This window comes from Urocitellus parryii, chromosome 2, assembly GCF_045843805.1.
Source record: "Urocitellus parryii isolate mUroPar1 chromosome 2, mUroPar1.hap1, whole genome shotgun sequence".
Classification (NCBI taxonomy): Eukaryota; Metazoa; Chordata; class Mammalia; order Rodentia; family Sciuridae; genus Urocitellus; species Urocitellus parryii.
The window spans coordinates 98,426,980-98,571,158 of NC_135532.1; the positions used below are offsets into that span (position 1 = coordinate 98,426,980).

The 144,179-nt window shown below is 45.6% G+C and overlaps 1 protein-coding gene across 1 annotated transcript; it reads right to left on the reverse strand.

Annotated features, from left to right (window-relative positions):
• Nucleotides 1–19,880: 19,880 nt before the first annotated feature.
• Slco2a1 (solute carrier organic anion transporter family member 2A1) lies at nucleotides 19,881–105,071 on the reverse strand. Its single transcript, XM_026383897.2, has 14 exons — nucleotides 104,557–105,071; nucleotides 64,678–64,815; nucleotides 61,096–61,258; nucleotides 38,105–38,332; nucleotides 37,339–37,437; nucleotides 35,243–35,379; nucleotides 33,592–33,670; nucleotides 33,049–33,213; nucleotides 32,264–32,453; nucleotides 30,469–30,634; nucleotides 28,313–28,476; nucleotides 24,869–24,933; nucleotides 22,276–22,399; nucleotides 19,881–21,883 (listed from the first exon to the last, which is right to left on the reverse strand). The coding sequence occupies exons 1-14, from the start codon at nucleotides 104,650–104,652 to the stop codon at nucleotides 21,763–21,765; spliced, it is 1,935 nt and encodes a 644-aa protein (XP_026239682.2). The 5' UTR covers nucleotides 104,653–105,071; the 3' UTR covers nucleotides 19,881–21,762.
• Between the last annotated feature and the right edge of the window lie 39,108 nt (nucleotides 105,072–144,179).

Consider the following 144,179-nt stretch of genomic DNA (forward strand, 5'->3'; position numbering starts at 1 on the left):
AAAAAAATGTAAATATGTGAATCTAACCTTTTGTTTATAAATTTTGTGAAAATACAGCATCCACATTGTAATGTCCTATAAATGCAAATTACATGCTGGATTTCCAAGACTTAATATGAAAAAAAAATGTAGAGTATCTTCTTATTAATTTTTTATGCACAATCATGAACAGCTTAACGATGGGGCTATGTTCTGAGAAATGTATTGTTAGGCAATTTCATCACTGTGCAAACATCTCAGAGTGTACTGACATAAGCTAAGACAGAAGAAGTCACTAGATGATATAATCTTAATGGATCACTGTCATACATGTGGTCCATTGTGACTGAAAGGTCATCACTCAGTGAATGACCGTATTTACTATGTTTTGAAATCACAATATTATGGATATATTGGGTTAAGTAAAGTGTATTATTAAAACTAATTTCAAGTTTCCTTTTAATCTTTTTAATGTGGCTACGAGAAATTGCAAACTGGCACACTTGGCACAGATCACGTCTTTCTTAGACAATGCTGTTCTATAGAGTCAATATTCATTTAGGTTGACTTGTACATTCATTGGTTCATCGTTCTGTGCTTCTGCCTCCATCTCCAGCTTCCCTCTGGGATCATTTTCTTTTTGTCTGAGAAGTTCTTAAGTATTACTATGGAGCTACCAGTGATGAATTTCCTCAAGTTTTAAAAAAGTATCTTTATTTTGCCTTTATGTTTGTAAGAGTTTTTTTGCTGTCCAAAAAAAAAAAAAAAAATTCTAGGCAGTTATTTGTGTTCATTATTCTGTAAATATTCCTTGGTTTTCTGACTCCCGTAGTTTCTATTGAGAAGTTAGCATGAACTCTGCTGTTTCTCTAAGGGGAAATCTGCTCTGACTACTCTAGTATTTTCTTTTTAGTTTGGTTTCAGGAATTTGGCGTGTTTGGGTGTGCTTTTCTCTCTATTCCCCAGGATAAAATTCTTTCAACTGTTTGAATCTGTGACTTGATGTTTTTCATCAGTTTGGGGAAATTCTCAGCCATTAAAATATTTCTTTCACTCTTCTCTCTTTCTGGAACTACTAGTATTGATGATTAGGACTTACTGTGTCTTATATATCTCTTATTTTTTATTCTTCTGCCATTTCATGCTCCATTGTAAGTATTTTAGTCTGCTTATCCTTCCAATTTATTTATTTTCTTTTCAGCTCTTTTATCTTTCAAAATTCATCCAATGAGTTCCTAATTTTTATTGATATACTTTAGTGTCTAGATTTATATTTTTAAAATTTTCTGTATTCTTTTAAACATATATCCCTTTTATGATTTTTCTCTTCCCTCCTAAAATTTCAAATGTATTTTTTAAAGATATCTTTGGATTGAGCAAGTATTAATTTAAACTCTATCTCTAATATCTTCATTATCTAGATTTTTTGTATTTTTGTGTGTGTTTATGAGGTGTATGTTTGTGTGTTTGTGTGTGTGTGTGTGTGTGTGTGTGAGAGAGAGAGAGAGAGAGAGATTTTTTTTGGTTGTTCTCTAATTCATGTTATCATGTGTCCTCAAGTGTCTAGTTATTTTTTATTATGTGACAGACATTGCATTTGAAAATCTGCTTCTGTAAAAATGACCTGGCCTAGGATGATGTAGTCTTTCTCTAGGGAAGATTTACATTTGTTTATTCTAGGCACCAGGGAATTCTAGTAAACACAGGGAATCTTAGTCCAGTTACAGAGATTGAACTGATTTGAAGCTGGCCTGATGTCTCTGTGAGACCCAGTCTACCTGTGATCCAATCTTCTGACTATGCTGCCGTTCTTTGGGTTCTTGTCCCAACACTGATTGTGCCCTTGGTGAATGCTGGACCCTGACATTTTAATCACATTCCTTTGAGGCTGTTTAAAACATTGCTAAAGCTCTCAACCATCAGTAAATGGTCCCCAAGTAGAAGTCCAGATGTTGACCTCAGTCTGGATTCCAATTTTCCCTCCAAGATCTAGACCTCCTATGTCATTGCTACCTTACTATCACATTATTATCTTCAAGAATGTATATACATTAAAAACAAAACAAAACAAAACAAAATGGTGGCTAGTTTGTTTTGATGTTCTGAATGAATTGCCTGTTCTGTCAAAAGAAGAGAGATTTCTTTTGTGTGGATTCTTGTTCTTTCTTCATTTTACTAATATATTCTCTCATATTATGACTATATTGATAATGTTTATTATAATTATTTTTCCACTGTCGATTTTCCTGTGGCACATATTATGTTCAATCTGTGAAGACTTGTTACTGTAAGATTAGAAGATGCGATTATTGGGGAGATTGATGATAGAAGGCTCAGTGTTAAATAGGATGCCATGAGACCCACACTCTTTCTTGCAAGAATGTTTGAGTGAGAGACAATTGGCATATGAGTTCACAGACCTCCTTATCAAGCTCATAAAATGATCTTCTCTTGAATGAAAACAGAAGAGTCATAGAAGGACACCATTCCCTCTTCTGAAGAATGAAGATCTGGGTTTCAGGATTATCGGATAAACTGATGAACTTGTTGGATGAGTAGATGAATTAACAGGATAAATTAGGAATGAGAGATGAATTTAGTAATTGTGAATGAGGGACTTGGTGGATAGGTGGATGGACAGATCAGAGTCTGGATGAGTAGGTGTATCTAGTACACATGTTCGAATGGATGGATGGATGTTGGAGTAAGTGGATGTGAATAAATGGAAAGATAGGTAAACAGAAAAATGATGGGTGGATTGGTACATGGAATAGATGAAGTATCTGGATAGATGAAATGGCTACATATCTATATGTGTCTGTAAGTTTAAATTTATTTATGTGTAAATGGAGTAAAGAGGACGTAGGTAGGTGGATATTTGATGGAAGGATGGATATGAAATGTGAATAGATGCAGAACTAGCTAGGTAGGCATTATGAATAATGAGCAAATGTCTAAATGAATGTTGGTATGAATAATGGATAGATGGTAACAGAATAAGTTCTGAAATTAGACCTGCATTTGTAAGGATACAATCTGTATGACATTGAATAAAATCTTCTAATTTCTCTAAGTCTTGAGAAAAATTTAAATATCTGAAGAAAGGTCACAATTTGCAATGAAAACAAAAATATCCTTTTTTGTTGAAAATAAGTATTTTGAGAATTAAAAAAACATCAAAAAAATGAATATCACTAGCTGAGAGTAGTAAAGGTCTTATTTGAAATTAAATTTATGTAAATCAAAATAAAGGTTTCAGGAATGAATAGCCCTGGGGAAATATCTAGTGTTAATTCTTAAAAAAATTTAACTATGATGGGGCTGGGATTGTGGCTCTGTGGTAGAGCGCTTGCCTAGCATGCTAGAGGCACTGGGTTCGATCCTCAGCACCATATAAATGTAAAATAAAGATATTGTGTCCACCTAAAACTTAGGAATAAATATTTAAAAAAAACATTTAACTATGAAATAATGTTAACAAAATCATTTGTAAATCATAGCTATGAAATAAAATATAAATTAATATTATACTATGTAAAGATAAGGGGGAGAGGAAAAAAAAGAATGGCTTTGAATCTAATGTCTTCATCTTTCTCAGCAGGGAATCAAATGATAAATTGAAATATGGAACAATAATGATATAAAATATGGAATTTCATACAATTAGTCACCTTTCTATTACTGTAACAAAATATCTGAGTTGATCATTTTATAAAGAGAAAAGGAATATTTTGTCTGACAGTTACCGTGATCATTTGGTCCTGATGCATTGAGCTTGTGGCATAGCAAAATCACTGACATCATAAGCTCAGGAGCAGAGAGAGGGAAAGAAGTTAGGGTCCCATAATTTCCTTCAGGGGTACCTCCCCGTAAAATGACCTAAAGAACTTCCATAAGGCTCTACCTATCAGCTTCTAGGAGTACCACCCTGGAGACCAAGTCTAACCCACAGGCCTTTGGAGGGTGTTAAAGATCCAAACTACAGTGGAATATAAACATCATTAATATCTCTCTCTCTCTCTCTCTCTCTCTCTCTCTCTCTCTCTCCAAAACTTCTTTTGTAATTATGAAAAGGTTTTTGAGAACAAACCTCTCAAGGTGAATAAACAATTTATTTGAAATTTTATAATTCTTTCAGACTCCCTCTGGTTTCTTTTTAAAGTTTTAAATATAAATTAAATTAAATGCAATAACAATAAATAGCATATATAAAATGATGACATTTGTAAACACATTTCAATCTATCTCTTTAGACCATATGCACAAAAATATGTCTAGAATGATATGCCACTAATGTAAACGCTGATTACTCGTGAGTGATGACATTTGAATTATTTTAACCTCTATGCTGGGCTTGAATAATTTATAATAAGCATGCATTCTTTTTACAAAACCCACACTGATTTTTCTTTACATAAAAGAGGAAGCTGAAAAAATTAATTTTCTGCTTATTCTAATCTTGTCGTAACCTTGAGTAATTTATTTGCAGAAATGTTCTCTTAACCTTCTCCGTTTTAACCCTAGGCTTTGTTGTTAATTCTCCAAGGTACGTACCCCTCATCTCAAGGCCATGAAAGTGGTAGTGCTTGTTTTATTTTGTGTGTTTCTTAGAGAAAAGTGCAGCTATTAAGATGTTTGTTATAAAAATTGTGACTGTTCACCTAGAGTTACAAAATATATTTGTAGGTAAGAAATTGATTTCACTCCCCAACCACTTGACAAGCAATCCCTGGCTATGTCCCCTCAGGTATTGTTATGATTAATCTGAGAATTTATAAACTAAGTCGTGTCTTTGGTGAATGAAAAAAAATGTAATGGGGCTGGGCATGTAGCTCAGTGGTACAGTGCTTGTGCCTAGCATATTCCAGGCTCTGGATTTGATCCTCAACACCTAAGAAAGAGAGAAAGAAAGAAAGAGAGAGAGAGAGAGAGAGAGAGAGAGAGAGAGAGAGAGAGAGAGAGAGAGAAAGAGAAAGGTAAACTTTTCTCCTTAAAAATATTTTTGTAAAAATTTTTAGCAGATCCATTAAAACTCTCTCTCTCTCTCTCTCTCTCTCTCTCTCTCTCAACAGTAAGGAGGAGTGGTGATTCAGATCCAGTTGGGCAGGGACTCTATGGGATGGCATGCTGGGAGCATAACAAGCCCAGGCCACCTCAAAGCTAATAAGGAGCTGATTTCACTTTGCAATCACTAAGCCAAGTATGGAGAGGAAATGCCCACTCACAGTAGGTAGAGACCTAAGATTCTAGAAACCTGTCAGCCATGATCTATTAGTTTCCTATGGCTATTGCCACAAACATGGCGGCTAAAACAATAGACTTCTATTCTCTCTCATTCCTGGAAGTCTGAAATTAGTATAACTGGACTATGATTAAGGTGTTAGCAGGGCCTTGCTCCCTGGGAGACACTAAGGGTGAGTCTACTGGGGGCCTCTTGCAGATTCTGATGGCTGTAGGTATCCCTTGCCTGTGCTTTGTCATGCTGGTCTCTCTGTCTGTTGTCACTTCTCCTTCTTGTGGTATGCATGTCTTATCTCCCTTTGCCTCCCTCCTACAAGGACACCTGTGAATTGCATGTAGGGTCTACCCACGTAATCAGGATAATCTCCTCACTAAAGATCGTAAATTGAATTACGCCTATAAGGTAACATTCACAGGTTCCAGGGATTAGGATGCAAGCGTATCTTTGGAGACTATGATTTAGCCTAACCCCATCGGTAGTAGTAAGATGGTAAGATTAAGAAAGAGATAGAAACACTTCTGTGTCCTCAAGTGGGGGCTATTTCACACCATATAAATTGAGGTTTCAATCTGAATGATGGGAATGAGCATTAGGGTTTGGATCTGGAATGGCTTGTAAAAGCTCATGTATTGCAAACATGGTACCCAATGCAGCAAGGTTCCGAGATGAGGCTCTTAGACAATGATCAGATCACAAAGGCTTTGATCTCATCAATGTATGAATACATCGATGGCTAAATGAACCACTGGAGGTGGGACCTCCGTGGAGGAAGGAGACCCTCCTCTGAGTTGTTCTTGTAAGATATTTTGGTCACAGCAACAAAAAGCTGACAAACTCAATGAGTTTACTCTGAGTTGAATTGTGAAGCCCCCACTGAGAGGTTTCCAGACCACAGAGTAGGCTATTGGCTGTCTTCAGAGATACCCAGGTGCACAGGCCTCCGTTCCAGAAGGGGAAAACCTCAGTAAGAGAATACACTCATGCTGGCTGGTTTGAGTGTGTCTTGGACCTGGATAAAAGACAAGAGGGCAGGAGTGTGTGTGTGTTTATCCACAAACAACTGGTCTGGAGCTTTCATGCACCTAGCCCCTATCTGTTTCTGACCTAAGCATCTCTTTTTCTTTTCCTAAGGGCTCAGGGGCATTCACATGGAATACCATTTGTACTTAAATAGGGTCCACAATTTATGAGCCAGAAGAAAAATGGGTGCTTGCTGTACATGGGTCAAGAAGGAGTAGACTCCCTCAGGATGCTCTACCTTCTGCTTTCCAACCCAGAAAATCCCCTTCCTTGATTCACTAAGACCATGTATTACATGAGCACTATAGAAGTGAGCCACCTGGAGTAGCTCCTCCAGGATTGAGACCCTCTTCTCACTGCATCAGTGTGAAATGATGCTCCCCAAGGACACACCCACACCAGTCAGTTGGGAGCTGAGAGGAGGGCCCATCTCTTGGGATTCCTTCCTGCTCACTACTATGAATCATGGCCCTATGAGGTTATTGATTCAAAGTTGCAGAGTAATATTCGTGGATTCAGATGAACACTAAGGTGATTTTTAGAGTCATGACTCATTGCCTACACAACTAGAACCAATGAACAGTTTGTTCCTTCCCCTGCCCTCCATGTGTCCCTATACCCTGGGGAAGGGTGTGGGTGAGAAGGTGGGGGTGTGGAGGCTCTCTTTGCAGCCTCAGAACCCTGAGTGAAGGGATATGATTTTTAAACGGAGGTGTGTGCTAGCATATTAAATGAGTTTTTAAAAAATCCATGGGTAGTGTTGGGCACGGTGGCACACATCCAAATCCTGGTGGCTCAGCAGGCTGAGGCAGGATTGTGGGTTCAAAGCCAGCCTCAGCAACTTAGTGAGACTCTAAGCAACTTAGTGAGAACCTGTCTCAAAATAAAAAAATAAAAAGGGCTGGGGATGTGGCTTAGTGGTTGAGTGCCCCTGGGTTCTATCCCTGTTAACTCCCCGCTAAAAAATTCATGGGTAGACAACTGGACTTTATTAAAAAAACGAAAACTTTGTTCTTGGAACAAGTACTTTATCAGTATAAAATTAAACTATGCATTAATAAGTAAGCTTTTATTTATAAAGTAAATATTGTGAGAGATAATAAATAGATGAAGATATTTGGGGGTAAAATCTCTATCAATTACAATATTTTCAGTCTCATGAGTTTCAAACAGTAAAGACTAAAATGTCATGCGAAAACTAATAATCCAATCTCTCCCCACATCATTTATTTTCTATTGGTGCAGACTGAAAAGGAAGGAAGAAAAGTCATCTTACTTTTTTTTTATTAAGTTAACAAATCAGATTTTTGGCTAGATGCCATGCTAGATAAAATAAGTTGCAGGGCAGGTGGCACCTATCAGCTTTCATTCCAAACAATTTCACATGGATAAAATCACACAGGTCAATCAATGTTCTGCAATTGAAAATGCTTTTCATGGGAGGATATTTTAAGACAAAACCATTTAATTAAAAAGGTGGTCTTGTATAATAAAACCATGACTGGTTGATTTTGACCTAAAATTTATCCGAAACCTGTAATTAAATAAACCTGTAAAAAATATTAGGTCTGATTTTCACTTTAAAAATGATTCTCTGTTTTATCCTTAGGATGATGGTGCAATTATAATAGTGCCCAACTGAGGTACGCACATGGAAGTGTATCATTTTATACTGTGAAGTATATTACACAGAAGTACCTAAAGCATAAATGTACAACTCAGTAAGTTATGGCAAAATAATGTGCCCACCAACAGTTCAAGAAATAAGACATTTCCACAATCACAGAACCCTCTCTCCCAGTTACTAAGTCTCCCCTCCTTCCAGAATTTAACATCTTTTTTGACTTATCACATGGCAGTTGCTTGTTTTTGAAATCACTGGATATCTGTGTGGTAGTTGTTCACTCAATGAAATATTTGTAAGATTTATCCATGATGTTGTGGTTAGTACAGCTCATTTATATTTCATTGATGTGTGTGTGTGTGTGTGTGTGTGCAATACATTTCTGAGATTGTGTCTAGGAGTGGACTTTCTGGGTCAGATGACATATAATTTGTTCAACTTTATTAGAAGATGCCAAAATGATTTCAAACGAATTACACCAATTTACATTCCCCAAAGCACCATATGAGCATTCCCATTGCTCTTTGTTCTTGCCAGCACTTAGTATCATCAGTCTTTTTAACTTAGCCATTCAGGTGGGGGTAATCTACACAAATGCTGCAACGACTTTTAATTTTCATTTCCTTGATGACCAAGATTAAGTACATCTAAATGCATTGGATGGCTGTTTGGATATTCTCTTCTATGAAGTATCTGTTCAAGTCTCTTGCCTATTTCTCTATTAAGTCTATCTTTCTTATTTACATGTAGGGGGTTTATGAACAGATTTGGAATACAAATTTTTTTGTCTGATATATAAATTGAAAATCTCCTTTTCATCTCCAGAGAGCTGTTTCACTCTTTTAATGATGCTTGTTCTGAAAATGTTTAATTTTAATATCATTCAATTTATCTATCTTTTTATGGATAGTTTTAATTGTACTCTAAGATACCATTTCTGAGGTCTTCTGTTTCTACCCAAGAGAAAGAAAGTTACAAGCGAAATTTCTTCCATTCTTAAAACAACAGTAACGAGTTCAGATAGGCTACAAAGGCATAACTTTTCATGAACCCATCAGACAGTCCTCTCAAGCAAGGACTCATGAGATACACAAGCTATTCCACTCTTGGTGGGACATTGAGGAAGGAGTGACCACCATGCAACTGGGTAAAAAGAATTCAGCTAATATTCTAATGAATTCCTGAGAGCTAAATTTGGTCCAGCATATCACTCTAAAATAACTATGAGTCCCAGACACAAGTAGAGCTTGTGCACACTCATGAGATATTCTTTACGACTCTTCTCTGGGTTCTCTTGAGAAAAATGAGGCCAGAGCAAAAGGCCAGAAAAAGCTGTCTTAGGTGGTGTGGATATGCAGGAGGTGATTGGGGTGGCTGACACACCACCTGTTTCTCTTATGCCTTTTCTTATACAACCCAAAGCCTTAAGGTGTTGGGGTGGAAGAGCAAACCTTATAGCTCAGTGCTATTGGAGGAGGGATAGGAACACATCCTAGAACCAGGCCTACTATAAACCTGCATTAAAAAGGGCCCCAAATCAAGACTCAATGGGTTGTGTAGTTGAAACAACTTGGAGATCCAATTCTACTAAGTTAGAGGGGCTTGCCAACTGTCTTGATGTGTTTTTAAATGATCTTGGGTCTTTACAGATTTGTCTTGACAAAGTATATAACACAAAACTTATACAAAGTAATCAGCTAATAGGTGAACTTCCTACTATAACAAGTAATCAACACTCTTTAGAAGGCAATAGCAGAATTTGGAATCTCCACAACATGTCATTCACAATGTCTAGTATATACTAAAAAATAGAAAAAGGGAAAGGTGACCCAAAATTCAGAAATAAAAGCAACCCAGAGAAATGGATCATTAGATGGCCCACATGTTGGATTTAGCAGATGGAAAATTCTAAGTTGCTATTATAAATAAATTCAAAGAGTTAAAGGAAAATAAAGGTAGGCTATAGCTCAATGGTAAGCCAGGCATGGTGGCGCACATGTATAATCCCAGCTAATAAAGAGGCTGAGGCAGGAGGATGGAAAGTTTAAGTCCAACCTGGGCAATTTAGTGAGACCCTGTCTAAAAATAAAATAACAAAAAAGGGATGGGGTGTATCTCAGTAGTGGAGCACCTGCCCAGCATGTGTGGGGCCCTGGATTGAATCCCCAATTCCACACACACACATACACACAAAGAGAGGAAAAGAAAAAAGTTTCCTAAAGTTGCTGCAAGAAAATAATGGTCAATCTGGATTTTAATATACAGTGAAAAAAAATTCATGAAAAATGAAAGACAAATAAAGCCAATTTTAGCTTAACAAAAGCTGAGGCAGTTTTGAGCCATGAGAATTATAATATAAGAAATACTAAAGAAAGTTCTTTGGGCTAATGTAAAATGATTCCAGATGGAAACCTGAACATATGGGAAGGAAGAAAGAGAGACAAAAATGGTACATTAATAGTGATCTGATTGTAACCTTAATAACTTTGGTAAACAGTGTGACATTTCTTATACACATTCATTTGCAGATGGTCTAGCAGAAATGAGAACTTACATCTCTGATACAAATATTCATTGTAGCTTTGTTCCAAAGGCCCCAATGTAGAGTCAACCCAAATGTCCATCAACAAATCAGTGGACAAAATGTTGAGATATATTCATATAGTGGAAAACTGCTGAGAAATAAAAAAGAATAAATTTTGACACTAAAAGCATAATCCATAAAAGGAAAAATTAGTAAGTTGGACTTCATCAAAACTAAAACCTTTTGCTTCATGAAAGCCTACATGAAGAGGATGAAAAAATAAACTACCAACTGGAAGGCTCTATCTGGAAATCACATATCTAAGAAAAGTCTAGTACTTATTTAGAATACAAAAAAAAAAAAACCTTTCAAAACTCAACAATTAGAAAACATATAATGAAATGAGGTAAGACAGAAGACATGAACAGACACTTTGCCAAGAAGGATATACAGATGGTGAATAAGCACATGAAAAGATATTCTACATCATTAACCATCAAGGAAATGCAAATTAAAACCACAGATATCTCCGAATACCTAAAACTTAAAAAGAATGACTATACCACATGCTGGCAAGAATGTAGAGAAACTGGAGCAGTCATATATTGTTGGTGATAATGTAATAATGATCCTGCTACTCTGGAAAATGCCTTAGCAGTTTCTTTAAAAATTAAACACACAATTGTTTGACTCAGAAATTACACTCTCCAGGTGTGGTGGAGCACACCTGTAATCCCAATGGCTCGGGAGGTTGAGGCAGGAGGATTGTGAGTTCAAAGCCAGCCTTAGCAATTTAACAAGGTACTTATCAACTCAGCCAGACTCTGTCTGAAAATAAAATATTTTAAAAGGGCTGGGGATGTGGCTCAGTGGTTAATCTCCCCTGGGTTCAATCATCAGTGCCAAAAAACAAACAAACAAACAAACATCAACAACAACAACAAAACCCAGAAATTATACTCTTGGATATTTATCTCTGAAAATGAGAACTTATTCACACAAAAACTTGTACAAGAATATCAATAGTATATTTATTCATGCTAACTCAATTCAGCTCAGTAGGTGAATGATTAAACAAATGGCGGTATGTCCATACCATGGAATACTCACCAGTAGTTTGATACCTGCAAACAACCTGGATGAATCTCCAGTGAATTATGTTGAATAATAAATATTACTTATTGTAGGATTCCATATATGTATCCAACATTGTTAAATGGCAAAATTTTAGAAATGCAAGAGAGATTAATGTAATTGCCAGAGGAAGGGGGTAGGTTGGGAGGAGGCAGGAGGAAGGGAGGTGGATGTGTTTATAAAAGGTTAACAGGAGAGATTCTTCCAGTGATGGGACCATTCAGCCTCTCCACTGTGATAAAATTATATGGAGCTAAATATACATGAACATGTGCACATATATAATTTTATAGTATACATGCAAGAACACAAATGAACACAGATAAGCTGGGGTGATCTGAATAAAATAGACTGTGTCAGTATGGATATTCTGGTTATATTATAACCCAGTTTTTAAAAAGTTACAATCAGTAGAAACTAGACAAAGTATTCAAAGAATTTCTCTGCATTATATGTCACAACTGCCTGTGAATCTATAATGATCTTGATCAAAATTTCCACTAAGATATCCCTTCAAAAATTATCCAAGCATAGGTTGGTTAGGACAGTGCCTTTTTTGAACCATCGTACAAGCATTTCCATGTGAAACTGAAAAGGCAGACTCTAAATTGATGCCTTCATGGAAACCTAGGTGATACAATTGTCATCAGCTTGTTCCACTTGAGAGACCACCTGCAGGTATTGTGGAAATTAGGGATATTCAACAGGAGGTCTTTAAGTGTAAGTCTAGGCAAGGAGCACTCAATAAATATATGACTTTAAGACCTGCATATTTTGTTAAATACTTAAGGAGTAGTAAAAGAGTTCAAGACTGCCCGGAGTGATGGCTCACACCTGTAATCCCAGCAACTCCAGGGGATGAAGCAGATGGATTTCAAGTTCAAGGCCAATCTCAGCAACTTAGTGAGGCCCTACATAAAAAAGGAATGAACTACTCATGAATGCAACAATGTGGATGAATCTCAAAAGTATTATGGGGAGAGGACATACTTAAGATTCTACTTATATCATACTTTAGAACAGGAATAATTAGTCTATAATGATAGACATTAACATCCGTGGTTCTCTGGGGGCCATGGGCATAATAATAAGGAGAGTCTTGACTGCAAAAGGACAGGAGGGAGGTTACTAGGGAGATGAAAGTGTTCTATTTCTCAACTGGGATAACGTAGTCCTATGACTGCATACATTTATCAAAGTGAATTAACCAATTACTGAAAAATGTGTAGATGTCACTGTATGCAAATGAAACTGCAATGCAGTTGATTTTTAAAAAGCTAACAATACCAAATTTTCAAGAGGATTGGTGTATACATTGCCAGTGCGAAATGGTAATTGGCACAACTTTGGATATAAGTGGTTCCTTATAAGGTTAAACATACTTACCCTATGATCTAGCAATTTTTTGCATCTAGATATTTCCCTAAGAGAAATAAAGGTATGGGCTCACAGAAAGACTCATGTATGAATTTTAATAGCAGATTTATTCATAATTGTAAAGAATTATAAAAAAAATTAATTGCCTAGGTGAATAGAGAAACAAATTATGGTGTATTCATTCAATGCAATACTACCTAGCAATAAAAGCAACAAATGACTTATACATACAACCACGCAAATGAATCTCAAAGACATCATGCTAAGCAAAAGGTGACAGATACATAAGAGATGCAAAGTGCCATGCCATTTATATGAAATGTTAGAACAATTTTATTTAATTGATAATGAAATAAAGCATATCAGCAGTTGCTTGTATAAAGTTGGGGAGAGGAAGTAGGTATTAAGTATTGTATGTAAAAGAGTACCAAGACACTTTTGGAGTTATTGAAATGTTCTATACTTCAATTAATAGGGTGACGAGGATGTGGGAGAAAGGAACACCAGCGCATTGTTGCTGAGATTGTAAATTAGTACAATCACTGTGGAGATCAGTATGGAGGCTGCTCAAAAGACAAAGACTGGAACCACCCTATGATCCTGCTATACCACTTAGTATTTATCCAAAAGAACTAGCCAGCATACTACAGTGATGCATGGATACCCATGCTGAAGGCAGCACAATTCACAAGAGCCCAGTTATTGAAACAGACTAGGTTTGTGTCCATCCACAGATAAAGAAAATGTGGTAAAGAGATATGATGGAGTTTTACTCAGCCACAAAGAAGAATGAAATTATATAATTTGCAGGAAAATAGATGGAACCTAAGACCATTGTGCTGAGATAAATCAGACTCAGAAAGTCAAGGGTTATGTTTTTTCTTATATGTGGAAGCTAGAAGAAAGGAAGGAAGGAAGAAAGAAAGAAAAAGAAAGAAAGAAAAGGATCCTAGTGAAAAATAGAAAAGAGATCAGGAGACTAGAGAAAGGGAGCAGGGGAGGTGGGAGGGATGGCAAAGGGGACCCAAATGGAGAAAATTATGCATTGTGCACATATGGGGACATCACAATGAATCCCATTAGTATGTATAATTATAACACACCAATACAAAATGGGAAAAAAAGGTGGTTGCATGGTTGTATACATTTTTCAAACCCCATTGAACAGTAAATAGGCTTAAAATAATTTTCATTGTAAATTGCCAGTATTTTTTTTTTTAATAAGGCTTTTTAAAAGCTTACTTGTCTCCAAGTTTTTGGTCTAATCAACTAAGGCTCAAATACCATTAACTGAGATGAGAGAGCCAGCAAAAAGAGGTTTGGAGAGAAAGAAAGATGGGGAGTTGAGCTTCCCTGCATTTGGATGCAGGGGTCCGCTTGCACTTCTCCTTCACGCACCATTGCATCAGCAATTGATCAGCCAATTGCAACTGCGCAGTTTGTGTGCTTTCCTGGCTAGGTCGGTTTTCCTCCCCAAGGAGGAAGGGGCTTTATTTGTCTCATTCACCCTCCTCTCAGGGCCTGGCGTACAGCATTTGCCCCAGTGCCCTAGTCTCTGACAGGGGCCACTAGGTGCCTTCCCAAGGTGGTCAGAGCCCCGGATACTGACATTGATTTCTTTCTGATGCCCGCTCCTGTCTCAGGCTGGGCGGCAGGAGGTGCTCCGGTAAACAACAATTGGGGGAAGGAAGAGGTGGAAGCTACTTGAACGCCCGCGGGCAGCCGCTGGAGTTCCAGATGGTGACGCTGTGGGGAGGCAGACAGCATCTGGGAGCGGGGACACCACGCTGCAGTGGGGTGACTGCCCTGCCCACAGCTGGTCAGAGAGCCGGGAGAAGCAGTGAGTGCCCGCACCCAGGCTAGAAGCCGGGTGCTGGCACGTTATTCTCGACATCCTTGTTGTTCAACTACATTTTACTGAAGGTGCATTTGCAGGAGAGGGAGACAGGAGCAGGTCATGTCCAGTGAGCAGGCTCTGGTTGGCTCAGATCGCAGGCTCCTCTGGCGTGACCACATTAAGGAGAGTGGGGTGGGCACAGGGAGCCCGCAAGACCTAGGGCACCCTGGCGTGGAGGCCGGGCTGTTCGAGGGGTGCCGGGCGGGAAGCCAGTCCCCAGCCCAGCGAGTGGTCTGGCCTTTTGGTCGGCAGGGCGTGGTGCCTCTGCTGGTCCCAACACCGGCCACCGCGCAGGTGGGCGGCGCCCCCTGGTGGTAGACTGCGACTCCAGGGCGCGGGGAAGGAGCCCTGTCCATCTCGCCCAGCTGCCGGGACCCGCTAGGAGGCGCCGCTTTGCAGAACTCACGCCGCTTTGCAGAACTCCCTACTTGTGCCTTATGGCAGAAGCCAAAGGGAGGGAGCCGTGACCGCAGCCAGCTGTGCCTCAGTTTCCTCGTCCGTGAAATGACAGGATAATTGTGTCTCGGGGGTGTGGTGAAGATTCAAGGAGATGTATGTAAATGATTTGTGTGTTCTGAATTTTTAATGCACTCAGGGCTGCAGCAGCCTTCCTGATTTTCATGGGTCTGGAGAGGCGGTCCAGGTTAAAGAGGAACCATGTGAAAATTGCATCTGTTCTTTCCCAGCATGAACCCAAGGGAAAGCTTCTGCCTCATCTGAACCCTCCTCCCCACCTGCCCAGTTCCTCTTCTGTAAGCTGGTGGTCGGGAAGTGTAAGGAGGATGAAATCTTAAATATTTCTTTCTGTATCTTAAACAAATATTTATTCCTTTCTGAGACCCCTGACATCCTTTTCATGGATTTGGTGATTGGATTTAAATGGGGATGCTTGCACATTGATGGACCCACAAAGCAAAGGGAGGGGGTTGTAAACACATGGAGGTCCTGCATAGAAGCCCTTTTGAGTTAGCTGCCCCTCTCTGCCAGGAGTCTGAGCCATTTTGAATTCCAGTTCCATGCCTGCAGAATCCCAGTTCTCTCAGCTGCAGAGAAGCAGGTGGGAGAGGATGGGGAGGGTGGTGATAGAGCAGCTCAGCCCCTTTCTGGTCAGGTGCTCCAAGTGCCACAAGGTGGGGAATCCTGGGAGTGTGCTGGGGAGGGGTGGGTGTGCTTGAGAAGATGGCTTCTCTGGGTGTAGCATGGCCCACCCAGCACTCTCTCCCATATAGACTCTAGGAGGATCTTCTGAGCTAGCAATACCTTCCTGGAACTGGTCAGCTGGGACTCTAAGGCCATTCTGCAGACATTCATGGGCAGTGCACCAACCCAGAAGCCAGAACAGACTGGTCCCACTTCTCAAAGCCTGGTGTAAGTCAGCCCTAAAGACACTCTAGCGCCTGAACCTGACCCCTCTTCTGGCCTTACTATTGATCTCCTTCATGTGTCCTGGCCAGTGTGTCCTCAGAATGATCCTCCTTACCTCTGTCTGTTTCCTCTACTGGAGTCTTCTCCTGCACCTTTGACCTTCTTAAAATCCAGCCCAAGCCCCTTCTCTTGATGGCTCAGCTGAATAGCTCACAGCACCCTGTGTTTATTTCTTATGAGCCCTGGAAGGGCCGGGAGCATGTATTCATCATGTCCTTTCCTTGCACACATCAGGTACTAAATGAATGCAGGAAAGCATGAGCGACAACTGGAAGGGTCTTTGTTTTCTCCAACTGCAGGTTTGATGGTCACCATGACTTCACAGGGCTGGTGGGAGTGCTGGGTGGGATTCCTCCACTGCAGATCAGGCCTCCTGCTCCTCCTCATGAACTCTGCTCAGCCAGCTGTCCTCCTCTGGGCTCCTCAGACTTCCTATCCTTTATTTCTGTGTCCCAGCAAACCTCGGCCACTGAAGATGTCCTTTTCCTGACCCTGCATCTGTCTCAGCCACCGCCCATCTCTGCCTCCTCAGATCCAATCTTCCCCACTTCCCACCCCCCTGAAGACAGCCATGGCTTTGCCTGGATATTATCTCCTCATTTTGGGGGGCTGATCATTGAGGCTTTCCTGACTATATGCTCTACTCCCTCTTCAACAGCTGGATAAAGCTGGTTTAAGCGTCTCAGTGAGCAGCTGCGTCCACCCAGGTTTGCTCCCCATGGTAGAGGATTCTGGTGCTTATCCACATCTGTTTTTTTTTTTCTCTCTCTGAACACACAGGATTATCATGCTTCCCCACCTCCATGGCAGTGGATACAGCCATGTGACAGACTCTGGCCAATGGACTAGAAGCAGAGTGAAGTGTGTTCCTTCTGGACCAAAGAGCCTGCTTACCCACCCAGGAGACCCTCCTCCCCTGCCTCATCGATCCTGGTAGCATGATGAAATGAGACCTCCAGGGTCCAAGAATTGTGCTTTACTGAGTCACCCTTGGAAACCTTTGTCCTGGAATGTCACCCAGACCTGCCATGGACTTTGTGTGAGCAAGAGATATAAACTTGTGTTGTGTCACGGGACTGAGATTGGTGAAGTCTGTTATAGATGCATAGCCAAACCTCCCCTGGCTGATTCACTGATGAAAAGGGCCTGTTAAAATGAATGGATGGCTTGGCAAACTGTACAGACCCATGCACATTTCTTACCGTGATCCAGATGTAGCATGTGCCTAGGGAGGCAGGGACTTCAGCAAGGTGGTGAACTCTGTCGTGTGGCCACACTGCAGGGCTGGGACTGGGGGCAGGGAGTGGCTGAACGGGCAGGGTGTGTCATGGGAGAAAGGCTTTCTCTCATTTATGATTTGCCAAGGGCTTGCCCAGGGCCTGTTTACATATTTAATCTCTGATGAAAGGTTATAATGAATCTGGAACTATTGGCAAGAGATGGACATTTCTCCTAGGTATTTAGTTCCTGTGGTTGTGAAAGAGGAATTTGTCTCCTGAATTTGCAGGGTGTCTCTCTCTCTCTCTCTCTCTCTCTCTCTCTCTCTCTCTCTCTCTCTCATGCATATACACAAATGCACAGAGCTACTGCCAACCTCTCTGGGAATCTGTAATACAATATTTTAATATCAATCTGATTCTAGCTGGATTCAGGCCCCTGCTTAATTGTCTCTCCATCTTTGAGAGTGGTTGAAGAAAATCACAATATGGCTTTGTTTCGTAAGCAAGAATCTGCTAACCAGTCACCAGATGGGGGTGTTCCCTTGAAGGTCTGCCTGCCTGCAGAGTTCCCAGAGCCTTCTCTTTTCATAACCTTTTCCTCTTTGTCCCCTTTCTCCATGACTCTCCCTTAACTCCTTTTGCAGCAGGCCCGAATGGGCCCTATTTAATGAATAGTCATAATGTTCTTGTGCTGCACGAATAGGAAGTGGGTGGATTCCCCACCTCCGTTTCCTATCGAACAGTGCCCTAGAGATTCCTCCAGCTCCCTCCCATGGGTCGGTGACCTTCAAGGGGAAAAGAGGCACTTATTTAAGTGCACCCCTCAGCTTCAGAAAGACTCAGTAGGGGAGATGAGGTTGCAACAGGCAGAGAGAGCTGGAGAGCTTGGTTCGAGTCCGGCACTGGCAAGCTATTATTTGTGTGAAGTGGGTCACAGTGGTTATGTCCTTGATTATAGATTCCTCCTATTTAAATGGGGCCTTAAGACCAGACAGGCTGGCCTCCATCGTGAATGAGGCTATGGTGAGGATCCTCCAGAGAGGGCTTTGGACCAAAGGATAATTGATGAAGATATGGCATTTGGTTCTCACTGCATTTTTTCCTCTCTTATTCCAGGAAGTGTCAAAGAAGGACAGATAAAGAAGAAGAAGGAGGAGGAGGAGGAGGAGGAGGAGGATGCCCCTGTAGACCCTTCCTTTCATCCCTCTCTTGTTCATCCCACATGGGGCTGGACTATATAGGGAGCAGACAGATGGAGTAGAGCAGGGGAGTGGGCTTCCTAGGACTGGGCAGGGGAGGGAGAAGTGGGGAGAGGGTCTAGCTATGGGTATGCCCAGGGAGTGACCCTAGCCCTGGGTCAGCCTCTGCAGGGTTTCCAGGCTCAGTGGAGAAGCAGGGCCATGAGGAGGCCTCAGACTGGGAAGGGACCAAAGACCTACCGTGGCCTTCTTAAATGCCTAGGACCTTGGGATGGCTCTGGGAGCTAGTCCCAAACAGAGTTGATATTGAACTTCCAGCCAGTCAGCAGGATGGGGGTTGGACATCCGGCTCAACTGATTTAAAGAGATAATTATAACAAGCTTGTGGACAGAGAGTCCCTCTCTCAGGACTGATAGGAGCCTGATCTACATGTGAGCTTGTTTTGGGGCCTGCTTGTTCCTGGTTGCAGCCATTCAGGAGATGGGACTCCCTGGTTTCCCTTCACCTTATAAGGCCTATCCGACTATACGTTTTTCAGTGGACAAGACTCAGATGCACTGATGATCCCAGACACAGGGTTTGAGGACCACCCACATTGGCCTTGTGAGAGAGGCCAGTGAAAGTGCCATTCATGGGTTCCCCAGAGAACCACCTAAATAGTCTCTCAGGCCGTGTGGAGGGTGTTCAGGACCCACATTTTAACAACACCCTCTATAAGCATCTTACACCCAAGGAATTTTTGGTTAAGTTTTGGTCTAGGAGTAAAATGAAAGTGATACCATTATATTTTCTGCTAGCATTTGAGAGGAAAGATTTGCTGGGCAGTAGTAAGTGGTCAATTGTGATTATAATATTAATTCTGTCCTGCATCACAGATATAGCTGTTCATGTTCTACCCCACTTCTAGGTGTAAACTCAAGGGCAGATTAGGCCTCTCCAGGGCCTGGTACCATAGACCTTTAACAGTTTTCTGCAGAACTTCACTGGTACCTGCTCAGGACCAACTGACAGGTTGAGAACAGCAGTACCTTCAATGCCACTGGCCATGGGTTCAGAGGGCCTAGGCACGGATACTTCCTCTGTCTAGAAGGTGCAGGTTCTGTCTCTTCTTGGATAGATGTATGTGAAACAGCACAAATTCATGACCAAGTTACATCACTAGTAAAATCATAATATATTCATAGCAATATAATAGAATAAAGGATTAGGAGGGCAACGGATCTTCTAGAACCTGAAGGTTGACATTCATTGTTCATGAGCTCAGGTGAAGGCAGCACCTTGGGAATTTGGTTAAATTGTAGCGAGAAAGACCAGGGTTAGTCGGAGGAAACCGTTTTCCCAAGCAGAATCATTGCAAATGCTGAAACTGGCCCCTGAGGTGGCCTGGAGCCTCCTTTCCTGAGTGAGATCTGTGGAAATAAGGCTGGTGGCTTTGGAAAGAGGGCTGTCTGTCATAGTGGCTTCCAGAAGACATGAGTCTCACAGCAGTTGGGCCACTGACACAAACTGCTGACTTGAGACCTTTCCAAAGGTGGCTTCCACTATGCTGCTGGAAGGGGGGTCTTCCAAGAGGAGCAGCACCAAAGGTCATGCACGGCAATGACCAATGCCCAGCTGCTCTAGGGGACACAGTGAGCCGGTTCTCCATCACACAAAGGACAAGGTGCAGAGTCAGTCTGGAGGGGCCGTGGATGGCACCAATGGTCATGTCAGTATCCTTCTTACCGATCTTGGGTACTTGCTGTTCTTGACAAGCATGTGTGTCCCCTCCATGCATTGTCCATACTGCCCATGAAGCACACACTCTGGGAGAAGGCCCTGGTGTACATGGAGGGAGGTGAGGTAAGATCTGAGGCAAGCTCCCTGGAGAACCATATACTGGCACTTCCCAGCACAACATCGGTCTCCAATAAATAGAGTAATCCATGAAGGCCTCCTCCGTTGGCCTCTACCTCTGACCTCCATCACGTAGCAGCAGCGTCTCCCAGCCCAGGCCCACCGAGGGTGCTCGCTCCTCTGGAGTGAGCGAGAAGAGGCTGAGAGGATGTGGAGGATTATAAGCAGGTCTGAAACCAGGGAAGTCAACTTTGCCTGCTTCGGTTTTGTGCCTGCAGCTTGCCATTCAGGTGGGGTGACCGTTGACATCCACTCTGCTCTATTACTTGGCCGTGCTGCCATCTCAGAGCCTCTCTCTCCACTCCTCGGCCACGGGCTGAAGTCCAGATGGGGAAGTCCATGTGAAACCCCTTCTTCTCCTCCCAGGCAAGTGTAGGGAGGGCCTTCCTGTTACTCTGAGATGAGGGGAATCTCGTCCCCACTCTGAGATCGAGACTGTGACATTTCAGGCCTTCAGCGTATGTGACTTTCTTTGCTTGAAATGTAACCCCAGGAAGACAGAGATAAACACAATGCAGGTCCAGGGACACAAAGGGTTCAATATGAGCAGCACTGGGAGGACCCATCCTCAAGGCGTCTTCTGCCTGCTCTGGTGCCAGAGTGCGGGCACTGGAGAGGGATGGTGCTTCCCAACATGGCAGCCTCCCAAATGACCTCTGTGGCAGGAAGTGAGGATAAAGGGAGCCAGCCCCTGCTGGTTCTATACTATGCTGAATCCAGATGTGGAGGAGGTTATAGCTTCCCCCTCCCCTAGCCTAACTCGGGTTATGAATAACTCAGCCACTCTCTCCTTCCTTCCATTCTGCTTCTCTGTGGGGGTGTGGGCAGTCAGAGGAGAGTCAGATGGCTTAGGCACACCCCACCCCCCCAGGGCTGGTGAGGGGCAGGGACTGCCTAAGTGGGCATCCTGGTTGGAGGACCCATGGCTAAGGAGAACCTGGGCATGTGGGGGCTCCTTCCAGGGAACCAGGGGGAGAATGGATCCTCCATCTCTGTGCCTACCTGGTGGTCCTACCCAGCCCAGGTGTATATGTCAGCTCTTAGAAGCCATGGGAGAGGCTTTGGGAGGAGGACACAGGGAAGGCAAATAGAGGCTGGTGTTTTCTTTCTTATTTAAAAAAACAAAAAGGCAAAGATCTGTTAACATTAGTAAAGGCAGGCAGGGGTGGAGGAGGAGGCAGGGTCCACTGTGGAAGAGGGCGGTGGTCCGGGGGGAGCCGAAGGTCAGACAAGGCCCGCAGCCTTCTCCTGCACATTGTACTCCCTGTTCTTCTTTACCCTCCAGCTGATGAAGAAGAGCAGCAGCGTGCCCAGTGCCTTGTAGCCCACCTGCAGGCCCAGGTAGCTGTGGGACAGGAGGAGACAGGAGCAGTGAGGTAGCTGGCCACACTGTAGCTGGGCTGAGCTCCTTGGAACCCACCACCCTGGATCTCTGCTAGGAGTTTCTCTCCCTTTCCAAAGCCACAGTCTCTCCCTTTAACCAACTTCTTTCTATGGCTACCTGCCCCTCTCTACCCCTCAAGGGCCTGTGGGGTCAGCATACTCCGGGACTATGGTTTCCACAGCTCCCTACAGGCCCTGAAATGCCTGTCACAGTAACCCTGCTCCCTTCCCATGGCAGGACCTACAGAGTGGCCCCTCGGAGCCCTGACAAGCCCCCACCACAGTCGCCAGACCAATGACCATTCTTTGCTCTTTGCCTAGCCTTCTGGATGCACACGCAGGCAGGGCCCTCACCTGTCCCGGAGAGCATCGTTGTCATAGTAGGCACAGGCCCCTCGCCTCCCTGAGCACTGGTAGTTCCACCGGATGCAGGAGTAGTCAATGGTGAGGCCATAGAGGGCTGGAGACGGCAGCCAGGCTGGCAGCAGCGGGGAAGAAAGTTCAGAGAGCCCAGGTCAGGTGGAGCCACAAGCAGAGGTGCCAGCAGGGTGGGGCGCTACGCTCACTTCAAGGTTCACACAGGTGAACAGCTCTGCCTGCCCCACCCATGGGGACCGCAGTGGCTTTGAAAAGCAGAATAACTATCAGCGAAGCCTGAATTTCTCTTTTCACCAGAAGGCTTAGGAGATAAAAGGAACCCAGGCCATCCTTTCTGGGCAGAATGAATCACAGGGTCACCTTGATGCCAGCTCAGACATACAACATAGTTCTCATGCCCGAGGTTGGCCCTAGGTAAAGACGTGGACTCCCCAGGTCCTCACATAGTCTCATGAAATAAGGGAAGGTAAGCTTGGTCTGTTCACTGTTCCAGGACCAAAGGGGCTCAGGACTGGACTCTTGAATCCCTATTTACCAAGGTTCAAATCCCATGTTCTTTCTCCATGACTTTACATTGTCCTATTGGGTCAGACAGGATCCCTGGAAGACCTGCCACACCATGTCCCCAGAAGCTGCATGGCAGCAACTTGTGCAGCAGACACTGTGTCTTACTGCTGTGCCTTTTCATGTTGAGCATTTTGGATGCCCACCCCCATCCCACCCCCACTCTGTACCATTAGGTCAAATGCAAGCAGCCACTGGCCTGGGAGGGGAAAGAAAGAGGTGCTATGTACTGGTGGCCCCACCCATGAGTGGGAAACTTCCAGAAGTGATCTCTCTAATTAGAACCTGCTCACTACCCAGTCTCCAAGGGAACAGGGAGAGAGAATCTGCCCCAAAAGATTGGCCTCCAGTGATCCTTTCCTATACAGAAATGAAATCCCGAAAAATGTTCAAACAAATCCCAGTGGGTAATTATAAACCTACTGCAGTTTACAAACAGGGAGTCTTTTGGTCTGTCCCAGAGTGGAACTATATTCTCCAGCGATGAATGGAATCTCTCCTGGTCTGGGTTTGCTGACCATGGCTCTGTATCGAGTTTTCTGAGCTCAGATGGAAAAACTAAAGCAGCAAAGGCTTTGAGCAGTGGGAGAGAGTGGCCATTTTTCTTTTCTTGCTTGGTGGTACTGGAGATTGAATCCAGAGCGGCTCAGCCATTGAGCCATGTCCCCAGTCCTTTTTTATTTATTTATTTTTTATATTTTGAGATACCTCACTAAGTTGCCCAGGCTGGCCTCAAGCTTTGCAATCTTCCTGCCTCAGCCTCTGTAATCACTGGGAATATAGGCATGGATCACTGTACCCAGCAAGGGTGGCTATTTTAAAGGTCACTGAAAGAATCAGGGGCAGGGCTTATAGGAGCCTGTCCCAGCAGCTGGTTGGATGGAAGGAATCAAGGTCTCCCTCCCAGCAGAGACGATAGAGCCTTGGCCAGGAGGACAGGGCACCCTGCATCTTGCATATTTATAATACAGGTCACAAGGCCCGGAGGGACTCCACAAGGACAAGAGGAACCAGTGGTATGAGACATGAGGCCACGAAATCCCACTAAAAAAGCTGGTTCATTTCTCATCAGTATCTCCAGCTGGGCTGGATTCCTGCTCAGCCCACCCCAAAAAGGACATGGCCAATACCCAGTGGCAGCCACTGCAGGGTAAGGTCTGGACCTGGCCCCCAGGGCTAACATGCAGAGGGGACTGCACAGTGTTACACCTTGATAGCAATGAAGACCCCCTCTTTGGAATCCCCACGTTCCCCCCTGCAGTTTCCACCCACCGGGTCCTTAATAGATCCATCCTCAGTTGAAGGGACCCTCAGTCCCTTTCCTTCTATTTACCTGTATCTCCAGGGTCCCACTTGTGTGCCTTGTGTTAATCTAGTGCATGGATGTGTCAAAAAGGGGCAGCCCAGTGTGAGCAGTCCAGGAAAGAATCTCACTCGGGGAGCGCTGGGTGCCACTGCTCCCTGTGGGCAGCTTGCCCTCCCCGTAGGGCACTGTTGATCACTTGTACACAGCTGGATTCCTCCAGGGGGCTCTGGGGCTGTTGGACAGGCAGGGTTCACAGGCAAAAGACCCCGCACAGAAGAAACATTGGCTGAATAGAGGTAGGAGGAGGGACTTTTTAAAATGGGAAGAAAGCCAGGGCTGGGTTCAGCTGCTGTTTGATGAAGGGCAGGAATGTAAGGTTTTTGTTCCTACGACAAATTCTTGGAGAAAGGTTTAAAAATACCTGCTGTTAACTCTCCAGGAGGTATTCTCAGCTGTGTCCATTTTTCCTTTTTCTTATATAATTTGGTTTGGAATTCATGTCATGGATGGAATCTTTCCTAACCTCAAGCAATCAGGGGAACGTCCATGTGGGGTTTAGCCATCTGCTGTTAATTATGCACAGTTTCTGTGTGCACTGGAGATGAGATGGGCTACCCCCAATCCTTCCCCACTCCCCATAACCCCTGAAAGCCCACAGCCCAGGTCCACTACTCAGAAAGGGGGCTCTAAGATACTCACCCAGCAAGCGCATCAGCAAGAACTGCACCCCGATGGCAAATGACTTTTCTTCCTGGTTCACCACACTGAAAAGGCAGACAGGAGATTAGTAGTGCAAAGATTCGGGGCTGCACCATGCCCTGGTCAGAGGGGCAATTATCCTTGGAGTGGGACCAAAGCTGCCCTCATGTGGCCCGAGAAGCCATCTGGCCAACTGGATTCACCTGGGCTGAATGTCCTGCTGTTATACTGGTGGTTCTCAGAGCATATTCCTAGATCAGCACTTGTTAGAAATGCAGGTTCTTTGGCTCCAGGGCTAGTGTATGGATGTGCCCAGAAGAGACAGACTTTGGGGAGGGGGAGAGAGATCTGTGCTTTCACAAATCCTCTAAGAGATTCCAATGCAAGCTCACATCTGAGAATCACTGGTCTAGGTGATTTTTCAGGGATGCCCGCTTTAAGAGAATGGGAGCAGGAGAGACTAGGAGGGAAGAATTGGTGGCGGAGGATTTTACGGCAGCAGGTCTGAACAACTCCCAGAGAGTGTCTGATACCAGGAAAAGACAGCCCTGGTATAATTAGGGCCCCTGGGCTGTTGGCTACTGTGCACAACTGAAAGAATTCTTTACCCCAGGCCAGCTTTGTGGGCGTGTGACCTGCAGTGCAGCACAGGAGTGCTCCACCCTCAGAGAGGCCCGTGCTTGTTCTAATGGTCGGCTGTGGCTGTCCTTAAATTACATTTTCACTTGCACTAGGTCCTGCAAATTAGATAGCTAGTCCTGTTCCCACCTGACTCCTTCCAGAGGGGAAGTGCGTTTGGCTGAAGGAGGTTCAGAAAGAGGGTGGGTGGCCCTGCCATCCCAGCAGCGGGGATGGAGCAGAGAGGAGCAGGAACTGGCCTCAGAGGCATCTGTTGACTGCCTGGGTTCTCTGTGCGGTCAGCGCACACTCCTGGAGGGTGCTTGTTGGGAGAAAAGCATGGAGGGCTGAGGATATAGTGAGGAAGGGAATCTGCAAGGAATCCCACTTCCCTCTACAGTTTGTTTTGATCCCACTACCAAAGTTCTCCTAGCAAAGGGAAAGGGACCTCATTCCAGACCCCTGGAGGGATGGCCCAGGGAAGGGATACTTACTGGGGTGTAGGCAGGAGAAAGAGGCACCATCTGGGATCCCCTCAATGGAAAATATCTCAAACCCTGATCTAATTTATGCTCCCTTTAGCCTATAGAGCCCTAAATGGCCCAGTCCATAGGAGAGGCACCCTCTTGATCTTTGTCCCCACCCTGGCCAGACTCTCCCAGATTCTTAACTTACAAGACTTGGGAACCCCAGTTTGACTTTTGATTGAGATCCTAGTGCCCACCTGCCTTACTCCTGCCCCATTTGGCCCTGAATCAGTGCCGGCTTTCTGACCACTCTCTCCTTCCACATTTGCCCCCAAGCCTCTTTTCACATGCCTGGCTGGGGGCTAGGACTAAGAGAAATCATGCTCGGGGCACCTGTGGTCACCTTAAGTCTCACCTTCCTGACAGTAAATAGCATCCATTCTGTCTTCCTTCCCGGGGGTGGGGGGGTGGGGGGTGGGATTTATCTTTAAACCATCATGGGATCCTCAGATCTCCTGTCTAGTTTTACCCTAGACCCTGACCAGGCTTGGAAAGGAGAGATTTTTCTAGAAAAGCCCATCTTGGGGTTGAAATAATGCTCTGTTCTCCATGACTTCCCCATCCCGGAGGTGTGGGGAAGAAGTCCTCAGGGTGATGATTTGACGGGGATTGTCCTCTCTCCCTTGAACTTGTGAGATTTCCTTACCCTGTCTCTCTCCCCCTCATGGCCTCGTCTAGATTTATCCCAGGGTCGGAGGATCTACTAGGGTCCATCTGACCCAGAGTGCTTGAAGGGACTCCTACTGAAGTGCCTTAGTTGAAGGCATCAGTGCTTGGAGCACAGGATGGGGAGCAGTAGAGAAGAGGGTGAGAGTGGCGTTGGTGGAAGCAACATGGGCTCTGAGCATCCCTGTGTGTCCTCCGTGAGTTTTGCTGAGCATGCGTGGTCCTGGCTGCTCTGATGCTGGGCCATTTCTCAGGGCTGTGATTGCAGTGAGCAAACTTGGGGCATGAGTGAGACTCTAGACCAAAAAAGAAGCTGGCTCACTGCTCACAGTGTCAGCGTTGGCTCTCCCAAGCTTCGCATTCCTCAGCTGTGGTAGAAACCCACTGCAGGGAAAGCATCCACCTGAGCCTCTCCACGTTACCCCCGCCCCCTCAGGATGTGGGGGACAAGGATAACTGACAGAACACCAGGGTCATACTGCTTTCTGTATTGTATGGAAGTCCTTTGTCTCTGATCCAGGAGATTCCTATCTTCTGTCAGCATCTTCAAAATAGCAACCGTGCTAGGAGCTTATTGGCTGCAAGCTAACTCAATTGGCTAAGTTGTAAACAGGGTAAAAAATCTCAGATCTTGACAAGTAGCTGCTTTGCTCTGTCCTTATCTCCTAGTCTTCTGGGGGGAAAGAGGTCCTGGGTACCTAGCTGTTCATAGTCATTATTGCAATTTGCTTCATAGTGATAATTGACCAATGTATAGAAAACCCGATGTTTACAAAGCAACTGACCATAGAATTTTGACACTGACACTTTGAGGTCAATGTCATTATCCCCATTTCATAAATGAGGAAGCTGAGATTCAGTGAGATTAGACAATAGCCAAGGGCACTCAGCTGGTATGTGGCAGCATAGGGACTTTGACCCTGGCACTGAGAGAGTCCAAATCCTATGTTCCTTCCTCTTGACCTTGATTCAAGGTGGGTAAGGACAGGAGGGAGGGTACCCTGTGAAGCGGGCAGGGGGTGGGGAACAGGCGTTCACTGTATAAATCTCAGAGGCACCTGAAGGCCGTTTTGATGGACACCCCTTCTCCCCCTCCCACCTTGGCCAGCCTTTCCCTTCTGACCTGAGGTCAAGGTCCTAGCTCCAAGCATGCTGGGATTTTCTCAACAGCCCTCACTCTGTCTCTGGAACTTTCCTTAGTTCCTGCTTCAATTTTGTGCCTCCCAGCTGAATCATTTTCCTTTCTCTCAGTGCTTTTAGGATTTTAAAATAAGTGAACCTACAGTCATTTCCACCACAGGAAGCCAGGCAGCCTGGCTCCCCCTTGGGACTCAACCATTCACCAGCTCTGCCACCCCGGGCCAGTGATTGATGGAGGCACTAAGAGGGCCTGCCTCAGATGGGTGCCATGGGACTGAACCAGGCCATGCAACAGAGAGCCCAGCAGAGAACTTTCCATCACTGCCACAAGAATTATTCCCCCCTGTTACAGGAATACCTTGCACATCATCATTCAAAGGACTCTGTGGGGCATCAAAGGAAGGAGAGATGAGAAGCAGGTGACAGGGTGTAAAGGAAAGGGAGATGAGGGAAGTCAGAAACCTAGCTCTGGGCCCCAGAAAGCACCACTCACCGCAGAACCATCATGTAGAGGGGGTTGTGGGAGATGCAGGCTATCAGGGCCACAAAGGAGATGAGGAAGATGGTCGGGAGCAGGAAGTGGGCGCAGGGGATCGGGCACGACCCCGTCTTTGCTGAAGCAGATCCCCCGGTCACGCAGCTGCAGTTCAAATAGATCTTGAAGGGCAAGGGAGGATACAGGGAGGAGAGTTACCATCACGATCTCACCTCTGCGCACTTCAAACATCCACACCAGCTCTTGCCAGAGAGTCCCTCTGGTTTGAACCCCTCTACCCTCCAGGGAAGAGGCTGAACTGGATTTGGAAGCTGAAGAGGAGACCAAGTAGGTTCCAAGGTGCCCCAGGGAGTTCCACTTCTCTCGATGTCTGGGCCACAGGAACCATCTTCAGCGAAACCAGCAGCCATTGTGGGCTGGCCTCCCACAGTTACGCCCACACTCAGATGCCCAAGATGCACCACCAGGCAAGGCCCATGCAGCTTGGAGCCAGAGGCCTGGGAGGGCTCTCCTCAGGACAGGGTCACCCCAGGCCCAGCTGTGCTGATTGTGCAGCTACTGCTTTTGCTGTTTGTGTGTTTTCTGTGGGGGAAAGTATCAACAGCAGGAAGTGGGAGCACATGGAATTGCCTGAGCTCTGCATCTCTTAGGGCTTTGCAGGAGCTTCCTGCCTGCTAGGAATTCTCTCTGCCTATCAAGGGACTCTAGAAGAGGTCCTCGTCCCAAGTCTGCAAGTCTGTAGGGCTCAGTCGTGTTACACAACTCAACTTTGGTGGCCACTACTTGTCTGATGGTCTTCACCTTCCTTCCTGCAGTGGCTGATGGCCCAACCCCTGACCTTGTGTTACAGCAGTGAAGGGGCCACTATTGGAACGAACGAACTGGTATGCTTTCCCCACTGCACAGTGGAAATGATGTACCCTCTTTACCTTGGGCTCCTAGGAAGCTCAGAAATATGTTATATATCATGTTGTAATATTTTTTAAAACGTATGAACTTTTTCCTTTATACTTCCCAATATTTTCCTTTAGTATATTTTTAAAATATAGGGTTTCCCCCCTTTTAATTTGCTATTTTTCCCCTTGATACTAGGCTAATGGATTTTTTTTTATCTTGATGGTACTTATGCTGTTATTGGAAACTTTTCAAGATTATTTCTGGAAGTAGATGAGTCAGAGGTAAGTAAATAAAGATAAGGAAACCACAAAAGCCACTGCAGACTCCTCCAAGTTGAAGGCAGGTGAGGAAGCATCTTGTCCAAGCCCCTCATCCTCCCTATGTCTAAGAACCATGTTCCTTTGCCTATCGAGACAGCTGGGAAATAGTCTAATTCTGTCCCCCCAGAGGATGGTAAGCGGGGGCCTGCCAGGCCCATGCCCTCCACAGAGGCTAAAGGGAGCTGGCTCACTCCTTTCCTTAGGAATCCTTTTGTAACAGTGGAGACTTCCATTGCTCTTAAGAGAAAGAACATCTAAGTGCTAAGCCTGACCTGTCCAACTCTGGCCCAGGTGGGCATGACACTCCTCCATCGGCACTCCCCTGCCCTTTCTCTGCTCCTACTGCCCAGCCTGTCCAGTGCATTCACACCTGGGGCCATTTTGCATCTGCTGTTCCCCCTACCTGCAATGCTCCCATGATTCCCAGGTTTTCATAGGTTCTCTTTTGCTGCCTGCTCAGTTTTAACCAATGCCACCTTCTCAGGGAATTCCCCAGGCACCCTCTGTCCCACTAAGTCTCTCCTCGACATGAATTACTGTCTAAAACTCTCTTGTGTCTTTATGGAACAGATGAAAAGTCCAGGAGGGCAGGGACCTTGTCTTCAGTACCTGTGGCTGTGCCCAGAGTCCACTATTTGTTGAATAATGACACAAATGACTTAAGTTGGTTTGCTGTTAGCTGATCCTGAAAGGCCCGGAGCTACAGTGCTGAGTGACCTTGTTGGACCTGGGTCCATCTTTAGCTGACTTTGGGCTGTCGGCATCTGGCCATGACCTCTAGGACAGGGGAGGAGGAGAGAGGGCTGACAGGGCCCAGAGGAGGCCAGGAGGCTGACAATGAGTCCCAGAGCCCAGGATGGGTCTGCAAGGGAACACATTGAGCTCCAAGATCCTGTGGGGGTTGTGCCTGTCCCTGGGGACCCCAGCTGTCCTTACCACTTGCTTGGAGCCTATAGAGCTCATGTTGATGCCGCTGCAGCCGGCATGGCAAGGAGAGATGTACTCAATCCCATTGTCTCCGCAGACAGGATGGAAGATGGAATCCGGGCACGAGCAGTCCCTGCGGCAGGCCAGAGGCTGCGGACGTATAGAACTTGATGTGCTGCCAGCAAAACAGGAAACGAGGAATCAAACAAAGAAAGACCAAAGGAAAGAAAAAGAACAACGCTACACTCCAGCCCAATGTGAGTTCCTGGCCTGCTTAGTGTGCCTGTGCGTCTCTGTTTGTCTTGGGTCAGTGCCACCCTGGGATCTAAATTATACCTATGGGAGCCAAAAGTGAATCTGCCACTGTTGGAGGGGTCACGACATCTCCATTTCTTCTGACATTTGGAGCCCAAACCCATAATTACACAGTTGGAGAGGTCTGGTCAGCAAACCCCCTACAGTAGGAGTCAAAATAACCAAGGAAGCTAAGATTCGGAGGAGAGAAACAGCAGCTGTAAGAGGAACATCGCAGGTAGCTTTTGCTCTCCTCCTCTTCCAGCTGTATTAGGGCTGACGGCAGAGACTGGGACCCTTGGAGGCAACTGGGGCTCTTGTCGGCTGCCCGTTCTCTGGGTCAACCTGGGCATTGCTCAGGTCATCGCATCCCCTGAACTCCATTCAGGGGGCTCTCACAGTCTGATCTTACGTTCCCATCCTGACTCGGATCTGATATTCATGATCTTCTTTGGGGAGGGTTGAAAAACCACAGTCCAGAGCTTCACTAAAGTAATAATACTAATGATAGTTACAGTTTATGAGGCATCTCTCAAGTGCCGGGCGCAGTGCCCGGGTGCTTTTCATGTAGTCATGACAGTCAATCTACCATTAACGGCTCACCTTTGATGACGGATGAAGAAACTGAAGCTGAGATAAGTAACTTCCCCCAACTAGGAAAGGGCACCGTAAGTGGCTTTCAGGCCAGTCTGATGGCAAAGCCATGTGCTAACTTCCCAGTGAAAATCCCCAAGGGGCTCAAAGGTTTCTGGGCTTCTCTCCACCCACCGTCAGCCTGCAGAGAAGCAGTGCATTGCCCACCCAGAGCCACCCTCCCATCCCTTACGGGGCTCTCCTTCCCCTACCAAAGACAGGAGGTAATTTCAAACGGAAAAGTGGAAACACCGCAGCTGAAAGGTTTAGCATCTTCAAATCTTGCAAAATCCAAAAGAAAAGGCCAATTGACATAGGACAAAACAGACACTCTCCTTGCCTAGCATCCTGCCTCTCCCAGGGCTCTAAAGCCCCTCCTGAACATAAAGCCAGACTCCAAACTACGACCCATATTGCTTTACAAAAACTGACAGACATGCCTCTCCTGCCCTCCTCCTCACCTGTCCTGATTTTTCAAGTGTGCCATCTCTTTTATCGTTCTTCTCCAGATCTTTTCAAATCTCCTCTTATCTTTCTTCAGCTGTTCAATGAGACTCTGTAATTCTGATGCTAAAGATAGCTTATTTCCTGGTTCCTGGGGCTCAGGTTGGTCCTGAAACCAAACTAATTAGTTTTGGGTGCTTCTTAAAAAGCAGAACCCTAACCCTGACTGCTGGTGGCCCACTAGGACCCTTTGATCATGTCTCATAGTGGAACGTGTATTTAAGGCCTGATTTTCTAAGTTTCCGTGTGAGAGATCAAATCAAAAGTGAACAGGAGAGAGGACAGGAGAGGGGGCAGAAAAGAAGCCCTACGACAGTCGGATTCAGGCCCTGGCTTTAGCAAAAGATCTCTCTGCACACTTTATTCCCCTTACCTAGGGGGGTAGACCTCGGCCACAGTGGGGGTGGAGCATCCCATGAAGAAGAGAGGGGCACAGAGGATCATGGAGATGGTGATGATGGTGGCAGCCACACGGGGGATGGTTTGCAGAGAGAAAACAAAACGCTTCATGAGGATTCCTCCAAACAGCATCCCTAAGGCGGCCGCAGGGAGGTTTACGGCACCTGCAGGGGAGAGACAGAGCTGGTCTGTGTGTTGGGCCTGGGAGCTCTGAGCTGGACCCCCAGGAAGGGAGCATGGCTTCAGGATGAAACACTGGACATGTTAAATTATCATAGTAATTGCTGGCATGAATTAAGCACTTATTGTTTGCCAGGCATATCTAGAGAGTTATCTTCACTAAAGCATAATCCTGCCTGTGCCAAAAATAAAGTGCAACCTTTGCAACCTAAGGGATGTGCATTTATTAAGCACCTTTCACTACCTGAGAAGGAAAAAAAAACAGAGTTGTTGTATCTGCCTCCACTGCCAAGTCCATTTTCTCTCTCTCTCTCTCTCCTGTCCCTGATGATGTCAGCTGGGAGGCTGTCAGACTTCCAGCCCCTGAACAGGGAGGAAGGCAGCCCCCAGCCTCCACCCACTCCTGAATGGAATAATGAGAGCCCCAGAAACCTGCCAAGAACATTCTAGATTGCCAACCAGGAAAAATGTCCTTAAAATGTTTTCTCCTGGGCAAGTCCTTCTGTCTCCTGTCTGTGTCCGGTCTGGTCTCTCCCTCAGCCAGAGTGGCCCCAGGCCCGCAGCCCCCTCTGGACTAACCAATGAGAAAGTTGGCATAGGCCGCGGAGGCGCCATACTGCTTCTCCAGGAACTTGTTGAGGAACGTGGAAAGTCCGGCGATGACGGAGGAGAAGGTGCACTGGGCCAGGACCACGAGCATGAAGAGCGGGTTCATCAGGAGCCTCATGAAGATGCGGGGGAACCCTGCAAGTAGACTGCTGTCAGGGCCCAGGCGACCTCGAGACCAGCCACCATCCCACTCTGAGGAACCAAGAGTGCAGGACCAGACTAGGGCCACACAGCCACGGCGGCTCCTACAGAACATGCTCGAGGGCTAAAACCAGGCTGTGTCTAAAAGAAATCTGGGATTAACACGGAAAACTGTCTCCTCCCAAGACCGCCACCTCCACATGCAGGGAGGAGGGACAGGACGCGGGGGTCAGACTTCACAGTGCAGTACAAACTGCCTCTGCCTACAGACCACCTGCTTTTAATGTCCCTTACAACACACCTGACCACCTCCCCCACAACCACTCAGAGCCAGCCCACCCAGGGCGGGGGGGGGGGGCGGTTGTCAGTTACGTTTAATGAAATCCATGAGGGAGCCTCTAGACTTGGCTTCTTCCAACTTCCTCGCCTCATCGACTATGGCAGGAGACCTCTGGAGGCAGCAAAAGGGGTGAGCATTAATGGCCCTTCACAGAGCCTGTGACTCCTTGGACTCAGTGGCTCAAGGATGGTGTCTGTCTGAGAAAGTATCCAGAGCATGTGCCCTGGAAGCAAACACCACCTGCGCTGCAGAGAGCCTGGTGCCTTGACCGCAATGCCTCTGCGCCAAGGTCTCTCCTGATACCTATGGCCACATTATTTCATGTCTGACTTTCCCCATGACCGATGCCAAAGGTGTCTTCCTGGATCCCAGCTCTTGTCTGTATGTCATGGCTACACTTCTCCCCTATGCTCAGATTTCAGGGGGCTGCCAGCTTCTAGGACACAGGGATCTAGAATGTCCCCTGTTTTCAGATCTCCATTTCAGTCTCCTCTCTGGGGTCCCTGCTTCCTCCTGGGCCCACAGGGCAGTCCTGCTCCAGGCTCTTGCTCTGTCCCTGAACTTTGCCTACACCTTCTGGGAACCCAAGTCCGTGAACTTGCCTCTTCTGAATGCAGCAGCCCCGCCCGAGGCCCCAGTTCCAAACCACTGCACAGATGCCAGGTCCCTGAGTGCTGTCACTCTTAGGGTCCTAAAGGGGATTGCGTCACCGGTGACAGATGCTCCCATCCACTGCAATGTCTGGCTCCTCATCATTTCCTTCCCAGGTAAGTAATCTAATTATCTTGAGTATTTTAACCAAGAGAAAGCTTTGGTACAAAGCAACTTGCCCAAGATAAACTGGCCAGTTTATAAGCAGCAGAGTTGTGCTCAAACCCAGATCTGTCTGACCCCCAATCCACCAGGACATGCTGCCAACCTCAGGAATTCTTCCCCACTCCAAGCCAAGGTCCTCTTCCCCTGCCCCTCTTCCCACAGATGGGCCCAGATGTCACACGCCTCATTGCCAAACATGGAGCTCCATATCTGGCTCAAAATCTGGGCACAAACACAATCTCCTTCCAACCAGATCTCTGCCAAGTCCTTCTCAGTACCCCTCCAGGAACGTCTGGCCTTGCCCTTGTCCCAGCGCTCTGATTGCCACCGCCTGATCCTCAGTGCATTCTCCCTCTCTCACCTGTGCCTCTTCACGTCTCTAGATTTCATTCCATCCTGCCTCCCCAGCCTCAATCTAGCTGCCACATTGCCACTCAAGTGGTCACCCAGTCACTGAAGTGCCCAGACAAGTTCAGAACAAGTTTTGGGCCCTCAGCCTCACGTCCTCCCCCGAATCTTCTCTTCCCTGTCCTCTGTTCTCACTCTCCCTGGATTTCTGTCCCCAACACATATGACCAGCAGATGCATAGATGGTCACCAGTTTATGTGAACTCAGTGTTTTCCAGACCTTGGAACTCTCATGATTTTTGAGATGCCAACATGGTAAAGGAACATGAATGACGAGGCTAGACATCCACCAGTCCCTTCACCTCTCAAAGCTAAGATGCTCTACGTCATTGAACTTGTTCCTGTTTCACCCAGAATTTTCTTAGCCCGCTGCTGCTTCTCATCTCTTTTTTCTCCTTCCACACCTGCATCTCTTTCTTAAACTCCTATTGGGTAGAGCTGTGGCCTCCAACAACTTACCTCTTTTCCTGTGGACATTGTTCGAGGAAAGAAAAAGAAGGGGAAAGAGGTGAGAACCAAGAAGCCTGAAGAAATGAGCAGGCCCAGCCACCAGGCTCCAATCCATCGAGGGTCACCTGGGCTCAAGTTAACTGCAGCTGGAGAGAAACCAAAGAATACAGGTGTTTGTTGAATAAATGCATAAGCTCACCTTACTGGAAAAAGAAACTCTATTCAGGGTTTTTTTTTGTTTTGTTTTTGTTTTTCCTTTTTATTATTTTTAACTTTTTTTCTCACAGGACAAGCCTGGAGACAGAGGTAGAACCTGGGTCTGTAGATTTCTTTTCCAGGTCATTCTGCTCTTGCCAAAGAACTGAGGATACTGTACATGAAGCTGAACAGCAGAAAAGCCCCAGGCTGAAGGGAGCATCCCCTTCCCCTCACTGGATTTTATTCCCAGCTGTTTTATTCCCAGCTGATATGGGGGTGTCTTTCACTGAGCAAGTCTATGAAGTAGGAGTTACATCCATTCACCTCTAACCTATCAGAAAACTGGAGTTTGAGAGGTCAAGTCCCTCGTCCAAGGTTAAAGTCAGTGAGTATCATTTCATGGGTCAATTTCAAACCTAAGAATTCCTGGTGACCAAGGTGTACAAACCTTAACCATGAGCCATCTTAATCTTAAACACTGAACTCTACCACACCCCGGCTTTATTACTCCCTAAATAAAAGAGGCCTCATAATGCTTAGGAGCTAGAGGAAGCAGACATTAACAACGTGGCCTGCCTGGCCCCCAAGGGAGAAGCTCCTCCACATCTAGAAGTCTGCCATTGTGTTTCTGAAGGAGAAGGTGGCAGAATGGCTCACAGTCACACAATGACAGGCATCCCTGGGCACTGATCTGGGTATGCAGGGAGCTCAGTTGCTGGTTTCTTTGGACAGCCAAGTATCAATCAACTCAGGAAAGGCCAGCAAAGGGCACAGATGGCTCCATCCAGTGGCATAAAACTCCCCTTGGTTTGCCACTTCCTCTTAAATGTACAGGCAGATGACACTGTGGTCTGACAGCCCCCAGGGATAGTCATCTAGGCTCTGGCACACGGGTGTGTTTAGCACCTGCCCAGTTCTTTCTGAGATGGACAGGCCTTGCCCTGGGTGAATGGGCACTGATGTTGCGGGGTGTGTTCTTCCTGAGGGTCTGACTCGGTCCTGCCTCCCAGTACCTTTAGCGAGTGGGAACTTCCCATACCACCCCCCACCTTGCACTCTCTACTCTTTCCACCCTCTTGGCTCTGATGGGGGGTTTCATCCACCTGGGTAGGCCTTCCTTCTCATGACTACTGTGCAAATGTCCCACCCACCCGCCATGGCTCCATGCAGACATCATCTCCCTAGAAGGCCCTCCCCAGTTGTCTCATGCAGGAGCTCTCTTGCCTTTGAACTTGGAAAGCACTTTGCCCATCTCTCTTCCACCCTTCTCTGTCTTGCAGAAGGCTCATTGGGGTAGAGCATGTCCACAAAGGCAAGAATCCCTGGCTGGATGCATGCTGAGGCCAGCTTTCTGAGTCCTGGTGTTCATATCTTTGGACTTTACTTTCTCATTTAAGGTATCCGTGACTTAGTCTATACCATTTTTTTTGAAAAATGCAAGCTCACATCTGCTGATCTCTTAATATCTATCAGACTCACTCTAATCTTTAGAAGATCTCTCCTACTATTATTGGCCCAGTTTTACAAATGAATAAACTGAAGCACAGCAAGGTGGAGTTACTTGCCTAAGATCACTCAGCTAGGAACAGGTGGAAACAGGATGAGACACAAAACTAGTGCCCACCGGTAAAACACCACGTCACGTTCTTCTGGATGTGTGTCATTATCATAAGGAATGTCTTGGGCAATGTTTCTTTTTTCCTTCAGCAGAGTTCTTATCAAATATTTTGCTTTTAAGCAATAAAGCAACTTCTGAAAATCAAATAACCACCACCAAGATGGGCAGGTGAGGTGATAACAGGTGGGGTCCTGCCTTGGGGTTCAAGGTTTCCTACTGCAGAAACCTTATGTGAGTGCATGCTCCATGGAACAGGTGATGAGGATGGGTGTCTTCTGCACATGCTCACCTGTGTCAACCCTGCCGTAATCCACAAAGATCTGCAGCATGACCGAGCCCAGCAGGTACCCGAAAGCTGGTCCAAATACAGCGATGGCAAACAAGATGGCTGGAAATGGAAGCAAAGGAAAAGAGTTTGAGGGGGGCTCAGAGGGTTTGGCAGCCCCAGGCTTCCAAGCCCAGGGGGATCCCTGAGATGTCACCATCTGTCCTCTGGACCTAACAAGCCCACACTATCTCCCACTGACGAGGCCAGACCACTCGAGATGCCAAGACACACAGAACCAAATGGGTTTCTCCTCCAGCCAACTACCAGAGACCTGCTGTCCAGGAAGGAAAATGACCTTAGTATTCTAAAATGCCAATCTGGGTGTATTGATGGGGGCACTCCCTGCAGGTGACAGTGCTGGCAGGAGCTTGAGGGGTCTAGGGCCTGTGGGTGTGGTCTGTCTGGTCTGGGTTATGGGTCTCCAGGAGCTCGCTGTGGCTTGCTCCAAGGGAAGGATCTGGGCATGCAGAGGGTCACTTGCTATCTGTTTTCTATGTGCTTGTTTGAGGTCAACCTGCCTCTAAGTGGATAGCTCAGAGGACACATGTTCCTGGACTATGCCTGGAGGACTGGACAGTGATAAAGCTGCTGTTGATTCAGGATCAATAGTCGGCACTCATTTGCTGTGTTCTGGCCAAAGTCAGACCTCATTTCAGTCCCAGGACCTTGGCAAGTGCTCCAGCCAGGCCTGACTCTCCCCACAGCCCTCTTCAAGCCCAGGACTCACAGATATACAGGGGTGAGTTGTTGGGTTCTGCAAAGTCATCCACATAGGAGATCCCAAAAGGCTGAATGGGCACCGTCCCAATGCCGGCCAGCAGCTGGGCCATCACCATCAGGCTCCACATGCTGCTGGTCTCCTTCCGAGTGTCCTGCATGGTGCTTTGGCACTTAGTAGGGGGCAGGTCCTTCCAGTGCTTCTGACAGAGATCATCTTGGAAGCTGCTGCTGTTCCCTGTAAGGAGAAGCTCTGGTCACCACAACTGGATCCACCAGCTGACCTCTAATCCTGGCCTTTCTCCCATGATGTTGGGGAAGAACCAAACCAGGGCCAGAGGCTGTGCTGGCAGAGAGAACATGGCTCCCAAGGATCACTCCTTCTGTTTAGCTGGCAGAAGGGACCCTAGAGACAAAGGTGAGAGAAAGGCAGAATGTGGGTCCCATTCCAGGAGGAAGAGGGAGCTGCTTCTCATGGTGTCATGCTTCCTCCCGGGGTGGTGATGAACAGCTGAGCATGGTCAGTGCCCAAAGGGTCACCCACCTGGAAAAGGGGAACCCAGGATCAAAGCTCTAGCTTGTTGGCCTGCACTACCCCTGGGGCTCTGGGTCCCCAGCATTCTCTTCAGCAGGACAGAGGTCATTCTGTCCCACAGAAGACAGGATCCCCTCCAGCCTTGATTGTGTCCCTCCTGGGTCATGACCTCTAGAACTTTCACTCCTTAATGAGCCCAGCATCAGGTCATACTGGAGGACCTACTGCCAAAGACATTAAGTGACCTTGCCATACCTGGGCAGAATCCAAGAACCACAGGCCTCTGTCCCTCTGAGACCTTCTAATGCAACTTCTTGTATCATAGGTGGGGAAGCTGAGGCTGCATCAAAGGAGCCTCGAGGCTGTACCTCGAGGTCCTTGTGGGAGGGCCTCTGTGTGGCCTGTGGGTACTGCAGTTCCTGTGACTGTGGATCTGGCCAAGTTGAGCAGTGCTTCTATGCCTCTGTTCTTTTTGGGGGGTTGTGGGGGGTACCGGGGATTGAACTCATATGCACTCAACCACTGAGCCACATCTCCAGCCCTATTTTGTATTTTATTTAGAGACAGGGTCTCACTGAGTTGCTTAGCACCTTGCCATTGCTGACGCTGGTTTTGAACTCGCAATTCTCCTGTATCAGCCTCCCGAGCCCCTGGGATTACAGGAGTGTACAATTGAGCCCAGTTTATGCCTCTGTTCTTAATTGGGCCCATACTAAGCAATCAATATTGTATCCCCAAGTCCTTGAGAGTTTTAAGGGCTCCTTTCTACAAGACCCCTTTAATTCCTGCCCTCTTCTGGCCAGGGGAAATCACTGACATCATGGATCTGAATAACACTTGATCTTCATTTGCAGAACTCCCAGAGTGGGTGTGGCCCAGAGCTGGGAGGGCTTCAAAGTCCCATGGAGAAGATAAGTGAGGGCCACAGACTTGATCTGCTTCCATATTGGATTCTCCTCAGCTCAGGGCTATCCCAGATATTGTGACTGGGACTGGGGGGGGTCTTCCCTCCTTCTCCTCTCCCACATATGCCTCATCCAGCGTGGCCCCACCACTGCCTGTCTCTACCCTGGTATATGAGATGAGACTTGCTTGAAAATTGCTGGCCCAGGGGGCTCCCCTAGGGCATCAAGGGCAGTCCCAGGAAAAGCAAAGCTGAGCAGGCCTTCTGTTTTGGTCAAGATCATCTAGACCCTGTACCATCTGTGGGCAGGAAACTGAGCACCCTGGCAAGATGCCAGTCCCCAGACATCGGTTAGTGTTCCTCTGTACCTTCCTCCTCCATTGCATTCACATTATCCCACTTTCCAATGAAGAATTCAAGCAGTGGTCTAACTCCAGGATAAAATAATCGACAGCCTCGTAGACACAGAGATAGGATATAGCTTATTAACTTGGAAAGACACTACAACATCTGGTTAACCCCCAAACTAACTAGTAGTAGCTTGAAGAAGAATATGATCCCTAAGTTATAAAACTTGTGTGCACTACCTGAATATGGAGTCAAAACCTTTGGAAGACTATGAGCTCTCTTCTATGTGATGGGATAAATCCATCTGTTTGGTCTGCCTCAGTTTATTTTCTCATTTTTCTTCAATGAACACATGATGATTTTTAAATCAAGCATGCACACGCATGCACACACACACACACACACACACTTTAAATTTAAAAAGGTTTTCATAAATGAACATGCTCCAAATTTAACAATGGCTCCCTCATTTCTTGGTTCATTTTCATTGCCCTTCTTCCTGATGTTGGCCCTAGGCCTGCACAGGTGTGGGCTGACTTTCTGCACCCATCCTCCCCACTTGTCACCTCCTCTTCCCTGGGGGAGGGTGAGCCTTTCTCCCCTGGCACAGACTTTACTGTAGAGACTCAAGTTCCAGCATCAGGATTTTAAAACCTCCCTGGACAGGCTGAGCCAGACACTGTGCTTAGTCTGTGATATACATTGTCTCCTGCTCACAGATGTTCTTAACCTACCTAAGGTGGCTGGTTTGGGGGGCAGAGCTGGGATTTGACTCTGCAGGTATCTGACTCAAAGTCCACACTGAAACCAAGTCTGAAAGGTAGCTTTGAAGACAGAGCACACATTTTTCAGGGATGGGAGCAAAAGGCTTCATTCCTGATCACATTCAAACATAAGAAATTTTTGACCTCTGAAAGTACCTGGAACCTTATACCTACTTCTTCTCAGGCAGAGGTGTCCTAGAAGGGGGTTGGCTATTGGCAGGAAGAAATTTGGCAATAAGATACAATAAATACACAGCATAGGGAGTTAAGAAATTGATTATACCTATGTAGCTAGGTAATCTTCAGCAAATTTCTAAACCTCTCTGAGCCTTAGTTTCCCTTGGAGTAGAGACCATAAGGTAGCTCTATAAAGGGATTGCATGAGGGACCATTAAGACCTAGAAGGCTATGGTTCCAGAAAGAGGCCTGGGCATATGAAGTTGAAATTGCCAGTCAGTAAGAAGGCCTGGTGTCTGTATCTGCACCCCTGAAGGAAGGCTGGGGTGGCTCAGCAATGCTGAAAGGTTCCCATCCTCAGGACAGTCACTTTAGTCTAGAAGCACATGATTATAAATTGCTTCTGCTGAGACAGAGCTCCAGGGGCTGTCTGATCCACCCCCACCCCACTCAGGGATCCTTCCACCAACACTGACTGGTATCCAACACCCAGATCTGGGAATGGTGCTGGCAGGTCCCCAGGGGGAAGTCCTGGTGATTGTGGGCAAGCAAGGCCAACAGATGTTGGAAGGACTGTACTGGGAGCCTGGGATGTGGGTTCTGGTCTTGAATCTGTGACTTCATAGGCCAGCAATTTTGACTTTGAAAGGCCTTAGAAAGTTCTAGGGAGAGGCCAAGCACAGCAGAAGGTGGGAGGCTGCTGTTGAGCCAGGTGGGCAGAGGAGGTTCACACTCCTGGGCTGTCCTCAGTGCATCAGTCTCACAGGCACCTCTGGGCTGCTGGCCCAAGGTGAGAGGCTATCCCTTACCACAGGCTGCGCTAGTCCTTACAATGAATGGCAAGTACCATGGCTTCTGTGCCCTTTTCAACACCAGATGTGCATATGTAGGACTGAGGACCGAGCAGGCTGCCTGGCCTGGGAAGGGCTCAGATATTTAACACAAACCCACCTGACCCAGCGTAGCCAAATGGCCCAACACAGCTGCATGGTCACTCAAATCAGCTGGCATGAACACTCCTCTGCTCACTTCCCTGCACCAGCTTTGACCAAATCAATGAATTCTAAAGAGCCAGCATATATACTTTGGGTCTATAAATAAATGGGCTGCTGCCAAGTTTTTAAATGAGTATTTCTTTCCAAATATTCAAAAAACTTTTCAGGTATATTTTATAGGAGGAAATGAGCAAAATCAGAGTTCCCTAAAACCTCAGGCTGATGTCAATTGAAAATGTGTTTGGCTGAGCCACCCTTGGTGTGACAATAGCTCTCTGTGGCGTGTTGCCTCAGAGGCTAATGGGGTGTCAGGACCAGATCTAAATGATATTCAAGAATATTTTAAGGTCAAATAATGTTATGGGTTGATATGAGGTATCCCCCAAATCTCCTGTGTTACTGTAGGAGGTGAAGTGGTTAGTTTGTGAGAGCTATAACCTAACCAGTGAATCCTAATTTGAATGGACTGGGTGGTTGATAACTAGTGCAGGTGGAGCATGGCTGGAAGCAGCAAGGCACTGGGGGTGTGCCTTTGGAGATTATATCTAGTTCCTTGGCTCCTCTTTCTCTCTCTGCTTTCCAGCTGACATAAGCTAAGCAGTTTTTTTTCCACCACACCCTTTTGCCATGGTGTCCTGCCTCATCTCAGGCTCACAGCAGTGGAGTCTGCCAATTATGGACTGAACCCCTGGAACCGTGAGCTCAAAATAAACTTTTTCTTCTCTAAGTTCCGTATTTTGGCCAACAGAGATGAAAAGGTGACTAATACGAATGATAATACTGAGAGAGGGGTTCAAAGAATTGGCTCCGAATCCCAGCTCAGCCACTGAAAGACTGTGCCTAGGTTCAAGCACCTTATCCCCTCAGCTGCAATAGGGATGATGCCTGCTTCACAGGCATAAAGGGGGTGTGCTGAGTCCTGAAAAATACCTGGACCAAGATCCATTCATTCTTCAGTCATTCAGTTATTTTTGCCAATAGTGACTGGGTGGACCCTCTGCCTGAGTGGGAGATATCAAGGTGATGGAGAGGCCCAGGTACTTTTCATACAAACTTTTCAGTCTATTATGGTAGGCAGATCTTTAAAAAAAAAATAGGACAAAATTAGAAAAGGAAAAAAAATCAAACTATCACTGTTGGCAGATGATATGATCCTACACTTAGAAGATCCAAAAAACTCCACCAGAACACTGCTAGAGCTAATAAACAAATTCTGCAAAGTAGCAGGTTACAAAATCAACAAACAAAAATCAATAGCTTTCCTATACATCAGTAATGAATCCACTGAGAAAGAAATCAGGAAAACAATCCTATTTACAATATCCTAAAAAAACACCTAACCAAGGAGATGGAGACTTCTATAATGAAGAAAGAAATTGAAAACACAAGAAGATGGAAAGACTTCCCATGTTCATGGATAGGCAGAATTAATATGGTAAAACGGCCATATTACCAAAAGCAATATACAGATTCAATGCAATCCCCATCAAAATACCTATGACATTCTTCACAGAAATAGAAAAAAATAGTTCTAAAATTCATCTGGAAGAATAAAAGACCCAGAAGAGCCAAAGAAACTTTAATCCAAAAAAGCAATGCTGGAGGCATCAAATCTTGACTTCAAATTGTACTGTGGAGCTTTAGTAACAAAAACTGCATGGTACTGGCACAAAAAAACAGATGCATAGATCAAAGGTATAGAAGACAGAGACAAAAGCAAACAGATATAATCATGTGATTTTTGACAAAGCACAAATAACATACATTGGAGAAAAGACAGCCTTTTTAACAACTGGTTATCCATATGTAGAATGAGGCTAGATTCTCAGTCTGCACAAAAATCAACAAAAAATGGACAAGTGACCTCAGAATTAGACCAGAAACAATGCAACTCCTAGAAGAAAACATAGGGTCAACACTCCAGCTTTGGGGCACTGGCAATGACTTTCTCCATAGGACCGCTAAAGTTCAGGAAATAATGCCAAGAGTTAAAAAAATGGATGACATCAAATTAAAGAGCTTCTGCACAGCAAAGGAAACAAGACTGTGAAGAAAGAACCTATAGAATGGGGGGAAAATCTTTGCTAACTACTTTTCTGACAGAGGATTAATATCAGAATCTATAAAGAACTCAAAAAACACCACCAAAAAAAAAAAAAAAGGATCCCAATTACTAAACGGGCAAGTGAATAAATACAAATATACAAATGACCACACACATTAAAAAATGTTCAACATCTTTAGGAATTAGAAAAATGCAAATCAAAACTACACTGAGATTTCATCTCATTCCAGTTAGAATGGCAACAATAAATGCTGGAGAGGATGTGGAGAAAAACACTGATGATGGGATTGGAAATTGATACAATCACCATGGAAATCAGTATGGAGGTTCCTTAAAAGAGTAGGAATGGAACCACTAAATGACCCAGCTATACTACTCCTCAGTATTTATCCTAAAGAATTGGTCAGAATACTATTGCAACATGCACAGATCCATGTTTATAGCAGCACAAATCACAATTATAGGCAAAATATGGAACCAGCCTAGGTGTCCATCAGTGGATGAATGGATAAAGAAAATGTGGTATACATACCCAATGGAGTTTTATCCAGTCATAAAGAAAAATGAAATTATGTCATTTGTAGAAAAATGAATGGATCCAAAGAACATTACGTTAAGTGAAGTAAGCCAAACTCAGAAAGGGTCCTGTTTTCCTTCATATGTGGAAGCTCAAGAGAGAAAAAAGGAAAATAAAGGTGTGTGTGTGTGTGTGTGTGTGTGTGTGTGTGTGTGTGTGTTTGGGGGTAGATCTCATGAAAACAGAAGGCAGATGAGTAAAGTAGAAAGAGACAGGGCTCATGGGGGTGGGGAATGATACTGACCAAATCATATTGTTTTATCAGGTGCATGAACCAGTATCTAACAATGAATCCCACCATTATGTGTAATTATAATGTACCAATAAAAATGTGGGAAACAAAACAATCACAGAATTGCTTGAGCAACCCAAACCACAATGAGATCACTTCGTATCCGACAGGATAACTATTATGAAACAAACAAACAAACAGAAAGCAAGAAATGTGGGCAAGGATGCACAGAAACTTGTGCACCACTGGTGGGAATGTAAAATGGTACAGCCACTGTGGAAAACAGAATGCTAGTTCCTCCAAAAACTAAAAGTAGAATTGCCGTATGATCCAGTAGCTCAACTTCTGGATATACCCAAGATCCCTGAAAGCAGACTTGAAGAGATATTTGTACTCCCATCTTCATAGCACCATTTTTTATGGGAATTAAAATGTAGAGATAACCTAAATTTCCATCGAGGGATGAATGGATAAACAAAATATGGTCTGTACAATGGAATATCATTCAACCTAAAGAGGAAGAGAATTCTGACACACGCTACAGTATGGGTGGGCCACAAGGACACTAGGATAAGTGACATAAGCCACATGCTGAAAGACAACATGGTATGACTACATCAATACGGGGTGTCTAAAGTGGTCAAATTCATAGCAACAGAAAGTGGAATGGTCACCAGGGGTGGGGGGCAAAGGGAACAAAGAGGTAGTGTTTCATGAGCACTGAGGTTTAGACTGGGAAAAACGGTGATAGTTGCTTGACAATGAGAACGTACTTAATGCCACTGAACTCCATGCTTAAAGTGATTAAATTGTCCATTTCATGTCGTGTATATTTCACCACAATTGGAAAAAAAAATATTCCCTGGCATATGCTGAGACAGAGTGCCCGGGGAACAGATGGGAGAGATGTCAAACCCAGGTTTGTGAAAAATTCCTAGAGAGGGGGGGCCTCTGAACTGAGAAAAATGGGGCACCGAGGAGGAAGGGGGAGGCATGCAGAGGGGCTCCAAGGTGGGCGTAGCTTACTCCATGACTCGGAATGAAGTTCATGATGGTTGGTGGGCAAAAACAGCCAGGGTGAGGCGTGGCTGCTCCTGAGAGCTGGTGAATTCTGGGAACGCACAGAATGAAGGGTATCCTAGGGAACACCCCAGAAGGGTGAAGATCCTGAAGGCACAGTGTGGGAAAGACATGGAGAGATTAAGGCCAGTTTTCAAGGTTCCACATGGAAGGAGGGGAGCTCCCCCATGCTGGTGGGAGGTGGGAGGGGTGGGCCGTGCAGGGGCTCCGTAGTTGTGCAGAGGCCACAGCGGGTGTATGTAAGATGCACAAGGTCAGGCTGTTGTAGGGGAATGGGGACATGAGAAACTCCCCTGGGTCAACACGGGGGCCAGAGAATTAAGTGTTCCTTTTAAGAATGCTAGTTTGTGATTTTGCTGACTCTCATTATTTTACTAAATTCACATTTTATTAGCACATTGTTGCTGACTTGGCTGGCGAAAGCATTGCTTGTGGGATGTTTAACGATCATCAAATATCATAAAAATGTTGACCGTCTTATGAAGTCTTCACGTGGCACGTTGTGTGGTACACCGAGGCCACAAAAATCCCCATCGAGTTTAACCTAATGAAGTTGTCCAGGAGGCAAAACACTCTGGGGATCGTTTAACTGTTATTGTTAACTTTAAAAATGTCAGATGACGTGTCAGCCACTGCGTTGGTTAAAAAAAAAAAAAATCTGTGTTTAAAAAAAATTAATCAGTTGGCCCCAGTTACATCCAAGTCTACCGAGTTCCTCTTCACTATTCTGCATTCCATATTGATTCAAGGTCTGCCAGCCCTGAATGAGGCCCAGATCTATCCTAGAGCAAGCTCCAACATTTGTGGAAAGAAACAGAAGTGAAATAAATGTAGCCCCAGAGGGTCGAGCTTCTCTCCCCTGTTTGCCCTCAGGGAAGCAGCAGCCAGCGGTCCCCAGGCTGGGGAGACTTTGCATCCTGGAGCCAGGAGCAGGGTAAGCCAGCCAGTAGGAGCTGTGTTAATAGGACCCACTGATCCCTGTTTTGTGTGGAGACAGGTGCTTATGTCAGAGTTATCCCAAGAATTCAAGCCTGGGACCCTCTGCAGCCAGTGGCCCTAGTAAACTCAGGGTCAGCTAGAACTTCGACCATTAGGTTCTTCCCTTAAAAATAAGAGGACCGGGGTAGGGGAGTGCAGGGACAGGAAGAAATGGGGAGAACAGACAGTGGGACCCTGCCTGAAGTTGGCCTCTCATCTAGGGACACTGACAATAGATGGCCCCTGGCAGACAGAACTGGGTAGGGGCTTGGCTTTCTGCGGTCCATTCCCCACCTTCTCCCTGGAGCAAAGTTCTCATCTTTCTTCGGGAGCTTGTGCCCATGTAAGGGGAACACAACAATCTCACCCCTTTTCACACTCTATACCTGGAGAATCTCCCTGTAACTTACTGAAGAGCAGTAGCCACCCCACCCCATCCCCCCCACCCTGCAGGGGCTGCTCACCCCAGCCTTCCCACCATGTCAAATCCAGTGGTAAGGTCAAAGAAATGCCAGCCACCACAGAGGCCCTCTTCCAGCATCCATCGGCCCACCCAAGGCTGCCCACCTCCATCTTAGAGAGGCCTTCATTAGCTGGATGTCAGTCTGTTTCTCATCTCCCCTGAAGCAATGTTCTGGAAGAATCCAGTTCATCAGAGCACATTCTTTTTTCCTGCAGGATTGCGGAGGCCTGGCCCTGCCAGTTTTCACAGAACTCTGAAATGCTAACTAGAAACAGGCCAGGACCTCTCCCCTCCTCTGGCTCCCCCAGCCCCACCCCAGTGGCACGTGAGTCAACCCTCTGATTCATCCCACAATTTGAATATGCAGAATTTTAGTTCTCATTTCTGGACCTTTCCCCATGGGTTTGGAAATACAAGAGACTGTGTCAGGAAAGGATGCTTCCCCTAGCGGGGGACCCACAGAGATGGGACAGGTTTGGGGCAGAGCAAGGGATGGCCACTTCCTTGTCCCAGGCTCTTTCCTACAACCTAGCTGGCCAGGCTGAGGCTGGCTGGGAGGCTGTTGGGGGCATAATAACAGTGTCTGCACATAGGTCAGGAATGGGGCCTAAAGAGGGTCTCAGGAAGACCAAGCAACCTAAGAAGGTGGTGTCAAGTGGGCTTCCTTTGACTGGTCAATCTGTCATTATGCAGAGCAGAGAGAAAATCCTACCAGGACCCAAAAGGGCATCAGCAAATCCTCCTTCAAGCCATGGTTCTCGTAAGGGTATGGCTATGCCTGGGGAGCCTGTGGGTGAGTAGGGTAAGACGGGGAGGAAGATTAACAAGCCCATACCCAGATGCATAAAGCAACAGAGACAGGCAGGGGTGTCTCTGGAAAGTTCTCAGGAAGCTGTGGCCAAGATGCTGAGCCCTTGGGTTATCGGTGCAACCCCTGGAACCCTCTTTCAGAATGTTCTACTCTGAAGGACCGATTTCCTCATCCTCCTAAATTCAGCGACTCCACAGTTCTTCCTGAAACTGGCAACACCCACCAGTAGGCTTGGAACACACTGTCCGGAACTCTGTCATGATTTGATAGCTCAAAGTCATTTGTAACTTGGATTGTTTGCAAATCCAAAGTGATCAGATTCCCAGGAGAGTCCACAAGTTAATCCAGAATGCCTCCTGGAATAACGTGTTCTATTCCAACTAAACGAAGCCCCCTTTATAAAATAATTTCCATGAGCAAAGACATTCTGAGCCTCATCTTGGGAAACTAGGAGAACATAATCAGTACCAGCATAAAAAAAAAAAAATCGGTCAAGGTTTATAGCCTGGGGGACATTCTGGGGCAATGGAAAAAATTTACCCTTTGAAACCAGATGACTGGGTGCAAATCTTGGATTTACTGCTTATGGGTCAGGGACCTTTCTGAACCTCAGTATTGTTGTCTTCAAAATAGATATAATGATACTTGAAGTATTCTTATGACAATTAAAGATAATGATAAAGTTGGGTAATTATGGCTGACAACAATTAATTAAATATTTCCAAATAGCTAGTAGCTATGATTTTTGAGTATCCCCAACATAGAGAAATAGCAAATATCTGAGAAGATACATATGCCAGTTTTCCTGATCTGATCATTACACATTGTGTATATGTACTGAAATGTCACACTGTACCCTATAAATATGCACAGTCATTGTGTCAATTAAAAATGCAATATATTTTATTTTAAAAAATTCATGTTATAACCTCGAATGTAGTGACCCTACCACAATACCAATTTTCAACCAAAAAAGATGAGTAACATTGAGAAACTCAGATGGATAAGAGAAATGGCAGAAGCCTGGAGATAGGCAGTGTCACCCAGGCTTTTAAGAACTTGGGGACTTGCTGGGTGCAGTGGCACATGCCGATAATCTAGTGGCTCATGACTGAGGCAGGAGGATTGCGAGTTCAAAGCCAGCTTCAGCAAAAGCAAGGCACTAAGCTACTCGGTGAGACCCTGTCTCTAAATAAAATACAAAATAAGGCTGGGGATGTGGCTCGGCGGCCACATACCCTTGAGTTCAATCCCTGGTACTCCTCATCCCTGCAAAAAAAAAAAAAAAAAAAAAAAGGAACTTGGGGGCTGGGTTTAGAAAAGAGACAAGATTAGAGCTGGTGTCCAGCAACAGATGGATTATAATAGAGAAATCACAGATCAAGTGCCGAGAAGAGTTTGCTACTGTGCAGAGAACGAGTGAGCTCAGCGGAGTGGAAGGAGAAGTGTCTCGAGGGTGGATTCTCCTTTCCACACTGCCACCCTGGCCCCAGCGGCAGGGGTGGGGTCCCTGGGAAAATGCCTACTTTTACAGAGGAGGCTGAGTGATGGATGAACCGGGCGTGAGCAGGTGGGCCTGTTGTGTACTGCCCTAAAGGCTGAGTGACATGCTGCTGAGCAGGGGCTCCCCCACCTGCCTCCTCAACCCCCCTTTCCAGTGCACACAAGCCCACCCCCTGGGCAGCACCTGGCTCAGCTCATCATTGAGTTACTTCTTCAGTGGGGAGCAGGGAAGGAAGGCATTATCTAAGTAGGCGGATAGCAACTCAGGGCTATTTAATTTTAATATTCAAAGAAATGTGCACTTAATTAGCACCCGCCTCCATTGAGTATGAGGCAGAACTTGCTGTTCACACATTTATTCAGGAGGCTGATGAGGAGTTCTTTGAAGAAAAAAAACAAAGCTGTTACAGAGCCAATGTGAGTTCATCAAAAGCCATTTGTATACCCCGCCCCTCCCATTTCCTCTGTTCGTGGGGCTCCCAAACCAGCAGGAAGCCATAACATGGTGTTTATTGACAGAAGGAAGCCTGTTGACAAAGCCTGTCATGATATCCCTGCTAGACAAGATGGGGACACGTGGCTGCAGAGTCCTCAGGGGACAACTGCTCACAGTGCACCTAGTATGGAGTGGCCCTGTGAGCCAGCTATCCCACTCCTTGGTATTTACCCCAGAGAACCAAAATCAGCACATTACAGTGATAATAGCAGCACCCATTTTTATAGAGCCAAGCTATGGAACCAGCCTTGGCGCCTGTCAACACATAAAGAAAATGTGGTATATGTATACACAAGAGAGTTTAACTCCACCATTAAGAATGAAATTGTGTCATTTGCAGGTAAGTGGATGGAATCCGAGAACATCATGCTAAGTGAAATAAGCTAGACTCAGAAACTCAATAGTGAAATGTTTTCTCTCTAATGAGGAAGCTAGTGGGTGGGACAAAGAAATTAAAAAAAAAAAAGAACCCAAGAAATATATATATAATAAAAAAGATGGGAAGGGGGCAGATCATACAAACATAAAAGGAAGACCAATAGAGTAGAGGAAGGAGATCATCGGGAGGGAGGGAGGAAGGAGGGGAGGGAAAGGGGAGGTACGGGGCAATGAGATTGAGAAAATTATGTTATCTGCATGTGTGATCAGGCATAATGAATCCCACTATTATGTATAATTATAATGCACCACTAAAAAATAGGGGGGGGGGTCCAAGCAAGGAGTATGACTCTTACAGGGGTAAAATACAAAGCCTTACTTTAACTTCAAAGAAGTCAGCTAGTCAGCAATTGGAAGGGTTTGTGGGGACAAGTCCCTGGTCCTCTTGATCACATGTTCCTAATTTCAGTCTGCATGAGGACTCTGTCTTCTTCCCAGGGAGGCCACCCCGAGGGCACCATTTCCCTGCAGCCTGGTCCCCAAGGGCCTGAAGCCTCATTCCATAAGGATGAGAGAAGGGAGTGAAGCCAAGTCAGCAGCGACTTGCTGGGTGCAGTGGCGCATGCCTGTGATCCTGACGACGGGGGAGGCTGAGGCAAGAGCATCACAGGTTCAGGGCCAGCCTAGGCAACTTGGCAAGACGGGGTCTCAAAAGAAAAAAATCGAAGGGGCTGGGGGATGTAGCTCAGTGGTAGAACACTTGCCAAGCATGCACAGGGCCACAAGGACTGCAAAAAGAAACAGACAAACAAACAAAAAACTCTGGGCCATGTGATGGCTGTTGTAGCTGTGGGCTGCTGGGCTTGTTCTAGATGGTTCTAGGAGGCAGACCCAGCACCCATGGAATATGTTAGGAGAGAAAATTCAGGGAGACCTAAGAAAAGGAGTTCCCACTTGGGGGGAAAAGGGGAACTTGCCTCCATGATCTAGGACTGGGCACAGTAATGCAGGCTGGTGGGTCCTTCACCTTTTGGATCTGGCTCTGGCTGTCCAGCAGCTGCAGCAGACCTGCCTAATCTTGAGAACTGTCTGGCCTAGTGGCTGGCAAACTATGACTATGGGCTAACCTTGGTCCCCAGCCTGTTTTTGTGCCCAAATGTTTTGTGGGAACACATCTAGACCATTTGTTTCACTACGGTCAGGGGCAACTTTCGTGCCACCAAGGCACTGCTGAGGAGTTTCAGAGACCTCGTGGTGGGCAAGCCTGAAATATTTACTACCCAGCATTCCTGGTGGCACTTTACCAGAAATGTCGACTCCTGGGCTGATTCAGTGGTTTTCAAACACATCAGCCAGTAAAATCTTTCTGAAATCAGAGTATTTGGAAACATATCATGCATGAAACAGATCCAAACAGAGGTCTTGTCCAGGCAGGTGCTCCCCTGCTGAGACCTCTTCTCTCCCAGGGCCCCAGGCCAAGAAGAGGGGAAAGGCACCAGAATAGTGAGCTGTCCTCCTTTCCACCCTGGATGCTGGCTCCCAAGGAGACCCTCTCACTACCTTAGCTGGGCCCACGACACAAGACCCACCAGCCTTCCCTGAGAAGCGGCTCTTGCTGGAGGAGAGGGCCGTAGCTTGGCTCCAAGACCCTTGACCTAAAGCAGGCCTGCCTTCCTGCCTCATTCCTGAGCAAGAAAATCAGGTAGACACACCTGGGGGACCAGAAAAAGGAGGGGAGTGAGGCTCAGGGGTCCCCCAGGACTGTGCCTCAGGCCCAGGAGATCAAGCCAGCTGAGAGGGGCCGTGACTTGTCAGAAAAACAGACATTCAAAGACCGTGAAGGAAAGTCAACTAGATCAACTGCCCTGGGCTGTGGAGAGGCTGCTATTTCACTACCATGGAGACGAACGGGGTCTCCATCCAGCCCTTGAGGACTTACTTTTTCGTCTTTGATGTTCAACATAGCTGCCTCCTGTTTTCTATCACTTTTCCACGTTTATTTCTACCCTTTCCTACACCGTGCATTAAAAAAAAAAAAAAAGTTCCATATCAAATCTCATTAGGTTTTGTTCTGCTCATCTGTTCAGGGATATTTTTCTTTCAGCTGAATTAATAACACCCATGTGTCTTGTGATTTTTTTTTTTCCTTCTTGTTTATTTTCTCTTCCATTTCAGGTTAAATAGATCCAACTGGTCGGGTTGGACAACTCCCACGCTGACCACCCACCTGCTCATCCTGCAGTGGACTCGCTTCCCCCTCCCCCTCACATAGGCCTCTCACCTCCACGCACCCCCAGCCATCTGCCCAGCCCATCCTGTGCATGTCCACCCATCCTCGCATCTCACATCCACTACTACCACCACCGCCACCATGCACAGCTTCTTACCTGTAGAAACGCCCCACTCATCACACACCTGTGCACCAGCAAAGCACTCAAGCTGCCCAGCTAAGGGGGTGCCCTTCACTTTTCTCTGGGACTTACTAATATATTCATTTCACCCTGCAGGTGGGTTTCACCCCCTGAAATTTCCCAGAAGCCATGTTCCCTCAGCTCAAGGACCCTGTATGGCTCACAAGGTTTAGGGAATGGATTCTGCTTTGGGGGCTGGGGGCTGTGTGTTGTTCACCAAGGAGGGGACCTAGTCACTCAGGATCCCAAGGCCTTCCCACCAGGCTTCTTCCCAGGGTCAGCCTTGGGATGGGTGACCACAGCATGGGGACTGGCAAAGAACTAGAAAGTGACTCTTCTTTTTCTTTTCTTGGCTGCTCCAAAAATACAATCCCCACTCCCTCTTCCTGCTGCACCTGGGGGGAGGGAGGAGGGAGGAAGCTTCCTGCTCGCAGCATCCATTGTCTGTAGGGGTGGACTTCCCTCTGGACTTGGCCTTGGGATCTTTCACAGGTTACACCTACTCCCGCCAGACGTGGGTTTCCGAAGACCCTTCTCTTATCTCCTGGGAGAACTGGTCTCCGCTGGCCTGTTGCCCGCCTAGGAAAACCTCTCCGTGCCTTCCAGGAGTGGGCTTGGAGGCTTTGGCTGGGTAACCAGTCTCTCTCAGAAAGGCGCCAGGGCACATTTCCGGACCCCACTGACATTTAGAAAATCTAAACATCCATAAATGTCTGCGTGGCCTTTTTAAAATTAGCAATTAGTTGTTAAAGGTCTCCTTGATTCCCGCAATGCTCAGCCCTTCTTTAATTTCTTTTCCTAAAACATGGGAGTTAGACTTCATTTCCCATGTTTCTTTCTGGGGCAGCTTTGTTCTAAGGAGGAAGAAATCAGTGGTAAGCACATATAGTCGGTCTGTGGGCCATTACTTATGCAGAACAGAATTCAAATACCACAAGGGCTGGCACATGGAAACGTGCTGGAGAGCTAATATGAGCCAGGCACTTCACATATGTTACTTGTTTCATATATTTATTTGGTACCAGGGATTGAACCCAGGGGTGCTTAAGCATTGAGCCACATCTTCAGCCCTTATATTTGATTCTGAGACAGGGTCTTGCTAAGTTGCTTAGGGCCTCATTAAGTTGCTGAGGTTGGCTTTGAACTTTCTATCCTTCTGCCTCGGCCTCCCAAGCCACTGGGATGAAGGTGTGTGCCACCACACCCAGCTCATTTTAATTTTACTCTCAGATCATAGTAAAAGTGAAGATATTATTGTTCCCATTCTACAGGCAAGGAAATAGACTGAGAAAGGAGAGTTGGCGAGTGTGGCTGAGCTAAGACTAGAATGTCCTGTTTTTGCTCTACCAACAAACATCACCAGACTGTACCAACCTGAGAATCTGGGCATTGAGCAAAAGAGCACAGAGGAATCCTGTGGCTTCATATATGAGGATGCAGCAGTGACCATGATCAGGGAAGGGCCTTCCTCCAGATAGAGCAGAGGATCAGAGAGAAGCTCCCTTCAGATGCCCCCAATCCCAGGGCTAGGACTATTGTACTCAGCTCTTCCCAGGAAGCAGGGGGCTTTCTCATTTGGGATCCTGAGCAGTTACTAACTTATCCAAATGGCACACATGCATTGTCCCCACCACCAGGAACAAGAGCCACCCATTCATGATTATGCCTGTGCCAGCCACTGGCTAAGCATATGGATGTGCAACTTTGCAGTCCTAAGGGATCTTACAGGGAGGAATTGAGTGAGACTCGGCAAGGAGGAAGCGGGGTAGTGGCCCAAAGCCACACCGTCAGGGAATCTCAAAGCCCAGCTCCAGAAGCCAGTTCAGACTCGCACCAATGTTCAGGGTGTTGCATTTTAATGAAATGTGCTTATTTTTGATGAACTCACACAATTCAAAACTAAAGTTCCCATAAGCATACATTTGAAGTAAGAGTCACATGTCAGACTTTTCCCATGAAGGGAATTTTGATGAATATTTTTCATTTGCACATATGATGCATGCTGGCACCCAGTGCACAGCCCCACCTAGATCCCACAGATGTGCTTTCTGGGCCAGAGTCCTGCTCATTCCTAGCACTTGGAACCAGGAAGATGCTCTGAAGGTAGCCCAGCCCTGAGCATTTCCAGCTGTTGCTCTGATCCTAGCCCTGGCAAGCAAGACTGATATGCCCCCTTCTTGCAATTAGAATTTGCACAAAAAGAGCAACAGTAATCAACAGTCCACTCTCCTGGCCTGTGGACACCCCCTGCCACCCTGCAAGAGAAGCGATGGCCCTTCTCACACCCACTTCGCGTCCTCTCTAGGATGATTTTGGCTAAGACCACTGAGGTTGAGGCTGAACTGGCAGAATGTTTTCTTCTGAGCTGGGTGAGCTGAACCCAAACCAACTGACCGTCACTAACAAGGAACAGAGTGGGGGCCCCTCTCTAACCACCTTCCCATGGCTGCTCTGCAAAGCAAAGGCCACTGGGATCTGGGCCTAGGCCGCGGGGAGCCAGTCTGTGAGGCTGAACAGGCTACGGGTGTGTGGTGTCTGGCAGGAAGCCTCCCCTCGGCTCCCTGGCTAATTTCATTAGCCCTGTCTTCTTGCTCTGGGGAAAGTCCTGTCCTGACTCTCTCCTCGAGAGCTGGCCTCCAACTCCTTGTCCAGACTGAGGGGGTGGAAGGACTCATGGGGCAAGAGCCATTGGCTCAGTTCTGTCGTTCTCTGCTCATTGGAAGAAGGACTCAGCCTTGAAACGGTCCAAATAGACCCAAGACCAGAATGTTCTTAAGGGAAATGACTAGCGCACTAGTGATTTACGGAGAGGTGGAGAAAAGATTTGCAGGACCAGAATGCATCAGACATTTTGTCGTGAGACATCCCTGTCTCTGCTCCATCCCTTTCCCATTCCAGCCACCTATCTCCCTCCAGCACAGGTCTCAAAACATACAGAGGAATCCCATCTATCCTTCCAAGTGATTCATTTCTTGAACATGTTCTATAATCTGACTTTTTTAAAAAAATATTGTTAGTTGTAGATGGACACAATATCTCTATTTTGTTTATTTTTATTTTTTATTTTTATGTGGTGCTGGGGATCAAACCCAGTGCCTTGCATGTGCTAGACAAGCACTCTACCACTGAGTCACAACCCCAGCCTTACATACCTGACTTCTAAAAGAACTTTGTATTTAAGTAAACCAGAATCAGTTATTCCCTCAGCACATCCCTGAGTGGCTCACTCATCCCCAGACACATTTAACTCCACTCCAGGGTACTAAGGATGAGCATTTGCAGACTGGGCATCTCACTGATGTTCATTGTCAAACCACGGCTACTTCCTCCTCCCTACTTCCCTTAAAACAAGTGCAAATTTCTCCCAAGCTAACAAAGTCACATAACATGAAATCCAAAGCGCAATGTTCCTGGGGTGCTGAGGAAATGCACACACAGGCACAGAGTCACTCAGTAGAACTATTTCCCAACCCTGGCCACAAACAATTTCTTCAGAGGGAAAAAAAATGCCACTGTAAATGGCTCCATGGTCAAACACTGTAGACCATACAAAGAGATGGTTTGCCATGAACAAGAGCAAGCAGACACTAATCGGCAGGAGGATTAACACTCCCCAAACTTGAGCCAGTAGCAAAACTGGAAAAAGATGACCGTAAAATAAACATATTTAACATAATTGAAAACATTTAAAAAAATTAGAAATCATAAGGAAAACACCAAGAAATCATGAAATCAGGGCAGAAAGATTTGCAAAACCATCATATGTACTTTGAGAAACTAGCCAAATAGAGTTACTAAAATTCACAATGTAAAGGATAGACTTGACACTAAGAAAGCTAAAGAGAGGCTAAAGAATCAGAAAGACCTGCTTGAAGGAAATCACCCAGGATGCAGTGGAGGTGAACAAAGCACTGAAAAGTATATAATAGAGATCAAAGGACAATAAGGCCAGAAATTAAATGACCAACATACATTTGTAGAAGGAATTTAAAGAAAGGACAGGGGGGAAAAAAAAGGTGTGACAGTGACATTAGGAGCATTTTTGACTTAGCATTTTTCAAACTTAAAGGAAAAAAAAAACTTAATCTTCAAGCCTAATCTCCAGAAAAAACAGCACCATGAACTTCCAAATAGATGAATAAAAATAAACCCATACTCAGATACCTTATGGTGGACATACAGAACAACAAAGAAAAGACAAAAACTCTTAAATACAACTAGATAGAAAATATGGCATACCTAAAAAGGAATGATAATTAGCAGTCCCAACACCATCAAGAAATGCCAAAAGACAGGTAGGTAAGTTATCTTCAAAGCGCTCAGAAGAAATAACCATTAATTTAAAAGTTTGTATTTATTTAATATACAGTTATATAGTTTGTAGCTAAACTATAATTCAAGAACAAAGATAAAATTGGCACATTTTAAGATAAAAGGAGATTTTCTCACTCATGGGCCTACCTGAAAGAAGCATTAAAGGACATACTTAGGAGAAAGGAAATTGAATTAGCAGGAAGGGTGAAATACAAAAAGCAATGCTGAACAAAAAACCCGGCAAACTTGTGGGTAAATATAAATAAACATCAACTTATTTATTTTTAACAATATAATAAAAATACTAATGACCACTATGGAGATTAAATACAGATGGAACTAAAATTCTATTCAGCCATAAAAGAAGATAGGAAAGAACAGGGGCATCAAAATATCCTAGGATTCTTATCTTATTCTCTTGAAGAATAGATCAACTTTGGAGTTTGCTAAATCAAGCTCAATGTTAAATTTAAGAAAAATGGTGAAGTATATTGTGTTCACAGGTAAGTAGACCTGACATAATAAGCATGCTAATTTGTCCTCAAATTGATCTGGAATTATAATAAAAATTCCAGAAGGATTTTTCTTTTAAGTACAGACGAACTAATTTTAAAATGTATATGGATAGACAAATGAATTAAAATAGGTAAAACAATTTTGAAAAATAATGAAGTTGGAGATGTACTATGAAACATCAGTAAGAAAGACCTTGTGATATTGGAGAAGATAGGACACATGGATCAATAACGTGGAATAGAAAATACAGAAACTGACCCACATGAATATGATCCTTTTGGGGGGCATTGCTGTGTATGAAATCCAGGACTTTGTGCATGGGAGGCAAGTGCTCTGCTACTGATCTGTGTCCCTGGCTCAAGTCAATTTATTGCTAATGGTCCAAAAATAATTTTATGTAGGAAAGAGGATTTTTCAACAAATGGTGTTGATACAATTTGACATACACTAAAAGGAAAAACTAAAGAAAAGAAACGCTATAAAAATTTAAATGAGAATTGATCTCAGATCTAAATGTAAATGTAAGACTGGAACACCTTTAGAAAACATGTTGAGTCCTGAAGTTGGCAGAGTTCTTAAAGGCAGCATCCCGGGCACAAGTCATAAAATAAAATTTAGAAAAAAGATAAATTGGACTTCATCAAAATTTAAAACTTTTGTTCTACAAATGATACTATTAAAAGGATATAAAGGAAAAAGCCAAGGACATACGGAAAATATCTGCAAATCTCATATCCAGTAAAGAAGTAGCCATAATTTATAACAAACTCTCAAAATCAACAATAAAAAAAAATCGCATTTAACAATGGGTTGAAGGCTTGAATAAACAATTCACCAAAGATGACATCTGGATAACAAACAGCACAGGAAACAATGTTTCACCTCATAAACCTACAGTCCTATAAAAACCTGTACACAAAGATTTATAACAACTCTGTTAATAATGGCTACAAACTGGACACACTCCAAGTGTCTTTCATTAGGTGAGTGGATAAACTGAGGAACATCCATGCAAAGTATGTCAGGAATAAAAAGGAGGAAGCTGTTGATACATGGATCAACTGGGATGAATTTCAAAGGTTACATGCTGGGTGCTTCCACTTACTTGATATTCTCAAAGCCATAAATCTGAAATGATAGAAGCAGAATAGAGGTTGTAGGTCTGGGGAGAGTGAGTATAAAGGAATAGCAGAATGGAATGTGGGGGGGCAATGGAACTGGGAGGGAGGGACCCTGACTATGGTGATTGTTACTTGAATCTATAAATATGTTGAAATTTATAGACGTGTAGTCTACCTCCAGCAAAAAAGTCAATTTTCTTGCATAATAAATTTATTAAAAAATTTAAATGTAAGGTAACTAATAAGCCAGTAGGGAAGAAAACCAGGTCTAAAGAAGTAGGACACTAGAAGGAGGAACAGTAGGTACACAGATCAACAGTGGCTTAAGAACACCAGCTACAGACCAGCAGCTAGCCATGGGGGAGAGGCGAGGGAGGAAGGGAACAGCTAACTTTCTTTTTAAAAGGAAGTGTCTGACAACCCCAGTGTTATGGTTTACATATGAGATGTCTTCCAAAAGTGCATGTGTGAGACAGTGCAAGAATTTTCAGAGGAGGAATAATTAGATTATGAGATGTAGCCTAATCTTTGTGGATTAATCCACTGATGGATTAACTGGGCGGTAACTGTAGGCAGGTGGGTATGGCTGGAGAAGGTAGGTCACTGGGGTTGTGCCTTTGGAGATTATGTTTTGTCCCTGGTGAGCGGATCTCTCTCTGCTTTCTGGTTCCATGTCTTCTACCACAACCTTCCGCCATGAAATCCTGCCTTGGCCCAGAGCAACAAATTCTGCCATCTATGGACTGAGACTTCTGAAACCATGAGCCAAAATAAACTTGACCTCCTCTAAGTTGTTCTCGTGAGGTCTTTTGGTCACAGTGATGAAAAAGCTGACCAAAAAATACCAAGTGTCTACCAACACATGGCTGCATAAATAAAATGTGTCATATACATCAACAAAATATACTCAATCATGATGGAATAAATCTGATCTATTCTACCACATGGATAAATCTTGAAAACATGATGCTAAATGAAATAAGATAGGCACAAAGGATAAGTATTGTATGACTCCCCTTTTACCTGAAATATCTAGACATAGAGGCAGCAAGTGGATGAGAGGTGACCAGGCTCTGGGGATGGGAGTGGAGAGACATTGCTTATGGATACAGAATTTTTATTTGGAACCACAGAAATATTTTGGAAATATTTTCAGGGGTGCTTGGACAACATTTAGAATGTGTTTAAGAACACTGAATGGTTAAGACAGCAAATTTTATATTATGTTCATCTAATGCAGTATATCAAAATTAATTAAATTAGGCACTTAAAATGGATGAATTATATGCCATGTGAAGTAAATCTTAATACAGCTATTTTTTTTTAAGTTCTGAAGGAAAACCACTAAATCTTGGTGGGCAATACATAGATATGTGCCACATTATTTACTTTGCTATATTTTGAATTTTTTCATATGAAAAATAGAATAACTTTTTAAAAAGGGATCAGTTCCTGGGCAAATTTAGTACCATTTAATACAATGCTTATGAATCATGTAAACTCTACCCATCTCATCCTGCCCTGGATATCTCACCAAGGAGAGGTGCAGATCCCAGAAGGAGCATTCCTTCAAGGGTCAAGAGACCTAAGCCCCCCCCCCTCCTTAACCAACTGGTCCTTGGGGGAAGTCACTGGACATCTGTGAATCCTTAACTTATACCTTTTCTCTGCTCTTCACTAGTGTCCAGGGGAACAAATGCATGCACTGTAGAAATGCAATGTCACCTAAAGAATGATAGACACATGTTCAAATGTCAGGAAGTGCCATTAAATATCAAGAAATGCCCATATCTCATTATGATTGGTGTTGGACTCTATTTCCTCCAATTATCATCATGGGCGCTGTTCATGAGTGTCCTCAAGCAGGTGAAGTTTGGGTCATTTCTGACATGGAGCCTCAGGAGTCATACGAAGTGGGAGGGGGCTGCATGCTCCATCCTCAACAAACAGGGCTTGGAACAACTACTCAATGCATCTAGGGAAAAAAATCTATATCTACATACTTTGGTGTGTTCTGAGCTTCAGATGTGCATTATGGAGAAACCAACCAATTAAAGTCAAGAAAACTCTGGTTCAAGCCCTCTGCCCACTTTTAAATTGGGTTACTTGTTGTGTTTTATTAAAATATATATATATATATATATATATATATATATATATATATATATATATATATATATAATATTCAAAGTTCATTCCAAACTTTGAATACAAGCTCTTTATTGGAAGAAGATTTGCAAATCTTTTCATGGCCCCCGTGGTATCCACCATCGCCCCTCCAGCAGATCCCTCTGTTCCTCCTCCCTGTGAGGCAGGGGTCAGAGGCCACTCACCGACGCTGACCGAGGTGTACTGGTAGGGCTCCGAGAGGAAGTGTGGCAGGGTGAGGACGAAGGCACCAGCAGCCAGGAGGAGACCCCCAATGCCGATCAGTCGAGGTCGGTGCACCCGGCTGCCAAAGTAGCTGACGAAGATGATGAGGATGGCATTGCTGATCTGCAGAGGAACGGAAGGGCCGGGTGAGCCACAGATCCCGTCCTCACCCACACCATAGGAGACCTGACACACTTCACCTGGAAGACTAGAGAGGGAAGAGGCTCCTCCAACTCCAGCCAGGAGCCCCAGCAGAGATCCCCCAGCCAGTCCTGAAAGCCTTCCCCCACCCGGACCCCCCAGCCACACATGTGCAGCCTCAGTTTTCCCTTTTGTCCAAAACCCATCCCAGCCTCCGCCTCCCAGACCAGCACTAGGGAAGTCATTCTCCGAAGACACCAAGAGCCCCAGGCTAAACATCAACCATCATAGGACCAATCTTTTGGGGCAAAATCTAAGTGAGTCTCCAATTCTGATTGACTCCTAGGAAAAGTACGTGTTCCCCAACTAAACACCCAATCAGGATCTAACAAAAGGAGCCAAGGACTTTGGTAGACAGAATGACAACCGAGCGGCAAGCATTAGCTCATGTAACCACACAACAACTCTCATCATACTAATGACAGAAGGATATTCATACCAGGCCTACCATAACGAGGTCAGGAAGTGGCTTGAACTAGGCCTGCCTTTAAAGTGTCCAGGCTTCATTAGCGTCGTTGGCTTCTTGTGGGACAAGTGCTGTCTGCCCTAGCCCCCTCTCTTACCCACGACTTTGATCCCACAACTATCTTTTTTTGGGGGGAGAGGGTACCAGGGATTGAATTCAGGGGTGCTCAACCACTGAGCCACATCCCCAGCACCATTTTGTATTTTATTTAGAGCCAGGGTCTCACTGTGTTGCTTAGGGCCTTGCTGAGTTGCTGAAGCTGGCTGTGAACTCGAGATCCTCCGACCTCAGCCTCCTGAGGTGCTGGGATTACAGGCATGAGCCACAGCACCTGGCCTCAACGATTTTTCTTCACTTATAATAATCTTATCTACCAGATGCTTTATCTTTGTAACTAGAGATTCCATTAATCTTTTGATTTTTGTCTCTCTGTTCATTCCTACCTCCCAACATGGGGTTTGACACACAGTTGGTGCCCATTAATATGAGTTGAGCCAGTGAAGGCTCCTTAAGATGAGGATGCGCTGTGTGGAGCTTATAGCACAGCCAAGAGTACAAGGCTGTGATACCCAGAGGAGGATGTGAAGGTGCATGAGGAGGCAGCCTCAGCAGAAGCTGCTCCAGCCCCTGCAGGGGGGAGGAGTTCTAGAACATTCTGAAACCGGCCTCTGGAAAAAGCGCTTTATTCTTGGCTTCTTGGATGTCCTGTCTTTGCTTCTTGCTTCCCCATCGTTTTCCATAGAATATGCAATTGTCAGGCCATTTTGGCTATGCTAACTGAGCTGACTTGAAAAGGCCTGTGTGAGAGTGGGCGAAGGCCCCAAAGAGGATCCAGGGAGAACGGACAAGTGGTGGCCACCAGGCAGCACAAGTCCTCTGGCCTCTCCCGGGGCACACCTCCTCAAGTGTTATGGCTGATGCTGGCTTAGGACCTTGCTGTCAAACTCATCTTCAGCAGCACAGTCCCTTTGAAAGAAGTACTCTTCCCTTCTAGAAAATTCCTGAAATTGCAGCTGTGCATGCCAAGAAGAGGGCCTCAAGCCTCAGCCCCCAGCCCTGGAGTGCCCCTGGGACAGCTCCAAGAGGAGCTGGGAGGCCACCTAGAGCTGTCACAAAGCCCATTCGTAGCACATCCTGCTCTGCCGTGTCTCAAGCCCAAGGGCCCCCACAACTCTAGTGACAGGCGTTGAGGGCAGGGGGCTCTGGGCTCCTGTTCACCTGGGTTCCACAGCCCTGGCTGGTAGAGGACACAGGAAGAGCCGCCGCTTCCCAGCGCCAAGACTCCCATGGCTCTTGTTGAAGGAGCTCCTCCTATTGCCCCTGAACTTCATGCCCAGCCAATGCCCCTTCACTTCACGTCTGCCCCAAGAAGGTTGATGAGGCTGTGAGCTGCATCCTGAAGCCTCATACAGACCACACAGGTCACAGCACAGATGGCCTCCCCGTCCCCTGTACCAGGTGGGCTTCTTCTCACACCCCCCAGGCCTCAAACCTGCACAAAGACACACACCTAGTCACACACAAATCCTCAGAACCCACAGATGTGGGCACACACAGGACACACACACACAAATACACAGCCATACACATAGTCCCACACAAATCCCCAGTTACTCACAGATACACAGATACACACAATCACACACAAATAGACACACAGACACACAGTCACACACAAGACACGAAAACATACAAATACAGATACACACAGTCCCACACATAAATCATGACTTCCAGACACAGATGTAGACATACACACAATCATACACACTGTCATGCACAAATAGACAAACAGTTATACATAAATCCTCAGACACCCATAGATATAGATACACTAGACATATACAGTCACACACAGAGACTAGATATAGATACACATAGACATACAGTCGCACACAGTATTTGTATGTGACTATTCAAGTATCTGTGTATATATAGTCACACACACAAATATACACACAGATACTTGAATAGTCACACACAAATACTGACACACAGAGACACAAATATATACAGAAATAACAGACATACACAAGTACACACACACAGCGACACACAATACTTAGACATATGGACACACACAGACACACACAGTAGGTCTGAAGAATGAACTCTTTACAACAAATACTTTGGTGGTATTTGTTTCGAGTTGTACCCATGGGCATGACGTGAAGTCAGATTCTTGCAGTTTGGGGAAGGGGAGATTTAGTGGTTAAGACATTTTCATCTGGATTGAATGAATGATAGCTCTGGGGCAATATGACACCCTAACGTGCCTCACCAGCCTGCTGTCTTAAACAGACCCTGTATTGTATCCCAGCCAGCTACTCCCTGCCCCTTGAAAACCTAATTGTTCCTGGACCCACACTTTTCTTCCAAGCTCAGGGACAATATGGGTGAAAACAGCCATGGCAGATGATAGATTGGCCAGTTTTGGGGACTGAGCTGGAAAAGAGAATCTGCCTTCCGTGCCAGCTCTGGTTCTGATTAGTAGAGGGGTGTTGGGAAACTAGAACACTGTGCCGAGAAGGATCCAGAGGCAGGGTCCAGACTCAGTAATAAAGAGGCCTGTGGGCTATTCAATCACTATGTGCCAGTGCCAAGGGGCAGATAGGACTGTGGTGACACAAATGTCAGAGACTTGTCTTCCTTGCTGTCTGTCATGAGTGAGGCCAACACATGCCAGGGTATTATCCAAGTCAAAGGCCAACTTTAGGCGGGTACCTTCTGTGTCCTGATACAGAGAGAGGCCTGAGCCCTAGGTGCACCCCCAGCCTCCAGCCCTCGGTCCCCAATCCCCTATTCTGCTCCTCCTGCTTCCTGTGATCAGGGGGGTGTACAAGGGGGAGCTGATGGCCCGGTATCTCCTGCTCACCTCGTTCAAACTGGAAATGAGACCCGAGGAAGAACTGGAGAGTCCAAAGCGCTTCTCAATGGTGGTGAGGCTGCTCTTGAAGTAGGCACTGTACAGGAGCTGGCAGAGCTGCAGGAGGCCGTGGCAGAGCACGAACACCTGTGGGGAGCAGACAACGAAGGGCCCGTGAGGCCTGCACACAGAGAGGCCTGGCACCCCCCCCAGCCTTCCAGGCCCGGTAGGCAGGCCTCTGTTTCCACGTCTGTTACACGGGGATATTTAGTTCATAGGGTGGTCCTGAGGGTGAAATGCCTCCATCACTATAGCATATCTCGCTCCACAGGAAAGGCATCCTCCAGGGAAAGGCCCGACTTATCAGCCTGAAATCTAGGGCATTCACCACCTTGAGTTGTCCCCAATGCCCCATGGGCTGCCGGGCTGACTTCCTCCTGTGCCCTGTGAGGGCTAAAGCCGCACCCCCCAACCCCATCTAATTCAGCTCACTCCCAGGAGCATGTACAAATTCCAGATCCACTTCTCCTGACCTGTCCTCCATCCCCAATACCCAGTCTCCAAGGACCACCTCTAACATCTTCAATAAGATTGAATGACAGTTTGAATGACTGTCCCTTCACATCCTCACCAAGCATGTTATGGCTTCTTGTTAGGCCTATCTTGGCCCCTTATTGGGGTATCTATGATTGTAGTTGTTCCTTTCTGGAAGGATGATCAAGGTCTTAGGGAAGGGACTGAGGCCATTTGTCACTGTATCCCATTGCATCCCATGTACCTTGTCCTGTAAGTACTGAGTAAATGTGAATTCCATGGTTCCTGGGGACAGATGTAAATCAGGCAGGTGGGCGAAGGGTTTGAGGGCATTCTTAGCTCCAGGCTAAGACTTAGAAACTCTGGTGGTCCATTATCAGAATATAGTATTTATCCTTAAATGTAAAATTGGGATGTAAGAAAGGCAGCCAGAGGGGAAATAGATCAGAATGGAAAGTTACACAATAGCACCATGGCCTATAGATTTCTTTAAATAACCCAACTAGCCATTTTGAGCTTCCAAGCCTTTATCCAGTTGTAACTATAACCCTTCCCTTTGCCTTCCCCAATTTTAAAATTAGCCAATCTCTTAGATTGGAACCCTGCATCTCTCCTATCACAGCAAGGGGCAGTGCTGTGTTATAGATAAAAGCAGGTGTTTGCTTGCCAGACTTTGTTCAGTAGCCCACCCATCTGCAGAAGTAAATTTTGCCTTGCCGAGCTACTTCCAAGTATGTGTCTGATTTCTCATAACACCCAGTATTTCTAACAGTCCAGGCCCTCCTGGGTTCTCAGCTATTGGGTCAGACATGAATGGGTTCTAGGCCAGGAGTCTCAGTTCCTAAGTGGTCAGTGGAAGGTACCCTTCTGGCTCATGCTTTCGCTCCAGGGAAGGGTGGAGTGTCATTATGATTGTTGCAACATGTGTTACAATCACTGGACTAGAGGACAAGTCCTGGCTCTGACTATCTGTACAGAGGGTGATGTGTAGAGGATTAGAAAGTGAAAAGCAGAAAGAAAACCCATAACCTACAGGAGCTGCAACTGTGGGCAAAAGGAGAGACAAGAACCCCAGAACAGATTATGGAAAAATAGCAAATGCTGATGATGGTGAAGTGCTGAGGCACTTAATGCTCCAACATCAAATGTGGGGAGCTCAGGGGAGTGGAGGAACCACTGCGGAAATGGCTTCAGAGAACAGCATCTGCTTTATTGTGCAGCAAGAATGGCTTTCATAGCAGGTATGTGCCAGGTTACATATAACAGTCATGATAGGCCAGACACGATATATACATATCATCTTACGGAAGTCCAGAAACTGCCATGTAGCCCAACCCTACACAAACAGGGGAATGACTTCTTGTCAAAGGAACAAGGAAATTGTGCTTACCAGTGTTCTGATAGCACTTTGTCCCAAAACATAGCGTTCTAAGTTAGGACTTCCCTGTTGCACAATGAACAAGATGAGCATTTCTCCACGAGGACCCAAGGCTAGGTCCTGCAGCAGTGGAGGTGGTGGTGGTAGTAATGGGAGAGTGACAGCCATGATGAAAGCAATGGTCATGGTGATGGGGAAGAGAAGGTGATGCTGGTGGTGAATGAGAAGGTGAAGGTGATGGTGATGAGGAGTTGATGGTGATGCTGGTGGTGAAGGTGAAGGTGATAGTGATGGTGATGAGGAGGTGATGGTGATGGTGAATGTGAAGGTGATGGTGATGAGGAGTTGATGGTGATGCTGGTGGTAAAGGTGAAGGTGAAGGTGATGGTGATGTGGAGTTGATGGTGATGCTGGTGGTGAAGGTGAAGGTGATGATGGTGATGGTGAAGGTGATGGTGATAGGGAGGGGAGGTTAAGGTGATGGTGATGGTGATGGAGATGGTGATGAAGAGTTGATGGTGATGGTGATGTTGGAAGTTAAGGTGATGGTGATGGTGATGAGGAGTTGATGGTGAAGGTGATGGTGAAGGTGATGGTGATAGGGCCGGGAGGTTAAGGAGATGGTGATGGTGATGGGAAGGTGGTGTTGATGAGAGGTGGTGGTGATGGTGATGATATTTGTTAGTCTGATCATTTTCCACAGGCACAGGGCACCAAGCACATTCAATTCTCTGGTCTAGGAAAGACTTGGGAAAGAGGCAATGTGATCTTTAATTCCTTGCCAGGTCCTTCTCCTCTGGCCATCCTCTAAAGGTTAATGTCCCCCAAACTCTGTAGTCTCCTTCTCTGGACATGGACCCTTTTTGCAATGCCATTTGCCACTAGAATGATGGCACTCAAATCTCAGTTTTTATTCCAGAACTTTCCCCAGAGCTCTGTACTCAGGTCCCTTTACTATCTGTTGGACAGCTCCACCTTGGGTTCTTAGACTCCTCAGACTAATGACTTGCCAGATGGACTCATGGCCTTCCCCCACAGACCTCTACTCTTTTTCCTTCATTTCCCGTCACCTTCACTCAGCTTCCCACGAATCTCCTGGACACATTTAGGACCTTGTGAAGTTGCTGAGGTTGGCTTTGAACCTGGGATCCTCCTGCCTCAGCTTCCAGAGTCCCTGGGATTACAGGTGTGGGCCACCATATCTGCCAAGAGCAATGGTTTTCATCCCCCTAACATTCACTCCATTTCCAGATTTCTGTATCTTAGATTGTCGTATTCAGCTCCCCCCTCATGTCCAGGTGCATGCCTTGGCTCAGGCCCTCACTACGTCTCACCTGGATTACTGCAATACCTCTCACATGCCTCCTGTCTGATCCCTCCAAATTTTCCACCAAACCACCCCAGGAGAGCTTTCTCGAGGGAAAATTAGAGCAGGTCACATCCAAATCAACATGTCTCACTGGCTCCCACTTCCTGTAAATGAAAACAAATGCCCATAGCAGGTGTGGTGGCCCACACCTGTAATCCCAGACACTCCAGAAGCTGAGGCAGGAGGATTGCAGGTTCAAAGCCAGCCTCGGCAACTTAACAAGGCCCTAAACAACTTAGTGAGACCCTGCCTCAAAATAAAAATAATTTTTAAAAAGGGCTGGGGATGCGGTTCAGTATTGAGCACTGCTGGGTTCTATCCCTGGTAGCAAAAATAAAAAATCCCCTGCCTGCCTACCTCTTTGGTCCTGTCCCCTGCTGAGGTTGATCATATTTTGCAAAGATGGCCACACCAATATCTCCCATCCACATGCACCTCTTATAACATGCCAATGACATGCCACAAAGAGGCAGGGTATATGTTCTGTCTCTTTGAGTATGAGCCACCTGCCTACTTGCTTCTAATGAGGAGAATGAAGCAGAGTAGAGCTATGTAACTTCTGAGGCTTGGTCCTAAACATGGGTAGAGAATGCATGACCCATTCTCTCTTAGGATCCTTAGAACTCAGACACTGTTAGGAAGCCCCATCTTCCTTACTTGTGGGGAGCCCACAGGTTGGTGTTCAACTGACAACTCCAGCCAAGATTTCAGCTCTTGGTCAGAGTTCACTGTCAGACATATGACTGAATGAGCCTTCAAATGATTCCAGTCCCAGTTTCTGATGCCAATTAAAACAGAAATGAGCTACCCCCACTGAGCCCTGTACCTATTGTAGGTTGCCAGGAAACCAAGAGCTGTCACTGACTGAAGCCCTAAGCTTTGGGTTGCTTTGGCAGGCAGCTTTGGAGACCAGCAACACCTGCTATCCACTTTGCTCCTCAGACACCATCAAGGTTCTACTCTCAAAGGTCCCCAGAGCACACACACACACTGTGCCTTTGCTCACAGTCTGTGCAGAATTATCTTCCCCTTTGATATCTGGATTGCTCCCCCTGGCTTTCAGGAACCCCCGTACCCAGCACAGTGCTCAGTTGTGTGACAAGTTCAAGGTTGCTTCTGACAACCCTAAGCATCCTGTTGCTGACTTCACAGAGACACATGAAGACTCAACATGTGGCATCCAGCAGAGGAGTGAGGAACATCATAACAGCAGAGGAAAGACAATGATGGCTGGATCCAAGGCCTCGCCAGAGCAGTGGGCATGTAGGGAGGGCAGATCAGGGCCTCCTGCAGAGGCTGAATTGATACTGATTCCTGGTGGAGGAAGAGAGGTGATTGAGTTTCTATCATGATGGCCAGAAAGAGGCAAAGCTATGCTGGACACAGGACCATGGAAGAAGAGCTTCTGTGGAGATGAGATCAGTTTTGGAGCACTCGAGTTTCTAAGCACTGACCTCAGAAAAGACCATTCTCCTTCCATCCAGTTTAGTAATGAATTAACAGCAGTTACTAATCTCTACTCGATTCCTCAACAGTCTCACGAGAGGAAGATGGGGATAGTGCAAGAGAATATCTATCTCATATTTTTTTCCTGAAAGATAGATTTTAAAAATTTCCTGTAAGTACAGAAATTCCCCAAACTGCTAGGTGGAAGACTCCAACAAGAATCAGCTGACACCTTTCCTCCCCACTCACCCCCAACCCCCTTACAGGCCAATCTTATCTCCAACTGTGGGTCACTACAGCCCTATCAAGTCTGCATATTTCATGGGTGGCCTAGCAGAGGTGCTGGAGAGGATGTAGACCCCAGGTATAGACACAGAGATCAGATATATGACTATGGGTGGGGGGAGGAATGCCCGGAAATGAGACAGCAGTAGATGGATGGTTCAACAGAACTTTCTGGCCAGGGCTCTTCAAGGTCACAGTCATTTGACCTCAAAAACTGTGTAATGTGGATTAGCCCATGGGACCATGACCCAGGCTGCTCAAATCAAATACCCACTATATGGCCAGTCGGAGAAAGAGTAAGGAATACTCAACATGGGGCAGAAGAGATAAAAACCCATCCCTCAAGGACATAGGTTTCAAAGTATTAATGTAGATGGATTGGAGAAAGCAGAAAAAGCTCCCCTACACTGTCACTCAGGCAATTCAGTGCTCTGATTTTTGATGGTTTGGATTTTGGAGTTTCAGATCCCGGCTTATAGGACCACAGACATGAGCCACGACACCCAGGTTCCCCATACTTCTTTAACTATGTAACCCCCACCCCCCCAACCACCACCACTCTTCCCCTCGTATTATGGATACTAGAACTCTGCAGAATTTACTTTAGGGAAAGATAATATGTCCCATTTAGAAGTAGCTTATTTGGATCCTGTGATTTCTTTCTTTTTCTTTTTAGTTGTTGATGGACTTTATTTTATTCATTTATTTATATGAGGTGCTGAGAATTGAACCCAGTGCCTCCTCACACATGTGAGGCAAGTGCTCTACCACTGAGCCACAACCCTAACCCAGCCTGTGATTTCCTTGCAAAAGGAAAACAAATGGTGTGTTATGTGGGCTGCCTTACCTTCTTTAAAATAGCACACTATCATTTTCTATCTCCTCATTCTACTTTCTTTTTCTGGGCATTTATTGCTTCCTAAGACTACATCATGCATTTGATTTCTCCTTTATCCACCTCTGGCCCCCACCGGCATATTGACTTCATGGAGGAAAGATGGCAGGTGCTTCTTAGGACAAAAAATTCCCAGTGTTTGGAGCAGTACTGGTTCATGATGGGGGTTCAGTCTTTCTCAAGTGGGCAAGCGTTTTAGAGTATTCTGTTGACCACACTCACAGGACTTAGCCATCAGAAAAGCCACCTGCGAGGCTCAGATTGTCAAGGATCTGTCCTCCATCATTTAAAAATGTCCCCTATGACGCAGCTTCATTCCATAAGCCACATAATTCCCAAGGCACAGAAGAGCATTTGCCAGTTTTATCCCCAACACACTTAACTTGGTTCAATCCTAAATCACTTTTGGATATTTCTAACTCAAAATAAAAGGTTGAAGAATTGCAACTGGCCCAAGGAACTTTCTGGTGTGGAGGGAATAATCTATATTTTTATAATGGTGACATTTACATAGGTATAGTTTACACTCACCCAAACTCAAACTTACTTTATATACAGAGATATAAAAAATTGTGTTCTGTATGTGTAATAAGAATTCCGATGCATTCTGCTGTCATGTATTTAAAAAATAAAAGCAATTTTAGAAAATGAAAAAATAAAGCCTATGCATTTTATTATATACAAATGAAACCTCAATGATATTGACTGAAGAAAGACTCTTTCAAAACACAATTTGTAACCACAAAGGTATTTAATCTTCTGACGCTTTGTATGAATTCCACAAACATTTTTTTTTAAGTTATGAACATTGGCAACGTCATTGGAGTAAGCTTGTTTGTTCAAGGGGCCTACTTTGAAAGGTTCAAGACCCGTGTAAATATCTAGGTTAGTGTGTGAGTGCTAATTTAAACATCCAAGTTTACATGAGGGGTGTGTGTGTGTGCACGCATGCGTGCGTGTTAAAATTAACATGTCGCTTAAGGCACATCTTGTAGAAGGAAGCTGGCAGAGAAATCTCATACTGGGGCAACAACATTTTTATAGGGTGGAGTGGGACTGACCCTCTCAGATGTCTAAATGCGAAGGTCACGCTCACAGCCCCATCCTCCCTCTAATTCTAACAAGCCCAGAGAGGGAGTGTGGAGAGAAAGGAATCAGGGAAACTGGAGTGGCCATGAAGATCTTTCTTCTAATAAAGAGGGGACCTCTTACCACCTGTGCCAAAGAGCTAAGGACGGCCGAAGAGATGCGGAGACACCAACTGAAGAGTGCAGAGGTGGAACTGCAGTGATGTAAGATGACCATAAAAAATAAAGCATAAGGACCACAGCCAGGGAGTATGGGAAAAGGCCACAGTACAGCTGATACACGGTTCTTCTCCATCTACGTGCTCACAACTGGCTTTTCCTAACTGAACATTGGAACTAGGATCTAACCCACATTAGACCACAGAGGCATCTCACCATGGTCACAGGGACACTGGACAGAAATTCTTAAGTTCAGTCATGGTACAGTGACCACCTGGTCAATGACTGATTCCGCTGTCAGCCAACTCTGATTTTTGTTGACACAAATCTCAGGGAAGTCTAGAAACTCTAGAAAGTTCACCTGATTCCTTCTGACCCCTGTGATGTGACTTCACTGAGGCGATTCCATACAATGAGGGAGCCCAGGCAGGGGAAGGAAAGCTCTTAGAATCAGGAGATGGGACTGTCACACAGCCAGTGACCTCCCAGTTGGGAACAACTGCTTCTTGCCCTAGATGGTAACTGTTTTCCCAAAAGAACGGCTTTTCCAAAGGGAGGGGGGAGGGAAGGAAGGAAGGAGGGAAGAAAGGGGGGGCAAAGAATAGAAGAAGAACTTTCTCTCACATCCACAAGGATGCAGGGATCACTCAGGACTGAGTTGAAGGCCACTCTGCAGCTCTCTACATGACAGAGGGGACATTGGAGATGCCATTTGCTTCCACTTTAGCTCTGTTGACCTCTAGGAGTCAAAATCTGGTCTCAGAGACCATCTGTCCCTCTTCTCGCTGAGCCAGAGCTGGCTCCACCCCAGACCTAGAGCTGACTACACTCCAGATGGACAGGAACACATCTCTTTGGAAGGAGAGCTTCCCATGCAATGCTGACACCCCAGGGCAGCAATTTGCGTTTAGGAATTCCTTTCCATAGCCAGTTGGGTCCCACCTGTGAAATTAAAATCTATTTACATTTCTTCTTCTCACTTTTAATTTTTAAATTTACCTTGTATAAGTGTAATACTTGCTGCACATGTTCAAAAAGTCAAGCAGGGCTTAGCATGGCAGGACTGTACTCAGCTCCAGCCCACCACCAGTGTCACAGCTCAGGGACAATCACTTCTGTGGGTTTTTTTTTTTTTTGTAGTTTTAGTTTTTCTGTTAATTACACCCACACATCCCAAAATATACTTGTTGTGCAACTTCTTGACTTGTCACTTTAGAGCGCTTGCTACTAGAGAAGAGAAATGAGCTCACTTAGACTTGTACCTCTGCTTCTCCCCCACTGCTCCCAGCTTTAATAGTCCTGGATTTTTATTGTGATCAGATCTCTTCATTTTGTGGCAACAAGCTGGGATCGAGAGGGACAGGCCTTCCCTCCTAGACAGAAGTACCCACACTAGTGAAAGTTCCCGGGATCATGAAGGGAAGGTGTCTGGAGTCTACCTAGGGGGCAATGTGCTGTCCTGCACTACGACTGCTGATTCTATACTTGTCCCTTCTCTGGGGCTGTGCCTAGCTTCAGAGATGCCTACCATGGTAGGTAGGGTACCAGCACCTGAGAAATTGCCCCTTCCCTCCACTTCATCCATCAATATCCCATAACTACTTCCTATCCTGCCATGGACTTGAGATCTTCCATATGTTCTCTCTTTGTTCAAGTTTTTTCTGTTACTGTTTTTAAAATTATTTTTATTCAGTACTTTCATTATAATGGGGGTACTGGAGATGAGGAGAGACAGACATTCCGCCATCTTGAATAATAAACCTAATCTATTCCCTGACATTAACCTAGCAGATAAATTATTCTGTCCCCATTTTTTTTTTCAGGAGGAAAAAAAAAAGATTCTGAGAAATACATACAGCTGCTTCTTGACTTCCCACGGGTTACATTCTGACAAATACATCATACTTTGAAAGCACCATAGGTAAAAAATGCATTTAATCCACATGACCTACTAAATCCCATAGCTTAGAATATTTCCATGAGCCTACAAATGGGCAAAATCACCAAACATAAAGCCTATGTTATATTAAAGTGTTGGATATCTCCTGTTATTTATTGAAGAGTGTATGGGTATGTTTTCACACCATGGTAAATTTGAAAAGTTGTTACACTGAATCTTCCTCAATTGGGGACCATCTGCACTTATGAACTAAGCTACCAAACCAAAAAGTGCACCCCAATTCTTTCTCTCCCCCTACTACTTTCAAGTACCCTGATACTGTAACAAGGACTTAAAGGAAACTTTTGCTAAGCTCATGGACTCTTCACTTGGGCCTGCTGCTAGCTACTTTTGGGGTAGATTCCTGTATATTTCTGGCCCCTGGCTTTTGTCTCCCCACCCGCCCTGTGAAATCCCTAAGCTCGTCTCAGTATCTCAAAAACAGGGCTTCAATGACTGGTCCTCTTACTTCTTCCCAGTTTGGCCAAGTATTGTTGGCATTATAAATCCCTTTCTTGCTTCAACACCATGCATCTCTCTTGATTGGATTCTCAAGGTGGTGGATGGCTGAATCTGATCTGTTGGGACCTCCAGAAAAAGGTCTCTGGCCTCAGACTCTGGAAATAATACTTCATTTATTTGACTGAATCTTCCAAAGTGATCAGGTGGCCGGAACTGGCTCTGGGTGTCTGCTCATCTGCACTTACAGTTCTCTTTTTTCAGTGTCTCTGTTCTCATAGCTCATCCTCAGTCATGATTGGCACTTCACCAACTGAGGGGTGAGGCTCAGGGTTCAAGGGTCCCTAATGCAATGAGGACAAAAAATGAATTCACAAGAGTGACTCCTAGCTATCTCCCGATGTTGTCAGAGAGGCAGGCACTTGAAACGGGAGGCTGAGTGGGCTTCTCAACTGGAAGAACTGGGAGCTGGAGACAGAGGGGCCCCTTACTCCTTGTCCTTCCAAAAGAAAAAGATAGTAAAGCAAAGAATCAGTGTGTCCTTGAATGGAAAACTCCTTCAGTCCATCAGCCTGCCTGCTTCTCCATACCTTCAGCAGGGTGTGGCTTTGGATCCAAACTGTGGTCCAATGCCCCAGCAGGGAATATCTCTTTCAAGAAGTAATTCAGGAAATCAAGTATGTTCCCATGCAGGAAGAATGTCTGCACAAGATAAAGTTCAGAGATTCAAAATAGCCATCCTGGGGTCAGAGTTGGTGGTGTTCACAGCAGCAATAATAAAAGGTATCTTTAGCATTTTATTAGTATTATTATAAGCGAGACAAAGATCTTTGATAAGACAGGGCTCTGTGGGCCCTGAGAAATAGAAAAATCAGGACAATCTAAAAATAAACACATAAATTTCCATCACAAGCTCCTTGCTGCTTCAGAGGGAAGGAGCCCTTTAGGGGAGCCGGGCCTGGGACCAGGAGGGAGATTGGCAGGGGCCTGGGGAGTCAGGTCCCTTGGAGTTCTCTCAAGGTCTAGTATCTTCTCCCACCCCTTTTCTCTCCAGTCCCTTTTTGCCAGCCTCTACTATCCCAGAGGGACTTTGTGGTCTGACAGGGCTCCCTGATAGGCCTTTAGAAAAGCCACCCTTGAAGGCCCTGGAGAACAGCTTCTGGAAGGACAGGTGTGTCTGGCCTTAGCGAAGGCCACAGGAAAATACAGCAGGCCCAGTAAGCCAAGTCCAAGAGGGACACTCTTCCCAGCTTTTGCATTGCCTGGGGGACCCCAGCCAATGGCATCTCTCTGAGCCGAGTCCTGACTCAATGGGACCCAAGCAGGGTTTTCCAACCATTTTTAGCCTCCTATCCTCCGCTTACACAAAAATCTCACTTGAGGACCACCAGGAAAGACAAGACTAAAATGGACTCCGAAGTCCTAATCTGCATAGGTAAGTGGCTTCTGTTGTTATTTTGAATTTGTCTATTTTGTGTTATTATGAACTAAAAAAAAAAAAAAGATCTTTTGATAAGACAGGATCCTGGGCATCCTTAGAAGACAAAGATCAGAAGCATCTGAAAATGATATGTGCACATTTCCATGGTGGCATCTCATTTGAAAGGTAGGCCATGAAAAAGAATCTGAAAAGCTTTCTAGTTCATGATAATACCAGAAATCCTACTGTGGTTGCTTTGTTCTTTTCCTAGTGGTGTGCTGTCTGACACGTGGCGGCAGTGGGACCGTGTGACAGGAATCTACAGAGGGCTGCCTTTGCCAACAGCAGGGACCCTTTACCTGGATCTGCAGATGTCCTATGAGTAACTGAAAGCGGATAAAGCTCTGGGCACCTCTGCCTTCATTTTTTATCTGTCTTCTTTATTACATTAAATGTTGGGTCAGGCCCCTGCTCAGCTCTGCCTGTAGACATGTTAATGACTTAAGGAATGTTTATCTAAAAAAACTAGTAAATCAAGGTTTATTAGCCCTAAATTAACCTATTTTATTCCCCTCCAAGACAGACGTCAGATCTACAGAAAGATTTATAGCATCCTGTTCCAGAACTCTGGAGTGGCCCAAGACGTTTTCAGTCCTTACCCCATGTCTTCCAGGAACAGCGGAAGACTGGCAGGCACATCGCCCCAGGATGAGACTCCCCGCAAGCAGGAGTAAGTGTCTCAGGAGAACTGAACTGCCCCCTTCCAAGATCACAGGCCTGATGGATAAACATCCCCCTCAAGTGATAAAGACGTCTCTCAAGGGTGTCTCTATAGCCATCTCACAGAACCAGACCGGAGACAATAAGCCATCAGATCACAGTTTGACCAAGATTGTTTAGTTCTCGGCGGACACAACATCTTTGTTGGTATGTGGTGCTGAGGATCGAACCCGGGCCTCACGCATGCCAGGCGAGCGCGCTACCGCTTGAGCCACATCCCCAGCCCTTGACCAAGATTGTTTAATTATGCATCTCTCTCAAGTTCTCACCCAATTCTTCTTTTATTTAAACCTATAATTCATGTCAGCACCCCGAAGACAGGGCTGAGACACTGGATCTTGCTTTGCCTTCCCAGTATGGATGCATTGATTACTTTTCTGCTTGGTGTTTGAGGCAAGTGGCCAGACAGGATTTGTTAGGACCTCTGGGCTAGGATTTTGGTACAAGTGGATGAGGTAGATAGCTGGACTTGTGTCTGGGATTTTGTAGTGAGATTTGTGAGAGGATAAAATAGAAGAGCGAAAGGTGAGAGATTGCCTGAGGGCTTGGATCTGGGATCTGGGCTTTAGAAGTCATAGATGCAAAAAACTAAAAGTTCTGCAAGAGATGAAACACAAGCATGTGAGACTAGATGAATTTACCAGATTAACTAGAAATGTGGTGCTCAAGGTTTCCCAGAAAAATAAACACGTTAAAACAAAATTATCAACTGGCAGTTATCTAAATATGTGTCCAAATTCTTCTTCAGAAATTCCTGAAGTCTTTTTTTTTTTTTTTTTTTTTTGTAAGTCGAGAAAGCTCTCCTTTATGGAGAGCAAGTGCCATCTTGTCTTTTGGGGAAGTTGGCTCAGGAGTAATTTGTTAGGACAAAATGAGGCCTCATGAGGAGATCTGCTTTGAATCCATTCAGGGCAGGAAAAGGATGTTCAGACCCTATGAATATGGAAACTTTGCTATTTTATATCCTTCCTACTCTTTGTTCTCCTAACAAGATGGGATGTCAATGTTTTTGCTCACATCCTGGAAGGGTTTGAAGATGAAGCCCTTCCCTTCCTGCCTTCAAGGAAAGGGAAGCCAGTTTTTCAGAGAGAGAAAGTGAGGATTGGGGACACAGTCTTAGAGAGCCTTGGATCTTAAGAGCTGATCCCAAGGAAGTTGGCCAGGAAAGGAGGGGCCCTGAGGCTCAAGAAGCTGGGTGACAGTCACCGGGAAACACTCTGGAAGATGGCGCTTATTTCCTTCATGTCATTGCATTTGTTAATTTACTTGTGCATTTCTGCCTCCCCACTTGTCAGTCTTGATCACTCTGTCTTCTGCCTCTGGCTATCAGCACATAACAAATGCTCAATAAATACTTGCTGAAATAGTCAATCCTCATACCTGCCCTGAAAGGTACAAATGACTCTTTGGGTTTATAGAGGAAGAAACAGGCTGAGGGGAGCTTGGAAAATTGTCTCCTATTGTATTTGGTAGGTAGTAGCAGCCAACAGATGTCAAGTCAGCCCATCACTCTGTTCCATCACCACACCCAGGCTCATGAGAGTTCAGCAGAAGGAGTGCCAGGGAAATTGTGTTCAGCAATGTTGCCAGTTGCTGCATCCAGTAGGTTCTCCAACAGTTGCTTCACCCGAGTTCTACAGGATTTGACACTCGCCATTGGTAATGTCACTTGACTTCCTAGTGTTCTCGTGAGCTCCAACTGTTCCCCCTTAGTAATCCCGTGAGAGGCTTCTCCTGTCTCCCTGCCTGATGTTGATGGCACAGGGGCTCTGTGCCCAAGTCTCCACATACTCTTCACTCTGTGTCCTGTTCGTCTGCTCACGGGGAGTCCTGGGCTGTGTCCTGAAGATGCCTTCCTAGCAAACTGTGTACCTTACATTTCAACTTCGACTCCCGATCACCCCTCACATCCATGCCCCAGACCGGCACTGCTCCCCCATATCATCTCCTCCTGATTTCAGTCTTTGCTTGGTGCTACTATCTTCAAGTCTTCAAGCTGCCATACCCACCTCCTCTAACCACCCTCCAGTCCCCGCCGCTCTCACGTGGCCCATGACCATGACCTCCTGGCTGTTTCCTACGCCCACTCTCTTCCCCTTCCCATCTATTTTTTAAACAACAGCCAGAGAAACCTTTTTTTAAAAAATTTATTCAAGTATGACATTCCCCCCCAAAAAATGCATAAATTGTAAAAGTATGGCTTGAAAATTTTCACAAGCTGGGTATACCTGAAGGATTGGCACTCAGAGCAAGAAATAGATTGTTGCCTGCTTTGCCGGAAGCACTCCGGGGGCCCCTCTCACCACCCACCTTACCTCCAGGGTAATGACTCTCTTGAGTTCTAAGATAAGAGGTTGGTTTATCTGTTCCTTACTTTATAGACAAAGAATCAGATCAAAACTTGTCGTGACTGTGGAAACCCTTTCAATGGATTTCCAGCACCTTAAATTCAAATCCGAGCACAGTATCCAGCCCACAGGGTCCTTCCTACTCCAGGTCCCATCCACCTTCTGCTTTCCTTGAGCTCCCTGCCTCAATGGCTGTCTCTCAGGATCCAATCTATCTATATGCAGCACTTGGTAATAATCAGTGGAAACGTGTAGCTGAGAGTCCACATCAGATGGACTTAGAGACTCTGGGGCTGGGGGATATGGTCTCTGCTTGGGGTGCTCTTTATTCCCACCCACTCCTTTGGTTAATTTCTACTCATCTTTCTGGTGCAAAAAAAAAAAATCCCTCCTGTTACAGTTCTCTATTGTTCCTTCAGGGCACTGAGTTCAGATTGCAATTACAACCACCAGGAGTGTTTTGGGTCCTGTAGCAATTCTGGTACCCAATGTATATATGTCACCAAAAAGACATAAGGAGGGATCTTAAGTGGAAGAAGCAATCCTCTCTATAAATGATGATGAATGAACAAATCAAATAATAAACTTTGGTGAATGACCCCACCAGTTACCTAGGTATCTAAAAGCCAAAAGTAAGTAAATACAAAATTATGAAATTGGGTTGTAAATTCATTGAAGAAAAAGATATCTTCCCTTTATTGTGTCCATTTTCTCCTGAGAAAATTCTGGAGACATAGGAAATGACTTAGCAAATGCTTGCAGGTTCTTTCACTTTCTTGAGGATACCCAAGGCCCATTCCATCCCAGAGCTCCCAAGAAAATCATCTGTATTTAGAGAATTGAAGCCCTGGACCCCGTTTTGCCTCTTTGGCTCTACCAGGTTTGATTTGGCAGACAAGAGACTGGAGACTCACTCTCTGAGCATGAGGAAGGGAGAGAATCAGGCTGTGTCCCTGAGGCACCCAGTGAGGAGCTCCAGGAATTTTCATCAGGAGCTAGTCAGTGTCCCCTGGGGAAGGGGAAGGAACCCTTGCCCAGGGAAATCCCTGCCCTGAGGCATCTGCATCCATCCACCACCAGCTCAGCCTCTGCAGCAGCTCCAGGAAGACCTGATAAACCACAGAAACACCTAGCCTGCTCAAAGTCACAGTGGAGGTCTGAGAACAAAGTTTCAAGAGTCTGTAATGGGAGCCCTAAGTAGTAGATGCTTAAGAGCAGGACCAGCAGGCTGCCCACCAGTAGAGGAGACCACATGGAAGGACAAGGGGCCTTACAGGCCTTCCCCCAGGGGCAGCCCTGAGCCCAGCTTCTGGTCAACACTGTCTCCACTGACTGCTCAGATGTCAGAGTCTGTCCTGAGGCTATGCATTCCAGAATTGCACCTATGACAGACAGGCAAGCTCAGCTGCCATTCCTTTCTGACTTCCAGAGGCAGGGGCTTCCCTGCAACAGGCTATCACTGACGGACACATCTGTTTCCACACAAGACCATTCCCACACCCTGTCCTGATCACCCTGGATTCTCCTTCCCTGACTGCCTGCCCAGGGACCCTGATTTACAACCATACACTGTCTTCACAGGTGTCCTCTCTCTTGCAAGACACTGCCACTCCAAAAGTAATGAGCAACACTTTAAAAAGTTGGTGCCCTATAAAGCAAGTTCTCAGCAGCTGGAATAAGATATTTAGGGGGGAAAAATAGGAAGATATGGCAAGTAACAAGCAGATTGACCCTATGTAGGAAAAACACCTCACTTCTAAGGGCATCCCTTCTTGTTTTTCTGGTGGCAAGTAGGAGAAAAAGGCTTTTTATCATATACTCAAATCTCTGTGTCCCACTGGACAACTCAACAGAAAGAAATGTGTTCCCTAAGCACTAAGCTAGAAGCACATTCCTGATCAGGAAGCAAGGCCTTCTATAGATCAGAGGAGGGTCATATAACTTGGTCAGTTTACCCACTGGCCAACAACAAATACCAAAGATATGGACCCAAAGGACCACATCTCCTGTGGATGACTCTGGGCACAGAGGACTGGATGCTCATCCCTGCCACACCCCGTGGGGCTCCACTTCCTCCCAAGTGCCTCTTAGCTTCAGTTCCACCCATGACTCCCAGCATACTTTGCTGTGATCTCCACAACAAATTTCATAACTCTCTCCAACCTACTGGAACTTGCAGCAGAACTTTCTCTGCCCCCAAGTCTCCTCACTGAGCACTATGGGTTGAGTCATACTCCCAAAAAACATATATCAGAGTCTTAATCCAGGGACCTGAATGAGACATGGATCTTTGCAGATATAATCAAGTTAAGATGAGAGGTCACACCAATATATGGAGGACCCTAATCCATTGGCTGATATCCTTTTAAGAAGAGGAAATTTGGATACAGAAACACGTGAGGAAGAATACATGTGACACTGGAGGCAGAAATTGGAGCAATGTGTTTCCAAAGCAGTGAATGCCAAGGATTTCAAATAATCCCTAGAAACCAGGAGAGAGGCATGGAATGGGGTCTCAGCCTTCAGAAGGAACCAACTGAACCAGCACTTCAATTTTGGATTTCTAGCCTCCAGAACGGTGAGAGAAAAATTTCTGTTGTTTTAAGCATGCAGCTTGTGATATTTTTTGTTATGGCAGCTCTAAGAAACCAATACCCTGGGCCAGGGCTTTGGTCTGAAAGCAAGGGCTAAGGGCATGAGCTTTGCATGAGATCTGAATTTGATTCTTGACTTTGTCAAGTACTATAAACCATAAGATGATAGGCAACTAATATTTCTTTGAGGCCTCCGTCTCTTCATGTGTAAAGTGATGATAACAGTAATGACCGTTAATAGCCATGCAGGATTATTTGGAGACTAATATGATATGTTTGTAAAGTGCTTAGCACACAGCCTTGCTCTTAGTGCCAAGTAAGTGCTCACCTTTGATGGCTGTCTTCTCTGGTAATGGTACAAAATTGAATTCCCTGGGTCTGAAACATCTTTGACAGATTTTATCCAGGGCTATTGGTAGCATATAATTGCTAATTCTGCCCAGAAGGAGCATTTAAGATAATGAGCAAATATTTGTCGGCTATCATTCTCGGTCAAGCACACTGCAGGAGAGACCAAAGATCAAGCAGGAGGAGACTCCATCCTGGGAGCACTTTGTTAATGAGATGAGGCAGGTGGACACTATAGCAGCAACCACCACTCTGGAGGTTACATAGTAGATACTGGAGGTGACACAGTGTGATGGTGTCAAATGACAAGGGAGAGTGAGGGAGAGGTCCTTGAAGAAATGAGTTGGAGCTGGGTTTTTGAGGACAAGTCGAATTTCAGAAAGTGGAGAGGAACATAGGGGCCATCCCCAGAACTAGGACACAAGACAAAGAGTGGATTACAGGGTAATCACGGGTCAGGAAGAAAAATCTGGTTAGTCTAAGAAAGTTCTGGGTAGGTGAGAGGAAGAAACCAATTAAAAAGAGGGTTGGTACCCTAGAGGTACTATACTTCCGGGGAAGTATGACTCCGCCTGGCATTAGTGAGGACTTCTGAGCAGGGTTGATGGCTGCAGACTTTTTAGAAAGGTTGACCTGCAACAGGTGAGAGAGCAGACAGGTAGAGGCACAGGGACAAAGTAGAAAAGCCCCCGTCAGGTGGTGGTGGTGACCAAGGAGAAATATGGTAGAGAAGCTCAAGCAAGGCAATGGCCTGAGGACTGAGGAGGTGCAGGGGTGGTGAGGGGCTCCTGATGACCAAGAGAGGGGAGGGTAATGTTAGGGAGTCAAGGGGTTCAAAAGACAGGTGGAGTTGGGTAAGAGGGGGGAGAGATGGAGACTATTGAGTCGAGGGGAGAATAGTGGAGACCTCCAAGGAAGAGTGTGGGGGCAGATCCAGGGAGGCTGGGGCAGGACACCTCTTACCCACCTGGAGCCACAAGACCAGTTCTCTCCAGCCTTGTAAACAGCTAGTGTCAACTGGAGTTGCATAGCTGGGGAAGAGTGTGCAGGGAGCTGACTAGCGGTGGTATCAAGAAGGGATCCCTGGGTTTCAGCCAAGCCAGTAGGTGGCTCTAGGGAAAGAGAGTCTCATTTTTGTCAACTATTCAACTTCACTCCCAGGAAGATTCTTTCTGGACCATATGGAACCCAAAGAACCCCATTAAGTTGGGAATCCAATAGCTACATTTGGATTCATTCCAGGCTGGTGCCCTGGAGGAAGACTGTGCTTAGAACAGTCCTGTCCATCATCTCTGCTCTTTCGTCTCTTCTCCCATGAACAGAACCTCATTGGTAGACTCCACACGTTTGCATGTTCCCATTAGTAAGTGGAGGACTTAGCTGAAGCAGAGCCCCAGGGATGCTTCCTGACAGAATCTCACCAGTTAAACTGGCAAAAGAACCAGGACAAAGGCCCCATTGATTGACAGATGCGCTAACATATCTGAACCCCAGCTTTTCAGACATGGAAGAACCGGAGCTAATGGAGGTCCTTGATTCCTACTAACATATGTAATTTGGGCCAAGTCAAGTTTCTGGTGTGGTCTTTGGGTGATAGAGGTCTGCCAATGTGGCCCCACCATGCCCCTTCTACAGGACAGGGGTGGACGGCTTTGTCAGTGAAGGCAGCACCAGGAGAGCAGGTGGTCAGGCCATCTGCTTGGTCTTATGTGGTCACCCCACCCCCACCTCAGCACATGGCCTGGGCCACCTGCTTACCCCAAGAAGCCTCTGCTTCTGCTCTCCTCTATCACTTCGACTAATTTCTGGACCTTTCCAGACAGGGAGCTGCTGCTTCCACAGCCTCCCCTCTCTTGCTTTCTCCTATGTGTCTCCAAGTGTCCCCTCCTCCTCCCTCCTCCCCTCCAGGCCTCAGCTCAGCAAGGAGGGGAAAGAGAAACATCTGCAAGGTTTAGATAGGGAAAAGGGGAAGAAACTGAACAAATAGGAGAGAGTGACATTCACCAGTACCACTGAAAATGCCCAAATCCTTTCTCAGAAAATCTCCTTCATGTCCCAGGCTGATGTTAAGAAAGGAAAGGAAACTGGTTCATGCGGAGGTCAAGGCAGAAGGTCAAGAAAGGCATGCTTGCGTCTTTCCCGTGTTTAGATAACAGCCACCAAAACATGCCTCCCTGTACCCACACCCTCTGGTACTCCCTCCCAGCCCCCATGCCAGGGCTCCAGAGAACAAGGGAGTAGGCCACAGTGAGGCCCTCCCACCCATTGCTTGGGATGGGTCAACCAGGGCATCTTCTCTGCAATGTAAGCTGTCCAGTCCAAGCCTGGGAAATAAGGCCAAGAGCAGGTACAAAGAGAAAAGCAAGCAATTTCTCAAATTCCCTGTTTACCTATAGTATTGAACTTGAAGCTATAAATATTCTTTGGAACCCTCCTGACCTCAGCTTCCCAGACCATTTGTCCTTTCCAAACTATCTGGGGACAAAAAGAGGTAGATATGGAACTCAGTCTAACACAGTGAGTCCGTGCACCCCAAACACCCCTGGAGATTCTCTGAATCCCAGTATGTGTAAGCCATTCCATGGTAAGAAGGCCCCATCTCAGCACTCTCAGGTCTCCCGGCTCAGGAAGATCTCAGGGTTCATGGTGCATAGCCCTTGGCTTTGCCCAAGCCACGGAAGGAGGTGCTGGGAAGCCTTCACTGGTCATCTGGAATGTCCCCGCCCCCCTGCAAAACTCCTCCCATCCCTGGTGGTTCCCACATTAGAAGCTCCTATTCTTTGGCAAATGTTTGGATTGAATACTGATTACTTCCTCCCAATCACTTTAATGAATGAGGATCTTGGCCACAAGCGTATTTACAGCTACCTCGGTGGCCTCTGCATGTGAATCAGTGCTCCAAGATGCTCTAGCAGCATCTTGAGCAGATATTGTCTAACTGGAGGGCACATCAGAATCACCTAGAGTACTGGCTGAAACAACTTGCTTGGTCCCTCCAGATTTTCATTCAGTGGGTCTGGTATGGGGCTCAAGAATTTGCCTTTAAAAGGAGCCAATTCCATTGGTCTAGGGACCATACTCTGAGAACCCATGCCTTAGAGTCAAGTAGGTATTCCTGAGCTCTAGCCTAAGTCCTTGTTTCCTGTCATCTCTTTCCTCAACTTCTATGTGGCAATCTATTCTGTGAGTGGGGTAGCCAAAAATAAATCTTTCTCTAGGGTAAAACGGAGTCAACCCCTTGATTTCTCTACTCCCCTCGGCCATCTTCCCTGGGCATGAGGACTCTGTCCTGGTGAGGGTTGGCCTGCACTGTTGGTATGGCTGGGAGCACCTCAACAACTGGTCCATCTGCCAGCTACTCTGCTTTGTCTAGAGTTCCTGAAGGCAGTGCATGGGAAGGTGGTTTGATCATCCACACCTGGTTGGTTTTGGCTGGACTTTCTACCTGTAGGTTTCAAAACTCCTGAGTGAAATCATCAATAAGCATCTTTAGGTGGGGAAAGATTAGCTAAGCAAATACTTGACGCCTACCAGCTGAGGTCCTCAGAGCAGCAGACATGAGCTCACCCCCTTTCCAACACCACTGGTTGACTCATGTCTACAGCCCAGAGGCCTGTGACCTCAGTGACAAGCAAGGGAAGGAAGGGGAATCCAGGTACTGGTGATATGTTGGGCCTTTGATCTCTGTGGCTCTGGAAGAGTTGGTGCAGAAGAGGGATGCATACCCCAGACATGGGATTTTCAAGCTGTGGGGAGGAGCAGACAGGAAGCCCCATTCCAGGACCCCTTTCTAAAGTTCACCCAAGCATGCCTTCCTTCCACCAGCAATTCCAGCAAGGCCCCCTGGCTCCCTGCATCTGTCCTTTAGTGTTCTCTGTGGCTAAGTGGTGCTCACCGCTCCTGGGGCCCCCCCGACTGCTACTGCCACATTCTGTCTTGTATGTGCCCAGAATGTCATTGCCTTTGTCATTCATGATTCTGTGACAGTGGTTTTGATGTGTCAGCTTGGCTAGACTACCGTCTCCACCTACTCAAACACTAATCACAACACAGGTGTTGCTGAGGAGGGAGTTGGCAGATGTAATCAAAATGTACCATCCCTTGGCTTTGAGTGAGGGAAATTCTCCTAGATAATCTGGGTGGGTCTGATTTAATCAACTGGAAGACCTTAAAAGCAGGGTTGACAATTAAGAGTGTGAGGGAGATGGTGGGGATTACAGGAGGAAAGAGAAATCCCACTCATGGAGAGCAGCTTTGGACCCATGCCTGTGAGTTCCAGCCTGCCTGTCACGGTCCCTTCTGACTGCCAACTTTATGAATTTTGGATTTGCTTAGCCAGCCCCCAGGATTGTGCAAACTAATCCTTTGTAATAAATCTGTTAGTATATATTCACGAGTTGACTGAACTCTTAGTCGTACAATATAATGTCCTCCGAACCTTTCAATATGGTGCCTTACATGGCCAAAGGGAAATTTCCAGGTGTGATCAGTAATTTTAAATTGGGAGATTATCCAGATCATCTGGGTGAGCCCAGTGGAATCACACATGTCCTTTTAAGAGGAAAGCAAAAGTCAAAGAAAAAGGTGAGATGGAGAGAATTCATGACGTTAAACTGTCAGTTTTGAGGACAGAGAAAGGGGTCATGAGTCAAGGAAGGAGGAAGACTCTAGAAGGTGGAAAAGGCAAAGACAGATTCTCCAATGAAGCCTCTAGAAGAAGTACAGTTCTCCTCATTCCCTGAAGACTCAAGGATTCCTGACCTCCAAAACTGTAACATAGTAAATGCATGCTGATTGAAGCTACTACATTTGGAATCATTTGTTACAGCAGCAAATAAGGAACTAACACAAACCTCAATTCATGCAGATTCCTTCCCTTTACCTCACTGCCCTTATTCAAGTTGCCTCTTTTTCCTGTAGCAGAATGACAAATAAAATTTGTAGGAGGCCACCTGCACTGGGCACAACAAAACAAACCAATACAGAGTTTAATTGTAGTAACTAAACCTGGAGTGGTTGGTTGCTGAAGGCCCTACAGCTATATAAATAAGCTGTACCCAAACAAATGACTAATCTGTAGCCTATTAATTAGTTTTCTATGCCTCACTTCCATTTTTCTATAAATGCTATCTGATCACATTGTTGGCTAGAATTCTCAAAATCTACACTGGTCTGGGAGTTGCTGGGATTTGTCAATCATTTTTGTTTCACTTCTTTGTTCAAATAAACTGTGCTTGATATAATTGACCTAAGGAATTTTCCCTTTTTAACAGGGACCATGCCTTTTTTTTTTTTTTTTTTTTTTTTTTTTTTTTGCATCATCGCTGTTTAAGACACTGATTCTGTTCTCTTCTTCTCCAAAGGAAGTCTCATTTGTTTTCTCTGTTCAACCCTAGTCTGAGATCAGCTCCCCTTTTGTTTTGGAGAAGGATACCTATTTGACCTATCCATGCTTCAAGCATTCGTCCTGGCCAGGGACAGAGAAACCAGCTGAGCCAATCACAGCCCTACCCTGGGACTTTTTCACGTCGGAACCCAATGAAGAGCAGCAGGAACTCTCTAGTTGCTAGCTGTGATTGAGCAGTGGGGAAGTCAGAGGTTTATAGTGGAAGATAATGACAGGTGACATTCAGGGAGAAGGAGAGAAGACAGATGGAGCCCAGCTGGCCCTCCAGCCCACCTGCCCAATCCTTCACAAGTTGAGCGACTGGGCTTCCTGTTGATTATCAGGAGTTACTTGTATTTTCTAGATATTAGTCCCTGGTCAGTTTTAGACTCTGCAGTCATCTCACAGACTGGCATTCTTTTTTGCTTTAAACACTCTTATCTGTTATTAAAGTAGATAAATCATCTTTCTTTAGCTGGCATTCTTCTGGTATATCTTCTTCTGCCTCCAGATTTCCAGCCTTTCTGTGTCATATTATTTTAGATGTCTCTTTTAAGGAGCATATGACTACATTGGCACTGTTTTTAAACATCCAATCCTGGATTCTCTAGCTTTGAAATGGTAAGAATAGTCCATCGCATGTGCTGCAATGCTGGATAAATCTAGATTCCTCTCTGCTATATATTATGCTACCATTTATAATAAAGGGGTTTTGTTTGGTTTTTTATTTCCCCCTCTCCTCTTTCCAGCTTTCTGTTATTTGGTTAATTTTTTAAAAAAAATTTTTGTTATATATTTTTTATTTTCCCTTGAATTCTATTCACCTTGGAAAACTTGCATCCGGGCTGGGGCTGTAGCTCAGTGGCAGAGACCTTGACTTGCACATGTGAGGCACTGGGTTCAATCCTCAGCACCACATAAAAATAAACAAATAAAATAAAGGCATGCTGTCCATCTATAAATTAAAAAAATGTATGCAATGTCTTTTGTCTTAATGATTACCCATATATTTTTAAAATTGGGGTATAATGCATATAACAAAATTTACTATCTTCACTATTTTTAAGCATAAGTTCTGTGGTATCAAGTACATTCACTTGTGTAACCGTCACCACCATCCATCTCTAAAACTCTTTTCATCTTACACAACTCTATATTTGTTGAATACAACTCCCCATTCTCCCCACCCCCAGTTCCTGTCAACAACCATTTAACTTTCCGTCTTTACAAATTTGGCTATCATAGAGCATTTGACTTTTGATAGCGGGCTTATTTCACTTAGTGTAATGCCCTCCTGGTGCATCAATTGTACAGCCCGGGTTAGAAATTTCATTCCTTTGTAAGGATGAATAATTCTCCATTGTAAGTCTACACCATACTTGGCTCATTTATCCCTTAGTGGAAATCTTATTTGTTTCTACCTTTTCATAATGCTGCTATGAATACGGGCATGTAAATATCCCTTTGAGACCCTAATTTCAATTTTTTTTGTATATATCCCCAGTAATGGGATTGATGGATCCTACAGGGATTCTATTTTTAATTTTTCAAGGGACTACCATGCTGTTCTCCATAGTAGCTATACATTTCACATTCCCACCAGCAGCAGGACTTCCAATTTCTCTCTCTTTAACAACATTTATTTCCTGATTTTTTTCTGTTTTTTAGAGTGGCCATCTGATTTGCATTTCACTAATCATCAGTGATGTTGAGCATCTTTTCTCAGCTTGTTACCCACCCAGGTATCATTATTGGAGAAATGTGTATTCAAATCCTTTGCCAGTTTTTCAGTCCCTTATCAGATGTCTGATTTGCAAATATTTTCTTCCAGTTTGTAGACTGCTTTTTCACTCTTTCAATTGGGTTCTTTGATGCACATAAGTTTTAAATTTTGATATAATGCAATTTGTCTATCTAACTTCTGTTGCTTGTGCTTTTGATGTCATATCCAAGAAATCTTTGCCAAATTCAATGTCATCAAGCTTCATCTCCAACTTTTCTTCTAAGAGTTTTATGTCTTACAGGACTTTGACCCACGGTGAGTTAATTTTTATAGATGGTAAAAGATATATCCACTATACAGATAGAATAAATTCTGTTGCTAATTCTATGTGGTATATCTTTGAGGTTTTAATTTCCCAGAGGAATTTTTTTTCACCCAGGGATCCTGTTAGAAACAAAGCTCCTCTGTCCCTAGGGTGGTGGGATGAGTGTATTAGTTCCCCATTTACCAAGGGACCCAGCTTTATGAATGGGTTTGAGTTCCTTCCAACTGCCCATGTCATCTTTCACACCTGTGTGATTACTAAATCCCATTCCCCTTGAGGAGTTTCTTTATTTTATTGTTCTAATCACACCACATTTATTTTTTCTTTTACTCTGCCACAAGATCAGCTGGTGGCCTTATTTTCTGGTGTTTAATCCATTCTTCGTTTTGCTCTTTCTTGCAAGCTCTGCTAGTGTTTAAACCTTTGGTGTTGGGCTGGGGATGTGGCTCAAGTGGTAGCGCACTTGCCTGGTATGCGTGCAGCTCGGGTTCGATCCTCAGCACCACATACAAACAAAGATGTGTGTCCGCCGAAAACTAAAAAAATATTAAAAATTCTCTCTCTCTCTCTCTCTCTCTCAAAAAAAAAAAAAAAAAAAAAAAAAAAAAAACCTTTGGTGTTGTTCTATATGACGCAGCACCTCTAGGTGTTTGTAGTAGAGTCTGTTCTGTGGACCCATCATGTTGATGGAACCCATAACTCACTATAACTCTTCATGGTCCACCTAATCCCATCTAACCACAGCCTTTGGAGGACAGGGATCTTATCTAATTCACAGCTGTGGGTCTTCCATACAGAGGATCTACATGAGAACCACAAAGGTGACTTGTTAAAATCCAGAGCCCATAATCTAGATGTATGAAGCAGAATCCAGTTCTGTTTCCACCCTGGCCTCCCTCCTAAAACATAGTTCTTTCCCTACTTATATGACATGCTTTATAACTTTGCATTATTTGTGTACTTATCCACTGCCTATTTCACTCTTGAGGACATAGCCCACGTTGTTTTACTCATCATTAGGTCTATAATGATTGTTGATAGGTAATAAATAATAATAAGTGAATGAATAAATGAGTTTCAGGCATACCACTTGTGGTCTCAGAGTTCAGAAATCCGTGCTGTTTAGAATACCAGCAAAGAGTTGTCTGGCAAACAGTGGGTGGTCAATTAAGACTCACCAAATGACTCAGTGAAAGCCCACTCTGAGAATTCTTTCCACATCCTCCCAGGTGTAAAACCCCAGGCACAGGACCAGACCCCTAATCAGCCTTTCGAAGATCCTATCCTAGCTTCTGTTCTTACCGCCTCACCCTTGGACCCACTCTTCCTATAGGGCAAGGAGCCAATCAGATACACTCATTTCTCTAAGAAGTGTATCTAACCCTTAGGGCTGGATTCCTAAGCTCTGAACCAGTCCCTGAGAGTGGGCACGAGAAGAGCAGAGAGGACTTCTTGGACAGAATCACCTCCTAATCTTCCCAGAATATGTTCTGAATTCTTGCCTCTCTTTAAGACTTCAAATATTGTTATCTGACTTTGCCTCCATCCTTGGAGAATTGTGAGACTCAAATGCAATAATAGATACAAAAAGGCAGTGGGAATGGTGACAGTACTGGGAGACATGGTCCTTCCAGACAATCACATCCACCTGGCTGCAGTCTCAGCAAGGCCAACATCATTCTAAATGGAGAAAAATTGGAAGCATTCCCTCTAAAAACAGGAATAAGACAAGGATGTCCTCTTTCACCACTTCTATTCAACATCATCCTTGAAACTCTAGCCAGAACAATTAGGCAAAAGAAAGAAATTAAAGGGATACGAACAGGAAAAGAAGAACTCAAACTATCACTATTTAGGGATGACATGATTCTATATCTAGAAGATCCAAAAAATTCCACCGGGAAACTTCTAGAACTAATGAATGAATTCAGCAAAGTAGCAGGATATAAAATCAACACCCATAAATCAAATGCATTCCTATACATCAGCAAGGAATCCACTGAAAGAGAAATTAGGAAAACTATCCCATTCAGAGTAGCCTAAAAAAAGGGGAGGAACTCAATCTAACAAAAGAGGTGAAAGACCTCTACAATGAAAACTACAGAACATTAAAGAAAGAAACTGAAGAAAACCTCAGAAGATGGAAAGATCTCCCCTGCTCCTGGAGAGGCAGAATTAATATTGTCAAAATGGCCATACTACCAAACGTTATACAGATTTAATGCAATTCCTATTAAAGTCCCAATGATATTCATCATAGAATTAGCAAAGGCAATCATGAAATTTATTTGGAATAGCTAAAGCAATCCTTAGCCAGAAAAGTGAAGCAGGAGGCATCACAATACCAGACCTCAAACTATACTACAGAGCTATAGTAACAAAAATGGCATAGTATTGGCACCAAAATAGACTTGTAGACCAATGGTACAGAATAGAGGACACAGACAAACCCACATAAATACAGTTATGTCATACTAGACAAAGGTGTCAAAAACATTCACTGACGAAAAGATAGCCTATTCAAGAAATGGTGCTAGGAAAACTGAAAATCCATGTGTAGCAAAATAAAATTAAACCTCTATCTCTCACCCTGCACAAAAATCAACTCAAAGTGGATCAAAGACTTAGGCACTAGAACAGAGACTCTGTGCCTAATAGAAGAAAACATAGGCCCAAATCTTCACCATGTTGGCCTAGGATCTGACTTCCTTAACAAGACTCCTAAAGTGCAAGAAGTAAAATCAAGAATCAATAAATGGCATGGATTTAAATTTAAAAAAAAAGCTTCTTAGCAAAAGAAACAATCAATGATGTGAGGAGAGAGCTTATAGACAGAGAAGATCTTTACCACATGCACCTCTGATAAAGCATTAATCTCTAGGATATATAAATAACTCAAAAATTTGACACCAAAAAAACAAATAGCCCAATCAATAAATGAACTAAGGAACTGAACAGACACTTCACAGAAGAAATATAATCGATCAATAAATATATGAAAAATGTTCACATCTCTAGCAATTAGAGAAATGCAAATCAAAACTAAGATTTCATCTCACTCCTGTCAGAATGATAATTATCAAGAATACAGACAACAATAAATGTTGGTGAGGATGTGGGGGAAAAGGTACACTCCTACATTGCTGGTGGGACTGCAAATTGGTGCAACCACTCTGGAAAGCAGTGTGGAGATTCCTCAGAAAACTTGGAATGGAACACCATTTGACCCAGCTATCCCACTCCTTGGTTTATACTCAAAGGAATCAAAACCAGCATAATACAGTAATGCAGCCACATCAATGCTCAATTCACAATAGCTAAACTGTAGAACCAACCTAGGTGTCCCTCAATAGATGAATGGATAAAGAAAATGTGGTCTATATACTAATGGAATACTACTCAGCTTTAAAGAAGAGAGAAATTATGGCATTTGCCAGTAAATGGATGGAGTTGGAGAATAACATACAAACAAAATAAGCCAATCCCACGAATCCAAAGGCCGAATGTTTTCTTTAATATGCAGATGCTAATTCACGATAAGGTGGGGGTAGGGGGAGGGTGGGGGACACTAGGGAAGAATGGTGTTACCTTAGATCAGGTAGAGAGCAGTGCAGGGAGGGGAGAGGAGGGGATATGGGGATAGGAAGGATAGTAGAATGAACGAAACAGACATTATTACTTTATGTATATAGGACTGCATGACCAATGTGATTCTACAACATGTACACTCAGAAAAATGAGGAATTGATCCCATCTATGTAGGATATATGAAAGTACATAAATGCATTCTACTGTCATGTGTAACTAGTTAAAATTAATTTTTTAAAAAAGGATTTCAACCATTGTTATCTTTGCCTCCATCCTTGGAGAACTGTGAGATTCAAATGCAATAATAGATACAAAAAGGCTGTGGGAATAGTGACAGTACTGGGAGTCATGGTCCTTGCAGACAATCACATCCGCCTGGCTGCAGTCTCAGCTGCATCATCTTTGGCCTATTCTTAGGGACCAGAAGGTAATGCAATGACATTGCATTTCATATACCACAATTAAGATGGCCAGGTGTACCTAGTAAAGGAGGGTGGCTGTCACCATAGACTTTAGGACTTCTCAATTGACAGTTTTTTCCTGAGTTTAATACAGGACATATTACTGTAGGAAAAAAATGGAGAACATAGAAATCCACAAAGAAGAAAAATGAAGCTGTTAATACATTTTCCACGCAGAGAGACTCATCACTATCCAGATATACCCCCTTCAAGTCTTCGTGCTTTACATGTTAGTAACTTAAAAACTTTTGGATCACCTCTACATATGGTCGTCCATAATTCTTCCTCTCACATCACAGTAGAGGATGGACTCTTCTCCAAAGTTTAAACTATTTTCAGCCAAACTTTAAAAAATGATTTGTAAATACTCTGTAGACAGACATCCTGTGATTGATTGGATGATTCTCCAATTGCTACCTATACAAGCCCTTTCCTCCTTCAATGTTTCTGAGCAGATGAGTTACATGATAAGATACAGTGTAGCTGACCAGTTCCCACTCATTCTTCCATTTAGAAATCAAGTGTTTCTAAGCTCAAGGTTGCCCACACCTGGATCAGTGCTAAATGCTCCCAGCTGCTCAGCTGAAGTGGGCGGGGGGTCTAGGCCCAAGATCAGGGGTAAGGGACTGGAAACTGAGGATTGAAGACTTGCAGGACTACCATTGCCAAATTTGGCTTGGAAAACACAACAAGAAATAGAAATAGGCAACTCTGCTGTGTCTGTCAGTATGTGGCAACGCTCTGGCTTGGGGTTTATGGTGAAGTACAAAAGCAAACATAGTGGAAAAAAATCTTGAGCCGGTGTCACCCGGAGAGCCCCACAGTCATGTGGCAATGCCTAGAGGCTGCCTCCCAATTTTTCCATTATAAAATGTGGATAATAAGTATCTCACAGCACTGGGAGAGGGGCTTAGTCAGGTAGTGTTTCTGAAAGGACCTAACCTTGCCCAAAGTATGTCACTAAATTTTCACATAGTGGATGCTTCCAAGCAGGAGGGCTCAAATGTATTCACAACGAAATATCCATAAACCCCTTTGTATGTTTCCCCATGCATATAGATCCTAATAAAATAGATCCACATGGGGGATGATATCTCAGAAAATTATAAAGGCCACTCAGAATGTGCTGATTCTGAGGGTGGGAATCCTGAATATATGTGATTTAAAGACAACCCCAAACTTGGGTGACTAATGCCCATCTCCTGGTAAATTTTACATGTTTACACATTAAATTGACAGATAGGCTCCACGAACCCAAGATTTTCTAGATTGCTGAAGGCTGAAGAAGAAGGAGACTCGAGAAATATTTTGGCTGCACAGAAAGGCAGCTTCCCAACGGAAAGAGCATCTGACAGTGAGACAGACTATCAATGACCCCTGTGGGTTCATGGAGCTGCCCCGATAGATGAGGCTGGTCCTTCACTAACTTGGCCCTGCCAGCCTGGGGGGTTGGGGTGCAGCCATGGAGCACAGGCTGGACCCACAAGGTACATTCCCATGAGCATCAGGCCAGATTCCTTCGGAGAGGCCTTGGTTGGGCCCTCTGGCAATGAAACCAGGGCATATGGTCCACTTCTCTTCTTTCTCCAGAGGGCCATTGTTGGTCTAGAGGCCGGACTCGATGACTGATCCATGGCTTCTCTGGGCTTGTTGTGAATACTCCGTGAAAGCTTCCAAAGTTGGGAAGGAGAGAGAGCTAGGGTGTGAGAATAGAGGGATGTGGAGTGAGAAGGAAGAGTGTGAGAGATGGGAAGAGCAGGTCTTAGAGATGGTGAGGGCAATCACAAATTTGCAGGGCCTGGTGGGCTCTGGGTCCCCATCATAAGATGTGCCACTTCATAGCAGCTGTCCCCAAGCCTGAGGCACTCACATGAGTAGTGATGGAGCTTTTTGCAGAGATAAGACAAGCAATGAAACCTTTGTGATCTGGGACAACAGGAGTTGGGGTCACACTGCACTCACCCCAGCCATGCCCACCTTCACAGCCTGGTCTGGCTTTCAGAAGAGGATGGCTCAAGCCACCTGGATTTCTGTTTCAACCCTGCTAAGCAGTCCCCAGTTAGGGACAGGGGAGACCTTCCTAGTGGAGACGAGAAGGTGAGGGGTTCTGCCAGCTTCGCTGCGAGAGGGATACACACAGAAGGACAGGCACAGATTTCAGTTCAGTATGGGTCTGCTTGGTGAGGTAGTGTGATGTCCCCATCCCTGGAGCTATGTGACCAGAGGTGGGACTTCAAGACATTTCTGCATCTTGGAGCAAATGAGCTCATTTCTCATGGTCAATTCTGAAATTCAATAATTCCTGACACCAGGAAGCACCGTCTTTCTGTAGCTTGATTTTTGTCATCATTTGTATAGATTCTGTGCAGGGAGAAGTTTCAAAAGGCCATAAAAACCATGACCAACAATGAAGGAAAGCAGAGGAGGAGGAGGAGGAGGAGGAGGAGGAGGAGGAGGAGGACGAGGAGGAGGAGGAGGAGTTCAACAGAAAGAAGACAGAGAACCCAGCCTTGCCACTCTGCAAGAGCCCAGCCCCGCCTCCCAGCCCCACTCATCTGCTCTCAGGAAGCCACCCCTTTCTGCCTCCCTGAATCCCTGAGGTTCATTTTCATCTTGGTCACCATCTCTGACCCTCCTCGATGCCTTTCAGGGGGCAGGAGTTTGTTCCTATAAAATGTCTTAGCAAGAGCAGCAACAAGGTAACTACTTGTTCCAATTTGCTTAGAACATTCCAACTTTTTTTTTTTTTTTTTTGGTATCAGGCATTGAACTCAGGGGCACTCGACCACTAAGCCACATCCCCAGCTCTATTTTGTATTTTATTTACAGACAGGGTCTCACTGAGTTGCTTAGTGCCTAATAGTTGCTGAGGCTGGCTTTGAACTCGTGATCCTCCTGTCTCAGGCTCCCAAACTGCTGGGATTATAGGCGTGTGCCACTATGCCCAGTGAACATTCCCAGTCTTAAAGCTGAGAGTCGTGGGTCCCTGGAACCCACTCAGCTGATTACCCTGGGAGACTGGGAACTTTGCAGGCAATTGTTTCTTGGAAACCTGGGAGCCTCTTAGGGAGGCTTGAGGGGAGGAAGTGCAACACACATCATAAAGGGCCTGACCCACAGACACTCAATAAATTCTCAGTGACTGAGCAAAACCCAGGCTCCTACACCAGCACCCAGCTCCCAGCTTTCCCTCAACTGCACTGTGAACCAAAGGGAAAGCATCAAGTTGCAAAAGCGCCTGGAGCGAAAGTGAGGAGTAACTTATAAAACAGTCTGAGAAAGTGATCAGTTTAATCCCATCCCGGGATCTCTGGCAGTCTGAGGGCAGGAGGAGCAGGACTCTGGAAGCCTGTTGTTCCCTCTACTGCTGCCCCTTTCCCCAGGCCCAAAGGAGCCTCACTGTGTTCCCCTAGCTGGGCTCCTCTCCTGAAGTCCCATAGCGCTCAGCCCAGGAACTTTGGGACACCCACACCCCACACACCTGTCCCTTCAAACTGTCTAGGTGCCAGTCCCTCTGCACCCAACAAGTTAGCTGGGTGCACTTACCAGATCAACTAGTTCTGACTTGACATCTGCCTGTGTTGCTCCCCAAACTTGGTACACTCCACCTGGGAGTCCGCATCTGGGAGACAGCTTCCTGGAGCATCAAGGTTACCCCAAGATTTTGGGGAAATACTTTTATTGGAAACAGGTGATTGTGGAGCAGAAGAATATATAATTCACTTGAGTTTCAGACAAAAATATGAAAATATATCTACAAAATGTCATGTTCAGGGTTAGTCCACATCCCGAGATATCTTCTAGAATTCAGGGCCTTTTATTACAAATGCTAGCTCGATGTAGTCCCCTCTGATGACAACTGCATTCTTACTGAGGCCCCTGGTGGTCCAGAGCAGCATCTCCCAGAGGTTGCTGCTCCTGGCTATGCCCCCAGGCTGAGCCCAAGACTCCCTGAGAGCCTCCTAAGCATTTGCCTCCAGTGATCCAAGATCCTGGGAAGATGGGCCCTGGAAGAAGGCTGCTCAGAGACTTCTGCTTTGCTTTCATTTCCTGCCCGTGAGCACATTTAATCCATCCCAAACAATAAGGCACACCCAGAAAATCAAGGTCCTCTAACCCAAGTGAGCTGGGGATTGATCAAGGACAACCTGGCGGCTTCTGCCAGGTTTCATAACAATTCCCAGCAAAGATCAGACTCAGCTGGCGCCATTCCTAGTCTCATCTCAATCAGTGATTTAAGAGCATGAGATGAGAATCTGAGGATGGAAAAGAAAGTCTAAGATAACAAAGCTCAGGTCCAAATGGTCAAGGATGAGAGGATACAGAAAGGGACGGGGGAGGGAGATGACCCAGGTGCAGATTCCTGCTTTGCCAGTTACTGGATATGTGGCCTTGAATCAACCTCAGTTTCCCCAACTATGAGATGAAGATGTTGCTACCTCAATTGCAGGGCTATCGTTGAGATTAGAAAAAAGAAAAATCAGAAACATAGATCTAAGATCAAGTTCAAGAGAAAGGATATACTGATCAGCTAAAACCAGAAGAAAAGCTGGAGCATAAATACACAAGATCCTACACTGTTACCAAAAGTGAGCTTTGTTTTAGAAAGTAAAGTAAGCTTGTGGATTTTAGGAAGACTCCAGAGACCTTTATAAAAGTCAAAGTAGAAGGGAAACCGAATGGGTTATAAAATTTGGCAGCCATAAGCTAAACACATATAATTGCAGGATAAAACCAAGCTTTCTCCCAGCTTCAAAACTTGATCCATACCTACAAAAAATCAAGACAGAGCAGGCTTGGTGGCACATGCCTCTGATTCCAGTAGCTTAGGAGACTGAGGCAAGAGGATTGCAAGTTCAAAGTCAGCCTCAGCAACTTAGCAAGCTTCCAAACAACTTAAAAAGACCTTGTCTCAAAACAAAATAAATAAATAAATAAAAATGGCTAGGGATGTAGCTCAGGGGTTGAGTGCCCTGAATTCAAACCCCAGTACCAAAACCAAAACACAACATCAAGCAAGGAAGCTATTCACACAGATCAATGGAACAGAATAGGAAACCCAGGATAGACCTGCACAAGTATGGTCAACTTATTTTTAATGGTGAGTTTTTGTTTGTTTTGTTTTTTGTTGTTGATGATGCTGGTTATTGAACCTAGGGCTTCACCCATGCTAGGCAAGCACTCTACCGCTGAACTACATCCCCAGTCTACCAACTGATTTTTGACAAAATGCAAAGGCAAATCACTAAAATAAAGATAGTCTTTTTAATAAATGGTGGAGGACCAACTGGCCTGCAGTAGCTCTCTCCACCCCAAAAAAGAAGAACCTTAACCTAAAACTCACACCTATAAAAAAATTAACTCGAAATAGAACACAGATTTAATAAATAAATAAAGGTATTGTTCCAAACTTGTTAAGGTTAGGATCTTGAATGTCCTAAAACTAAATTTTAGGAGAAAATACAGGAAAAAGCACTCAGAAACTAAGATTTAGTGAAGAGTCCTTAGCCCTCAAAAGCAAGATCCAGAAAACTAAAAGGTTGATAAGTTAGAATTCATCAAATTAAACATTTTTTTCTGTAAAATACTTAGTTAAGATGATAAAAAATAATCTACAAACTAGAAGAAAATATTTGCAAACCACATACCCAACAAAGGACGTGGATCTAATATATATGGAGAGAACTCTCAAAGCTCTACAGAAAAAAAAAATCCAATTTGAAAATGGACAAGATGGGGCTGGGGCTATAGCTCAGTGGCAGAGCACTTGCTTTGCATGTGTGAGGCACTGGGTTCAATCCTCAGCACCACTTATAAAAATAAATCTATAAATTTATAAAAATAAATAAATAAAAATATTGTGTCCAGCTACCACTAAAAAAAATTTTTTTAAAGAAAAGAAATGGACAAAATACATGAACAGATATTTCAATGAAGAAGAGATACAAATGGAAATTCATATAAGATGTTCTATGTTATTAGCCACGAGGGAAATTAAAATTAAGACCATGATATGATGTCATTACACATTAATTAAAATAGCTAAAATGAAAAGTAGTGACAACATCTAATGCTGACAAGGCCCAAAGTAGCTGGAATTCTCACACATTGCTGGTGCAAATCTCGAAAAGCAATTTGGCAGATTTGTAAAACAGCTCAGCCTGCAACTACCGTCTGACCCACCAACACACACCTGGGCATTTACCCTAGAGAAATGAATATTTCTCTCCACACAAAAACCTGTACATAGTTGTTCATCGAAGACTAATTTGTAATAGTCCCCAATTAGAAACAACCCAAATGTTCTTCAATGAGTGAACATTTAAACAAACTATGGTACATCTATACCATAGAATACAACTCAGCAATAAGAAGGAACAAATTCTTTATATGTGCAACAATTGGGATAGATTTCCAAGACATTGTGCCAAATGAAAAAAAAAAAAGCTGATCTCAAAATGTCATGACTTGTATGATTCCCTTTATGTAACATTCTAGAGATGACTAAATTACAGAGATGGGAAAAAAGGTTCATGGTTGCCAGGGGTTGCCATTCAGTAGTCAGAAGAGGAATGGATGTGACTCTAAAGGGGTTAACATAAGAGAAGCCTTTGTGGTGGCTTCAAGCAGTGGACCAGTGGTTACAAGAACCTACACAAGTGATAAAGTGGCATTGAACTGTACACATGTGATAGCAATGCCAATTTCCTGATGTTGATTATACAGTTATTGTAGCTATATAAGATGGAACCTCTAAGAGAAGCTGGGTGAAGGATACCCAAGACCTTTAAGTACTATTTTCCTGTGAATCTATAATTGTTCCAAACTTGTTAAGGTTAGGATCTTGAATGTCCCCCAAAAGCTCATGTGTTGAGAGCTCGGTCCTCAGTGCAGCATTGTTCAGAGGTAGGGCTTCTGGATCGTGAAGGCTCTGACCTCATCCATGTATTAACCTATTGAGGGATTCACAGCTCACGGACAATTGGGAGGGGATGGAAATTGTAGGAAGTATAATTTGGTTGGAGGGAGGGGTCCTTGGGGTCATGCCCTCAGGTATTTTGTCATAGCAAGAAAAGCTAACAGAAAACTAAAAAACAATTAAAATTAAAAAAAGACTCAAAATAAACCAAGTTTTGTCTTATATTAAGAACTCAACTGACTTTCTCCTGTGATCCCTTATAGGAGAGTTCCCAAGTACTATGGTGATAGCCATCCTATGTGGAACCCATGGGATATGGACAATGGAAACTCACACACCTATTTCTTCATGTCATTCTCCAAAAGAAACGGAGGACAGAATGGCCATGTAAAGATCAATGAACCTAAGAATGTAAGAACAGGGGTCTCTGAAGGACCCTTCCACTCAGGAATATCCCTGGCTTCTCAGGTCCGCTTTCCCTGCTCTCATGCTTTGGCATATAACTGGAGCTCTGAGCAGGCCAGTAAAAGGCAGAAAAGAAGCTCAGGTGAGGTCCAGATGTAGTTGAAACCATAGCGCAGGATAAAACCTAGCAGAGGCTGCAAAGAGAGAGACTGAGGAATGGGCGAGGCCATATAAAAGATAATGACTTCTGGCCCAGCAAAACAAAAGAAGGCAAGGGGAGGCCAGACTTCCATCCTAACACCCCATCCTGGGTCTTCCAGAATGGAAAAAAAGGTAGTCACTATCATGAATAGAAGAGAACAATCAGGAAGAGATTAAATGAGCTCTCCATGCCGTGGAACGCAAGTCACTCCCCAGTTTGTTCTGTGTCTGCATCACTAGAGAGGAAATATAAGCCAAGAAGGGTTTTAAGCATCACCCAGGACAAGGTCTGAGTGACCTGTGACTCTCTGACCCCAACAGTTCACGTTGTTCCCCACCAGAAGCAGTGCCCAAGGGTAGCCTCTCAGGCGGGGCAGATTCCTGAGAGCTAAAGGGTGCTATCTTAAACCTTAGAGGAACCACCCCCTGGGGAGGACTGGGGATCTTAATTCAGAAGGTCAGAGAAGGAATTCTTTGGCCCTGAAGAGTCCATTGAGAGTGTTTTCCGGAGCATGAATCAGGTTGCTGGGATAGAGTATTTTGTTCTAGAAACTGAGAAGTTAAAGCCCCAAATGCCTCCCTGTGATTGAGAATTGAAGGCCTCAGAGTGTGGCCTGGACACAAGCCAGGACAAAGTACATTCCCCCAATTTTTGGTTCTCCCAAGTTAGAGGTTACCAGGGCTGCTGGGGCCAAGCTAGAAGCTTGCCTTCTTCCCACTGTTCTTCCTCACCCTCCACCCCCAGTGAAATGGACCCCACCCTACCAAGTATATATGATTTCACTACACTGGAGCCGTGGGCAGCAGTGATCCAGTGACCACTCCCACTATAAGATAACCTCAGTTTGGCCCCCAAAGAAAGCTTCATTTTAAGGAAAAACAGATCCTTTGAGGCTGCCAGGATAAGTTAGCCACAAAGTCTCCCTTCTACCAACACCCGCCCCCCACCCCCATAATCGCTGAATGGACCTGTTTTTAATTTAGAGTTCTGGGCGCTGGACTACTCCCTCCAATAGTGATTCTCCAGCAGGTCCTGAACTTCCTAAGAATCCCGAAAGTCAGAGGCCAGAGACTGTCTCTAAATTAAATACCAGGATATTTACTGCTGCAGGGGAGTCTAAAAAAATGAACCCTGAGAGTTGCCAGGCTGTTTGGATGTGAAGAATGATGAGTGAAAGAGTAGAAACTCAGTGAGCCACTGGGAGCACACATCCTGCAGCCACCGCAGCTCCCCTGGGTCACAGCTGGGACTTGTGTGTCACCAGAGCCTGAAGAAAGCCCTCTTAACCGAAACCCATGGAATCCCCACCTGCTAAACCAGCTGATGAGAGGGCTGGGTGGTACAGTGGTTAGAGTCCATGTTTCTCTACACTCCATCCCTTGCTGGTTACACAAAGCCTTATTATCCTCATTATTAAAGGGGACAATAATAATTCACCTGATGGAGTTGCAAAGAGGACAAAATATGGGTACCATATTTCTGTAGTTCCTGGTATATTCATATAGCTCAATTGTGGTTAGCTACTCTTATTATTATTTTGGACATTATTATTATTATTATTTGTAGTTTTTCTTCACTAATAATTCCATGATGGAATTGATAGAACAAAACTTCCAAAATGGTATTTGCACATATAGTTCTGTTTGTTGAAGGAAGAAGCAATCTCGGATTGACCAAGCCCACTTCCTATGCCTCATCCTGGTTAATCCTTACTGAGCTGACTCCCAACATGGGCATTGTTCATTTTATCCACTTTTTAAGGTAAGGACCCTGAGGATCAGGAAAGGTGAGAAATGCTTCCTTCCCTATGTCACACAGTTAGTGATTGATATGGGGTTTCTCAGGAATGTCCACAAGACCAATAGGTTAGTCTGTCCTAGGAAAATGACAGATCCTCAAGTTGAGTGTCCCCTTTCCTTTCCATATCTCAAGGCACGTGCAGCCCAAATCCTACTGAGAAGGTGCAACGCCATCGCCCAACCTCTCACTGGGAGGAAGAAATTTCCCCTCAAATGGCAAAGCCCTGGATTACTTATGACTGTTCCGGGAGGGACACTTAACTAATCTGGGATTCTAGATTCCAAATTTCCCTGGTTTCAGGCTCCTGAGTGAAGCTCAGCTGAGATTTTTCCAAATTCTGATCTTAAAACTGTTATTCATCCAAAGAGGTGATGATTAAGAGAATCTGGTTGTTGGAACTGGTGAAAACCTCTTAACTGATGAGTCTTTAACTCCCTCAGGGGGCCCATTGGCCTGAGCTCAGAGTTCAGGCCTCAGGCACAAATAATCAGCATGTGAGAAGTTATCTTATTCTTACAGATCTTCAAAGAAATTGCTGCCATAAACTGTTTTAGGGACTAGGGCAGGCCAAGCCTTATCCCTCCTCACCCCTCACTGTCAGGAATCTGGGCTGGAACAACGGCCCCTCCTGCCATTCCTGGGGGTAAAGGAGTTAGATTTCCTGTACCCTGTTTCCTGCCACGGCTCCACTCCTTTCAGACTACCCAACCCCGACCCCGGCCCTTTCCTTCCAATTCCTAATTTTAAGATATCAAACTGTCCACAATTCTCAGCTGAAACTTCTCCAGAACACTTGGAAATGGTGAAATGGAAATTGCACACAGTGTTCTATGCAGGTCTGGCCAAAAGGTGAGGTTTGAGATTATTTTAAATTATTTCAAAATTTCTGTCTTATTTATATTACACCATGAGATCAATTTAACCTATTTATTATTGTGGTTCAGGAAAGAACAGAAACAGGAATGGGGAATTCCACTGGAAACAATCTAAGTACATGTATGTAGGTGGGATCCTCTCTGACCTCCAGATCTGTTTCTGTTAGATACATGTAACCAGTCCACAGAGACTCCCAACCTGCCTTTGTGTGATCTGAGTTCCCCTATCTGCACCACTGGAGGCTTTGCCCATTTCCATCTGATTGTATGATTGTGGGAAACAACCTAATGTCTCTGTGCCATAATCTCTACCCTGACCCCAATATGCCCTCAAGAAACTCTGAACCCTTCCACTTCCTCATAGGGGAGCTTCCCTCTATCAGGAAGTCCCCAAAGAACTTGAGTGTGGATTCAACCACTCCAGGTCCTCCTGGACTTGTGAGAGAGTACAAAGTGTTTCTGACTCTTGGGGAAGAAAGTGTTGCCATTCTAATAGCTGCCAACACCCCATTTTCTCTTCCCTGTGGCCCCATAACTTGCTAGGCCAGAGGCACCTGCTCTGATCTTTCTGACCACTAGGGCCATGATTTTCCGACCAGGAAAGCTGGTCCTAGGAGAAGGGTTGGTTGCTGAACGGCTGAGAGGGAACTGCAGCCAGGTAGCACGGTCACCGTCAGCGTTGGCAGAAGTTGAAAGCCCCGGGAGGAACATCTTCTGCCATCAGGACCAGGTGTGCTCTGATCGGCACCATCTCAAAAGTGCCCCCAGCCCATCCCCACAAGGCCCCACTGGGCACCTCCAAGCCCGTCCCACGAACGAAGTTAACTGTCTGCGGGGGACAGTGTTCCTCCAGATATCCTTTTGCAAAGATGGCAATTCTCTCACTGCCATATCTCTATACAGTTGTCTCAAAACAAACAAACAACAACAGGTACTTCCGATGTCCTGTTTCTTAGCCTGATGCGGGCATGTGAACATACACATGCGATCGCGCGCGCGGCGGGTCCAGGTGCGCTCTGGCCCGTAACGCCAAGCGCCAGGGATGCGACCTGGATGGTGGCCCTGAGGGCAGAGGAGGGAGTCAGAGCACCCTGCACCCCCTGGGCTTCGACAGCACAGACGCCGGTGGCGCCTCGCGGGACTGTCTGCGGACTCTGCTCACCTTAATGTTGCCAAAGACGGAGCGGGGACAGCGGCCGACTCCGCCCGAGGAGGCGCTGCTGCCCTGGCGCACGCCGGGGTTGGGCAAGAGCCCCATGGTGACGAGGTGGCGGGCCGGGCTGCAGAGCGACACGGGGGCGGCGTCCCCTACCGCCCGGCCGGGGCGGTGGTTGCAGGCTCCGGGCTCTGGGTGGAGAGAGACCGCGCGGGCTGGTGGAGCCGGACGGGCCGATGGCGAACTTGGTGGCGCTGACCTTAGGAGGCGCGCAATGCGGAGACTGAGCGAGAGAGTGCGCGCCCAGAAGTTTTTATAAGTGGCCGCCGCCGCCGCCGCCGCCGATGATGAAACGCGCTCTCCCTCCTCCCTCTCTTCCTCCGCTGTCCAAAGCGCAGCGAGCCCCCGCCTCCCGCCGCCGCCGTCGTCGCCTCCTTAGACAGGTGTCTTCGGGACGCGGGAGTCGGTGCTGCCTGAGCCCAGGAGGCGCTGGGTACGCCGGGGCTCGACCTCGGCTCGGACCCGCGAGGCTTCACGGTCTCGGGAGAAGGTCCCGCCTGCTGGGAGGGGTGGGGGAAGGAGGGAGTTAGTGGCAGGAGGGACGCAGGGCTGTAGGCGGGTAGGGGGATGCCTGGGAAAAGGTGGGTGCGGCCGGTGCGGGCAGGTGACTACAGGGGATCTTGAAAGGAATGGGCAGGGCCAGCGGGTGGAAGGGGTAGTCGGGTCCGAGGGGCGCTGGGGTGGGGACAGCAGGAGCAAGGTGGGGGAGGGAGCCCGGGGTTCCTGGAGAGGTGAGCCCCGGCTCCCCGCCCGCCCGCCCGACGCACTTGGGAAGATTTACGCAGCCAGTCTCTGCTTGTTTGCACTCGCCGCGGCAAACGTGGGCCCTCAGTTCCGGTGATGGCTCTGAGACTCGCCGAGGCTCTGTTTGTGCTGCGGGCTGATTTATATTTAAACTGCTCTTTGCGCTGGAGAGGGGGGTGGGGTAGCAAGGTGGAGGGGTGGGGGCCGTCCCGGGCTGGGCCCGAACTCTCTGGACCTGAGCCAAGGTAAACGGCAAGCGCTGTCAAGTGTCAGCGAGGCTAGGTCTGGCCTGGAGTGCTGCGAGGGACAAAGGGGAGCCCTGGACAAACGGGATGCACCCCACTGACCTCCTGCTTAGGGTTGGAATGAACAGCGAGTTTATTTTTCCCGAGGTTTTTTTTTTTTTTTTTTTTTTTTAAACCTCTGGGACTGCAAGCTCAGAAAAAGGAAAGAAGGTGAGGCTTTTGCAAAGGCCAAAAAGAATCTGCCAAAAGCAGCTACAGTGAGGAATCCAATGCTAGAGGCTTTCTTCCAGCTCCCTAATTTCTGTAGTCCCCTACAGAGCTGATCTCTATGAGCCCACCCCACACCCAGGAAAAGACACCCCTCAATATCCAGGAAACTTTAACTGTCACAAACTCACAGGATGATGAACCGCATAGGCTGTTTGTTTCTACCCAGGGCCTGATGCATTTAGGCTGGGTCTGGCCTGGCCTGTGACCATAGGCTTCTCCTGTTCACCAGTACATTAGGACCTTCAGGCATGGCAGCATTCAGAAGCTATTGGATAATGGGTAACTTCTGACCACTTCACTCCTCCACAGAGAGGTGTATCCAAACCGGCTTTCCAGAGTTCTGCAGCAGCCCGAGACCCAGAGCAAGCAGGAACTCCAGGTCACGTTGTGTCTGGCTGGAGAACAAGGAGCACAAGGACAGTTCTCATCATGGAGCACTCAAGGTGTGCTGGGCACAGACAGTAACACAGTGGTAGATTGATTGTGCCAGGCTCTGCTGAGCACCCACAAGCATGATTCTATCTAAGCCCAAGATTAGCTCTGCAGTGATAGGTTCTATTACAGTCTGGGCTTCACAGATGGGAATGCTGGAGACCGATTAAAAATTGCCTGAAAACCACATAGCAAATTAGTGAAATCATCTCTGCCTGAATGTGGAAGCCCAGACTCCAAGTACTTAAAAAGTTGTCTAGTCCAGGAACCTCATTTCACCGGTGGAACCAAGCAGGCACCAGACAATGCCCAGGTCAAGGTCACAGGCACATTAGGGCCACCACGGCTAGAGCTGCTTTTTCAATCTCCCGGCCTAAGGATGAACCTCTAGTGGAATTCCAGGGAGGATCAACCACTTCAGCCTTCACATTGTTCTCAGTTAACCTTGACCTCGGGCTGCTCTCAGGATCAGCATCATCTCCATAGGAAAGGCCTATTCAGAGTTTCCATTTCTGTTCTGGTGGGAGTTCAACTAAATGGAGACTCAATCAGTGACTTAAATGAGATTCATTTGCTGGTGGCAATAGGTCTGCTAGTAGGTAGTGCAGGGGTCATGACCTAGACCCCTTCAGAATTCTTTAATGTGTAGTTCTCATCCCCCTGGTTTGCTCACAGTCACAAGAAGGTTGCTCCAACTCCAGGCTCCTCTTCTAAATCCAGAAGTGCAAGACAAGAAATGAAGGGGGCAAATCTTCGGCCCATGCACAGCCACTTTTCCTTAAACCTTAATGCCCACCCTAGCTATCTTTGCAAAGGATGCTAAGAAATCTATTTAACACCAATGCTGCCTCCTGAGCAAAATTGAGGCTCTGTTAGGGAAAGAAGGAGAAAGGATATTGCATCTTCAGCATTCAGTGTCTACACACAGAGTAACCCATTTCCTTAAAAGAGCACCCTCCCTGGGTCTGTCTCCCAGAGTTTCCATCTTTCTATTTCAGCAAATATTTCCTAACACTAAAAAATAAATAAATAAAGCATAAGAGCAGCCGCTAACTTCAAAGCCTTTCTGGTCTCATGGTGGGAAGAGAGAAGAGAAAGCATCGTGATGTACAGAGCTGCGTTGGGAGCACGAGAAGAGGTCCTTCAATCCTTCTGGGACAACGGGAAGGTTCCCTGGAGAAGGTGTCCCAGGACTAGGAGGATTAGGATTGGGGTGACAGAGGGTCATGCTGTTGCCTGGTGTCATTCTGACTGGTACAGGAGACTAGGGACGGTGGGAATGTGTAAGAGGCTAGAACCTTGAGTGGCATAGCTTGCCAACCTCTCAGATCCTCGAGGCCTGATTTAAGATGAAGATATTAGTGTTTGTTATAAAGTGTGTATGAGAAGATGAGAGTGTCTGGTGCCCAGTAAGGGCTCAGCACCACACAGCTATCTTTGCAGTGGTGATTGGTGGTATTGATGCCAGAACTGCACCCCGTGTCTCTTCCTCTCACACAGCCATAAGCTACTTGAGGACATAGTTTCTGGGTCAATTCTCCTTGTCTTGGGCCCGGTTTATTTCATTGCTTAAAACTGTTCAGTAAACGATATCAAGCTGAAAAGAATTCCAAAAAGACCCCAGTGACTGGGGAAGACCTCGTTGGTCTGAGGCCTTAGGGTCATTGCTCTCTCTGTCAAAACCCATTTCTGGAAGCCTCTGACAGTCTCCAGGCTCAGCCTTGTCTGTCCTCACTGATGACTGGCCATGAACTTGGTGGTGGGTCCATCAGTCCATACTGCCCACTCCTGCAGCAGTGGGTGAGGGTCTTTTGAGCACTTTGGAGACCCAACTATTATTATGGATGAACTCTGGTGACCAGCTCCTTGTGAGTCATCCACCAACAAGAATTGGGGGTCAGGGAACTCCCCAATAACTGCCTCTCCCTGAGTTGTATGTAGAACATCTCTGCAGCCAAGAGCCCCACCTCATTGTCACTGTCAGTGGTAGGGCAGCCTGCTCCCTTTGTGGGCCACCCTGACCATGACCCTGACCTTATAAATATATTTCTGATAAGTAAAAAAAAAAAAGTGTGTTTTTATTTAACAAACACACAGTGCTAACAGTCTGTGCCAGGGACTGGTGGAATGTGACTTATTTAATCTTTAAAACAACCCATCAGGAGAGGTTCCTTTTCTACTGCGTTTTACATTTGGTGAAATGGAGGGTCCAGAAAGGTACAATAATTAGGTGAGCCACATGGCTAGTAAATGACAGAGCACACATTCAAACCCAGGCAACACAGGAACAGAATCTAAGTTTCTGATCAAAGGGCCTTAGCTGCACACAGGGTGCAGACAGGTCAAGTCCAATGCCCACCCACACAATGACCCTTTAGGGGTTAGAAGCCTACCTTGGTGCCTTGACCACTCCTGTACCCTTAGGAAGCCTTGCCTCCCTCCTCCCCGGCTGAAGCGGCAGGAGAGGTGTGGCCTCTGCTGTCAGAACCACAACCATGCCTGACCTGAGAGATCCTCCTTAAATGAAGGCTGGGGGCCACTGGCAGGCCCTCCCTAGCCCAGCTCCAAGAACCCCATTTTCCTGTTCCCTTCTCTGTGCATTTCTTCCCTGTAGCATGGGTTTCTGCAGCACTTCCTTCCTGCTATTCTCTCCTGCACCCCGATCTGCCCTCTCAGAATCCAGGCAGAATTTTCCCTCCAGCTCCCCCTCCCCAGCCACCAAGAAAATGCTGTGAGTCAAGGGAGGGACACTGGAGCATCAGGGTGTCCTGCCTCCTGAAGCCCCAGATGCTCTGCATTCTCTCTGGGCTTGGCCCAGGGCCTGGTACAGCCAACGGGGTTCCCACAGTGTCCATGATGACTTCCCCAAGACCTGGCGCTGCTGGTCCAACTCCTGGTATTACTCAGTGGAGGTCACTTGCTGCTTTGGGAGGAAAAGAAGAAACTCCACCAGGCCTGTCCCACACCCCACTGATGTCCACTCCCTCAGCCAACACCTCCCCAGGGGGTAGGAGCCCCAGCCTGGCCCCATCTGCACTGCACCCACTTGGGTACAGGTGATATTCCCAGCCTGCACTCGGGTGTTCCAGCTCATCACCACTCCTAGGTAATACTCAGCAGGATCTGAGCAGGATCTCATCTCTGCTGTCACTCAGCCCACATTCAGCATGCACCTAACCTGTCCTCAGTCCTGTGCTGCTCCTGTGTGTCCTGCCATCTCCAGATTGCTGAGCCAGACAACAGGAACCACAGTTTATCTCTGCCATGATGCTTGTTTTTAAGCTGATTGATAACTTTTATATTATACCTTTTCAAAAAATAATTTACTGTGTTTCAACTCTGGTGGGAGAGTTAAATTTTTATTGAATTCACCTACCATTCCACATCACTTTTATATATATATATATATATATATATATATATATATATATATATATATATATATTTTAAAGAGAGAGTGAGAGAGGGGGAGAGAGAGAAAGAGAATTTTAATATTTGTTTTTTAATCATCGGCGGACACAACATCTTTGTTTTGTATGTGGTGCTGAGGATCGAACCCGGGCCGCACGCATGCCAGGTGAGCGTGCTACCGCTTGAGCCACATCCCCAGCCCCCACATCACTTTTTAACCCAATTTGGCCCCTCATCCTAGATGTGGAACACCTAAAAAATGTTAGACGTGATATACAGTAGAAGTGGGCACAGTGGCACGTGACTGTAATCCCAGAGGCCTGGAAGGCTGAGGCAGGAGGATGGCAAGTTTGAGGCCCACCTTAACAAATCAGCGAGGCCCTGAGCAACTTAAAGAGACCCTGCCTCAAATTTTTAAAAAAGTAAAAAAGGACTGGGAATGTAGCTTAGTGGTAAATTGCTCCTAGGTTCAGTACAAAAAAAAAAATTACATATATACACACACACACACGTATATGTATATATAAATAATATAATCCGTAACAATGATATAATAAAAATGATGAGCTAGTTCACAGTGGCACACGCCTGTAATACCAGCAGCTCTGGAGGCTGAGGCAGGAGGATTGCGAGTTCAAAGCCAGACTTAGCAAAAGTGAGATACTAAACTGTGGGAGACCAACCTTGCACTTGACTGAGTCACACTCCTCGGCTGGGTGCTGAGGCGCTCAGTCACAGAAATGTGGCAGAGCTTTCCCCACCTTTCTTGGGTTCCAGGGTGGGTGTCTAGTGCATGGGTGTGTCTTGCTACAGCCCCATGGGTGAAGCTGTGCTCACCTGTTCCTTTGTAATATAACCCCTTGCCCTGTTTAGGATAGAATCTTCCTTGGAAGTGCCTTGGGTGTGTCCCCTTCTCTTACTGTGCCCTTGGGTGTGGCCTACCCAGGTGTCAATCAACCTGCTGACCGTGGACATCATGAAGATAGACTCAGCCCCCTGAAACCTGACCCCTTGCCTCATTTGAATAGCTTCTCCTCAATAAAAGGGGTCAGCACGTGCTCTCTCTCTCTCTCTTTCTGCGGACCCTTAAGGTCAGAGGAGCCGTCACAGCGACCCCAAAGGAGAAAGTATTTGTGTCTCTTGTGTGGTTATTTTGTGCAGCCCAGTCAGCCCAGTTCAACTGGAGTGACCCCTGAGCCTTTTAGTCACAAGAACAGAAACCCAGCACTAAGTAACTCAGTGAGACCCCGTCTCTAAATAAAATACAAAATAGGGCTGAGGATGTGGCTCAGTGGTTGAGTGCCCCTGAGTTCAAACCCCAGTACCACACACACACACACACACAAAATAGTAATGATGAAAATATAATTATAACACGATAATTACAGTGATATTAATATATTAACATATACAAACTCTGGATTGTGATTTCTAACCTATCTTAATGAACCTGTGCCATTTCATTGAAATATTCACAGAATCGAAAGCTTGGGCCTAATGGGTTTAAACTTTGCAGAATTTTCTACTTTTGCTAATTCTTTCTCATAAGCATGGTTTTACTTAAAAACTACAGTAAGGTATCCTACTTTTTCCAATATGTGTCATTCCACAAGAGAGGAGCTCTTCTTTACCATCTCATGTGTGGCTGCATGCAGCTAGGAATTATAAATAACTATCCACTGGTGTTGAATGGTAAAGGTGTATGTAACTATCATTTTACAAATAGTGACTTGATGGATCATTTTGTGCAAAAAAGTCCATTGTCTTAGAACTGGTCGCCAGCAGTCTAATTACTGGGGTTCAGTAATTAAGTTCAAAGCTGGGTGTAATGGCATATGCCTGTAGTCCCAGTGACTTGGGAGGCTGAGGCAGGAGGATCACAAGCTCAAGGCCAGACTCAGCAACTTAATGAAACCTGTCTCAGAATAAAAAAAGAAAAATGAATGGGGAAGTAGCTCAGTGGTAAAGCATTCCTAGGCTCATACTCCAGTACCTCCCCCACCAAAATTAAATGTAAAGAAGTTCAGTGGGTTTGAATGCTTTAGAGGTTCTAGACATTTTTCTCTCTAATACTCAAACTCACTCCTCATGCAGATTTCACCACCTAGGTCCCTCTTCCTCCCGGTGCCTCCCTCCCTGCTGGCCTCTATAGAGGAAGGCCAGCAGTCCAGGGGGTGTGGCCTGACTACACCAGCTATAGAGTTCCTCTCTCTCTCAAGCCCTAGGGCCTTCTGGGCCTTCTGAGCCTCAGCAGTCCAAGCTCTGGAGCTCAGCGTGCCTGGCTAATCCACCTCCCTCCCTCCCCCACCACCTGAGGCTGACCAAGAATATGATGGGTTGTGGCTGCTCCAGACCCCCACCTTCACCTCATCTCCAGAGAGAGCTCAGCACCGGGGACAGCAGATCAGAGAGAATGTGTGCCACCCACTTCCCAGTGAGAGCCTTACCACAAGATCAACTTTTTGAACTTCATGGTTCAAACGGGCTTTTCCTCTTGCTCTACCCCAGCACTGTTAGCTTACCAGCCGGGTGACCTTAGGCAGGTCACTCAACCTCTGTTGGTAGCTGTTCTGAGGAGTGAACTAGAGTGAATGGAGGTCTGGGCTCCTGCTTTCCCTGACTCTTGTTCCTTGGTCTTGCTCCTTATTTGTCCAGATCTGTGCCCTCCTCCCTACCCTGTTCTCTGCCCCCCTGCTCCCTCTGCACCCTTGCCATGGCCCCCACGGGTACTGGGTCCTGTTTCTCGCCTGCAGAAGGGAGCCTGTGCCCTGCCTTGCCCTGCACACGCCCTGTTTGGATTGACCCCATATCAGGTGGCTTGTGAGCCTTCAGGGCAGGGACCAAGCACAAACACAAGTGTAGATAGCAGGATGCCACTGCAGGAGACACAGCTGGACTGATCTGTGGAGCAAGCCTGCTTCTCCCAGCCTCTCAGGCACGAGGGGCTCATGGATGAGGTTATCACGTATGTTTTTGTTTTGTTTTTTCCAACTGAGCAAAACTAAGGCCCAAGCACTGGGAACAGAGAACAGCTCCCAGCTCTGAGCCTCAGCCCCCACCTGTTGTGCTGCGCTGTCCTCTCCCTGTGCAGGATCCCCACCCTCACCCCAGCGTGGCTCTCCCAGGGAACATCAGCTCTGCCTTCTGAGCTGTAAACATCAGGCCTATAAACGTTCCATGGGGCCCTTCCGCTGGGCCTGGGGACCCTAACACACCCTGGGCCTGGGCTGTACACGGTGCGCTGAGTCACCTGATGAAGTCACTGGGAGTCAGGCCTCCTCCCAGTTCATGGTCACAGGGAGGGAGCGCCTGGGGGTGTGGCCTCATTGCAGGGGATTCGGGAAGAGAATGCTCACTGATTCCCTGCAGGACTGACAGGAGGGGAGGTCGAGGAGAGTGACCAGGGATTTCAACCAGACTGCAGCAGGCTACGGAGACCAAGCCCGCGGGCTCCTGGCCTCACCAGCTCTGATAACCTCCCTCCTGCCCCAGCAGTAGGAATGATGGTCACTGAGGTGGAGGGCTGCTGTTTGCCCCTCCCCCAACCTGCCCCTCTTCTGGTGACAGCACTTAGACTCTCTGTCCAGGTACCACACTCAGGTTAGGTGATCTAAGTGAGCTGATGCCAATCTGGGTACAAGGACCTGGGCCAGGCCTGGCTGCCTGGCCCTCTGCTGGAGCCATTAGGACCATGTGCTGTCTCCTAAGGCTGCCAGGGTTGGGGCACCTCCCTCAGTATCAGGCTCTAGGGAGTCTTGTGGAGAATCTGCCCCAGGATGAAATGGGTGTGTGGGAAAGAGGTCACCGAGACCGGTGGCCGTGTCCTTCAGGCTCTGGTTTCACTGGGTAGTTGTATCTGGGCCTTGCACTTTTGTGAGCCCATAAATTCCCTTTATGGTGTAAGTTTTGTTGGGCTGGATTTCCTGTTGCTAGCATCTAAAGAGTTCTGATCCATCCAACAAACCAAGGTTTGGAGAGCACTGGGAAGTTCACTCAGCAGCCTAGGAGAAGGCACCTACCTCACTTAAACAGCTGCCATGAGAGGCAGGTCTGATTCTTGTTTCAAAGAAGGGAAACGGAAGGCTGGAGTTGAAGAAAATAGGGTGATCCAGCACCCAAGTCTTCTGAACACAAACTTTGGCCTGCTGGGTCTCAGGTGTCAAGGAGCAACTAGCCCCTGTGGGGATCAGGCCCTGAGGGGTATTGTGGCTGCAGGGCAGATACAGGACTGCCCAGTTCCTCAGGGAGAGGCTGAGCTGCATAGGGTTTCAGACTTGCAGAAAACAGCCACTCAGTTATGCCCACGAAGGACTTGTGATAACAAGGAAAAGACCTATATCAAGACCTCAAATAAAAAGACAGATGTCCATATTACACAACATATATAATAATTGCCATAATGGCTTTCAAAATGCTGTTACATAGAACTTAAGGCCAGAATAAAACAGAGCAAAAGAGTAATAAAGGTTATCTTTCCATGGTGGGAATGTGGCCTTTTACATTTTATTTATTTTTTTACATTTTAATTTTTATGATAAATATTCCTTTATAAAGAAACAAATGTAATTATCTTTATAAAAAAATAAAAGAAAGGAAAAACTGACTGTTCCCATGGTAGTTTTGCATAAATGTCAATTGCAGAATGGAAGCAAATCACAATAAATCCCATGGCTGGTTGGGCGTCAGGGAAGATGCTCCTGGTCCTACCCTGCCTTGACCTTCGGGGACTTGGGGGGAGTCACTGCTTTTCCCTGTCTGTTGCTTCTCTGCACATGGCGAGGGCACGTGGGCGGCCTCCAGTACTGACTGACGTCCCAGTCACTGCCTCTGCCAAAATTCACACTTACTCTCTGCCCTCAAGAGAGCTCAGCTGCTTGCAGCACTCATTAAAAAACCAGAAAACGCTGCTGCTCTGGGGTTATTCCCCTCACGGGGAACACAGCTCATCTTTATGACTCCTGCCTGTGTTCCAGGCTCTGCTCCTTGCAGGAGGCTTGCATTAACAGCCTGCGGGGGTGGGGGCGGTGCGGGGGAGATCTGGTCCTTATGCCCTGAGGTTCAGGGAGAAAAACCACTTGTCCATCACAGGACTAGTGGAGAACAGGGCTGAAACGTGAGCTGCAATCCTTCCAATTCCAAAGTCCAAGCTATTAGCCACACTGTGAATTGCCTCCGTTCCAGAACATTCCTGGGTGACTTGTTTATTTGTCCCTTTCACAAATATTTACTGAACACTCGCTATGCACATAGCAAGCCTCTTGTTTACACAAGAGACACCAGGAAACCTGAGACACCAGCTTATCCTAGCAGTTCCCAAAGGGGAGCTGTGCACCCGGTAGGGACACAGGACCATCCATGAGCAGTGGGCAGAGAAAGTCAGTTTCTTTTTGTAGCTCTTTTCTATCTTGTAATTTTAAATCCCTACTTTTTTTTTTCTTTTTAGATATATGTGACAGTGGAGTGCATTTTGACATACATACATGGAGTATAATTTGCCTTTTTTTGTCATTATACACTGTGTGGAGTTACACTGGTCGTATATTCATATATGAACATAGGAAAGTTATGTCCAGTTCATTCTACTGTCTTTCCTATTCCCACTACCCTCCCTTCCTTTCCTTTCCCGTTGTCCAACCCAATGAAATTCTATCTCCCCCTCCCCACTTATTGTGTTAGCATCCATATATCAGAGAGAATACTCAGCCTTTGGTTTTTTAGAAGTGGCTTATTTCACTTAGCATGATATCTCCAGCTCCATCTATTTACTAGTAAATGCCAGACTTTCATTTATCTTTATGGCTGAGTTATATTCCACTGTGTATATGTACCACATTTTCTTTATTGATCCATCTGTTGAAGGGCATCTAGGTTGGTTCCATAGCTTAGCCTATTGTAAATTGAGCTATAAACATTGATGTGGCTGAGTCACTGTAGTATGCTGATTTTAAGCCCTTTGGGTATATACCAATGAGTAGGATCACTGGATCAAATGGTGGTTCCATTCTAAGTTTCCTGAGAAATCTCTATACTGCTTTCTAGAGTGATTGCACAGATGACCAGTCCTACCAGCAATGTATGAGTGTGCCTTTGTCTATATCCTCACCAACATTTGTTGTTACTTCTATTCTTATAATTGCCATTCTGACCAGAATGAGATGGACTCTCAGTGTATTGCATTTCTTTAATTGGTAGATATGTCAAACATTTTTTCATTTATGTATTGACTAATCATATTTCTTCTTCTGTGAAGTATCTGTTCAGTTCCTTTGCCCATTTATCAATTAGTTTATTTGTTTTTTGTTGTTGTTGTTGTTTGTTTGTTTGGTGTTAAGTTTTTTGAGTTCTTTATATATACTGGAGATTAATGTTCTATTTGAGGTGCAAGTGGCAAAGAATTTCTCCCATTCTGTAGACTCTCTCTTCACATTCTTGATTGTTTCCTTTGAAACTTTTTAGTTTGATACCATCCCATTTATTGATTCTTGATTTTACTTCTTGTACTTTAGGAGTCTTATTGAGAAAGTCGGTTCCTGGGCTGACATAATGAAGAGTTAGGCCCACTTTTTCTCTCTGGTCTAATGCCTAGGTCCTTAATCTACTTTGAGTTGAGTTTTGTGCAGGGTGAGAGACAGGGATTCAATTTCTTCTACATATGGAGTTTAAGTTTTCCCAGCATCATTTGTTGAAGAGGCTATCTTTTCCCCAATGTATATTTATGGTGCTTTTGTCTGGTACAAGATAACTGTATTTATATGGTTTGTCTCTCTGTCTTCTATTCTGTTTCATTGGTCTTCATGTCTGTTTTTGTGCCAATATCATGCTGTTTTTATTACTATAGACCTGTAGTATAATTTAAAATCGAGTGCTGTGATGCTCTTGCTTCACTTTTCTCACTAAGGATTTCTTTGACTATTCTAGGCCTGATGTTTTTCCAAATGAATTTCTTGACTGCATTTTCTATTTCTATGAAGAACATCATTGGAATTTTAATAGGAATTGCATTAAATCTGTATAGCACTTTTGGTAGTATGGACATTTTGTTAAATTTCTACTTTTTATAAATTGTAGAGCATATATATATATATATATATATATACATATATATGCATCTATATGTTCATTTATATGTATAACATATCTAACATACTACTATAGTAACATCCACATAAAACATATATGATAAATCTCTGATCCTTCTTTTCTCCACATCCCATGACCTTGGCTACCACTGCTAATGACTCACAGGCATCTTTCTCCAACCCAGATTCTCTCTGCCTTCTAAACCTTATATACCCAGAGGCCTCTGGACCTCCCACCTGGACAGCCCACAGGTGCCTGGAACTCAAGCTGAGTGCATTCTCCTTTCTCCCACATCTGTGCATCCTCCTGCTCACGTCTTTCTTACCAACAGCTCCAAGGCATACAGCTGGATGTCTCACCTGACACCACCCCATGCCCCGCAGCCAGGAAGTCGCAACACAGACCTGTGGCTTCCCTGGAGGTCTTCACTTTCCTAGGGTTTGGTTACCTGCAGGCAGCCAGCATCGTGACCGTCCTCCTGATGTGTGGTCAGAAGACCTCACTTCATCGTCATCTCAAACCATCATGAGAGGAATGACTACAGCATGGTAAGATTTTTTTTTTTTCTTGGTACCAGGGATTGAACCCAGGGGTGCTCAACCACTGAGCCACATCTTCCGCCCTTTTTTTATATTTTATTTTGAGACAGGGTCTCATGAAGTTGCTTCAGGCCTCACTAAGCTGCTGTGTGCCCGCCTTCAGAGAGAGTATGAGAGAAAGAAAGAGAGAGAACACATTCACATAATTTTATTGCAGTCTACAGTTATAACTGTTCCATTTTAATATTAGCTCATCTCTTGCTGTGCTTAGCTTCCAAGTTGAACTTTATCATGGGCATGTATGTGTAGGAATAATATCATCTAAGTGTTCAGCACGTTTTGCAGTTTCAGGGGATCTGTGTAGTGGCAAACAGCAGTAATGAAGCTGGTATTGTCAATGTGGGCTAACATAACTCATTCTCTGGAACTTGTCTAGATCATTGAGAATGTGGGTCTCACTGTCCACACCATGATGTTCCTGAAGGGTATTAAGTGACGTGAAGAAGGGTAGCCCATATGGGACCTCCTAGACCTCATGCTACCACTAATCACTTTCCCTTTCTATTTTTTAAAAACTCATTTTAAAGTTGAAGTCCTCACTTTTAGAAATTAGCATGTCCATGTTTTTTCTGCTCCTGATGAACTTGCACCGACTCCGCCATGAGATGGGAGTCTTGGCCATTCCCTTTTTTGTGTGTATGTGTGTGGAGATGGGGAGGGGAGGGGTAACAGGGATTGAACTCAGAGCACTTGACCATTGACCCACATCCCCAGCCCTATTTTGTATTTTATTTAGAGACAGGGTCTCCCTGAGTTGCTTAGCACCTCACTCTTGAACTCGCCATCTTCTTGCCTCAGCCTCCAGAGCCCCTGGGATTACAAGCATGTGCCACCACGCCTGGCAAGGCCATTCCCTCTTTATGTAGAAGGTGTGTGTGTGTGTGTAGGGTGGGGTGGGAGGGAGTTCCAGACTCCTGATGGTGGAGGAGTGTGGATAAATGTCAGAATGTCCTCCATTTCAGCTGCAATTCACTTCTTGCCCTTTTAATATACCTGAAGACCTAAAATAACTTAGACGTAGCTCATGTGCCAAAGGTAATCCCTTCCCAGTTGTATGAGATTTGTCCCTCTTAGCTAGCCTAACTTTGTTCTAACCATGCAAGGAGGCCATCTATCCATTCCCTGACTTCAATTTACCTTGTGGAACTTTCCTGCTTCTACCTGTTCCTGAGAGGAAGCATCCGGGGTCATAGAGGAGGTTGGCTCATCAGATCTCTGTGGAGCATATCTCAGGTTCCAGTCACCTCTGCCTTCCACACACTGTAGGACTTCAGTGAAAGAGGGGAAGAGAGAGGACAGGGGGCATCAGCAAGGGCTTGCATTGTTGCAGTGGCTGAATCTGGGGACCTGGGTGTTCTGGCCTGTGGAGTCTGTGCAGTAACACTCAGGGGCTTGGCACAGGGAGGTCTACAGACATCTGTGCTTCTCACACTTCAGTGTGCACCAGAAGCACCCAGAGCTTTTCTGAGCATTTATTGCTGAGTCTTGCCTGGGGTTTCTGATTGAAGGCTTGGGATAGAGTCCCAAATCTGCATGCCTAACAAACTCCTCGGTAATGCTGCTGCTGCTGCTGGCCCAGTGACTACATTTTGAGAGTCACTGGTTTAGAGGAAAGGGCCTCACCTTGAACCCCTTCAATGAGTACAAGAGGCTCAAAGAAGGGGCCTCCTCCTGCCTAAGCTGGAGGGGCGGTTTGGGTCTCCTTGTTGGCTTGGCTGGCGATGGTGAGTCTCTGTGCCTGGATTCCCTTGTGGATCATTTTCCAACTTGGTCGCTGTTGCTGTGGCTGGTGAGCAGAAAAAGGGCATTAACCACGTGCAAGGTACAGGAAGGTGGGGACAACAGCCACCAGACGGGGCTCTGTTCCACCCGTGCCAGAGTCGGACATTCGTTTCATGATCTGCACCTTCTGTAGACACCTTTCCTGTTTGTTTTAAGAGGACACAAAGCCAAAAACATTATGAATTGAATTCAGAGTACTTTCTCAGTTTCCCCTAGCACCGCTCAGCTCTCCAGCAACACCCATATTCTGGGCCGACAGTCAGAAGGACTTTCCACACATGGAGGACGCCAGCCCTGGAGAGGAGACAACAGAATGCATTTGCTGATGTCGGAGCCCAAGACAGCCTCAAAGCAGGTCAGCATCGTTCCGTTCCCCAGGGTCACAGCCCCAGAGCCACCCAGCTAACTTCCTCTCTGCCCTCCAACTGCTCCAGGAACTAAAGACACAGCTTTCACCTTGAACCTCTTGCCAAATTCCTGCCCTGTTTTCAACAGTTGGCAAGAGCTGATCATATCTGCACAGGAAGAAGGGGGCTGATGCTCAGAGGATTGAAGACATAAGGACTCGGTGGATGTGTGAAGCTGCGGGGGCAGGGCTAGAGTTTCCTTGGATAAAGCCTAAAAGTATTTGATATTTTCTTTGGTAAATACTGTAATAAAACGATACTCACTTCCTTCCCAAGACCCAGATCAGATTTAATCATCCCAAACAGCCACACTTGAATAAAGCCCGTGGTGCTGGGCCTGGATCATTGCCTGGCCCTCCAAAGGTGCTCAATAAATATTTGCTGGATGAATGAACGAATGTGCTCATTCCAGGATCATCTCCATTCCAGGAGCTCTGATGTGATCCTGGCTGCTCTCATCTAAATGGAGTTTTTCCTGTTTCTTTTAATCCTTCCCTTTTTTAAGGTCTTCTACTGGGCATAAAACAAACTCTCTTTGATCCTTCAGCTGTCTCTGCCAGGGAGCAATGCAGCCGCCACTCAGCAATGCACAAATGAAAATTCTTGCATCATGGGCCTCCAGTCCTTTCCTCCATTGAACCCGTTCCTACCCCACCCGCATAGATTTCAAGCATTCAGGGTTCCTTACCTTTCTCTGGATGTTTCTATCTGCAGAAATCTGCATAGGGAGACCAGCCCTCTAATTACAATGAAGATGTCCCCCTTGGGCTGGGGATGTGGCTCAGGCGGTAGCGTGCCCGTCTGGCATGCGTGCGGCCCGGGTTCGATCCTCAGCACCACATACCAACAAAGATGTTGTGTCTGCCGAGAACTAGAAAAAAAATAAATATTAAAAATTCTCTCTCTCTCTCTCTCTCTCTCTCTCTCTCTCTCTCTCTCCCTACTCTCTCTTTAAAAAAAAAAAAAAAAAAGATGTCCCCCTCCTTGTAGTTCCCTCAGTCTAGTGGTGCCCCGCCTCCCCAGTTCCCAGTCCTCAGGAGATTTGGAGGACAATAAAGAAAGACCAGGTGTGGGGGACCAGGAGTCAACAAAAGGCAGACGAAAAAAGTTTTAGAGGATTGATGTGGGTGTCAAGATGTAAAAATAAACCTGTTTTGCTCAGAGGTGAGTCGAGATGGCTCATGGTTGTGGTTGTTTTCCTGCCGGGATCACCTTGTTCATTGGGCTCTCTGTGCCAGATTCAAGGGGATGCCACACAAACTCAGGCATAGACCCTTTCCTTAAAGAAGTCATTCATCAAATCTCCCAAGGGAGGGTCTGCCCACTGCCCCTGCACCCAGCCCTTTGCCTGACCGAGTAAATGAGAAAAAATACAAGGTCCCTAGCAGGTTTCTGAGTCAACTAGCCAGTGATTTCAATGAAGGCTGCTGTCCAGAACAATGTGGCTACAAAACCACTCGGAGACAGGGAGTAGGCAGCCCACAGCAATGCCCTGGGCCAGTCCACAGTCTTCTCCCAGGGCCCACCTAGCTGTTGTCACATCTTCAAAACACTGTGCAGACAAATAGTAGAGTGTGCTCTGGATATGAAATTTTGGAGCGATATTCACCCCAAAACATTTCACAGGTATAGGAGTAAACAAATCAGTTAAAATTTGGTGCTTTACAGAATTAATTCTCAAGATTAATTAGAGTTCTTGGATGCCAAACATTTTTCAACATGTATTGATTTGGTTTATATATTGCTGATTTGTATTATTAATAGGTTCAGAAGTATTACTAAAGCCTGAGAATAAATATTTGTTGTTTAATTGACAGATGATCATGAACCTGAAAAACATTGGACCAAAACCCAGCTCTGGCCTCACGTGGGAACCACTCGCAGGGATGTCATCGTGGGCTTTCGGGCAATGTTATAAGGTGCATGCTCTTGACATGCTGTCTTTATTGGGCTTATCATCTTCCTTCCCTAAAAAAGCTTTCATGGGTAAAGAAGAAAAGGAAAACTAAAAGGACCTGTTGAAAGATAAGCTCAAAGCACTACCCAGCCGGCAACTGAGGTACAAAGCACTGAACTGACTGACCTTTGGGGTCTGAGCATCACTGCGATTGGCCAATTCCACTTTCTAGAACCGAGAGAGGGGCATTATTACTGCAGGAAGGACCCGAATCTGCCCTTGAGTATAGATCAATGACAATCTCAGCTGTTGCTATGGTTACAGGTTCCTCGCAGAGCCTCTGATGCCTGGTGGTACATACCAGAGGGTGTCGGAGCTGGATTAGGCTCGCCAGATGAAGCCCTGGTTGCCAGTTCACTTTGAATTTCAGATAAACAACAAATTTTCATTACGAGTGTAGTAATGTAGTACAGTTTTGGCATACTTGGGATGTACTTATACTAAAAAATTATTCATTATTGATTTAAAATTGAAATGGAACTGGGTGCCCTATATTTTATTTTTACTTGCTCAATCTGGCAACCCTCTAGTAGGTGGCTGGCAACTGTCCTGAGCTACCTCCAATGTGCCAGTGACAAACATCCATCCTGGCCAAGCCTTCTAGGACAGTCAGACCAGGGTCCATGGGACAGCAAAGTTATACTCCAGTGGTCTCCCAGAGAATGGGTCCATTTAACTCATGCCACAAGCAGGATGTCATGGCGCCAGACAGATACATGAAGCATCTCAGTGGGATAAAAGTAAATAAGAGCCAAATTTAGTGTGAAGATCGAGGTCGACAGTCAGGTGCTTTACACAGGTCTGATGACTTCTTTGTTTGCACTTGCCAATCTCAAATGTTTAATGGGAGAAGGACTCCAAAAGAGAGTTCTCAGTAGGTATTCCATTTCTCCTATGGACTGGGATAAGACGATTGTTATTTTATTTGCATGTAGAATGGACCCATTCCATCTGGAAGAGGGTCAAGGGAACCTCAGGTCACAGCTTGTTGGCAAGTTGTCAACACAACCCTAAAGGGTGGGGGTGGGAGAACCAGGACGCTGAGCCCCAGGCAGAGCTGAACAGTTTGCAGGGGTTGTAAGAGGGGGCAGCTGGTCAAGGCTGGCAGGTCCTAAGGAGCACAGGACCTACGAGGTGTGTGTGCTGTTGTTTTCAGAAGCCCTCTGGGGAACGAAAGCATCATGACTGTCCAACAAGGCATCGGCTCTAAGAGGGCAACGGGCGGGGCACAGTGGAGATGGATATCTCAGAGCAAAGGCTGGCCTACTGCTTGTTCACAGGACAGCCCCACCTGGGGGTGGGGAGGATCTGTCAGGTAGGATGGAGTCTCTGTGAGAGTGACCAGGGCCCTCGGGGCTCCTGGGACTGTAAAGGCAGTATGACATGGTGAAGGGCCAGAGGGAAAGACGTACCAGAAGTCCTGCTGTCTGGCATAGCCTGTTAGGAAGGGGGACTGGAGTTGAGTGCCTCCCTTCACCAGTTGACCAACCAGCTGGATGCCCTCCCTCAATGCCAGGCCTGACGGCTGTTCTGTCACCCACCCTGTGTTATTTTGGACAAAGCTCCTCCACTCAGAAGCTGTTTTCTTGCCAGCACAATGAGGAGGATCAGAGAGCCATAGCTAAGTCACAGCCTGTCTCATCAGGTCCCTGGGCTGGCAGATCACAGCAATAGATGTGCACAGCTCCTGAGCTTGGAACATTGCACACCGGATTGCACCCAGGCCTTCACAAAAACCAGGGACTTGGACACACGTCGCACCATTGCAGATGCACCTTCCTCGGTGTTGAAGGCAGGGAGTCTGAAAGTGAAAACAACAGGAAGAAAAGTGAAACTGGCCTCTCCTTCCTTGTTGAGGGAATGCACAAGGAGCCTGCAGCAATCCCCAAGTGGCACAGGCAAAGGTCATATTCTGCCCTTTGAAATGAAAATCCAGAGGAACCTTTGAGACTTCCTCATTCCTGGTCTTTGACAGCAGTTCCTGAATGGCTCTGGCTCCTGGGTCACAGCAGGCCCCATAAAGGTTGTCATTATAGCCCTGCCAGTCAGGTGGCCCAGGTGGCCTGCCCCACCCCATCCTGAGCTATGACTCTCGTGGAGCTGCTGAGGGCAGAGGAGAGTTGCCTCACACACCAGCCAAGCACAGAAATTGCCTAGACACTTGGGCGTACACGGCCATGCACACAATCACACACCTGGGCACAGGTGTTCATTCTCAGGTGCACACCTGCTCCAGACACCCACAGCTTTCTCAAACCCCACAGGTACCAACCCACAGACTCAGAAACCCCCTCTCCTCCCGCTCTGCCCACATATGCATCCATCCTGGCACAAGCACAGACATTCACGGGCACAGGACACACACACTTGCATATCCTGTGACTCCTATCCAAATACATGCCTCCTTCACACATCACACACACGCACACACACACACACAGCCAGCTGCTCAGCCTCTCTGCTGACCTCAAGCTTCAGAGTGTGCTGCAGTTCCTCCTCTGAATGAGACCAGGACACCAGCTTCCTCCTCCCAGTGTGCCTTGAAATGTCCTCCCCACCCCTCCCTTGGCCAGCTGGGCACTGGCCCATTCTTGAATTTGGTTCTGTTTGTACTGATCTGAACAGTGCTTTGAGACCCAGGCCCTTCAAGGGCCAAGCAACATTTCCCATGTGTGTTTGAACTACCTGGGAACCTGGGCTCTCTAGAATCAAGAAAGTTCATTTTATTTCTATGTTGGAGACGCTCTTCCAAGCTGCAAGAAACAGATATACTCAAGTTACCTTGAGTGATGACAATATATTGTAAAGGAAGTATGGACAGAGGGACAGATGGGTAGGACATGAACAGTGCCCTTCAGTTAGGACCTGGGATTGGGGATTAATACTAAGGCCAACTCGACAGTGAAGATAGCAAAGGTTTATTGAGCACTTTCTCTTCCTGGGTGCCAGCCCCGGCTCCAGGCACTCTGTGTGCATCATCCTAAATGGTCACGCAGACTTATGGCACTGGTTACCACCATCATCCCCCGTTGGAGGAGCAGGAGGCTTAGAAAGGGTTGTAACAGGCTAAAGTCCCAGGGCTCATAAAGACAGGGCTGGGATGCACCTCAAGCTGTCAGGAGCCCATCAGTGTAACCCAGGACCCACTCTGCCCACCTGAACCCCATCTTGCTGTTCCCCTGAAACTCCCATCTGCAACTCCCACCCTGCTGGGTCTGCTATTTCCCCGGCACCTGTGCATCCGTTTTTCATTCTGTGTGTCCCTGTGGGAGAACCAGCAGGGTCAGTCAGATTCTGGCTAATGTGGAACCGCTTCGAAGCAAAGAAAGAGAAACACCCACCCACAAGCCTGGGCTCCGTCTCACCAGCTAGCAGCTGTCTCTGGGTGGGACCTGGGCCGGGGCAGGTGGGCATAGTCATCACCATCTCTGGACCACAGAATGACCATTGTGGCTTCGCATGCCATTCCTGGAACTCTTTACTAAACATATTTCTCATTTTCCTGACTCTAGGAATCGTCTAGTAAGTATAATTGAATTTAAAAAAAAAAATGATTTGGTTAGGATTTTATAATTCCCAGGACATTATTTTGAATTCCAACTGGATCCAACTGCAAAAGTAGGAGGTAAGAAGAGCTATGGTGTGGTGACAACCAGGAAACTCCCTAAACATCTTTAAAAAATACATTCCTACTTGGTTATTTGCTCTCGTCTATGTGGAAGCCCCAGCGAGAAGGAAAAGTCCCTGGCAGAGGGTTCCAGGGAGCTCAGGCTACGTGCTACAAGCTACAGATCAAGGCAGATGTGGTGTCTATTCTTGGACTGTTCAGTGCAGGCTGCAGAAAGCCATCTCAATGGAGGGGCTTCCAGGGAGGACTGGGACCTGTGGGGATCCAGGCCAACTTCTCCACCATCCCCCTTCTCAGAAGCTGCCTCTACTAACAGAAGAAAGATGGATTTCTCAGGTCATTCCGGCCCCCAAGAGCCACAAATTACAGGCTGCTAATCTGCTCTTGGGACTGTCAGGAAAAGCCCATGGGAGTCTGATCCTTTGTTCAAATAGATTAGAGGCCACCAACCTTGACATCTGGGCATGGCTCAGCTTCTATTAGAAAACATCCCCACCTAGGGAGCCTGGGAGATGTATGGAGGAAGGAGCAAAGGTCTACAACGTCTGACCGGAAACACTTGATCAGACTAACTATTCGGACCAAAGCTAAAGTCTGAATTCCGCACATCGTCCGTCTGGAGCCCAACAGGATCTGAATCACCTAAAGCCTGCAGCTACCAAGGAGCCAGCGATTTTATGGGATAATTGATTTTTGCTGCATCCCCACAGCCTGACCCAGGCTAGCTGGCCTTTCCTCTCCTTAAACACAGGAGGCAATTGGGAGCAGGGCTGTGGGGCTGGGATTCAAAGCTCTCTCCCCATAAGCCCCAGGGTGTGTCTCCAAACACACAGGAAAAGGGAGGAGACCTGGGGGGCCGTGGCATCAGTTGGGGGTTTCAGGCAGCCTAGATCCTAGCAACTCCTATTTTCCTAAATCAGGAGTGAGTCAATGAGGGGATGGCCTGGGACTGCCATGCAGGGTGACAGTTACATGACAATAGACCAAAACACAGTTACTCCAGGCAGGCCTGGCTTCTCAAGGGGAGTGTATGTGGGTGGCCTTGTTTTGTCAGGAAAACGGGGAAAAAAAATGTTTTGTTAAGCTTCTTCCCCTTACCCTGCAGAAGAAATAAGATCTTTCTACCAAAGGTCACCAGTGGGTGACTCGGAAACTCTTCCGCAAGGATTAATTAATCTACACAATATTGACATGTGATCTTTAGCCTGGACTGTTGACCAAAGCAGTTGAACAGGCCAGAAGAGGGAAGGGGGTAAGGTGATTTTGGGGAAGATAAGAGGATATCATGACATCTCATATGACTAAATCAGAACCCAGCTCAAGACGGGAGGGGTAGGGATGAGCTGTCCCAACAGGAGTGATTAATGACCAAAGAAGCAGGACACAGAGATGACCCGAGTCTATGGCTCAAAGGCCATAGCTTGATACAAACAAATCTCCCAATCCCAACGGCCCAGCGTGCCCAGGCAGGACCAGCAGAGATGGAGGGAAGAGGGGGTTTGGGCCCAGGACCTGGGTGTTTGCTGTCCCCTTTCCAGAGAGTACGGATTCCTCTCCTCTGATTGACTCAGAGAAAAGGTGAGCAGAGGCTATTCTCTCCCTCTTTATCCATGTGATCCAGATCCTTCCAGAAAGCCCTCCTCATGGAACCTACACAGGATGTGTTCCTCTGGGTCTCTACTTTGATACGGCCCCACAGTGCCATCGGGACTCCTCTTGAGCTACCTGGTCTTTTAGGTTGTGACACCCAGTTGGACATCTCTGGGAACATCTCTGGGATGGACTCCGGGGACCTATGTCTGGGACAACTGTGTGCAGAGGGGTCTGCATGGGAGAGGATTGAGTGGCAGTAGTCTCTGGGCCTGCTGAAACTTGCCAGTTCTATCCAGACCTATCTGCATTCATCTCCTGGGGCTGCTGTAACAAAGTACCAGAGGTGGGATAGCTTCAATCACAAAAAAAAGGTATTGCTTCACAGTTCCTCCTGACCTGGAAGTCCAGGAACAAGGAGCTGGCAGGGTTGGCTTCTTCTGAGGCCTCTCTCTGACAGGTAGACGGTCACTTCTCCCTGTATCTTCCTATCCTATTCCCTCTGCACAAGGGCCAGCTCTTTGCTTGACCTATTTGCCAGTTTTACCTTGTAACTAAATAAAGTGACTAAATAAAGTCACTTTTCCCTGCATTTGGCCCTGGCCTGGTGGCTGTGAGCCAGGCACTCTGCTAGGTATTCAATCTCTTAATAGCTCTTCATATTTTGTAGGTGAGGAAATGGAGGCTTTAGGAGGTGAGACAAAGCAGGGAGCGCTAGAGGGGCCTGCTGAACTCCGAGTAATTTAGAAGCCCTGGTTCTTTTCAGGGCAGTGACCTTTGACCGAGTCATTTTATTCAACAGTGTTTATTACCAACTGCTCTGCCCTAGGGCCTGTCCAAGGTGCTGTTCTAGATGCACGGGAGTCTTCAGTTTACAAAACAGACACCAAGCTCTGGCTTTTACTGTGTTTTAAATCAGAGGTTCCCTGTGGCTTTTTTTTTTTTTTTTTTTGAGATTCTGGAAAGATCTCTGAGTCGCTGGAGTTCATATTCTTCCAGGGGGAGACAAAGAACACAAATGTCAAATAAGTAAATAATATTACAGACTAGGACATGCAAGATGCTATGGGGAAAAAAAAAAAGAAGTGGGGTACAGGATAGAGGTGATCGGGAAGGCCAGGGAAGGGACAGGCTGTGACAATCTTTGAGGTGGTCAGAAATTCCCCACGGAGAAGGTGATTAAGAATCCAGCATCCGGCTGGGGTTGTGACTCAGCGGTAGAGCGCTTGCCTAGCACATGCAAGGCCCTGGGTTCGATCCTCAGCACCACATAAAAATAAATAAATGAAATAAAGGTATTGTGTCCAACTACAACTAAAAAATAAAATATCAAAAAAAATTAGAAAAAAAAAAAAAGAATCCAGCATCAACTCTGCCGGTTTCCAGCTTAGTGAACTGGAAAAAGGATCTCCTTGGTCCTCAGTTTCCTGTGAGGTCGGTCTGGCCACCATGGCTGTGCTTCTCTCCTGCTCTCTGAGGGAGTTGTCTGAGCCCACGCATGGGCTGCCCCATGTGTTCTCGTCTCCTTACTGTCCCCATGTGATTCGACCCTATTTCCTGACACCTTCCTCTCCCCAACTAATTCCTTAACTTCATCTAAGCCACTTTTATGGGAAGGGCTGATGCATTGAGCCATGATCAGAAAAGTCCTGGAACAAGCCTGAGTCACATAGACTCACTGTCCCCCGCTCCAGGATGGGGCCTCCCTTAACCCCTTACGGCCTCGTAGGGAGACATGAGGATGTGATCATGATAGGTACCGATGGTCCCTTAGAGACTTCCATTTTACAGGTGGGAAAGGGGAGACTAAGAGAAGTAGAGGACTTACCTAAGGCCTCACTGAGGTCACTGGGAACCTGTGACTAAAAACACAATCACAAACAGCTTTTTGGAGGTGTATTTGGCATACATGATAGTGTACAGTTGGATGAGTCTAGGCATTCACATACACCCATTAAACATCTTCACAATCGAGGTACTTAGATTCTCATCATCTCCCAAACTCCCTCAAGCTGTTTCAGCCTCCTCCCTCCCCGCACCATGGGTCGGCTCCATATCTGGATGCATTAGTCTCTGCACATATTTAAAGGCACCGCTGACAGAACCAGCTGACAGATTGGGTGTGGATTGTGAGAGAAGGAGAAGGGTCCAGATGACTCTAAGATTTTTGCTTGAGCAACTGGAAGGCTGGAGCTGCCATGATTGGAGAGAAGGGCAGAGCGAGTCTGGGGAGAGCTTCCAGGATGCAGAGTTGGGAGATGAGCATGAGCTGTCCAACCGTTGCCCATGTGGGAAGGGAATTAGTGGCAGCTGGAGACACAGATGTGGGACTGAAGGCCAGAGCCTTGGCCAGGTCTCCTCAGGGGGTGAAGAATGAGCCTGGTCTGCTCACACTTTCTAGAAAGTGCACCCCTGTTCCCAACTCTGCTCCCTGAGAAGGGCAGAGCTGAGTCATTCTGTCTGCACCATCCCGGTGCCTGGCCCGTGGTTAAGAGCTTGGTATGCATTTGGTGACAATAGGGCTGGTAAGGGCCAAGGAAAACCATTCACCTCTGCAAAGTTAGCTGGAACTCAGCTCTGCCTTCTTCCCAGAACTGCAGAGAGTCCCACAATCCTTTGCCATCGACTGGAGAGCAAGTCCCCCTCCCAGGGACCAGCAGGGTCTCTGTTCCCATTCTCACCTCTGGCCTGTGATTCTGCAGAGAAGGAAAAAGCAAAGTGACCTTCAGTTCAATAACATCCTTCAAGGACATTTCCTCTGCTGACATTTCAATGACACCATCAGTTAGGTCTCCTCCCGGCTTCAAAGGGGAGGGGTGCTAGGTGAGGAGTGCAATGGCCTCAGGAGTCGGCCTCTGGCTGTCTGTGTGGGCACAGCCCTTCCACAGGTCTCACCTCTCTATTGTAAGACATCTGGGCCCATTTCGACCAGCTACCCCTCCCATCCCTCTTCCCAACACCCCGTCCTGGCCTGGCCTCTCAGTGTGACACCCACAGGCTCTCTGCCCTGCCCTACCATAGCTACGCTCCTGACAGTGCCTGCCTCTTCCAGCCTAGGAATGTGGAGAGCCTCATGGGAGAACCTTCTAGAGACCCAACCCTGCAAGAACATTCCATTATCCATTTGCCTAGTAAGCACTATTAGGTCCTCACACTATGTCTGGCCAGTACACAAGCAGTGGTCACTATCCTAGGCCTCCTGGCTGGAGAGTAGGAGTCAGTGCATTGCGAACTATGGCAGAGGAGTACTGGGGGGTAGGGGAGGAAGGTCAGAGCATGAGATAGAGGGCCCAGTCTTCCACGGTCCACAAAGGCATCCTAGGAAAGTGTGGTAAAGATGGGGTTGGATGGTGAATGGGAATCAGCAATGGTGAATGGGCAGAGGAGTGAGGAACAGAGAAGGCATGTGTACCTGGAGAGGAGACCAGGAAGAAACACTCGGGGGGGGGGGGTGTCTGCAAGAGACACAGGACCAGAATCTGTGATTCTTGGGCTCCAGCAGAGAAACAGGCTCTTCGTCTTCCGTGCAGTGGCTGGGGTCCAGGAATTGGGAGCAGGTGATGGTCTGGGGCCCAGCAGCCTCATTTTGTGTAGGTAGGAGGACCGCAGGCTCCATTTCCCCTGTGGAGACCAAGCAGCTCCAAGAGCTCTGACTGTCAAAGAGGGGCCACCAGTCCCCCACCCTGCCCACTGACGCCTCCGAGGGCAGCCCGGGGACAGGATGAGGCCCAGGCTGTGAGTATTGGGCGGAAAGGCTCAGCCCTGGAATGTGCTGACCTCTGCCTCCTGCAAGGCTCTGGAGCTGAGGGCCATTCTTTCCAGCACCAAAGACCTGCTGAGGCCAAAGTGGGCCAGGCCCAGAGCAGGGCAGGGCCACACAGGAGTGACCACTTCCCTCAGGATGGTTCCCAGAAGGGCTTTGCCTCTCCCCAGAGCCTTCTCCACCCTCCCCACGCATCCTTCCCTAATGAGGAGAGGAAGGCCCCTGCGGCCAGGGTCAGCCACAAGTGCGTGGCCAGGGAAATGCTGCATCACTGCTTCCTGGGCAGGGCTCTGCCGAGAGCCCTTGAAGCCTGTCACCCTACAGCGCCTTTCAGGAAACTTCAAGTTGGTTTTGGAAACCAGTCCATTCTGTCGCGCAGGAGCAGAGCACATGTGGCCTGCATTCAGATGGAAGTCATCTGGGGGCTACTGGGAAAGCTGAAAGGCAGGGCCTGCAGTGACAGGGCACCCCCACCCCCATGCCCACCTCCAGTGCCACATTCACCCTCTTTAAGCCTCCACAGCCACAACTGCAAGATGGAAACCACAGCTGCTCTGCCAAGTTCAAAGGAGGAGTGCGATCCAGCAGGAGTGGGCAAGGTACTTCCCAGATGTGATCTCGGGTGAGTCTGAGTCCCAGTTCCTCATTATCCTGGGGGAAGACACAGAGGTCAGCCCATGAGGTCAGCCTTTGATTGAAGCAGGGAACTTGTCAAGCTGGGATCTCCCTGCTGGGGGCATGGAGAGACCCTCAGAGTGAGGAGTCTTGCAAGGTATCGAGAATACTAGCTCCACCCAGTACCCTTGATTCTGAAATAGAACACCCTGGATCCATTTCCTCCAATTGATGTGAGCTCTGAGCTCCCCTGGTTCACCAAGACCTGGACTTGCATTCTAGCTGGTGGCTCAGCTGGAGTTCTCAGAGAATCTTCCTGGGAGGCAAGGGAAATGCACATGTGTGTGCTCTGGGAATTCGGACACGGGTGCCCTAGGCACAAGATCTGGCTTCAGAACCCTGGAGGTCGGTGTGTATGGGAATAGATAAATTCCCAGGGAGCCCCTCCTAGGCAGCTCCCCCAGCCCTCTGTATTCCATTTTGGATTGGCCCATGGAGTCTTCCTGTGGCTGGGGAATTCTTGGGGGCCTGGACCATGCTTCATTCCTCCAAGAACCTCAGTGCAGGCCTTACAGCAAGATCTCTGTAAAATCTCCATCTTGGTCTCCTGCACCTAGAGCAACACCTGATGCATAGCAAGTACTCCACGGACATGTGCCAGCTGACTCTCTTCTCGAGGAATAAACCTGCCCACAGCCAGCGTGCACTATTGGACGCTTCCCAAACATGCATCTTATTTTCCAGTTCCTGGGCCTCATTCTTTCTTCCTTGGGGGTCTTACCAAGCACCTCTTCATCGGTAACATTCTGAATGTTCTTTATGGAGCTTTATTTTCTAGGGATTTCTCTGACCAGCTAGAGACCCCACAAGGATGTTCCTCAGACTCACCCAAGATCACCTGAATCTAAACACTCACTCACATACCCAGCCTCTAGCCCTTAAACTAATCCCAGCACCTAACACCATAGATGGCAGATGACAGTGAGCACTATGCAGAGATTCATGCGTGAGCTTGTGCCCTCTGTCCATCATGCCCACAAAGTGCACACACACACACACACACACACACAGTCCCTGCTTCTCAGGAGACTCCAGGTTGGACAAGTCACCTTTCCTTTTGGAAAACAAGTGTTGGGTTTAGAAGAGTCCAGAGCTCTCAGTCAGAAAGCTTGGGCAGGTAAACTAGGAAAAGTCATCTCCCTGAACCTCAGTGTCCCCATCTGTAAAATAAAGATTTGGATCAGATTATCTAGAAGGTCTCTCAGCACACAGTTCTGACACCTGAAGGCTGATCCATCATAGGACCATAGTGGGATTTCTGAGAATGACTCTGGGAAAGGAGACAAGGTGCCTGGTGTTCTTGGTGGACCGTGAGCATTGGCACCTCTGTGCTCCCAGCTCCCGTCCCATCAGTCCTGGGCCAGGCTGCCACTGAGAACCATCCCGAAGCTGAAAAGATGCAAGCAGTGGTTGGAGTCCCTGTCAGGCCTTTGCCTGTTTTATTGTGTCTATTATAAATCCCCTCGGGGGCAGTAGTAGGTGGCCTGTGGTCAGCAGCCCCACTTTATTTTAAGCAGATTTCCTGAGGAGCAAACCCTGAAATCCGCTCCCAATTTCAGAGAAGGGAGAACAAATTGATTCCATGAAGGACCACTCTTCCAAGAACATTAAAGCCAGCTGTGGTTTCTGCAGCCTATGGCCCCCTCCTCCTTCTCTCGATGCTGCTCCCCTGGGGGTGGGGTGTAGCCCCCCCACCCCCACCCTTGCAACCTGAGAAAGAGGCTGTCTTCTGGTCCCCTGTCCCACTACCACCCTCTCAGTTCCAACCAGCAGCACTTCCGGTTGGGATTCTCCCCCTTGGACTTGCTCCCGGGAATTTCTGGAAGCATCAATGGTGCAAACAGATTGTTTTCATTATGATTATTCTGGGTTTAACCTCCTGGCCCTGCGTCACCAAGATTACAGGCTCCTTGTTAGTGCCGCATGGGGCCAGCCGCCTTGCTGTCCTCCTGCTCACATACTCTGCTTCCTTGCTCCAATTCCAGACCCTCTCGGGAGGGGCTCTCAGGCCTCCAGAAGCCCTCTCTGCCTCCAAAGGCTACATCCGACACAATGGAAACCAAAAGGGGTCTCAGGGCAGCAGGCAGGTCCCTGACACCCCACCTCCCACCCCAACCTGTGACGTTATCCAATCCTCTCTATGTGAAACTAGCATTGCTGGCTCCAAATGCCTCCCAGAGGACTCCAGGGGTTCTGCCAACATTTGGTTTGAATGTTTTTAACATGAAGATTTTCTTATTCTCCAAAATCATATTAAAAACAACACACCCACTCAAATGTGTTACACACAAATTGTAGTATACTGAAAACTACTAACACATTAACTTAGGGCACTATTTTTTGTCTTTTGTGCAGAACTTGGAATAAAACTTCTATTGAATTAAAGGTGGTCCTGAGAATGTCAGGAGAGCTGATTTTAAAAATATAAAATAAAGCCGGGTATGATGGCGCGTGCCTGTTATTCCAGCTACTCGTGAGACTAAGGCAGGAGGACCACAAGTTTGAGGTCACTCTGGGCCAATGGTGAGACATTGTCTCAAAATAAAAAGTAAAAAAGCTCAGTGGTAGAGCTGGGTTCAATCCCCAGTACAATAAGATAAAATAAAACCTTCTTCTTTATTGCAAGCTCTTCTCCCTATGAAATACCATTTCTTGATATTGTATAATCAAAATAAATGGCAGTGATTCTATGCTGGGGTGATTTTGTTCCCCAAGGGACATTTGACAATATCTAGAGACATTGTTGGTCTTCACAACATAAGTGGGTATTGCTACTGGCATCTAATGGGCAGAGGCCCAAGACGCTCGTAAACACCCTTCAAGGCACAGGATACCCACTCCCAATGACATAGAATTATCTAGTTTCAAATGTGAAAAGTTGAGAAACCCTAATAATACATGGGAAGACATGAGGCACCTAGATTGGCATGAAATAAACTGATTTCCCTGGATTTTGAGTGTTTATCTTGATCAAAACTGACTTACTGTTCTCACCATAGGCTTAATGAGTAAATAGTATATATAGGAAGTCCTCAAATAAAGTTGTGCTAATAAAACATTTTTATATGGGATTCCAGTAAGATTCCTTAAAAAAAAAATCTGTAACCAAACCGGGCATGGTAGCACACGCCTGTAATCCCAGTGGCTCTGGAGGCTGAGACAAGAAGATCACGAGTTCAAAGCCAGCCTCAGCAACAGAGAGGCACTAAGTAACTCAGTGAGACCCTGTCTCTAAATAAAATACAAAATAGGGCTGGGGATGTGACTCAGTGGTTGAGTGCCCCTGAGTTCAATCCTTGGTACACATCCCCGCACCCACCCCTCAAAATCTGTAGCTCAGAATTCTGTGTCCAGCTGGACTGCTTGCTACTCAAGGCACTGCTATCTATCTCTGATCTGTATCTCACTGACAGCAGGAAAGGCAAGGCCCCTCAGGGTAGAGGTGGGCTCTTGGGAGCTATGATTTGGGTCTACTATGTACCAAAGTAGGTGCTCATTAAATAGTCTTTGAATGAGGGCGTGTACAAGATGGTGGTGATGCGGTAGGTTGCATTTCTCAACTCCTTGGCAGTTTGAAATCAACTCAGTGAGAGAAGAGCTGATCACAGAGGTGGGTGACAGGGAATGCACTGATTCACCATACTGGAAGGGTTGAGCCTCAGAAGGACTCTGAAAGTCTAGTTACTGGAACAGAAGTGAAAGAACTTGTTAACCTCACACCAGCAGCTGCACCATCAGGGCAGGCATCAGGGGAGGTAGAGCAAGAGGGAAACGGTGACCTGCTTACTTTGGAAACAGCATTAGAAGAGACTGTCAGACTGAATTAGTTGGGACAGGAGCTGCAAAGCGACCTGTAAACCAAAAGTGCTCTATTTTCCTCAACTTGCCAATGGAGAGCTGGGTAGGTGGCTAGCTTGCAAAGACCATGCCTATGCTTTCAGTTTGGAAAGCAATTAAATCTCTAGAGCTTCACCCCACCTAGAAAGACCAGTTAATAATGTCATAGGGAATGCCTTGAAAGTGGGCCAGCCATGTAACCTGTGTAGTGAGATTGTTGCAACTTGTAGGCTGCTCAGCACCCTCCCACCATGCCCTGCACCCATCATCTACAACAAGAGTCGGGGGAGCTTATGCATGACCCTCCCAGGGAGTATGGAGCCCAAGAAATAGCACCACTGGCTGCATTGTGTCCCCTAGCACTGGTGGCCTCCCGATGGTCCAGCCCCTGGCCACAGTCTCACACTCCCCTACTGCTCCACACCCTATGCCCCAGCCTCCAGCTGCTACACTGAGCCCCCTGCACCCCAGTGCTGATACCCGCCCTGGACCCCAGCTGCCTCTCTGTGATCTGGCCACCACCCCCGTCCCCAGCTGCCAGTCCACCCATGTCTCTATCATGTGCCATCTCATCCAAGGCACTGAAAACGACAAGGGCAAGTCCACCCCTGTTTTTAAAACTACACAAGTACATAAAAGCGAAATTTCCATTTTAAAAATCTCCACAAAAAGAAACTAAATCTTTTTATGATTGTTGTGGCATTAGCTGTTTTGAGTAAAGTGTGTTGTTGTGTCTTCCCTGGTTGTTTGTTTATTCATGGTTTTATTTTATTTTATGTGTTTTTTTCCCATTGGTTGGATTTTTTTCCTTCGTACCTTCTTTTTCCTTTCTCCTGCCATTCTCTTTCCTTCATTGCCTTCTTTCCTTCTCTCCTTATTTTTCTTCTACTTCCCTTCCCTTCCCCACTTCCCCTTCCCCTCTTCTTTCTTTTCTATCTTTTTTTCCTTCTTCTGATACAATTTAGTACTAAGTATATTATCATTAATGTTGAACGTTTCCGTCTATTCTATCTTATTTCTCACCCACTTTTCTCATTAGTTAGTAGAGTTGTAGACTTCACTAGCAATGAGTTTTTTATGTATGTTGATATGTGGTTTGCTCTGAAATCATCACTATTACTGGCAGTTTCTCTGTCCTCTCAAAGTGGGACTGATGGTTCACTTAGCCCTTTGATTATGCTAATTAAACAAATGGATGGTAAGACATATCCCCAGCTTAGGGATCATTGTAAAGAGATAAGAAAAACATACTGTGTATTAGAAGATTCTCACATGAAAGAGGAACAGGAATGTATCACAACAGATGTGCAAATAGAGAATCTCAAAAAAATATGAGGGAAGAAGACAACACAATGTCTTCCAAAGGTCATAATATCCCCAACAACTGAATCCACACACATTGAAGTGGATGGAATGACAGATAAAGAATTTTAGAAGTTTCTTGTTAAAATGATTAATGCTGTTTTTAAGTCCTTTGGGTATAGTCCGAGGAGTAGGATAGCTGAGTCAAATAGTGGTTCCATTCCCAGATTTCCAAGTAATCTCCATACTGCTTTCCATATTGGCACCAATTTGCAGTCCCACCAGCAATGTATGAGTGTACCTTTTTCCCTGCATCCTTGCCAACACTTATTGTTTTTGTCTTCATAGTAGCTGCCATTCTGACAGGAGTGAGATGATATCTTAGAGTAGTTTTGATTTGCATTTCTCTCATTGCTAGAGATGATGAGCATTTTTTCATATATTTGTTGATTGATTGTGTATCATCTTCTGAGAAGTGTCTGTTCAGGTTCTTGGCCCATTTATTGATTGGGTTATTTGGTTTTTTGGTGCTTAGCTTTTTGAGTTCTTTATATACCCTAGAGATTAGTGCTCTATCTGATGTGTGAGGGGTAAAGATTTGCTCCCAGGGTGTAGGCTCTCTGTTCACCTCACAGATTGTTTCTTTTGCTGAGAAGGAACTTTTTTGTTTGATTCTATCCCATTTATTGATTCTTGGTTTTAAATCTTGCGCTATAGGAGTCTTATTAAGGAAGTTGGGGCCTAATCCCACATGATGAAGATTAGGGCCTACTTTTTCTTCTATTAGACACAGAGTCTCTGGTTTAATTCCTAGGTCCTTGATCCATTTTGAGTTAAGTATTGTACATGGTGAGAGATAGGGGTTTAATTTCATTTTGTTGCATATGGATTTCCAGTTTTCCATTTGTTGAAGATGCTATCTTTTCTCCAGTACATGTTTTTGGCACCTTTATCTAATATAATTGTGATTTTGTGGGTTAGTCTCTGTGTCCTCTATTCTGTACCATTGGTCTACCAGTCTGTTTGGTGCCAATACCATCCTGTTTTTGTTACTACTGCTCTGTAGTATAGTTTAAGGTCTGGTATAGCGATGCCACCTGCTTCACTCTTTCTGCTAAGGATTACTTTAGCTATTCTGGATCTTTTATTTTTCCAGATGAATTTCATGATTGCTTTTTCTATTTCTATGAGGAATGCCATTGGGATTTTGATCAGAATTGCATTGAGTCTGTATTGTGCTTTTGGAAGTATGGTCATTTTGATAATATTAATTCTGTCTATCCAAGAGCAAGGTGATCTTTCCATCTTCTAAGGTTTTCTTTGATTTCTCTCTTTATGTTTCTGTAATTTTCATTGTATAGATCTTTCACCTCTTTTGTTAAGTTGATTCCCAAGTGTCTTTTTTTTTTTTTTTTGAGGTTATTGTGAATGGGGTAGTTTTCCTCATTTCCCTTTCTGAGGATTTGTCACTGATATACAGAAATGCCTTTGATTTATGGGTGTTGATTTTATATCCTGCTACTTTGCTGAATTCATTTACTAGTTCTAGAAGTTTTCTGGTGGAGTTTTTTAGGTCTTCTAGGTATACAATCATATCAACAGCAAATAGTGCTATTTTAAGTTCTTCTTTTCCTATACATATCCCTTTGATTTCTTTTGTCTGTCTAATTGCTCTGGCCAGTATTTCAAGAACTATATTGAATAGAAGTGGTGAAAGAGGGCATCCCTGTCTTGTTCCAGTTTTTAGAGGGAATGCCTTCAATTTTTCTCCATTTAGAATGATGTTGGCCTGAGGCTTAGCATAGATAGCCTTTACAATGTTAAGATATGTTCCTGTTATCCCTAGTTTTTCTAGTGTTACTCAAAGGACTTAAAAACAGCATACTACAGGGACACAGCTACATCAATGTTTATAGCAGCACAATTCACAAGAGTTAAACTGTGGAGCCAACCTAGATGCCCTTCATTGGAAGAAAGGATAAAAAAATGTGTCATATATACACAATGGAATTTTGCTCAGCATTAAAAAAGAATAAAATCATGGCATTTGCAGGTAAATGAATGGTGTTAGAAAAGATAATGCTAAGTGAAGTTAGCCAATCCCAAAAAAACAAATGGTTAATTTTTCTCTGATATAAGGAGGCTGACTCATTGTGAGGTAGGGAGGGGGAGCATGGGAGGAATAGATGAATTCTAGATAGGGCAGAGGGGTGAGAGGGAAGGGGAGGAGGCAGGGAATTAGCAAGGACGGTGGAATGTGATGAACATCATTAATCAAAGTACATGTTGAAGACTCAAATTGGATGTCAATATACTTTATTTATAAACAGAGATATGAAAAATTGTGGTATATATGTGTAATAAGAATTGTAATGCAAACAAAAACAAAATACATGTATAAAGGCATGGATTGGCGTGAACATACTCTATGTACAAAGACATGAAAAATTGTGCTCTATATGTGTAATAAGAATTGTAATGCATTCAGCTGTCATGTATTTAAAAAATAAAACTAATAAAATCAAATTAAATTAAAAAATAAAATTATTAATGAAGTAAAAGATCTAAGGAATGAACTAAGGGAGAAAGTTCAGGGTATGAAAGAGTATTTCAATAAAGAGACAAAGCTTATATTAAAAAAATCAGAAATCTTGCAAATGAAAAGCATAACAAAGATAAATAGTTCATGGAGTTTTTTGAGATGGTGGCATAGATGAGCTCATATTCTGGGCTGCTTTGTGGAATGAAACCAAGAAAACTAACAGGCAGCTTCTTATCAAGGTAGCAGAGGGACTTTACTGGAATTTAAAACTGGGCATTCAAAGCAAATCAGGGTCACAGGAGGTTGGAGGTAATAAAATAAGGAAGAAATTCCCAGTGGCACAGCCACTGCCATAGCCGGGCTGGAAGCTCCAGCCTGAGAGGTCCCTCTGTGAACACAGAGGAGGGATCAGGAAATTAAAGGAACCCGAATTTTTAGGAGGACTGAGGTGTGTCTGGGTGTGGAACATTTAGAGACCAAGGATATTGCCTGGAAAACCTGAAAGACGTGCTGCACAGTATCTGTGTGTGGGGAAAGAAGCCACCATTTCTTCAGGTGGCTTGTGGAAGACAAAGAAAGGAACCGTTTTGCAACTGCAGCATGGTGGCCGACTCCTGGCAAACCCAAGTTTGGTCCGGAATCTAGGCCCAGTAAACACACACAACATGACACAGTGTGCTTAAGGGACCAGAAGAAAATTAAACATGGAAAGAGGTTAACACAGGGAACAACTGGTCAAGGAAACCCACCCAGTTCAACCCTACCCTCCAATCCAACTGTTTGCAGGACCTGCTGGGAGAGATGCAGCTGGCCAGGAACTTGGAAGGGTGGAGGCAGGAGAGATTGGAGACTGAACCCGAAACCAGGAAACCAGGAAAGTGGGGTCTACAGGTGATGTAGGGGACTAGGAATTGGCTCCCCCACAACATGAGTGGAACCCAGGGGAGATGCCTAAGGTAAAGTCTTTCAGTGTGGACCAGCAAGTACTGGGTGCTGGAGGTGCACTGATTTAAAATCTCCAGACCAACTGGCATTCAGCAAAGAGCCTGGAGCCTACATAAGCCTAAACCTTGCCTCCAGGAACTCCAACTATCTGATTACCTCTCTCACTCCAGCAACCCAGAGGGTGGAGCATCACACTCTGGAAGAACCCACCTATAAAAATGCTGAGAAGAGAAGCTGAGAATATTTTTAACTCCAACAGAAAGAATTCTTTAACTCTTCATCAAGATTTTTTCTTTTCTTTTTCTTTTTTTTAATTCTTTTTCACTCTTTTAATTGTGACCTTAATGGTAGATGGACATTTTATACAGTCTCCTATTTTTTTTTCTTTCTCATCTCTAGCATTTTTGAAGCCAGATATTTTACATGGATTAGTTTTTTTGTAAACTGGAATGTTTGATCCGAATGTTTTAGTTTTGTTTTGTATTCTTTTATTTTTATTTTTAATTAAAAAAATTTTGCTTTATGTATATTTTTTCTTCTACCTGTTCTCCTACCTTGATTCTATCTTTTCTCCTGCTAACAGCCAATTTCTACTCTTCTCTTTCACTTTTTCTTTGATCTTTTTCTTCTGTCTTCTCTCCTCCTTCTTCATAATCATAACATCCTATATCACTTCTATTCTCTCCCTTTAAATTCTTTTTTAAAATTCTTTTTCATAGTTTATAGTTTCATTTGAAACTATAAACATTTTTGCAAACTTGCTGTTTTTATTATGGCAATAACTGATCATATAATTTCTGTTTATTGTGTTAATTAACATTATAGACATCATAGTAGGAACTATTTGGTTTAATACTGTAAATTGTTTGTATTTGTTGTTGTTATTAATTGTCTCCCCCTAAACAGTGAGGTACTAGAAACCTTCAGGGACACTGTAAGTCCACAGGGTAGAAACTCTACTGCCTCAGATCCTTACTGTTAGATGGGTAGACACACAAACAACATGAAAAAACAAGGAAACAAATCATACCAAGCAAACCAAGATACTCCAATAATAGAATCCATCAACACCACAGTGGAAGAAACATCAGAATCTACATAGTAAACTGATCAGTGAAGTAAAGGATGATGTAAGAGAGCAAATACAGGTAGCATAAGATCACTTCAATTAAGAGACAGAGATTCTGGAAAAAAAAAATCCTTAAAATGAAGGGAACCAAAAACCAAATTAAAAATTCAATAGAAAGCATCACCAAAAGACTACACCACTTGGAAGATAGACTCTCAGGCAATGAAGACAGAATATATAATCTTGAAAATAAAGTGGTCCACAGAGGGAATATATTAAGAAACCATGAACAGAACTTCCAAGAATTGTGGAATAACATGAAAAAGACCAAATTTAAGATTCATCAGGATAAATGAAGGTGCAGAGATACAAACCAAAGGAGTGCACAATCTTTTCAATGAAATAATATCAGAAAATTTCCCAAATCTAAAGAATGAAATGGAAAATCAAAAACAAGAGGCTTTCAGGATGCAAAATGTGCAAAATTACAACAGACCCAATTCAAGGCACATTATAATGAAAATGCATAGCATACAGAATAAGGATACAATTTTAAAGGCTGTGGGGAGAAAACATCGGATTACATTTAGGGGGAAACCAATACGGATTTCAGCTGATTTCTCAGCCCAAACCATCAAAGCTAGGTGGTCCTGGAAAAACATACCAAGCTCTGAAAGAAAATGGGTGCCAACCAAGAATCGATATCCAGCAAAATCAAGCTTCAGATTTTAGATGAAATTTTAAAAATCCATGATAAACAAAAATTAAAAGAGTTCACAACCAGAAATCCTGAACTTCAGAATATTCTCAATAAAATATTCCATAAAGATGAAATAAAAAAATGTGAAAACCAATGAAGGGAGGAACTACACTAAAGGAACAGTAAGTCAAAGGAGAAACTAATTCAAATTAAAAACAAGAAATAAACCAAAATGACCAGTAACACAAATCATATCTCAATAATAATGTTGAACATTAATTAACTAAACTTGTCAATCAAAAAACATAGACTGGCAGATTGGATTAAAAAACGAGACCCAACAATATGTTGTCTTTAAGAGACTCACCTCATAGGCAAAGACATTCACAGACTGAAGGTGAAAGGATGGGAAAAAACATGTCACTAGGGGCTGAGGTTGTGACTCAGCAGTAGAGTGCTCACCTAGCATGTGAGAGGCCCTGGGTTCAATTCTCAGCTCCACTTAAAAATAAATAAAATAAAGGTAAGACAGACCCTCAGGCAATGAAGACAAAATATATAATCTTAAAAATAAAGTGGATCACAGAGAAACGATAATAAGAAACCATGAACAGAACTTCCAAGAATTATGGAATAACATGAAAAGACCAAATATCACTTACATGGATCATATAAACAAGCAGGGGTTTCTATCCTCATATTAGACAAAGTGGACTTCAAGCCATAGTTAATCAGAAGAGACAAGAAAGTACATTCCATACTGCTTAAGGGAATTATACATCAACAAGACATAACAATTGTAAATATTTATGACCCAAACAATGGAGCATCTACGTACATCAAACAAACCCTTTTCCACTTCAAGAATCAAAATAGACCACAATACAATAATACTGGGTGACTTTAATAAACCTCTCTTACTACTGGATAGATCTTCCAAACAAAAACTAAAAAAAGAAACTATAAAAACTAAATAATACAATTAATAATTTAGATTTAACAGACATATATAGACTATTTCATCTATCAATTACTGAATATACTTTCTCATCAGCAGCACACGGATCCTTCACTAGTATAGAGACCACATGTTGGTCTCACACATAGTAATATTACCTTAATATATTTTAGCATCTGTGTTATTTTGATAACTTCCTTTCCATTGATATTAATTTTGTATTCTTGATTTCTTCTTGGTTAGACTTGTTTGATTTTTATCTAATTTAACTGTATTATTTCTTCTCTATTTTATGTATTTCTGCTCCTACTCTTATTTTTTCCTTCCTGCTACTTTATTTGTTATTCTAGCTTCTTTCTGATACAGGTACTTTAAGTTATAAATATTCATCTGAGTACTGTTTAATCTCAGATATCCTGATATTTTAAGCTTTTATTATCACTTAGTTCAAAGCACTTTTTATTTACTTTTCTTGTGCTTTCTTCCTTGGCCTCAGAGATATTTTTAAGTACACCACCTAATTTTGCAATAGTTGATGTTGGGCTGAGGCGGGGATGGTGTTCTATATATCTTAAGGTGATTGAATTCTAATGTAATAAATCATGCAGGAAACATAGTCTGCATGATTTCAAAATTTGCAAAAAAGTAATGGAAATGCTTTTTATATTGATTGATTGGTTACATACATGTCAAAACTGATCAAATTGCATACTTCGAACATGTGTATTTTATTGTACTTCAATTGTACCTCAATAAAGCTATGGGGAAAAAATAAATAAATAGCTCAGTTGAAAGTCTCTTCAATAGATTAGATCAAGTAGCAGACAGAATTTCATAGCTTGAAGACTAGATAGACACTCCGGAACATGTAGGCAGTATTAGAGAAGGAAAAACTATGATGAGAATACCAAAAACTCTGAGACAACATTAAGAGACCAACCTTAAGGTTCATAGCTTCTGAGGAAGAAGCAGAGACACCAGCTAATGGTATTTATAACATATTCAGTGAAATAAAAGCAGAAAATTTTCCAACCCTTGGAAATGAGGTGAACATCCAGATACTGGAGGCATTCAGAACCCTGTTTTAGTCAGTGTTTCTTCATTGGAACCAAAATACCTGACAAGAACAAGTTAGAGGAGGAAATGTTTATTTGAGACTCATGGTTTCATAGGTTCAGTCCACAGATGGCCAACTCTGGGCTCAAGGTGAGGCTGAAGGGCATGGCAGAGGAAAGCTGCTCACCTCATGGTAGCCAAGAAGCAAACACAGGGAGGGGTAAAGGGGCCACAGGGAAGATGAACCCTTCCAGGGCATTCCACCAGTGAACCACCTCCTCCAGTCATGCCCCGTCTGCCTAGGTTAATCACCCAGTCAGTCCATTCAAACTAGTCCAGAGGGCTTGGAATGATGTATTCAAACTACAAAAGATATGCCAAGATTGCTATATCCAGAAAAGATATCCATCAGAATTAAATAAGACATAAAAACATTTTGAAATAAGCATAAACTAAAAGAATTTGTGGACTATTAATCTGGCATTGCAGAAGGTGGTTAAGAAACGCTACACACATAAGAACAGCATAAAGACAACTAAGAGAGTTGGGAAAGACTAATTAGAAGAGCATGTAATTA

Coding starts and splice junctions, on each gene's coding strand:
- Slco2a1 (XM_026383897.2), bottom strand. CDS start 104,652: ATGGGGCTCTTGCCCAACCCCGGCGTGCGCCAGGGCAGCAGCGCCTCC. Junction 37,438..38,104: donor CAACTCACCCCTGTATATCT/GTGAGTCCTGGG, acceptor TTCCATTTCCAG/CCATCTTGTTTGCCATCGCT. Junction 24,934..28,312: donor CTCTACATGATGGTTCTGCG/GTGAGTGGTGCT, acceptor CTGCCTTTTCAG/TGTGGTGAACCAGGAAGAAA.